Source organism: Lepidochelys olivacea (assembly GCF_965140295.1).
Source record: "Lepidochelys olivacea isolate rLepOli2 genome assembly, chromosome: 13".
In the NCBI taxonomy this organism is placed as follows: domain Eukaryota; kingdom Metazoa; phylum Chordata; order Testudines; family Cheloniidae; genus Lepidochelys; species Lepidochelys olivacea.
Genome location: NC_140423.1, coordinates 36,727,947 through 36,867,184, shown reverse-complemented (window position 1 = coordinate 36,867,184; position 139,238 = coordinate 36,727,947). Strand labels below are relative to the sequence as shown.

General features: G+C 53.3%; 10 protein-coding genes across 14 annotated transcripts; 2 read left to right on the top strand and 8 right to left on the bottom strand.

The window, feature by feature from the left end:
• Positions 1–2,212: 2,212 nt before the first annotated feature.
• Positions 2,213–10,569, bottom strand: LOC311529913 (mast cell protease 1A-like; the record flags this gene model as incomplete). The annotated part of the gene is made up of 5 exons (XM_084646217.1): positions 2,213–2,714; positions 5,389–5,643; positions 7,286–7,421; positions 8,192–8,339; positions 10,434–10,569. The coding sequence occupies 5 exons, from the start codon at positions 10,567–10,569 to the stop codon at positions 2,568–2,570; spliced, it is 822 nt and encodes a 273-aa protein (XP_084502343.1). The 3' UTR covers positions 2,213–2,567.
• A 12,053-nt stretch (positions 10,570–22,622) lies between these two features.
• On the bottom strand, positions 22,623–30,208 carry LOC311529765 (mast cell protease 1A-like). Its single transcript, XM_084645965.1, has 5 exons — positions 29,551–30,208; positions 28,410–28,557; positions 27,504–27,639; positions 25,808–26,062; positions 22,623–23,133 (listed from the first exon to the last, which is right to left on the bottom strand). The coding sequence occupies exons 1-5, from the start codon at positions 29,612–29,614 to the stop codon at positions 22,987–22,989; spliced, it is 750 nt and encodes a 249-aa protein (XP_084502091.1). The 5' UTR covers positions 29,615–30,208; the 3' UTR covers positions 22,623–22,986.
• Positions 30,209–33,339: 3,131 nt separating this feature from the next.
• LOC311529763 (mast cell protease 1A-like) lies at positions 33,340–38,664 on the bottom strand. The gene is made up of 5 exons (XM_084645963.1): positions 37,610–38,664; positions 37,143–37,290; positions 35,579–35,714; positions 33,799–34,059; positions 33,340–33,655 (listed from the first exon to the last, which is right to left on the bottom strand). The coding sequence occupies exons 1-5, from the start codon at positions 37,698–37,700 to the stop codon at positions 33,506–33,508; spliced, it is 786 nt and encodes a 261-aa protein (XP_084502089.1). The 5' UTR covers positions 37,701–38,664; the 3' UTR covers positions 33,340–33,505.
• A 345-nt stretch (positions 38,665–39,009) lies between these two features.
• Positions 39,010–42,339, top strand: EMC4 (ER membrane protein complex subunit 4). 2 transcript variants are annotated; one of them, XM_084645968.1, is made up of 6 exons: positions 39,011–39,161; positions 40,126–40,211; positions 40,639–40,753; positions 40,956–41,109; positions 41,480–41,640; positions 41,762–42,339. In XM_084645968.1, exons 2-6 carry the CDS (start codon positions 40,132–40,134, stop codon positions 41,795–41,797), a joined length of 546 nt encoding a protein of 181 aa, XP_084502094.1. In that variant the 5' UTR covers positions 39,011–39,161; positions 40,126–40,131; the 3' UTR covers positions 41,798–42,339. The 2 variants fall into 2 exon arrangements, with proteins under 2 accessions (XP_084502095.1, XP_084502094.1); XM_084645969.1 differs by lacking the exon at positions 41,480–41,640 and having other exon boundaries at positions 39,010–39,161.
• On the bottom strand, positions 41,992–67,006 carry SLC12A6 (solute carrier family 12 member 6). Of its 4 annotated transcripts, XM_084645930.1 has the most exons (26): positions 66,893–67,006; positions 64,604–65,741; positions 53,205–53,249; positions 51,522–51,610; positions 50,957–51,088; positions 50,516–50,662; positions 50,054–50,108; positions 49,701–49,831; positions 49,297–49,538; positions 48,890–49,104; positions 48,314–48,472; positions 47,964–48,062; positions 47,687–47,744; positions 47,066–47,240; positions 46,611–46,729; positions 46,316–46,414; positions 46,020–46,139; positions 45,367–45,471; positions 45,119–45,287; positions 44,458–44,653; positions 44,206–44,375; positions 43,951–44,082; positions 43,618–43,725; positions 43,352–43,536; positions 42,985–43,118; positions 41,992–42,905 (listed from the first exon to the last, which is right to left on the bottom strand). In XM_084645930.1, the coding sequence occupies exons 2-26, from the start codon at positions 64,875–64,877 to the stop codon at positions 42,814–42,816; spliced, it is 3,450 nt and encodes a 1,149-aa protein (XP_084502056.1). In that variant the 5' UTR covers positions 64,878–65,741; positions 66,893–67,006; the 3' UTR covers positions 41,992–42,813. The 4 variants fall into 4 exon arrangements, with proteins under 4 accessions (XP_084502056.1, XP_084502055.1, XP_084502057.1 ...); XM_084645929.1 differs by having other exon boundaries at positions 43,352–43,725; XM_084645931.1 differs by lacking the exon at positions 53,205–53,249.
• A 2,571-nt stretch (positions 67,007–69,577) lies between these two features.
• On the bottom strand, positions 69,578–71,739 carry NOP10 (NOP10 ribonucleoprotein). Its single transcript, XM_084645970.1, has 2 exons — positions 71,579–71,739; positions 69,578–69,906 (listed from the first exon to the last, which is right to left on the bottom strand). Exons 1-2 carry the CDS (start codon positions 71,630–71,632, stop codon positions 69,766–69,768), a joined length of 195 nt encoding a protein of 64 aa, XP_084502096.1. The 5' UTR covers positions 71,633–71,739; the 3' UTR covers positions 69,578–69,765.
• Positions 71,740–75,175: 3,436 nt separating this feature from the next.
• NUTM1 (NUT midline carcinoma family member 1) lies at positions 75,176–78,075 on the top strand (the record flags this gene model as incomplete). Its single annotated transcript, XM_084646215.1, has 5 exons — positions 75,176–75,633; positions 75,860–75,988; positions 76,101–76,237; positions 77,131–77,402; positions 77,536–78,075. 5 exons carry the CDS (start codon positions 75,176–75,178, stop codon positions 78,073–78,075), a joined length of 1,536 nt encoding a protein of 511 aa, XP_084502341.1.
• Positions 78,076–80,709: 2,634 nt separating this feature from the next.
• LPCAT4 (lysophosphatidylcholine acyltransferase 4) lies at positions 80,710–96,483 on the bottom strand (the record flags this gene model as incomplete). Its single annotated transcript, XM_084645936.1, has 14 exons — positions 80,710–81,134; positions 81,569–81,725; positions 82,151–82,249; positions 82,827–82,950; positions 83,154–83,279; positions 83,961–84,043; positions 84,155–84,209; positions 84,355–84,389; positions 84,472–84,530; positions 85,642–85,702; positions 85,803–85,915; positions 90,103–90,323; positions 90,452–90,594; positions 96,394–96,483. 14 exons carry the CDS (start codon positions 96,481–96,483, stop codon positions 80,995–80,997), a joined length of 1,506 nt encoding a protein of 501 aa, XP_084502062.1. The 3' UTR covers positions 80,710–80,994.
• A 4,389-nt stretch (positions 96,484–100,872) lies between these two features.
• On the bottom strand, positions 100,873–103,006 carry LOC311529766 (immunoglobulin lambda-1 light chain-like; the record flags this gene model as incomplete). Its single annotated transcript, XM_084645966.1, has 3 exons — positions 102,944–103,006; positions 102,141–102,506; positions 100,873–101,204 (listed from the first exon to the last, which is right to left on the bottom strand). The coding sequence occupies exons 1-3, from the start codon at positions 102,984–102,986 to the stop codon at positions 100,873–100,875; spliced, it is 741 nt and encodes a 246-aa protein (XP_084502092.1). The 5' UTR covers positions 102,987–103,006.
• Positions 103,007–122,019: 19,013 nt separating this feature from the next.
• Positions 122,020–127,695, bottom strand: LOC311529910 (olfactory receptor 4M1-like; the record flags this gene model as incomplete). Its single annotated transcript, XM_084646214.1, is given in 4 exon segments — positions 122,020–122,385; positions 127,100–127,381; positions 127,385–127,441; positions 127,444–127,695. Coding segments are annotated over 4 exon segments (957 nt in total).
• Between the last annotated feature and the right edge of the window lie 11,543 nt (positions 127,696–139,238).

The window sequence follows — 139,238 nt, the reverse complement described above, 5'->3', positions numbered from 1 at the left end:
AAACCCAGGAAGCTGAGGAAAGAGAGAGCAAAGGCACCAACTGGCTCTGGCAGACCACTTTTCAGAGTAGCAGCCGTGTTAGTCTGTATTCGCAAAAAGAAAAGGAGGACTTGTGGCACCTTAGAGACTAACCAATTTATTTGAGCATAAGCTTTCGTGAACTACAGCTCACTTTATCGGATGCATTCAGTGGAAAGTACAGTGGGGAGATCTATATAGACAGAGAACATGAAACAATGGGTGTCACCATACACACTGTAAGGAGAGTGATCACTTAAGGTGAGCTATTACCAGCAGGAGAGCAGTGCGGGGGGCAGGAAGGGGGGAAACCTTTTGTAGTGATAATCAAGGTGGGCCATTTCCAGCAGTTGACAAGAACGTCTGAGGAACAGTGGAGGGTGGAGGGGGGGAATAAACATGGGGAAATAGTTTTACTTTGTGTAATGACCCATCCACTCCCAGTCTCTATTCAAGCCTAAGTTAATTGTATCCAGTTTGCAAATTAATTCCAATTCAGCAGTCTCTCCTTGGAGTCTGTTTTTGAAGTTTTTTTGTTGAAGAATTGCCACTTTTAGGTCTGTAATCGAGTGACCAAAGAGATTGAAGTGTTCTCCGACTGGTTTTTGAATGTTATAATTCTTGACGTCTGATGCCCCTCTGCCATGTACATTGGTCAAACTGGACAGTCTCTTACGTAACAGAATAAATGGACACAAATCAGACTTACATGCTGGAGGCTGGGTGTGAGCAGACCGGGAGTGGTGGGTCTCAGAGTGAAGCAGTGTGAATGACACCCTAGGTTGCAGAACTGAGGGAACACACTGTCCAACAGTCCAGATTGTAGCCTGGGGAATGTCACAGTCCCATCCCCCACAGCAGTGGGGTCCTCCCTGGCCTGAGCTCTGGGGTTGTCTCCCGTGGGATAGCAGGCCCAGGAGGTACCAGCTTTTCCCGCAGGCAGTCGGAGTCTGTCCCAGCCGCTCCGGCCGCTCTGCCCTGGTCCGTTATTAACCCCTCTGGGCTCAAAGCCTGTCCCGCACAGCCAGGGCTCCACACGCCGAGCGGTGCCAGCATCGACTCAATCCCTGTCACAGGAGCAGGTTGAGGCTGGGGGTCAGGCTGGCCGTTGGTGTCAACTCCCCTGCCATAGGCACCCTCCAGGTTGTTTATTCTCCTCCCCCACTGAATTGCCACCTGCTCCATCCTCTCCCCTGCTTGCCTCTTGGGGATCTTATCTGTGGGGTCCATCTCCCCGTTGTGCTCCCGCTGAGCTAGGCTGGGGGCCTCTGGCCACAAAGCAGCATGTTGGCAAGAGGAATTGCCAGAGGGCAGCTCTGCTCTAGGACGAGGAAGAAACGGAGCAGACCCTGCACAACGAAGGGCTCAATGCCAACCCAGGGCACTAGGAAACTGGGGGTGACGTCTGGTGCAGAAGGGAGTTGGGTGAAGGGTAGACTAGGCCTGGGGGGAATCGTGGGAAGGCATTGGAGAAGCACCAGCCCTGAGTGATCCAGCCTGTGTTTTCTCTCCAAAGTGAGTGAGTTAGAGCCTGAGATCAAGCAAAACCTGGGTCCTAGCTGACAACCCCAGTCAGGACACTTGGCCCTGGTCCAAAGCACCTCCAGGGGTTTGTGTGTGGACTGTAGCCACTTAGGGCTCAGCCTGGGTGAGCTCTGCAGTGAAGACAGACCTGATCTATCGATCTATCCATCCCCACACACCGCGTCTATCTATCTATCTATCTATCTATCTATCGATCTATCCATCCCCACACACCGCGTCTATCTATCTATCTATCTATCCATCCCCACACACCGCGTCTATCTATCTATCCATCCCCATACACCGCGTCTATCTATCTATCTATCTATCCATCCCCATACACCCCCCTATCTATCTATCTATCCAACCTCTCTCTCTCTCTCTCTCCTATTTGTCTTCTGATTTAGCAAGGTGCATAATCAGGTGTCTGACTTTAAGCACTTGTATATTCTGATTGGATGCAAAGGGGCTACTCACATGGGCTGCAATGTCGGAATGTGCTCAGTGCCTGGCTGAATTGGGGCCCTTCTCCCCACGCGTCCCCTTTAACTGTAGTTTCACAGCCCACAGCCCCCACTCCCAAACCCGCACTCAGAGGCAGCCCACCTCTCATGGTCAGTGAAACACTCAGGAGTCCAGACACCAACAGCAGCTGCTGCAAAAAGCCATTTAGTGTATCACAAGGTGTACCTGTGGCCCACAGGGCAGGGAACGTTGCACATTTTCCTCAGCGCTTTACAGAGACTATCCAGGGTCCAAGCAGAACGGAACGTGGTATGTGGTCTCCCTGGGGGTGGAAGCTCCAGTCTGGCCCCAGGGTGGGGGACTGGCTGGCTCAGAGGGGTGGGGAATGGGACCCGGGGCCTTTCCCCATTACAGGGCGCCGTCTCTGATCTGGCCACAAGGACTGTGTTGATCATAAATCAATGAATAGCTCGGCCCAGACTAAGAGGGAAGTCTGATCACATGTTTGCAGGAGCAGGTTGGGTAGCAGAAGGCTGTGGCTGGCCAGGGGCTCTGTGTTGCTAGATTCCTCTCATGGTGTCAGTGATCCAGGGCATGAAGTGGGAAATCCGTGTGTACACAGCAGGAGGCGCGATGCTGTTCCTGATGCACTTGGAGACGATGCCCTCAGCCCGTCCACGGCACACGAGCGGGCCTCCGGAATCGCCCTGCCCCAGAATAAACAGGGAGATGAGTTTTAAAGCACTGATCAGGACTCCAGGACATCACTGTTTGGGCCATTAAAGCCGGAGCATCTTCAAAAAAGAAATGAATTAGCACTGAGAAGCCCAAGATGGGGGATTCATAGAATCTAAGACCAGAAGCACCATTGTGATTATCTAGTCTGACCTCCTGTGTGATGCTGTATAAAAATAAAGATGATTAGTTACAATAATTCAGTCACTATGGTTACAAAATTGCAATCAATCTTGTACAAAGCATGTCTTGTAAAGTATCCTTGTAAAGGTTATAATCTGTTAAGTGTGATTATCCTGTTTAAATCCATGTATCATCGTTGTATCTGAAGTTATGAATATTGGCTAGGTCTATCTCAAATATGTTTTGCTCTTGGGTGACCCCCACCAGGCAGATTTACATCAGGACTAGCCAGCCATGTGTTGATGGCCCATTAAGGATATCAAGGGACCTCTTCAGAGGACTCCTGAAAGAGCATATGGGTAATGGAGGCCCAGTGACCCAGCAAGGCATGGAAGGACATGGGATAAGGACTCGTGATATAAGACTCCATCTTTTGCCAGTAACTTTCCATGCACTTGGGCTGAAAGTATAAAAGTGGAGATGGTGACATCACTTCTTTGTCTTCATCCCTGCTTCACTTCTCTGGACTGTGATTTCTAACAAGGAAGATTTGAACAATGGACTGAATGACCCCACAACCTGTCTGGGTGACCCACAGAAACTTTTTGCAAGCTAGCCAATTTATCATCACTACTATGAACCTGATCTACAGACTCTGAAAATCACTTGTAATGTATATGATTCTTTTAACCATTTAATAACAGTCTTGTCTCTTTTATTTCTATAATAAAACCTTTAGTTTTTAGTTACTAAAGGTTTGGCTACAAGCATGATTTTGAGGTAAGAGCGGAACTATAGCTTGACCTGGTGAAGTGGCTGATCCTCTGGGATTAGAAGATCCCTATATATGATGAATCTGGTTTTCTGTAACCTCTCAGCATAAAGACCAGTTGCCTGGGTGGTAAGCCAAGGGCTGGACACGTGTTTTGGCTTCTTGTTAATCAGTGTGGTGAGAGAGAAGCTCACTTTTGTTACTGGCCTGGTGAAATTGAATTATAGAATAAGCCATCAGTTTTGGGTTGTGTCTGCCCTGGTTTTTGTACCAGACTGTCCTGAATTTGGCACTCTCAGCTGTGACCCACACTAGGCTGGCATGACACAGGCCATTGGATGGTCCTGAATTAATTCCTGGTTAAACTAGAGCAGATCATTTAAAAAACCATCCAGGCTTGATGTTAAAATTGCCAGTGATGGAGACTTTATCATCATAGCCGACGCCAGCTGGTGGGACCCAACAGCTCTGCAGTGCTAGCTGGGGCAGCTCATGCCTTTCGCTCTGGATGTCCCTGGATCAATCCCAGATGTGTCACTCAAGATGTGTTGTGTAAACGGGGAGTAGGTGGTGGGGATTGATCTGAAGCCTCCGAAGTGGCCGGGGCTGAGGATGGGACACGGGAGGTGATAGAGAGGGTTCTCCCTTTCAGGAGCTTGCTCACACGGCCAGGGTCTGAGTGATCAACGCGTTCTGGGCTGGGAAGGAATCTTTCCCCCAGGTCAGAGTGCTGGGGACCTTGCAGGGCGCAGGGGGGTTCACCTTCCTCTGGGGCATGGGTCACCCATTGCAACAATCTGGGCACATCTCTCCTAATCCATTTCCTGCCACTGTGGGGCCTCGGGCATTGGTGGCCCCTCAGTCCCTCCTGTTCTCTGCCTGTCGCCACCACAGGTTTGTCTCCAGTGGGCAGTGCTTAATTTGTGCCCGGGCTGAGCCCCAGCATCGCCAGACTTGACCGTCCATATCCCTGGCGCCTCTGGGCCTTCTGCATCAGGTACGAATGTAAAAAATTGCTTGAGTCCTGGCACCTAATTGCTTAAGTCCTGACACCTCTTTGATTACAAGTTAAGCCCTGCCTGTGGGCCGTGATGCCTTGGTCACATTTTGGCTGTTGGTTTTAGTGTGCGGATGCTGGGCAGGGTTGGTGGCCTGCGATCTGCAGATTTTCAGACTGGATGATCTGGTCTGGTCTGGCCTCAACTCTGCCATGCCATGACTCCGAGGAGGGGCTCGTCTAGGATTTGAAAGATTGAAAGAGCCAGCTTGGGGCTGTCACTGACTGTAGTGCTCAGGAATTGGGTGATGTTCCTGTCAACAGCGTGGGAGCCCTCCAGTGGGGCTCACACTGTCCTATGTCTCCTACATTACCGGAACCCGAGCAGAGCAGCCGTGGGCTGGGAGCCAGGTCTCATGGGTTGTGTGTTGTTAATGAATGTCATTATTTGGACCCTGCCACCCTGTGTCATTCTTTCCACATTCCCATGGCGTGTGAATCAGGCAGGGAGGGGCCGCGGGATACCCCTGGCCAATGCGTGACAATAAGGAGGTGAAGGTGTCAGTGTACGACCTGGGTGGAAGGCTCTGCAGTAGGATAGGCATGTTACAAGGGTCTAGTCATTTAGGGCTAGACAATCAATAGGGCTGAGTTCCCACTGCACTTGCCAGGCCCCTGTGAGCCCTGGCTGACCCCACAATGTGGCTGAGGAAGGACAACCAGCAGCAGGAGCCCAAGCCAATCAGCCACTTACCAGATAAATTGACTTCTGGTCATCAGGGTCCCCTGCGCACAGCATGCTGGAGGGGTAATAGTAACGGTACCGCTTGTAACAGGTCTCATCGCTTATCACCAACAGGTTCACTTCCTGAAGGGTGTTGGGTGTATCAGTCAGGCTAGTCCTCCCCCAGCCAGCCACGCTGCACATGGTCCCCGGCCTCACTCTGCGATGAGCAGAAGTCAAATCAATCAGTCCCACCTCTTCAGTCAGACGCGCCTTGTGTTGCAGCTGTTGGGGCAAAGAGGGGAGGGGAATGAAACAGCCCATGAAGTGCAGTCAGAGTGTCTGTGTGTGTGTGTCAGATGGAGACAACTCAGAAACTCAAGACTCAAGGGGCAGGGGGATGGGATGGGCGTGGAACCTGCAGCAGTAGGAGGTCCTTGGGGGCAGGGGGATGAGAGGGGGAAGCTACCTGCAGCAGTGTGTGGTCACTGGGGGCGGGGTGATGGGAGGGGGACTATGTTCCCTGTAAGTTGCACGCCTGCACGGCCATGCAGGAGGCCACCAAGGGCCACACAGGTGTGTACATTGCACTCACGGGTGTGGGGTGAGGTGGGGGTGGTGATGGGGGAGCTTGGGGCATGCGGGGCCGCAGCAATTCCCCCAGCACCAGGGCTGCGGTGCGGCAGGGAGAGATGCCTCTCCGCCCTGCCCACTTGGGGGGTGAGGGCTCTGAGGTGGGGCCAGGGATGAGAGGTTTGGGGTGCAGGCTGCCCCAGGGCTGCCACAGGGAGAGAGGACTCCCGCAGCCCTGGAGCTGCTGCAGCTGGGAGAGATGCTCTCCCCCAGCCCAGGTGCTTCTTCAGGGAGAGAGGGCTGGGGGGAGTCCTCTCTCTCCGCTGCAGCCCTGGGGCAGCCTGCACCCCAAACCCCTCATCCCTGGCCCCACCTCAGAGCCCTCATCCCCCAAGCCTCAACCCACTGCCCCAGCCCTGAGCCCCCTCCCACACTCCGAACCCCTCGGCCCCACGCCCACCACACATTCCCTCCATATTGGTGCACATAACAATATTTATTCTGCACATGGATGGTAATAATTAGTGAGAACGTTGGATGGGGCCAGTATCGGCAGCAGTGTGAGGTCACTGGGGTGGGATGATGGGATGGGGATGGTACCTGCAGCAGTGTGAGGTCACTGGGGTGGGGTGATGGGATGGGGACGGTACCGGCAGCAGTGTGAGGTCACTGGGGTGGGGTGATGGGATGGGGCCAGTATCGGCAGCAGTGTGAGGTCACTGGGGGTGGGGTGATGGGATGGGGATGGTACCTGCAGCAGTGTGAGGTCACTGGGGTGGGGTGATGGGATGGGGGCCGTACCTGCAGCAGTGTGAGGTCACTGGGGTGGGGTGATGGGATGGGGCCAGTATCGGCAGCAGTGTGAGGTCACTGGGGGCGGGGTGATGGGATGGGGATGGTACCGGCAGCAGTGTGAGGTCACTGGGGTGGGGTGATGGGATGGGGGCCGGTATCGGCAGCAGTGTGAGGTCACTGGGGTGGGGTGATGGGATGGGGCCGGTATCGGCAGCAGTGTGAGGTCACTGGGGTGGGGTGATGGGATGGGGACGGTACCTGCAGCAGTGTGAGGTCACTGGGGTGGGGTGATGGGATGGGGGCCGTACCTGCAGCAGTGTGAGGTCACTGGGGTGGGGTGATGGGATGGGGCCAGTATCGGCAGCAGTGTGAGGTCACTGGGGGCGGGGTGATGGGATGGGGACGGTACCTGCAGCAGTGTGAGGTCACTGGGGTGGGGTGATGGGATGGGGCCAGTATCGGCAGCAGTGTGAGGTCACTGGGGTGGGGTGATGGGATGGGGACGGTACCTGCAGCAGTGTGAGGTCACTGGGGTGGGGTGATGGGATGGGGGCCATACCTGCAGCAGCATGATGTCATTGCTAATGGTGTCTCTGTTGTATCGCGGGTGCAGGATCTGGCGCCTCACAGGTATTTTCTGTTGGCTCCGTTCCCGTTGTCTAATGTTATGGGCTCCCAGTGTGACAGTGATCTCGCTGTAAAACCCAGGAGCAATCCATGGGGCGTTAAGGGCAGGAGCGTATGTCAGGGGCAGACGGGCACATGAGGGTCTGACTCATGAACAGTGACATGGAGGGGACGGGGCAGCCTGGGGCTGTCAGGCTGAGGTCCTGGGCTCAGCTTCTGCCAGCAAAAATGTACATACCACTATACACATTGCCAGCTCTCATCCGGCTCCGTTGCTGGGGATTGGCTTGTTTGGAGGTGTGTGTGTGTGTAGGGGGAATGGAACAAGGGGCATTTCCCTTCTAGTGGGCACTGGTTGCAGCATAAACACTTGCCCAGTGGCATTGGGGTCCCAGCCTCTGCCTCCACCAGTCCCTTGTGCTGTTCCCTTGAGCTGCTTCACTCCTTATTGTTCTCCCCGCCCCTGGGTCTCAGCTCCCATCCAGCATGATCCACACAGGGGTCTATGCCTAGCTCCCCCTAGCTCAGAGCCCTGCAGAGCTGTCCTGGGGCTGTGAGCCCCTCCCTGCCCTGATCTGGGCAATGGGCCAGACCCCAGTTGGTGTCAATGGCCATAGCCCCATTGATTTACCCAGCACTGGAGCTGGACCATGGTTTGCCGAGGCCCCGAGAAACACACTGACGCCTCCTGAGCAGATCAGACCCCTGGGCTCTGCTGTCCCAGCCTGTCCTACTAACTGCGCCTTCCCTGCAACCTACCATGGTGCAGAGCTCCCAGCTCCCCCATCACCTGCTAGCGCCCGACCTGCCCCGACATCCCCAGCAGAGAGTTGCTTACTCTCCCTTGCAGTGAGCGGCCGTCAGCACGAAGTTTGTCTTCACCAGGAACCCTCCGCAGTGATAGCTCTTGTCTCCGCGTCGTATTTCCAGATTGGCCATGTAGGGCCTGGAGTGGGGCTGGGCTTCCTGTCCCCCAATGATCTCACCTGTGGAGGGGAGACCAGGTTCATACAAAGAATCCCATCGTCTCCTTGGGCTGGGCTGGGACTGAGCTCCCCATCCCAAAGGGGAATCCCCACAGCCTCAACCCACCCCCTATGATGATCTCCCTGGGGGATCCCTGTGCCTGGGACTCTGCCCCTCAGCTCTCCCCCAGACTGGACAGCCCATGGGACTGGGAGGTAAATCGAAAGATCTGTCCTCGCTGGGTGGAGAATCAGTGCCAAATGCACAGGGAGTGGGTCAGTAATTGCACTGCCTTGAGTTAATGGCATTCAGGGCCAAGGTCACCCCAAATTAGGCCAGGCAAGCCCCAAAAGGGCACTGACAATCTTACTGGCTAAATTTCCTTCAGTCAGGTTCCATCCCCCAGTCTAATGCTGCTCCCTTTGCACTTCCAGTGTTGTCAATGCTGTGGGTAAAGAGACAGGGAGAGATCGTTTTGGGCATCTGCTCACCCTTCTTATAGCTGTTTCTTCTCTACAAGAACCATCACCAGCTGAGGTTCATGATACAGAAAGTGTGTGAACAGGAACCCCAAGCTGTTTCTTTGTCACAATGTAATTTTTTCGCCCATGTCCTCTTTCCTGCTCAAGAATGGCCACTTAATCAGGTGATAGTCCAATTGATTACATTGACACCTGGCTGAGGCATTCGCTAGTCTTTTGTCTCTGGCGAACTGGTCTGTGGCTGCTTCCCAGACTTGGAACATATCTTAGTAAAACCATACAGTAGAATATTATAACTTTAGCTGCCACACATATTTTACCAGGACAGTAATGATCAGCAAAGTATGAATTTTAGACGATACCTCACAAGGCATGCTTTGTATAAAATTTATCATAGTCCTGTAAAAGAGGTGAACATATGGGTATAGATTGTCACAGGCCCCTAGATAGCACCCACTGAATCCAATCCCTGAGACCCCCCATTCACCCCAAAATCCCAGGGGCCCCTGATCCCAGCCTTACTCACCAGCCCAAGCCCCGGGGGGCAGGAGAAAGGCCATGGGGAGCAGGAGCAAGATCTGTACCTTCATATTTGGAGTCAGTGCAGGGACAGTGCATCTGCCTCAGGCCTGGGGGCTTTATAGACTCAGCAGGGGGGAGATCTTGGGGGCAGGAAACCTCAGGGTCGTCCACACACTCATCTAAATGCAGGGCTCAGGCATCTCAGTTTCTAACCACAGCCATCCACGTGGGGTGAGGGGAAGTACATGCCCTGTGTCAGCCAGGAAGCCTGCACAGCTGGATGGATGCTGCCTGTCTGGGTCTTTCCACAGCTCAATGGATGATGGACCACTGAATGGAGAGGATCCCGGGGGACACAAGGGAGCTGACAGGAGCAGGCCTTGAACCTGGTTCCTAAATCGCCTAGGCTCCCTGCATTGATGCTCATGGGATGGGCACTGCCTGAGCGGAGCGATGGCTGGGGAAGGCTCAGCCTGGGGGGGGCTGCAGCCCTTCTGCAAAGCAGGTCCTATGTCTGGGCCTCTCCAAAGGACCAAAGCGGTGCAGATCCGGCCAGTGCAGCGATTCCTGGAGCGGCTGAGGGCTGCAGCCTCTTCATTGTCTCCTGTATCCAGGGGATGAAGATGGAGACACTTGTGTACACCCCAGGGGGGATCCCATCCTCGGATCCCCAAGAGACGGTGCCCTGGGCTGTTTCCCACACATCGGGGGCCCCAGAGTCGCTCTGTGAAATGGAATAAACCACAGATGGGGAACAGCCCAGGGAGTCGTTTCTTGCTGATGGGCAGCTCATGGGCAGTGATACCGCACAACCCCCTTCCCCCCCCCCCCCGCCCCGGCAGCTGGCTTCAGTGTCAGCCCCTGATGTCCCCCCAGTCTCCGATTGGCCCTCCCACAGCCCAGCTGGTTTCAATGCCCCACCCACTCCCCTGTCCTGCGGCTCTCTGCCTCCCCCTGAGAAAAGACAAGTTATTTTCCCATTCATTTGTACAGCACTGGGTGCAGCAGGGCCTGATCTCCGATAGCCACTCATAGGCCTGACTGCAACCCCAACAGCCTCATTAATAATAATGATTTATCAAGGATGCTTGAAGCCAGGAGCACATTTACCTTTGCACAGTTTTTGTTTGTCTTCGGATCCCCCCCGCCACATCATCGTGGAGGCGTCATAGTATTGATATGTGTCATTACGTTTCCTCAGACACTTGGCATCCTTCATCACCACCGCATCTACCCCCTGGAGCATGGCCGGGGTCAATTCACTCTCTGTGCTCTTGCTGCCCCAGCCAGCGACGCTGCACTAAGTCCCTGGCTTTACAAGCTCTTTGGCCCGGGGCAGGGCGATGGTACCCACCCCTATACTGAGCTTCACTGTCTTGGCCAGCTGAGAGACAAGATCAACATGAAGGACACAGAGACACAAGGACACAGAGACACACCCCTAAACCCAGCAAAACACATAACTATGGGGTCTGTGGGGGGCAGGGTGATGGGATGGGGACGGTACCTGCGGCAGTGTGAGGTCACTGGGGGCGGGGTGATGGCATGGAGGCAGTAAAGACAGTAGTGTGGGGTCACGGGGGGGGTGGGGGGATGAGATGGGGCGGTCCCTGCAGCAGCATGATGTCATTGTTTAGGGTGGTCTTGTTGTATTTTGGGTGCGGGATCTTTCCACACACAGGGATCTTTTGTCGTTTTATGTCCAATACTTGTTTTATGTTATGGGCTCTTCGGGACACAGTGATCTTGCTGTAAAAGCCAAGCGCAATGCATGAGTTGTAGGGGCAGGAGCATACGTGAGGTGAGGGATGAGCACATGTGGGTCTGACTCATGGACAGTGATATCGGAGACAGGGCAGACTGGGGCTCTCAGGCCAAGATCTCGGACTCTGCTTCTGTGGTGAAAAACTTACTCCGGTGGGCACAGGGCCTTTCCCCAGTGGCACTGGGGTCTCATCAGGTGTCTCCACCAGCACAAGGGCTGAGCTTCTTCACTCCTTGTTGTGCTCCTACCGGGCCCTTGGGTCTCAGCTCCCCTCTGGCCCAGTGACCCTTTCCCAGCTAGATCCACACAGGGGGTCTATGCCCTGCTCCCCCGAGCCCAGAGCCCTGCAGAGCTGCCTGGGGCTGTGAGCCCCTCCCTGCCCCAGTCTGGGCAATGGGCCAGACTCCAGCTGGTGTCACTGGCCGTAGTTCCATTGATTTACCCAGCATTGGATCTGGACCATGGTTTGCAGAGGCCCCTACCATAGGCACCAACTTCTCCTGGCGCTGGTGGGTGCTCGAACCCCCACAGCCCTCTGCCCTGCTCCCATTCCAACCCCTTCCCCAAAGTCCCCGCCCCAACTCCACCCCTCCCGGCCCCTATTGGACTCCTTCCTCAAATCCCCACCGCGGCCCCGCCTCTTCCCTGTCTCCTCCCCTGAGCACACTGCGTTCCTGCTCCTCCCCCTCCCTCCCACAGCTTGTTATGCCGCGAAACAGCTGTTTGGCAGTGGCAAGCGCTGGGAGGCGAAGCGGGAATGCATTGAACTCAGGGGAGGAGGCAGAGGCAGAGGTGAGGTGAGTTGGGACGGAGGGGGGCAGGGCAGGGAGCTTGGCTGCTGGTGGGTGCAGAGAACCCACCAATTTTTCCCCAGGGGTGCTCCAGCCCTGAAGCGCCCACAGAGTCGGTGCCTATGGCCCCTACAGACAAGCTGACGCCGCCTGAGCAGACCAGACCGCTGGGCTCTGCTCTCCCAGACTTACCTACTAACTGTTCCTTCCCTGCAACCTACGATGGCATCAGAGCTCCCGGCTCCCCCATTACCTGCTAACCCTGACCTGCCCCGACATCCCCTGCTCAGAGGCGCTTACTCTCCATTGCAGTGAGCAGCTGTCAGCACAAAGTTCTCTGACACCAGGAACCCTCCGCAGCTGTAATGCTTGTTTCCGCGTTGTATATCCAGCCAGGCCATGAAGGGTCTGGAGTGGGGCTGGGCTTCCTGGCCTCCGATGATCTCACCTCGGGGGAAACCAGACTGACACAAAGAGTCCCCATTGTCTCCTTGGGCTGGGCTGGGACTGAGCTCCCCATCCTGAAGGGGAGTCCCCCAACCTCATCCCACCCCCTGTGATGCTCTCCCTGGGGGATCCCTGTTCCTGGAACACTGTCCCCTCCTCAGCTCTCCCCCAGACTGCGGATGTGGTTCACCCTGCCCCCTCCCTACTACAGGTGTAAAAAACACCCCTGGGCTTCTCTGCACTAAGATACCCAGACCCACAAATTTCAAGGCCTGGAGGGACCATGGTGACCTCCCAGCCTGACCTCCTTGGGCACCCCAAAGTCAGAACCCACCCAGCGACTCCTGCCTCCACCACAGCCCCAAGTCCCCTGGCTCCCTGGTCAAAGTTTGCACCTTAACACATCGCTGTTATTTGCTTTAGGGTGGCACCTAGACTGAGATCAGGGCTCCCCATTGTGCTGAGCATTGCTCAGACCCCAAATCCCTGCCCTCAAAGACAGGTTTCAGAGTAACAGCCGTGTTAGTCTGTATTCGCAAAAAGAAAAGGAGGACTTGTGGCACCTTAGAGACTAACCAATTTATTTGAGCATGAGCTTTCGTGAGCTACAGCTCACTTCATCGGATGCATTCAGTGAGCTGTAGCTCACGAAAGCTTATGCTCAAATAAATTGGTTAGTCTCTAAGGTGCCACAAGTACTCCTTTTCTTTTTGCCCTCAAAGAGTGTCCAGTTCAAACAAACACAGGCAGAATCATTCTCACGGTACAGACGGGGAAACTGAAGCACAGTGAGATTGTTCCTACCCCTGTTTAAGGGGATTGGGTGCTCAGTATCCATCCGTCCTCCATGAAATTCCCAGCCCTGGGGACTGGCCCATGAAATCCACAGGGAGCCTGGGCTGAGCTAGGCACTTGCTGGTGACACTGGGCACTACTCTAGGTAACTCGGGAGGGTGGAAGACCACGAGTGTCAATGAAGCCCCCTTGCTCCAGACAAACTGAAGCCCCTCTGCTCCTTGGACTTTCTGTGACCCTGCACAACTCTGAGGAAGCTAGCACACAAACAGGCAGGTTTGCACACGGCTCGCTAGCCAAGGCCAGCTTCGGCCTGGGAAACATCTAGATAAGGCAGAAATGTTTAGCAAAAACTAGTAACAAATAGACCCAAATAAGGCAAGGCTCGGGCAATGCTACCGAGGAAAAACACAACTGGCTGCTTTAGCTGATTGGCTATGGTATTGTACAGGGCAACAGGTAATTGGTTGTATAAGCTTGTGTAGTGAAATAGGAAAAGGTATAAATTGTATACTGTAATCTGCATTTGGGGCTGCAGGATTTGAGACAGTTCAGTCTCCCTGCAGCCTATCTGAAGCTTCAGATAAATCTCTCTGCTTCTCCACCCTGTTGTGGTCATTGGCGCGACGCATACCAGGCAACGAACCCAGCTGTTGCTTGCCTCGGGCACTCTGTGCCGGCAACAAACTGGTCCCAGATTTCTTGGGTCCCAGCCCTGAGCCTTAGCCCCACAGCCGGCCTCCCTGTCTGAGGCATGGATTGGCAGAGGGGTCCCACAGGAGCCGGTGGGGGCTGGGACACCCAACCCCTCAGGGTGCTCTGAGAGCCCCAGCCTCACTCACTCCCTGTCAGTGGAGGTGCCGTCCCCCTGGGGGATTCACATACACAGAGAAGGGAGCATTAGTGGTCCAGCCATCCTCCATCCCACCTTCCCCAGGGGCCAGTCCTGAATTCTCCAGCCAACCCCCACGAAGGTCTTGGATTCCATTTGGTGGCCCCTACTGTAGCTACCTGCAGGATCCAGATAGCGGGTGGGTCCAGCACTGGCAGGATGAGGAGATGGGTCTGGAACAGTGGTGGGCAAACTTTTTGGCCTGAGGGCCACATCGGGGTGCGAAACGGTATGGAGGGCCGGGTAGGGAAGGCTGTGCCCCCCAGACAGCCTGGCCCTGCCCCCTATCCTCCCACTTCCCGCCCCCTGACTGCCCCCCTCAGAACTCCCAACCCATCCAACACCCCCTGCTCCTTGCCCCCGGACCGCCTCCTCCCAGGACCCCACACCTGAAACGGCCCCCCCGGGATCCCACCCCCTATTCAACCCCCCCAACTCCCTGTCCCCTGACTGACCCCCAGCCCCATCCACCCCCGCCCCCCTGACAGGCCCCCCAGGACTCCCACGCCCTATCCAACCCCCCCTGTTCCCCGACCCCTGACTGCCCCAGAACCTCCCCCCCATCCAACCGCCCTCTGCTCCCTGACTGCCCCCCGGGACCCCCACCCCAACTGCTCCCTGTCCCCTGACTGCCCCCCGGGACCCCCTACCCAACTCCCCCACTGCCACGCGCACGTGTGCACCACCACCGCTCCCTTACCATGCCGTTCAAAGTGGCGGGAGCTCGCAGCCCTGCTGCCCACGCGGCGGCGTAACTGCGGGGGAGGGGAGACAGCGGGGGAAGGGCCGGGGACTAGCTTCCCTGGCCAGGAGCTCAGGGGCCGGGCCGGAGGGTTCCGCGGGCCGGATGTGGCCTGCAGGCCATAGTCTGCCCACCTCTGGTCTAGAACCTAGTGCTGTTGTTCTAGAATGGATGGGCATGGGTGTGCATCAATCTAGAACTGAACTGTTGTATCCTTGCGGGCAGCAGTTTTAGGAAGAGATCACTTGAGACACAGAGAGCTGTAAACCTGAAAAGCAGCCATTTATTGCCACATACTGAGCTGACCATCCAGTCAAAACTGGCTGGGCTATCCCTAATAATCTGACGCAGGTGCCATAGCAACAACAAGATTCTGTTACCATGACAATCAAATACACAACATAAACTACTTGTATATGTAGATGAGGATCGATCTAGACTGGAATTGTTTGATCAAGATTGTTGGGGACACTGGGGCATGGCCACTAGGTAACTCGAGGGGATGGAAGACCACGAGTGTCGATGAAGCCCCCTCGCACTAGGCCCAGGTGTCCTTGGCCCCCCCTCCTGGCTGGAGGCACTCGCAGCAGCTCTGCATACTAGGCCCAAGTGTCCTTGGCCCCCCCGGCCTGGAGGCACTCGCAGCAGCTCTGCGTGCTAGGCCCAAGTGTCCTTGGCCCCCCCGCCTGGAGGCACTCGCAGCAGCTCTGCGTGCTAGGCCCAAGTGTCCTTGGCCCCCCTGCCTGGAGGCACACACAGCAGTTATGCTGAGGATCTGCAACAGTATGTTGCAGAGTCAGACTGCCTGAAACTAAGCAAGGCCAAACAGGGGAGATATGGAAGAACAATGCTGAATAAAGCAGCTTTATGTATAGTTTAACAAATGATACAGAGAACAAGGGCACTAGCTGGTAACTGGATTGGCTGGCTCTATGGATACTTAGGGCAGCTTGCTATTGAATAAGTATGCTAAAAAAAGGATGTATAAAAGCCTGTGTAACTTCCTGCTCTGTGTGCAGGATTTGAGATTCTAATCTCCCTGTACCTTTTTGAAGTTTCAAATAAACTTTTCTACTTCTCCACCCCGTTGTGATTATTGAGTGAAGCATACCAGGTAACGAACCCCTGCTGTTGTTTTGCCTCTCGGCACTGGGGCTGGCAACAGGATGAATCCTGAATGGACCGAAATGGATCCAGCAACATATTTGTGCATCTGCTTTGCTCAAGCAGGGACCTCAAATACTTCGGGAATGGCTCTAGATAGGCAATGGTGGGTCTGTATGGGGATGAGTGGATCCCATCCCTCATCTGTCAGACATGCCAAGTCCATGAGCAGCATCCCAAGGAAAGTGGTGGAATTGCTGAGCTGGGACTCCATCAGCAGAGATGCTTAGGGAGAGCGATATAACTGATACCAATCAATATGGTTCCATGGACAGCAGGCCTTGTTAAATGAAGATGATGTCGTTCTTGGACAACATTACAAGGCTGGTTGATAGAGGCTACCATGCTAAGGGAAGAGAAAGATTTGGACTCCTGGAAGACATTTGCCAAAGTGCCGCATGACTTTCTCCTTGAGACACGGTAACATCAACATGTTTTAATCCAGGTGAAATGGGTTAGAAACTGGTTTGCTGACTGCGTGCAAAATGCAATGTTGAATGGGGAATTAAAGGGGGTTTCCAGGGGATCCCACCAGGACCTGTTCTTGGCCCTGGGCTCTAAATCAGTTCATGCTTTTATTTCTGGCAGGTGCCCCAGTTCAATCCCTGGTGTATCAGCGAAGAAAACAGCCATCGCAGTCCAGCTCCTATAGCCACATTGCCAGCACTTCTTTTACTCTCTGCTTCGCCAACTCACCACTTCTCGCCCCTCCTGTCTCTCGCACGTGGAGAACAGCTGTCCCACCTAGCAAAGCCCCAGCCCCAGCCTTTGCTAGTGCACCCAGGGATGTCAATGGACCCACGTGGTTTGGCATCTACTCCAGCTTTTCCACATGCCTGTGTGTTGGATGCAATGGCTGTGGGTTCCCCACATGGCTAAAATGACTTCCTTGCATTGATCTAAGAAAGCAGACGCCCCGCCCGGAACAAGGTTTGCCCCAACCCCCAACAATAACATTGGACCATCTCCTCCCCAGGCGCTGGACCCCTGCTTTCAAATGAATGGGGATGGGGAGACCACATCTCCCAGGCACCCCTGACAGTCTCAGCCTGAAGACAATCAACTCCCCGCATCCCATAGTTAGCCAATGCGAACCCCTGAGCACAGCACTGGGAGATCAAGGGAAGAAGAGATCCCCTGGGGTTTAGTTGACAGGCACCTGTCACCATCAATGATGGGCAAAGATCATGCTTTAGAAGGCTACAGGGCACCAGCTATGCAACATCTGGAGCCCAGCACAACTAGCCCTCATGTTTCCAATATTTGGTGCCTCAGTTGCTGGAAGCCATTTCCCTCTAGGGAGGGCAGGCTTCGATCTGGCCCAAGGTCAGGGGGCTGGCTGGTTCAGGGATGGGGAGCTGGGACATGGGTCTTTCCTCTCAAGGTCACCCCGGACCTCCTGTCACAGTCCCTTTTTGCCCTTCCCCAGATCTTCTTAAATGGTCTGTGGCTAACACTGATCAGTATCAGTGCCAGGTGAGACAACACGCCCCGATCCCCTGTAATAGCCTGTACCTTTATGTTCAACCCTTTACAGGATTGTGATAAATTTCATACAAAATATGCCTTGTGAGGTATCGTTTGAAAAGTCTCTCATCACATGTTCCTGCAATCTTACAGGGTGAATTGGCTTCAAGTCAGGATCCTTTCCCCAGTCCAATGCTACTTCCTTTATACTTTCGGTGTTGTGAGAGCCGTGGGTAGAGAGAAAGAAAGAGATCGTTTGGGGTGTCTGCTCCACCTTCTTGTAGCTCTTTCTCTTCTTTGAGAATTATCTCCAGCTGAAGTTTACGAGACATAAAGTCTGTATGGAAAGGAACCCCAAGCTGCTTCATTGTCTAGATGTAGATTTGTTTGCCAACACCCTCTTTCCTGCCCAAGAATGGCCACTTAACCAGGTGATGGTCCGTTTGATTTTGTTGACACCTGGCTGAGGCATCACCTAGCCTTTTGTCTCTGGAGAACTGGTTTGTGGCTGCTCCCCAGATTTGGAGTATGTCGTAGTAAAACCATACAGTAGAATCTTATAACTTTATATGCCACATATATTTTACCCAGACAATAATGATTTTTTGAATGATACCAGACAAGGCATACTTTGTACAAAAGTTATCACAGTCCCGTAAGAGGGGTGAACCTTGGGGTACAGAGTGTCACAGGCCCCTAGATACCACCCACTGAGTCCCCATCCCTAAGACTTCCCCATTTATCCCAAAACCCCAGGGGCCCCTGATTTCATCTGTACTCATCAGCTTGAGCCCCGTGGGGCAGGAGAAAGGCCATGGGGAGCAGGAGCAAGATCTGTAGCTGCATGTTCAGAGTCAGTGCAGGGAGCGGTGGCAGGAAACCTCAGGGTCACCCACACACTCATCCAAATGCAGAGCTCAAGAGTCTCAGTCTCCAACCACAGCCTGTGTGGTTGGCTGTGGGGAAGGACAGAGCGTGCAACAGCCCAGCAGCTGGGGATCCTGGAAACTGCATGGCTGAGTTGCTGGAGAGCTGGATGTATGTTGCCCAACTGGAGCACTGCCCAGCTCAATGGATGCTGCCTAGCTGGGGAGGCTACAAAGCTGGCTCCCTGGACTTCTGCATGGAAAAGACCCTGCTGGGGATATGTCTAGGAGGATCCAGGACTACTCTGGATGGAGGCTCACATCAGTGCTTCTTCATAGAATATCAGGGTTGGAAGGGACCTCAGGAGGTCATCTAGTCCAACCCCCTGCTCAAAGCAGAACCAATCCCCAATTTTTGCCCCAGATCCCTAAATGACCCTGTCAAGGATTGAACTCACAACTCTGGGTTTAGCAGGCCAATGCTCAAACCACTGAGCTATCCCTCCCCCCTCTTGGCACATCTGGGACTCTTTCTCATCTGCCCCATCCTCACTCAGCTCTCTGCCCATGTCTCTGTGCTGGGAGCCTGGGGTGAAACTGATTGATCTCAGTGGTGGGGAACATGGCCCTTTGATCTTTCTCATGGTGGCCCAGCCATGAGCAAGGTGGGGCTGCACAGACCAGCCATCGGCCTCGATCATAGCAACAATGGCAAGAGGGCTTCTTGATGGGCATTTCTACACTACAATCTTAAGTTAACATTCAAAAACCAAAAATTGTTAGGTCCATTTGCAGCCACAGTAGTTATTCCTGTGGCTGATGTCAGCACTACCTTCCAGAGCCTGGGATAGAACCCAAGGGTCCTGGTTCCCAGGCCCCCCCACCACTCCTACCTAGATACTCCATTCATCTCCGAGTTGGGGAGAGAAACCAGGAGTCCTGTCTCTCAGCCCCCTGTGACCCAGAGGCCCCATTTGGTGCCAACCAATGAAGTGTTCACTGTCCTTCACAAGCCACTCAGGTCTCACACCCGACAAACTCACTACACCTAAGACATCATTTCCCTGGGGCTAACCCACATCATAGCAAGGATCTTTGAAAGTATAAAAGAGGGGAAGTGACGTCATCACTTGGCCTCTCTCCCCCTGCCCTCCCATCTCAACACCTAGAATCATGTCAGGAAGACAAAGGCTTTGAGCAGGGGAAATTTGGTCCCAGGCTGGAAAAGAGTCCAGTTTGTGTATTGATGATCTGTAACCTGCTTGTACCATCTGTCAGAGTGAGAAAAGCTGTTTGATTCAAATCCTGCTTAGTCTAAAAGTTTAGGATATAGAAGGCATATTTACCTATTTATTTCTTCTCTAACCTTTATGTCTCCCACTTATAATCACTTCAAATCGACCTTTCTGTAGTTAATCAGTCTGCCTTGTATTTTACTTAAAACAGGGTGTTTTGATAGAGGTGCTTGGGAAATCTCAGCTTAGTTTACAAAGGATAGTGTGTGTCCTCTCCACATCGAGGGAGAGGCAAACTGGGCAACGAGCTTACACTGGCCAGGCTTCTGACCAGTGCAAGATGGTACAGTTCTGGGGTGCAAGGCTGGGGAGCTGGGGTGAATTAGCCAGAGCCTCCATATTGATGGTTCATGAGTGGCTGAGAGAGTATTCATGTCACTCAGTTGGGTATGTCCTGGTCTGTGGATGCTGTGTAAGTGCAGGGCCTGCCAGAGCCTTGTAGTTTGACATCAGGATCACAGTGTCAGAGGCAGCCCAGGCTGTTGTGTTTGGAGGGGTCAGAGGTCCCGCAGGCCAGGTTGCACCCCAGAGACCCCATCACAGCGGTGCATTGAGCAGGGTGAAATGCACAGCTTGTTGTCCTGAGTGAGATTTGTACTTCATACACTGGTGTGGAGATTTTTAAGTGAGACTTTAAGTGTGCATGCCGAGAAAAGTCAAAGAGAAGGTTACTGGTTTATTATTTTCTGTTTACTTATTTTGGGGAAAGGAAATAGGGACAGGAAAAGCAGAAAGATGGGCAAAAGTGATGCAGTTGCAAAGTTGGAGCTGTACAGACTGCAGGTGGCAGAAAAAGAGAAAGAACATCCCCAAATCTTGGAGCTAAGGGAACTGGAAATAGGGGCTCAGAAGCAAGCTGAGGAGTTTGGACATCAGCAAGCCCTAGAGCTAAAAACCCAGGAAGCTGAGGAAAGAGAGAGCAAAGGCACCAACTGGCTCTGGCAGACCACTTTTCAGAGTAGCAGCCGTGTTAGTCTGTATTCGCAAAAAGAAAAGGAGGACTTGTGGCACCTTAGAGACTAACCAATTTATTTGAGCATAAGCTTTCGTGAACTACAGCTCACTTTATCGGATGCATTCAGTGGAAAGTACAGTGGGGAGATCTATATAGACAGAGAACATGAAACAATGGGTGTCACCATACACACTGTAAGGAGAGTGATCACTTAAGGTGAGCTATTACCAGCAGGAGAGCAGTGCGGGGGGCAGGAAGGGGGGAAACCTTTTGTAGTGATAATCAAGGTGGGCCATTTCCAGCAGTTGACAAGAACGTCTGAGGAACAGTGGAGGGTGGAGGGGGGGAATAAACATGGGGAAATAGTTTTACTTTGTGTAATGACCCATCCACTCCCAGTCTCTATTCAAGCCTAAGTTAATTGTATCCAGTTTGCAAATTAATTCCAATTCAGCAGTCTCTCCTTGGAGTCTGTTTTTGAAGTTTTTTTGTTGAAGAATTGCCACTTTTAGGTCTGTAATCGAGTGACCAAAGAGATTGAAGTGTTCTCCGACTGGTTTTTGAATGTTATAATTCTTGACGTCTGATGCCCCTCTGCCATGTACATTGGTCAAACTGGACAGTCTCTTACGTAACAGAATAAATGGACACAAATCAGACTTACATGCTGGAGGCTGGGTGTGAGCAGACCGGGAGTGGTGGGTCTCAGAGTGAAGCAGTGTGAATGACACCCTAGGTTGCAGAACTGAGGGAACACACTGTCCAACAGTCCAGATTGTAGCCTGGGGAATGTCACAGTCCCATCCCCCACAGCAGTGGGGTCCTCCCTGGCCTGAGCTCTGGGGTTGTCTCCCGTGGGATAGCAGGCCCAGGAGGTACCAGCTTTTCCCGCAGGCAGTCGGAGTCTGTCCCAGCCGCTCCGGCCGCTCTGCCCTGGTCCGTTATTAACCCCTCTGGGCTCAAAGCCTGTCCCGCACAGCCAGGGCTCCACACGCCGAGCGGTGCCAGCATCGACTCAATCCCTGTCACAGGAGCAGGTTGAGGCTGGGGGTCAGGCTGGCCGTTGGTGTCAACTCCCCTGCCATAGGCACCCTCCAGGTTGTTTATTCTCCTCCCCCACTGAATTGCCACCTGCTCCATCCTCTCCCCTGCTTGCCTCTTGGGGATCTTATCTGTGGGGTCCATCTCCCCGTTGTGCTCCCGCTGAGCTAGGCTGGGGGCCTCTGGCCACAAAGCAGCATGTTGGCAAGAGGAATTGCCAGAGGGCAGCTCTGCTCTAGGACGAGGAAGAAACGGAGCAGACCCTGCACAACGAAGGGCTCAATGCCAACCCAGGGCACTAGGAAACTGGGGGTGACGTCTGGTGCAGAAGGGAGTTGGGTGAAGGGTAGACTAGGCCTGGGGGGAATCGTGGGAAGGCATTGGAGAAGCACCAGCCCTGAGTGATCCAGCCTGTGTTTTCTCTCCAAAGTGAGTGAGTTAGAGCCTGAGATCAAGCAAAACCTGGGTCCTAGCTGACAACCCCAGTCAGGACACTTGGCCCTGGTCCAAAGCACCTCCAGGGGTTTGTGTGTGGACTGTAGCCACTTAGGGCTCAGCCTGGGTGAGCTCTGCAGTGAAGACAGACCTGATCTATCGATCTATCCATCCCCACACACCGCGTCTATCTATCTATCTATCTATCCATCCCCACACACCGCGTCTATCTATCTATCCATCCCCATACACCGCGTCTATCTATCTATCCATCCCCACACACCGCGTCTATCTATCTATCTATCTATCCATCCCCATACACCCCCCTATCTATCTATCTATCCAACCTCTCTCTCTCTCTCTCTCTCTCCTATTTGTCTTCTGATTTAGCAAGGTGCATAATCAGGTGTCTGACTTTAAGCACTTGTATATTCTGATTGGATGCAAAGGGGCTACTCACATGGGCTGCAATGTCGGAATGTGCTCAGTGCCTGGCTGAATTGGGGCCCTTCTCCCCACGCGTCCCCTTTAACTGTAGTTTCACAGCCCACAGCCCCCACTCCCAAACCCGCACTCAGAGGCAGCCCACCTCTCACGGTCAGTGAAACACTCAGGAGTCCAGACACCAACAGCAGCTGCTGCAAAAAGCCATTTAGTGTATCACAAGGTGTACCTGTGGCCCACAGGGCAGGGAACGTTGCACATTTTCCTCAGCGCTTTACAGAGACTATCCAGGGTCCAAGCAGAACGGAACGTGGTATGTGGTCTCCCTGGGGGTGGAAGCTCCAGTCTGGCCCCAGGGTGGGGGACTGGCTGGCTCAGAGGGGTGGGGAATGGGACCCGGGGCCTTTCCCCATTACAGGGCGCCGTCTCTGATCTGGCCACAAGGACTGTGTTGATCATAAATCAATGAATAGCTCGGCCCAGACTAAGAGGGAAGTCTGATCACATGTTTGCAGGAGCAGGTTGGGTAGCAGAAGGCTGTGGCTGGCCAGGGGCTCTGTGTTGCTAGATTCCTCTCATGGTGTCAGTGATCCAGGGCATGAAGTGGGAAATCCGTGTGTACACAGCAGGAGGCGCGATGCTGTTCCTGATGCACTTGGAGACGATGCCCTCAGCCCGTCCACGGCACACGAGCGGGCCTCCGGAATCGCCCTGCCCCAGAATAAACAGGGAGATGAGTTTTAAAGCACTGATCAGGACTCCAGGACATCACTGTTTGGGCCATTAAAGCCGGAGCATCTTCAAAAAAGAAATGAATTAGCACTGAGAAGCCCAAGATGGGGGATTCATAGAATCTAAGACCAGAAGCACCATTGTGATTATCTAGTCTGACCTCCTGTGTGATGCTGTATAAAAATAAAGATGATTAGTTACAATAATTCAGTCACTATGGTTACAAAATTGCAATCAATCTTGTACAAAGCATGTCTTGTAAAGTATCCTTGTAAAGGTTATAATCTGTTAAGTGTGATTATCCTGTTTAAATCCATGTATCATCGTTGTATCTGAAGTTATGAATATTGGCTAGGTCTATCTCAAATATGTTTTGCTCTTGGGTGACCCCCACCAGGCAGATTTACATCAGGACTAGCCAGCCATGTGTTGATGGCCCATTAAGGATATCAAGGGACCTCTTCAGAGGACTCCTGAAAGAGCATATGGGTAATGGAGGCCCAGTGACCCAGCAAGGCATGGAAGGACATGGGATAAGGACTCGTGATATAAGACTCCATCTTTTGCCAGTAACTTTCCATGCACTTGGGCTGAAAGTATAAAAGTGGAGATGGTGACATCACTTCTTTGTCTTCATCCCTGCTTCACTTCTCTGGACTGTGATTTCTAACAAGGAAGATTTGAACAATGGACTGAATGACCCCACAACCTGTCTGGGTGACCCACAGAAACTTTTTGCAAGCTAGCCAATTTATCATCACTACTATGAACCTGATCTACAGACTCTGAAAATCACTTGTAATGTATATGATTCTTTTAACCATTTAATAACAGTCTTGTCTCTTTTATTTCTATAATAAAACCTTTAGTTTTTAGTTACTAAAGGTTTGGCTACAAGCATGATTTTGAGGTAAGAGCGGAACTATAGCTTGACCTGGTGAAGTGGCTGATCCTCTGGGATTAGAAGATCCCTATATATGATGAATCTGGTTTTCTGTAACCTCTCAGCATAAAGACCAGTTGCCTGGGTGGTAAGCCAAGGGCTGGACACGTGTTTTGGCTTCTTGTTAATCAGTGTGGTGAGAGAGAAGCTCACTTTTGTTACTGGCCTGGTGAAATTGAATTATAGAATAAGCCATCAGTTTTGGGTTGTGTCTGCCCTGGTTTTTGTACCAGACTGTCCTGAATTTGGCACTCTCAGCTGTGACCCACACTAGGCTGGCATGACACAGGCCATTGGATGGTCCTGAATTAATTCCTGGTTAAACTAGAGCAGATCATTTAAAAAACCATCCAGGCTTGATGTTAAAATTGCCAGTGATGGAGACTTTATCATCATAGCCGACGCCAGCTGGTGGGACCCAACAGCTCTGCAGTGCTAGCTGGGGCAGCTCATGCCTTTCGCTCTGGATGTCCCTGGATCAATCCCAGATGTGTCACTCAAGATGTGTTGTGTAAACGGGGAGTAGGTGGTGGGGATTGATCTGAAGCCTCCGAAGTGGCCGGGGCTGAGGATGGGACACGGGAGGTGATAGAGAGGGTTCTCCCTTTCAGGAGCTTGCTCACACGGCCAGGGTCTGAGTGATCAACGCGTTCTGGGCTGGGAAGGAATCTTTCCCCCAGGTCAGAGTGCTGGGGACCTTGCAGGGCGCAGGGGGGTTCACCTTCCTCTGGGGCATGGGTCACCCATTGCAACAATCTGGGCACATCTCTCCTAATCCATTTCCTGCCACTGTGGGGCCTCGGGCATTGGTGGCCCCTCAGTCCCTCCTGTTCTCTGCCTGTCGCCACCACAGGTTTGTCTCCAGTGGGCAGTGCTTAATTTGTGCCCGGGCTGAGCCCCAGCATCGCCAGACTTGACCGTCCATATCGCTGGCGCCTCTGGGCCTTCTGCATCAGGTACGAATGTAAAAAATTGCTTGAGTCCTGGCACCTAATTGCTTAAGTCCTGACACCTCTTTGATTACAAGTTAAGCCCTGCCTGTGGGCCGTGATGCCTTGGTCACATTTTGGCTGTTGGTTTTAGTGTGCGGATGCTGGGCAGGGTTGGTGGCCTGCGATCTGCAGATTTTCAGACTGGATGATCTGGTCTGGTCTGGCCTCAACTCTGCCATGCCATGACTCCGAGGAGGGGCTCGTCTAGGATTTGAAAGATTGAAAGAGCCAGCTTGGGGCTGTCACTGACTGTAGTGCTCAGGAATTGGGTGATGTTCCTGTCAACAGCGTGGGAGCCCTCCAGTGGGGCTCACACTGTCCTATGTCTCCTACATTACCGGAACCCGAGCAGAGCAGCCGTGGGCTGGGAGCCAGGTCTCATGGGTTGTGTGTTGTTAATGAATGTCATTATTTGGACCCTGCCACCCTGTGTCATTCTTTCCACATTCCCATGGCGTGTGAATCAGGCAGGGAGGGGCCGAGGGATACCCCTGGCCAATGCGTGACAATAAGGAGGTGAAGGTGTCAGTGTACGACCTGGGTGGAAGGCTCTGCAGTAGGATAGGCATGTTACAAGGGTCTAGTCATTTAGGGCTAGACAATCAATAGGGCTGAGTTCCCACTGCACTTGCCAGGCCCCTGTGAGCCCTGGCTGACCCCACAATGCGGCTGAGGAAGGACAACCAGCAGCAGGAGCCCAAGCCAATCAGCCACTTACCAGATAAATTGACTTCTGGTCATCAGGGTCCCCTGCGCACAGCATGCTGGAGGAGTAATAGTAACGGTACCGCTTGTAACAGGTCTCATCGCTTATCACCAACAGGTTCACTTCCTGAAGGGTGTTGGGTGTATCAGTCAGGCTAGTCCTCCCCCAGCCAGCCACGCTGCACATGGTCCCCGGCCTCACTCTGCGATGAGCAGAAGTCAAATCAATCAGTCCCACCTCTTCAGTCAGACGCGCCTTGTGTTGCAGCTGTTGGGGCAAAGAGGGGAGGGGAATGAAACAGCCCATGAAGTGCAGTCAGAGTGTCTGTGTGTGTGTGTCAGATGGAGACAACTCAGAAACTCAAGACTCAAGGGGCAGGGGGATGGGATGGGCGTGGAACCTGCAGCAGTAGGAGGTCCTTGGGGGCAGGGGGATGAGAGGGGGAAGCTACCTGCAGCAGTGTGTGGTCACTGGGGGTGGGGTGATGGGAGGGGGACTATGTTCCCTGTAAGTTGCACGCCTGCACGGCCATGCAGGAGGCCACCAAGGGCCACACAGGTGTGTACATTGCACTCACGGGTGTGGGGTGAGGTGGGGGTGGTGATGGGGGAGCTTGGGGCATGCGGGGCCGCAGCAATTCCCCCAGCACCAGGGCTGCGGTGCGGCAGGGAGAGACGCCTCTCCGCCCTGCCCACTTGGGGGGTGAGGGCTCTGAGGTGGGGCCAGGGATGAGAGGTTTGGGGTGCAGGCTGCCCCAGGGCTGCCACAGGGAGAGAGGACTCCCGCAGCCCTGGAGCTGCTGCAGCTGGGAGAGATGCTCTCCCCCAGCCCAGGTGCTTCTTCAGGGAGAGAGGGCTGGGGGGAGTCCTCTCTCTCCGCTGCAGCCCTGGGGCAGCCTGCACCCCAAACCCCTCATCCCTGGCCCCACCTCAGAGCCCTCATCCCCCAAGCCTCAACCCACTGCCCCAGCCCTGAGCCCCCTCCCACACTCCGAACCCCTCGGCCCCACGCCCACCACACATTCCCTCCATATTGGTGCACATAACAATATTTATTCTGCACATGGATGGTAATAATTAGTGAGAACGTTGGATGGGGCCAGTATCGGCAGCAGTGTGAGGTCACTGGGGTGGGGTGATGGGATGGGGATGGTACCTGCAGCAGTGTGAGGTCACTGGGGTGGGGTGATGGGATGGGGCCAGTATCGGCAGCAGTGTGAGGTCACTGGGGGCGGGGTGATGGGATGGGGATGGTACCGGCAGCAGTGTGAGGTCACTGGGGTGGGGTGATGGGATGGGGGCCGGTATCGGCAGCAGTGTGAGGTCACTGGGGTGGGGTGATGGGATGGGGCCGGTATCGGCAGCAGTGTGAGGTCACTGGGGTGGGGTGATGGGATGGGGACGGTACCTGCAGCAGTGTGAGGTCACTGGGGTGGGGTGATGGGATGGGGGCCGTACCTGCAGCAGTGTGAGGTCACTGGGGTGGGGTGATGGGATGGGGCCAGTATCGGCAGCAGTGTGAGGTCACTGGGGGCGGGGTGATGGGATGGGGACGGTACCTGCAGCAGTGTGAGGTCACTGGGGTGGGGTGATGGGATGGGGCCAGTATCGGCAGCAGTGTGAGGTCACTGGGGTGGGGTGATGGGATGGGGACGGTACCTGCAGCAGTGTGAGGTCACTGGGGTGGGGTGATGGGATGGGGGCCATACCTGCAGCAGCATGATGTCATTGCTAATGGTGTCTCTGTTGTATCGCGGGTGCAGGATCTGGCGCCTCACAGGTATTTTCTGTTGGCTCCGTTCCCGTTGTCTAATGTTATGGGCTCCCAGTGTGACAGTGATCTCGCTGTAAAACCCAGGAGCAATCCATGGGGCGTTAAGGGCAGGAGCGTATGTCAGGGGCAGACGGGCACATGAGGGTCTGACTCATGAACAGTGACATGGAGGGGACGGGGCAGCCTGGGGCTGTCAGGCTGAGGTCCTGGGCTCAGCTTCTGCCAGCAAAAATGTACATACCACTATACACATTGCCAGCTCTCATCCGGCTCCGTTGCTGGGGATTGGCTGGTTTGGAGGTGTGTGTGTGTGTAGGGGGAATGGAACAAGGGGCATTTCCCTTCTAGTGGGCACTGGTTGCAGCATAAACACTTGCCCAGTGGCATTGGGGTCCCAGCCTCTGCCTCCACCAGTCCCTTGTGCTGTTCCCTTGAGCTGCTTCACTCCTTATTGTTCTCCCCGCCCCTGGGTCTCAGCTCCCATCCAGCATGATCCACACAGGGGTCTATGCCTAGCTCCCCCTAGCTCAGAGCCCTGCAGAGCTGTCCTGGGGCTGTGAGCCCCTCCCTGCCCTGATCTGGGCAATGGGCCAGACCCCAGTTGGTGTCAATGGCCATAGCCCCATTGATTTACCCAGCACTGGAGCTGGACCATGGTTTGCCGAGGCCCCGAGAAACACACTGACGCCTCCTGAGCAGATCAGACCCCTGGGCTCTGCTGTGCCAGCCTGTCCTACTAACTGCTCCTTCCCTGCAACCTACTATGGTGCAGAGCTCCCAGCTCCCCCATCACCTGCTAGCGCCTGACCTGCCCCGACATCCCCAGCAGAGAGTTGCTTACTCTCCCTTGCAGTGAGCGGCCGTCAGCACGAAGTTTGTCTTCACCAGGAACCCTCCGCAGCGATAGCTCTTGTCTCCGCGTCGTATTTCCAGATTGGCCATGTAGGGCCTGGAGTGGGGCTGGGCTTCCTGTCCCCCAATGATCTCACCTGTGGAGGGGAGACCAGGTTCATACAAAGAACCCCATCGTCTCCTTGGGCCGGGCTGGGACTGAGCTTCCCATCCTGAAGAGGAATCCCCACAGCCTCAACCCACCCCCTATGATGCTCTCCCTGGGGGATCCCTGTGCCTGGAACTCTGTCCCCTCAGCTCTCCCCTAGACTGGACACCCCATGGGACTGGGAGGTAAATCGAAAGATCTGTCCTCGCTGGGTGGAGAATCAGTGCCAAATGCACAGGGAGTGGGTCAGTAATTGCACTGCCTTGAGTTAATGGCATTCAGGGCCAAGGTCACCCCAAATTAGGCCAGGCAAGCCCCAAAAGGGCACTGACAATCTTACTGGCTAAATTTCCTTCAGTCAGGTTCCATCCCCCAGTCTAATGCTGCTCCCTTTGCACTTCCAGTGTTGTCAATGCCGTGGGTAAAGAGACAGGGAGAGATCGTTTTGGGCATCTGCTCACCCTTCTTATAGCTGTTTCTCCTCTACAAGAACCATCACCAGCTGAGGTTCATGATACAGAAAGTGTGTGAACAGGAACCCCAAGCTGTTTCTTTGTCACAATGTAATTTTTTCGCCCATGTCCTCTTTCCTGCTCAAGAATGGCCACTTAATCAGGTGATAGTCCAATTGATTACATTGACACCTGGCTGAGGCATTCGCTAGTCTTTTGTCTCTGGCGAACTGGTCTGTGGCTGCTCCCCAGACTTGGAACATATCTTAGTAAAACCATACAGTAGAATATTATAACTTTAGCTGCCACACATATTTTACCAGGACAGTAATGATCAGCAAAGTATGAATTTTAGACGATACCTCACAAGGCATGCTTTGTATAAAATTTATCATAGTCCTGTTGTAAAAGAGGTGAACATATGGGTATAGATTGTCACAGGCCCCTAGATAGCACCCACTGAACCCAATCCCTGAGACCCCCCATTTCACCCCAAAATCCCAGGGGCCCCTGATCCCAGCCGTACTCACCAGCCCAAGCCCCGGGGGGCAGGAGAAAGGCCATGGGAAGCAGGAGCAAGATCTGTACCTTCATATTTGGAGTCAGTGCAGGGACAGGTTTCAGGTTGCATCCGATGAAGTGAGCTGTAGCTCACAAAAGCTTACGCTCAAATAAATTGGTTAGTCTCTAAGGTGCCACAAGTACTCCTTTTCTTAGTGCAGGGACAGTGCATCTGCCTCAGGCCTGGGGGCTTTATAGACTCAGCAGGGGGGAGATCTTGGGGGCAGAAAACCTGAGGGTCACCCACACACTCATCTAAATGTAGGGCTCAGGCATCTCAGTTTCTAACCACAGCCAACCACGTGGGGTGAGGGGAAGTACACGCCCTGTGTCAGCCAGGAAGCCTGCATAGCTGGATGGATGCTGCCTGTCTGGGTCTCTCCACAGCTCAATGGATGATGGACCACTGAATGGAGAGGACCCCGGTGGACATACGTCGAGAAGGATCCAGGGGTTTTCTGGTTGCCAGCTCACAGCCGTGCACATCTGTTGGCTCTTACTCACCTGGGCCCATCATTGCTCAGTTCCCTGCCCATGTCTCTGTGGTGCAGTCAGTGGGTGACAGAGACAGATCTCAGTGGTGGGTAGGAACGTGGCCCTTTGATCTTTCTCAGGGTGGCCCAGCCGAGAACAGGGTGGGGCTGGGCAGAGCAGCCGTGAGCTCCGATCACAGCGACTGCGGCAGGAGGGTTCCTGAGAAGCCCCCTGGTGAGACTTTGACCAAGTGAATGGGATGTGGCAGCCTGTGTGATGATGTACAGCTGGGAGCTATGACTGTGCAGCACCAGAGGGGAAATGACACAGCACAGATAGGGATAGAACCCAGGAGTCCTGGCTCCCAGCCCCCTCTGCTCTAACCCACTCCCCTCCCAGACCCCACTCCCCTCCCAGAACCAGGGATAGAACCTAGGAGTCCTGGCTCCCAGCTCCCCTTGCTGTAACCACTAGACCCCACTCCCCTCCCAGAGCCCTAAGATAGAGGCAGTAATCACTGCAGATTAGAAACCATGTCGCAGGTTTAAAAGGCCCCATGTCCAGTTCCCCACCCCACTAAGCCAGCCAGTCCCCAACTGTGGGGCTGGATCAGAGCCGGCACCTCCAAAAGGGGAAAGGCCCCACATCCAATTTCCCATCCCTTGATCCAGCCAGTCCCCCTCCCATTGGTGTCAACCAACGACGTGTTCATTGTCCTTCACAAGCCAGTCCTGTCTCAGACCTGACAAACTCACTACACCTCACACACCTATTCCCTGGTGTTTAGCCCTGAAGGGTAGTGTGTCAGGACTCTACTGAAAGCTGGTAGCTTGTCAAGCTTCATGCTCGCTGTGAGTCGTGCGTACAGGTACTAATTCAGGGATAGTGTTTCTATCCTGACACCTATGGCTCATGGGCTTGGAGTGACCATCCAGGAAATCTCATGGTTGGGGGATAGCTCGTTCACACAGGAGATAGCTGGCAGATCTCCCTGGTTAGCTGGTGATGGACTACACGGTGTGATGCTGGCAGGCCCAGGCAGCTGGCATTAACTAAGAACTAACAAACTCGTAGCTGGAGACCAGACGGTTCACCTGTGTGTTAATTTCACTCAAAAGAGGGAGGAGTCTTACAAGAACATATTCAGTGTTTACAGTCTATGAAATGCTTGTACCTTGCTGCCTTCATCAATCTCACGTGCAATGTCTGTGTTCCAGGCTATAAGGAAACATGAACGTTTTGCTTTATAACATTGAAAGTGTTTGCTCTGAACTTGGGAACCCAGGCATGGAAATCCTCTGCCCCCCCTTCCGGCATCCATCCAGACAGACCATCAAAATGAGATGGGCCGTCCCAGACCATTACAATACAAAAAATTAGTTAATAGCCCTCTGGCCGCTGGGAAATGTGATGTGCAAGGAAGTGCTGTGGGCTTGGAAGCTGAATGACGTAAATAAAAGGAAGCCTCAAGGCAATTTTCTGTCTTTTGGGCTGTTTGACATCTGAGTGGGCTACAGACCCCAAACTGGCACCAGAGCTCCCCAGGGGTTGCCCTGAGAGAGTGACAGACCACTACAGCTCTGGCACTCTGCGGATTTAGATGGTAACTCATTGGGGTGTTTATGTTTGCCTGCTTTAACCTGGAAATAACTCTGTTATTTCTTTTTCCTAGTACATAAACCTTATATAATTCATTAAGAACATGAGAACGGCCAGATTGGGTCAGACCAAAAGTCCATCTTCCGACAGTGGCCAAGGCCAGGTGCCCCAGAGGGAATGAACAGAACAGGGAATCATCAAGTGATCCATCCCCTGTCACCCATTCCCAGCTTCTGGCAAGCAGAGACTAGGGCCATCATCCCTGCCCATCCTGGCTAATAGCTATTGATGGACCTATCCTCCATGAATTTATCTAGTTCTTTTCTGAACCCTGTTATAGTCTTGGACTTCACAACATCCTCTGGCAAAGAGTTCCACAGGTTGACTGTGCGTTGTGTGAAGAAATACTTCCTTTTGTTTGTTTTAAACATGCTGCCTACTAATTTCATTTGGTGACCCCTAGTTCTTGTGTTATGAGAAGGATTAAATAACACTTCCTTATTTACTTTCTCCACACCAGTCATGATTTTATAGAGCATTATTAAATCCATCTTCTCCAACCCATCCTAATCCAAGTCTCCAATACTGCAACCAGTAGAGGTAAGCCAGGCAAGGCGGATCAGTTTCTCTTTTGTTTTATGTGAATTTTCCCTGTGTTAAGAGGGAGGTTTATTCCTGTTTTCTGTAACTTTAAGGTTTTGCCCAGAGGGGGATCCTCTGTGTTTTGAATCTGAATACCCTGTAAAGTATTTTCCCTCCTGATTTTACAGGGATAATTTTTATCTTTCTTTTTTTTTTATAAAACCCTTTTTTTAAGAACCTGACTGATTTTTCCACTGTTCCAAGATCCAGGGATTTGGGTCTTTGATGATTTTGTAACCAATTGGTTAGGATATTATTCTCAAGCCTCCCCTGGAAAGGAGGTGTGTAGGGCTTGGGGGGATATTTTGTGGGAAAACGTTTCCAAGTGGTCTCTTTCCCTGTTCTTTGTTTAAAATGCTTGGTGGTGGCAGCATACTGTTCAAGGACAAGGCAAAGGTCGTACCTTGGCGAAGTTTTGAACCTAAGCTGGTAAGAATAAGCTTAGGGGGTCTTTCATGTGCGTCCACACATCTGTACCCTAGAGTTCAGAGAGGGGAAGGAACCCTGATAGGAGTATTGAGAAAATGTCATCAAAGAAGATTCAGTGGGAGTTTTTCAGATCTGGATGAAATTCTTTGTAGGAGTTTAAATTGTAACTCCCCCCATGCCCCCAAAAAGAAAGGAATAAAACTTCCATGACATTTTTTCCCCTTGATTTTCGGTCAAGTCGAGCAGTTTGTAGAACGGATCAGAAATTTCCCATCTTTTTGACCAAAGAGTACACTTCCAAGTGGGGAGGGAAGGGTTTTGCAAACGTTTGAGGCAATCACCAAAAAAATGAAATGAAAAAATCTTTAACCACCAGAACAAACCTCCAGGTGTTGATACTTTCAAACACAGATCGGCAGACTTTCTAGAAAATACTTTACAGAATCACAGAGAGGCAAGGCGGGTGAGGTGGGATCTTTTATTGGACCAGCCTGTCTCATCCACCTTGTCTCTCTAGTATCCTGAGACCTCGCGATTCGTTTCTAAAGCTAAAACCTACAATGTCTGACAGGGCCTGTTTACGGTTTTAAAATAATGTGCACCAGGAAACACCAAGAAGACACTATTTATTGATTGGCTTTACCATGAGCCCATCACCATAGTGGCTGGGCTCGAGACACACCTCCAAGGAGATAAATCCATACAGCTAAGTGAGGATTGTAATGCTCCTTTTATAGCTGGGAAACTGAGGCAGAGAGCAAAGAAGGTGCTTGCCTAAGGTTAATCCTGCAGCTTTCTCATTGTTTTCTTGATCCAGGGGATGTACGCTGAGACCCTGGTGAACACCCTGGGGGGGGACCCATCAACTTTGCCAAAAGAGACGATGCCCTGGGCCGTCCCGTCACAGACCAGGGGGCCCCCGGAGTCGCCCTGTGAAATAAACGCCAGGTGTTGAAGCTGGTTTCAGCTGCCCTTCCCATGGGTGCATGCCCCTTGGTACAGCTCACGGTCTCAGCGTCGCCCCGTGCTGGGCCAAACTGGGAGGATGCGGGCAGGGCAGGTGGGATATTTACCTTAAAGGACGATTTATTGAATTCCTTGGGGTCGCCCACGCAGAGCATGGAGTTGGGGATGAAATGGGAGTAGCGCATACACCTGTTTGCCTCCAGCACCATCAAGTTGACCTCCTGCAGCGTGCTTGGCAGGGAAACCCCCCTGGCCCGGGTATTCCCCCAGCCCGCTACGTTGCAGATGTCTCTTGGCATCACCTCTTCACCATCCTCGGGCAGGGGGACGAGCTGCACGGCCGCCGTCAGCTTCGCTTTGCTCTTCAGCTGCAAGGAGAGCGGGCAAGGGAAAGGGTGGCAGCAAGGCCTAGCGGATAAAGCACTGGGCTGGGACTCAGGAGACCTGAGGTCTGCTTCTGGCTCTTCCAATGCTCTTGGGCAAATCACAGCCTCACTCTGTGCCTCAGTTTCCCCGCCAACCATTTATCTATTTATAGTGTGAGCTCTTTGAGGCAGAGCTGTGGTTCACTGTATCTGTGCAGCGCCCGGCACAGTGGGGGCCCTGATCTCAGTCGGGGTCTGTGCAGCGCCCGGCACAATGGGGCCCTGAATTTGATTGAAATGCCACCATAATACAAATAACTTCTGAAACCACATTTTTTGAAGGATTTTGGTTTTGGGACTGTGTGTATGTGAGAAAGACGCCGCTCCCTTCTGCAGGAGGGGACGAGATCCCTGCCCAGTATATGTCTGGAGAGGAGAATGATCAATTTACAGGGGGAAAAACAATTTTTCATACCATTCAGAATTTTTCATATTTTTTTAAAAAATCAGATGCAAAATGAAAATTTTCAGTTAAAAAACCCCATTTTGAAGTTCAGAGATTCTTTCCCCACTTTCAGTCGCTTTGACCTTTTTTCTTGCAGTGAAAAGCAAAACAAGAAACAAAAAAAAGGAACCAAGTGTGGGAATGTGTTGCGGGGGAGACCCCACGTTTCCCACATTTGCCTAGCATAGAGGAGGAAAGAAAACATGTCTATTATTTTTTAATTCTTCCTAATTTTTTGCCAGTGGGGAAAAATAAATAAGGAAGAGAAAACAAATTTCTCTGTCACTCCCTCGCACTTTTTCATCTTTTATCTCTAACTGAGTATTGGAGTCAGGGGAATAAAAACTGGTGAAAAGTGGAAAATTCCTCCACTGTTTCAAAACATCATTTAAAAAAAACAACAGAAAAAAACCCCACATTTCTTCAGCAATTTTCTCATTTTGCTATATTTTTTTACAGGCACGGTTAGGCAAAAGCTACGTTTCTTCAGGAAGGTTCCAGTTTGGGGCAAACCCCCCATTTTTGACCAAAAAACAAACAAAAGAAGTCATGTTGAGTCAAGATTTGAATACTCTGAATATGGGGTCATTATTATTATGCTTTATTAGGTGTATTATGGTAGCACATAGGGCCCCAGTTATGACCCATGACCCCACTGTGCAAGGTGCTGTACATTATTTATTAGAACAGGGAGTCCAGTGGCACCTTAAAGACTAACAGATTTATTTGGGCATGAGCTTTCAGACGCAAGAAGTGGGTTTTTTACCCAAGAACGCTTATGCCCAAATAAATCTGTTAGTCTTTAAGGTGTCACCGGACTCCCTGTTGTTTTTGTGGGTACAGACTGACACGGCTAACCCCAGTCACGACCCATGACCACATTGTGCCAAGCACTGCGCAAACACAGATTGAAGCGACAGTCCATGCCTCAAAGAGCTGACTCTATAAGCCAAGAGCCACCAGGAGGAGACAGACAGACTAACAGGGATGTAACAGGAGAAAATCAGTCATTGGTACCTTGAGTAACATGAGGTCGTTCTCCTGTGTCTTGTTGTTGTATTTCGGGTGGGGAATTTTCCGTCGGACAGCCAGGCGTTGCTGGCTCCGCTCCCGCTTGGTCACATCATGAGCTCCCAGATACACCATGATTTTTCTGGGAATGCAGAGAGTCATGGCTGGGAATGGGGTAGGCTTGGGCGGTCCTAGATCCCACTGGCCTCCCCCACCCAAAACTCATCCATGCTGCCCCAACCTTCTGGGGTGTTAAAATAGGAACCAGAGGCAGAGATTTTCAAAGCCACTGAAAGCAGCTGCAGTGAAACAGTTATGTACAGAGAGAGGAATTGTTGTCAGTAGGGTTCAGAATTAATGTCTCCATGGAGCTGAATGAGGGTGGAGCTATTATTGTCAAGTCATGCATGAGGAGTTACCCTATGGCAGTGTGGTCTATTGGGTAGAGTGCAGGAGGGGGACTCAGGAGACCTGGGTTCTATTCACAGGCTTGCTGGATGACCTTGGACAAATCACTGCCCCTCTTTGTGCCTCAGTTTCCCCATCTGTAGAATGGGGATTTGTACATTCCAAGGCCACAAGGCACCACTGTGATCATCTAGTCCGATCTCCTTCTCTTGGTTAAGATAAACAGATTGAGCTCCTTGAGTCTCTCACTCTAAGGCAGGTTTTCCAATCCTTTAACCATTCTTGTGGCTCTTTTCTGACCTCTTTCCCAATTGTCAACATCTTTCCTGAATTGTGGGGTGCCAGAACTGGACACAGGATCCCAGCAGCGGTCGCACCGGGGCCAAATCCGGGGTAGAATAACTCCTCTACTCCTACTTGAAATTCCCCTTTTTTATATATCCCCAGGATAATGATTCCAACCCCTTTTGTCAAGTGCTTTGAGATCTCCAGATGAGAAGAGCTAGATATTATAATTAACCTCACATCGGCTGAGATTTGCAAAGCTGTCAAGGGCTTTTAGACCCCCACATTTAATTTTAATGGGAATTGGCCATGCACGTCCATTAGGCACCTTTGAAAATCTCATCTCATCTCTTCGAAAAGCAAAATTCATTCAATCGGTGTTCTGCAAATCAGGAAACAGCAGGATCAAGCAAACTGTGCCATTTATAAAAAGACTTAACCATCTAGCCCCAGCAGCTGCAAAGATATCCTTAAGTCCCCCACTTTATTAACACTTCCTGGTCCTCTCTAGGACTGGGAGGACAAAGAACTCTGTGACTGAGATTTGGGGATTTGGACCCTTCTGGTTTGGTGTAATGGGAATGGGTTTTTCAGTTCCCCTAGGTGACTTTAAAACGCTAGCCCATGAGCTTGATTTACGCCCACAGAGACTGCCTGGAATGATAGCCCTGCCTCTGTTCATCTTGGCCAGGCCGTTAACTCTGAACCCTACTGGTGACAAATTAAATATCAGCATTTAATTCCACTTTAGTGGACACCCAGGCAATGTAAACATTCCCACCTACCCCCATGGGCAGTAAGCCACAGCTGACCCCTCTTTGGGGATTCCCCAGGAGGCAACAACTTTGAAACTGAGAGTCAAGAAGCAGGCACTTACCCGAGGTCACAGTGCGCAGCTGTCAGCACAAAGTCCTTTTGAATCAGGAATCCTCCACACCTTTTGTGCCCATGCTTCGTGCTGATGTTGAGGAAGGCCATGTAAGGTTTGGAGTGGGACCGGGCTTCCTTTCCACCAGTGATCCATCCTGGTGGAGATATCCCCACACCAGGATATGATTAATGTCAGCCTCTGGGCAGGTTAGCTTGACTCACAAACAACATGTGGACACGTGTCCATGTGGACACGGGCCCTGCATCTCCCCCTGTGGCTATGCAACTTTATCAATGGCACCAACTTTGCCCCAGCCTTCTTCAACCCATAGCATCCCAGCTGGGTCCTAGGGTGAGCACAACACCCAAGGAAGAAGTGTCTGACTCTGGGGAGGACCCAGGATGTGCAAACAGCCACAACAGCACTGAACACAACAGCACTGAATGGAGGGTCCTGATTCCCTCCGTACTCACCAGCCAGAGCCCCGGGGGGCAGGAAAAAAGCCGTGGGGAGCAGGAGCAGAAGCTGCATTATCAGAGCCATCCGGGGAAGGGGACAGCGCATCTGCCTCAGCCCTTGGTGATTTATAGACCCAGCAGGAAACCTGCAGGTCACATATACGTGCTCATCTGAATGGCAGGTTCAGACTCTGTTCAACCACAGCCGACCACACAGGCTGAGGGGAAGGACAGGCTGTGTGTCAGCCCAGCAGCTGGGTCCCTGCACAACTGGATGGATGATGGACAGAGAAGACCCTGGTGGAGGGATGTGTGCAGCAGAATCCAGGGTTGTTCCGGGTGAGGGCTCACAGCTGGGCACATCTGGGGCTCTTACTCATCTGGCCTCATCCTCGCTCAGTTCCCTGCCCATGTCTCTGTGCTGGGGGCTGTGTGTGATAGCGACTGATCTGGGTGGCGGGTGGGAACGTGGTCCTTTGATCTTTCTCACAGTGGCCCAACTGTGAACAGGATGGGGCTGGGCAGACCAATCATGAGCCCTGATCACAGCGACCGCGGCAGGAGGGTTTCTGAGAAGCCCCCACGGTGAGTCTGTGACCACGCGAAGGGAATGTGGCAACCTCTGTGACACCGTATAGCTGGGAGCTATGACTGTGCAGCACCAGAGGGGAAATGACACAGCAGAGCCTGGGATCAAACCCAGATGTCCTGGCTCCCAGACCCCTCCCCGTTCTAACCACTAGACCCTACTCCCCTCCCAGAGCCAGGAGAGAACCCAGGTGTCCTGGCCCCGAGATCCTCCCGCTGTCGGGAGGGGATGCCTGGTGTTATGTGGAGCTGGATCAGGAGGCACAGGTGCCCCCATCCCCTGATCCCTTCCCTTTGCCTCCCCTTGTGTGTGGGATCATGGTGCTGTCTCTGCTCTGGAGGATCCATATGGTCGTGGGTGGGAGGGTTATAAACACCCCATGGACCACCTCATGCCCCCGTCCCACATGTACAGAGACCGATAACCTGCCCAGACCCCCAGATGTCTTCTAACAACCCTGTGTTAGTGGCCATCACACCCTCGACCCCCTTAATCCCCTCAGCATCCTTCCCTCCTCTGTGACACCCCCCGCATGCCCCTTGAACTGCTGCCACCCTCCGCTTCAATCCCCACAAACTCCCACCGAATGCCCTGGAAATCCTCCCTACTCCCCTTTAATTCCCTAACCTCCCATTTCATTCTCTGAGTATTCCCCTTTAACCCCCCAACCTCCCCTTTAATTCCCCCCGGTATTCCCCTTTAATTCCCCCAACCTCCCCTTTAATCCCCCCGTATTCCCTTTTAACTCCCCCAACCTCCCCTTTAATTCCCCGGCATTCCCTTTAAGGCCCGCGGGGTGGGGGCGGAGCGGTTCCGGGTTCCCCAGACTCACTCTGGCGAGACCGCCCCGCCCCGCCCCGTGGGGGGGAGGAGGAGCAGCGGCCCCTGTCCCAGCAACAGGAAGTGACGTGAGAAACCGAGGCGGAAATTGCTTCTTGTAATCGGGAATTAGCTGTTTCCAAGGGGGCGCCGGGCCGGGTGAGAGCGTCGGGGGGGCAGGACGCCTGGGTTCCCTGCTGGGGACCGGGACCGGGGCGCCTGGGTTCCCTGGTCGGGGCGGGGACCGGGACCGGGGCGCCTGGGTTCCCTGGTCGGGGCGGGGACCGGGACCGGGGCGCCTGGGTTCCCTGGTCGGGGCGGGGACCGGGACCGGGGCGCCTGGGTTCCCTGGTCGGGGCGGGGACCGGGACCGGGGCGCCTGGGTTCCCTGCTCGGGGCGGGGGTCGGGACGCCTGGGTTCCCTGCTCGGGGCGGGGGTCGGGCCCGGGACGCCTGGGTTCCCTGCTCGGGGCGGGGGCCGGGCCCGGGCCCGGGACGCCTGGGTTCCCTGCTCGGGGCGGGGGCCGGGCCCGGGCCCGGGACGCCTGGGTTCCCTGCTCGGGGCGGGGGCCGGGCCCGGGCCCGGGACGCCTGGGTTCCCTGCTCGGGGCGGGGGCCGGGCCCGGGCCCGGGACGCCTGGGTTCCCTGCTCGGGGCGGGGGCCGGGCCCGGGCCCGGGACGCCTGGGTTCCCTGCTCGGGGCGGGGGCCGGGCCCGGGCCCGGGACGCCTGGGTTCCCTGCTCGGGGCGGGGGCCGGGCCCGGGCCCGGGACGCCTGGGTTCCCTGCTCGGGGCGGGGGCCGGGCCCGGGCCCGGGACGCCTGGGTTCCCTGCTCGGGGCGGGGGCCGGGCCCGGGCCCGGGACGCCTGGGTTCCCTGCTCGGGGCGGGGGCCGGGCCCGGGACGCCTGGGTTCCCTGCTCGGGGCGGGGGCCGGGCCCGGGCCCGGGACGCCTGGGTTCCCTGCTCGGGGCGGGGGCCGGGCCCGGGCCCGGGACGCCTGGGTTCCCTGCTCGGGGCGGGGGCCGGGCCCGGGCCCGGGACGCCTGGGTTCCCTGCTCGGGGCGGGGGCCGGGACGCCTGGGTTCCCTGCGGCTCGGTCTCTGACTCTGCCCCGGCTGCAGGCGGAGATGGGGACCCCCTTGGTGGCCAGTCGGGGCCGGCGCTTCAAGTGGGCCATCGAGCTGGGCGGCCCGGGCAGCGGGGGCAGGTGAGGGGCCGGAGCCGGCCGGGGGTTTGTTGCGGGGCTGGCGGCCAGGGAGCCCCCGGAGGGCTGGACAGCGGGTATGGGGCCAGGCGGCTGGCAGCGGGTTCTGCCCTCGGAGAGGGGGTGCGAGGTAGAGGGTCTGTGCCCAGGACCCCCAGATCAGGCTCCAGGAGCCTGAAACACCCTTGGGGGTCCAGAGGCTGGGATCCCCTCACAGCCTGCAGGGTGGCTTGCTAGGAAAGGGGACCCTGCCCTCCCAGTTTATTAGGGGCTGTTCCCAACCTGCCCTGCTCCAGAGATGGCCGCATCTCAGTGCCAAGCGAGCTGCACCCCTCCGGTGTTATGTGCGGCTGTTCCCCAGCTGCCCCACCCCAGAGCTGGCTGCATTCCCCTAGGTGCACAAAGCTCCCGACTCCTCCTCTCTCCCCAGGGGCCGCAGCGACCGGGGCAGTGGCCAAGGTGAATCCCTCTATCCTGTGGGCTACTCAGACAAGCAGGTCCCTGACACCAGCGTCCAGGAGACCGACCGTATCCTGGTGGAGAAGGTACTGTGGGGGTGGAGAACAAGGGCCTGGGGGGATGGGAACCCCCAGGACACCTGGGTTCTGGCTGCAAGTGTGGGGTGCAACGGGGTTGGACACCTCAGTTCTCTCCAACGAGGTGGGGTGGGGGGCTCAGAGCAGGATGCTGGTTGGGGCAGGTGGGGAAAGGCCCCTCTGACATCTGTTCTTCCCCCCCCCCCGCCAGCGGTGCTGGGATGTGGCGCTGGGGCCGCTGAAGCAGATCCCCATGAACCTCTTCATCATGTACATGGCTGGGAACACCATCTCCATCTTCCCCACCATGATGGTCTGTATGATGGCCTGGCGCCCTCTGCAGGCCCTCATGGCCATCTCTGCCAGTGAGTATCCCCTCTCTCCTCCCCCTCCCTGCCCCCCATGGCTCACACTGCTCCCAGCGCCCCCTCCTGCCCATCCCCACTAGTGAGTATCCCCCATCTCCTCCCAACACTCCCACCTGGCCATCTCTGCCAGTGAGTGTCCCTCCCCACTGCTCCCACCACCTGCCTTCCTCTGTCCCCATGGCTATTTGCACCAGTGAGTATCAACCCTCCTGCACTCCAGGCCCATCAGTGACTCCCTGCAGTCCCAGCTCTTCTCCCCTAACCCTGCCCTGCTCCAGATTCCTGCCCGGCTGGTGGCTGGAGCCTCCCTGCAACCGTGGCTCCTGCCCCCCAAGTCTGATTGTCCTCTTCCTGCCCCCCCACCCAGCCTTCAAGCTTCTGGAGAGCTCTAGCCAGAAGTTCCTGCAGGGGCTGGTGTATCTGATCGGGAACCTGCTGGGGCTGGCGCTGGCTGTCTACAAGTGCCAGTCCATGGGGCTGCTGCCCACCCATGCCTCTGACTGGCTGGCCTTCATCGAGCCCCCTGAGGTGAGGGGGAAGGCTAGGGTGGGGGGAGGGCTCAGCTCCTGGGGGCAGCATAGAGGTTTTTGGGCAGAGGGTGGGGCCTGCTGGAAGGGCTGTGCTGACCTCCTCTCCCCTCTCTTTGCAGCGGATGGAGTACACAGGTGGGGGGCTGCTGCTATGACCCACAACTCTCGTAGCCCCTGGAGTGATGGCAGCCCCACCACCCCCTGCTTAGCACCCCCCCAAGGGGGAGGCTGCTAATGAACCTGCTGTGTGGGCTGGGAGGCAGGGTGCACCCTACAAGAACAAGCTGGATCTTCCCTCCCCTAGGCAAGCCCAGCCCTTGTGCTCCCTCTCTGGCCTTTAGAGACACACTTAACGTATAAAATTTTATTCTTTACACAGTTCTGGTACAGAGCAAAAAAAATCCCTCCTGACCCCCAACACTGTAAACTGGGGCTTGATCCCCAATAAATTAAAAGCCCCCCACCCCCCAAGGATCAAGTAGTGGCTGCCAGGCCCTGTCTTCCACTTGAAGCCGCAAAGGGAGAGGAGATTGGATTTGCCTGGTTCAAGGCTGCCCTGGGGGCTCCAGAAACCACTTGTTCAGCCTGCCATGATTAGTGCTGAGAGACAACAACATCTGGGGTGGGTGGTGGGGACACCCCCCCTCCCCCAGGGCTATGGGGCAGAAGTGAATGTGAAATAAAAACTTAAGCCACATGTGTGATGAATTGGTGGTTTCTCCTAGTTCTCAGCCCCCCTCTGGCCCCATGCAACAGGCACCCTGTACATTAGGCCAAGGAAGTTGGATCAGTGACTGGCACCGGCCTGCCGCCAGCAGGCACCATTATAGCAACCATGCTGCTTGTACACAAAGGGGTGGGAGAGGGTAGGAAGCCCCCAACCCTTCCACAGCAGCTTAAAAGGGAAAGGAAGCAAATCAGCTTTGGCACTGTGTGGTGATGGGCACCATGGGAAATCTCTCCCATCCCTACTTTGTGAGGGTTGCCCCATTGTGACTCTGCCCTGTTGGGTCTAATACCCCAGTCCCTTTGGTGCATCCCCCTTTCTTGCCCTGTAGGGGTAGAGAGGGGGGGTAACTGTGCTCCATGGAGGTATGCCCCCACTGAATTTTGGCATGCCCCGGAGGGCAGCAGTGGAATGAAGTGGCAGGGGCCAGTGGGGGGGGGTGCTCTAGGAGTAGATGGTGATGACCTCGCTGCCACCCCCCCGCACCAGCAGCACCCGCTCCAGCCCCTCGGTCAGCACCTCCAGGAACTCCATATCTGAGGGGCGGGTCAAGGGAGCCAACACCAGTCAGACAGACAGACACTACCCCCCCCTGACTCCCCATGCCAAGGATACAGTTCTCATCGCCCGCAGGGTTGCGGGGTGGACCCGGCATGTTGAGCAGGACCAGCTTGGCCTCATGGGACTTGTTGACGATCACCTCGTTGAGTTTGACAGCCGTGTGCATGCGCCGCACATTAGACTGGTCCCTGCAGGGGGCGGGAGGGTTAGGGGCAACTACTGGGGGGGAACCCTGCGCAGGGAGAGCTTGGGGAGGGTGAGACAGTGCAGGGTGGCTCCCTGGGGGGTCCTGCTGCTTTCCTCCTCCTTCCCTGACATGGCATTTCTAGCCTCATGTTAGGGCATCTCCTCCACCACCACCTCCAAGGATGGGGGGGTGAGGGTGGTCCCTGGGGGCTGATAGGAAGCAGGAGGGGCTTACGGCTTCATGTTGAGCAGGTCCTGCATGCCTTCAAGAGTCCGGGCCTTCTGCCCGCGGGCCGCCATGTACTTATCCTTGGTCCAGGTCATCTGGACCTTCTCTTGGTAGGTCTCCGTCTCCTCGTCCTCATCAGAGCCAATGCTGGTCAGGCGCAGCATGGAGTTGCGGTCCTTCACCAGCTGGGCCTGCGGGAAGACCAGGGGGTGAGTGAGGGAGTACCCCATGGGGGAGGGGAGCAGCCCACTCCCACCCCTGTCCCCACTTACCTCCCGGTCCCGCTCAGTCTTGGAGAGCCGCATGTGGCGCAGCATCTGGGAGCGCTGTTCCATCATCAAGGTCCGCTCATAGGTGTAGGCCGAGATGTCGCTGTCGTGCTGCATGGGGCACGTATGGGGTGGGGTGAGCTGAGACCAGAGGTGCAACCTGTCCCACGTCCCTCCCAGAGCTGGCACAGAACCCAAGAGTCCTGGCTCCCTCCCGCTCCAAGCCCTGGACAAAGCTGTCCCACATGAAGAGGTGGGGCCTATATCAGGGGCTCCCAAGAGAGACTACTCTTCAGCTGCTGCTCTCCCCCGCAGCCGCCCCCTCGAGTTTCTCACCATCTCCACCACCTCCACCTCTGCCTCTATGCGCAGGTGGTACAGGAAGGTGGCCAGGTCCTTCTTCATCTGGATGCTGTTGTCCTCCAGCTGGGCCACCGTGAAGATGCGGATGTTGCATTTACGCCACACCTGGGGGTACAGGGTTGTGGGGGAAACCAATCACTGGAACGGTCAGCATCTGCAGCCCAGCTCCCCAGTCCTGCCGCCCCAATCCCCCCTCCCCACACCAAGCCCCCACCCCACCCCCAGCACCTTGTGCTGCTTGAGCAGGAAGGGCAGCAGCATGAGCATGCCCCCATCGTGGACGATCCACCACACATCAATGTTGCCCTCAGCGAAGGGCTCCGCATTGCCTGGGTAGAAGGCCACATTCTTCGCCACCAGCAGGGCCAGGCGTGCAGCTGTGGTGACCCGGACAGTGCCTACGGGGACAAGAGTGGGTGGAGGTCAGAGGGCACCAGTGGGGAGCGGGGGGGATTCCCCCAAGCCCATGCCCCCACATACTGATGAAGGTCTTCCAGGCGCGGGCGTCCTCACTCTGGCGCCAGGCATTGGGCCAGCCCATCACCACCGTGTTGTGCTTCATGCCGCCCAGGCCGCAGGACTGGATGAGGTGGGAGATGCCCTCCCGCACCTTGGCTGCCACCACCAGCTGGCAGAAGCCCTTCACGCGTTCTGCCTCCATCAGGTGTTTGATGGTCTGCAAGACACACAGGGGAGCTGCTAGGGGGCACTGTGCTGCTGGGGGCAGGAGCCTCTGCAAGGGAAGCCACAGCACTCGTGGGGGTTTGGCGGGGGGCAAAGAGCAGGGTCCGGGGCGCTCAGCAGAGGATGCTGTGCCACACAGAGCAGGGGCCAGGGGGCTTCTGTGGGGGGTACTGTCCTGGGGCTCAGCAAGGGACACCGTGCTGCTGGCATGGGGGAGACTCTCAGCAGGGGGCACTGTGCCACACGGAGCAGGGTGGTGGGGGGCTTGCCAAGGGGTGTCATGCAGTGGCGTGTGACTCAGCAAGGGGCACCGGGAGGGGGCACAGGGCGGCCAGTGGGGAATGGAGGAACTGTGTCACACAGAGCAGGGCCGGGTGGCTTGGCAGGGGGCACCATGGTGCTGGAGGAGGGCAGGGAAGAGCGCCTGGCAGGGGGTGCTCTCCCCCCCTTCCCTGACCTGCTCAGCCGCCAGCGCCTCGGCGTAGTTCTCCAGGAAGTTGCCCACCATGACGGAGCCCACGATGGTCAGGCCCTTGCCCGCCTTGAGCTGCGAGGCGAAGGTCAGCAGGCGGGGGTGCTTCACGTGCAGGTCCTCGTCCAGCTTCAGCAGCACCAGCAGCTGGGGCCTGCGGGGAGTGAGGGGTCACATGGGGGCCAGAAGGGGCTCACCCCATGGAGCAGCAGGTCATGGGGGGGCTCTCCTACCTCCAGTTTTTGGTGTGGGGGGGCCCCTCCTCCAGGCGCAGCAGGGCGAAGCGGGCGGCGCTCAGTGACAGGCCCCGGATGCCATCGCCCCACTCCTTCTCGGCTCTGTGGGGGGAGACACATGGTGCTCAGCCGAAAGCTGTCCACCCCACACCGAGGAGGTGGGGTCACGTGAGTAAGCTGGGGAAACTGAGGCAGGGGACGGGACCTGGCCAAGTTCAGACTGGACAGAACCCAAGCGTCCTGGCTCCCAGCACACCCTTGTCCAACCACCAGACCCCACTCCCGTCCCAGAGCTAGGACAGAACCCAGGCATCCTGGCTTCCAGCTTCAACCCAGGAGATAGGGCTTCCTGTACAGAACCACAGCACTACATCCCAGAAGGGTGACCACTGGGGGAAGGGGGTGTCTCCCATTACCACAGCTGCCCACAGGCCCCTGGCTGGAGGCCCCCAGAGAAGGCGAGGGCTGCCTGCCCCATGGAGCCCAAGCCCCACTCTGCTCCCTAGCAGGCAGGAGATGGGGAAGCCGAGGCAGAGGGGATGGGGAACTCCCCAAGGTCAGGGAGGAAATGGGTGAACCCAGGAGTTCCAGGGGTGGCCCATCCAGCCCAAGGGGTGCCAGGCCCTGCCCAGTCCGCAGGCGACATGTACCCCTGGTACTCGATGTATTTGTAGATCATGCCGGCGATCACCATGGCAACGATGGCATAATACCAGGAGGACACAAACATAAGCGCCAGGCAAATGCTCATGCCCACGAATGAGAGCGCCCTGCAGGGAGAGAAAGAGAGAACACCCAGGAGTCCAGACCCACATTCCAACCCACCAGTCGCCTCCCAGATAGATAGAACCCCAGCATCCTGGCTCCCAGCCCCTCCTACTCTAACAACTCGACCCCACTCTCCTCCCAGTGCTGGGACAGAACCCAGGCCCCTGGGCTCCCTTACCAGTGGTAGTAGCGAAAGCGGGGTCTCCAGTTGGGGGTGCGCAGCAGGGTCTGCAAGGCGCAGGCCAGATTGACAAAGAGGTAACACATCAAGAAGAACCTACGGACCGGGACAGACAAGAGAGACAGTCAGGGGGGTGGTGCCTCGGGGGCTCCCCATAGGGTGTGCAGGCTGACAGGCCACCACGGGATTCCCCACTCTGGGATGCAGATGCCAAATCCCAGCTGGGGGGGGGGGGGATCTGCCCCCTCCACAGAGTCCTGCCCATCCCCACATGACTCGGCGGGGACCTTACATAGACAGGATGGGGGCCACCAGGTCCAGCGAGGCAATGAGGATGCCAAGCTCGGCAATACCAGCTGTCAGGAGCAGAGCCCACGTCGGCTCCCCGTTGGCTTTGCTATGGCCGAAAACCTAGGGCGACAGAACACAGGAAACCCACTTCAGAAAGGCAAGAATGCAGCCAGCTCTAGGGTGGGGAAGCTGGGGGCAGCTACACATAACACTACACAGGGGTGGCTTGCCCAGCTCCGAGATGCAGCCAGTTCTGGGGCGGAGCAGCTGTGGGACAGCTGCACAGGGATAGCTCACCCGGCGCTGAGATGCAGCCAGCTCAGGGGCAGGGCAGCTGGGTGACAGCTACACATAACACTACACAGGGATGGCTCGCCCACTGCTAAGATGCAGTCAGCTCTGGTGCGGGGCAGCTGGGTACTGTGGGAGGGAGAAGGAAGCGGAGCACGCTCTTACCCGCAGGAAGGGGATGATGTTGTCCTTGGCGATGGCCTGCAGCAGCCGGGGGGCACCAGTGAGGCTCTGCAGCCCAGCCCCGCAAGTGGAGAAGAAGGAGCCGATGACGATGACCCAGGGTGAGGGCCACGAGAGCGTCCCAACCACCAGGTTCCTGTGCACAGCGTCGCCAAACCTGCCGCCCGGAGAGGGACTGTCAGCTGGGGGAGAGCCTCAGGAAGAGGGGCTACAGACAGGAGGACCGCATGGATGGGGGCCCCAATGAGAAGAGGGGCAATGGGGACTCAGTGGAGGGGCATTATGGGCTGGGGGGGACCCAGCGGAGCGGAGCTATAGGGACCCAGCAGAAGGGTGCTATAGGCTGGGGGAGACCCATTGGAGAGGCACTAGGGGGACCCAGTGGATGCAGGGACCCAATGGAGGGGTGTCATGGGCTGGGGGGGACCCAGTGTACCAGGAGACCTAAGTGGACAACGACCCAGTGGAGGGGGACCCCAGAGAAAGCACTATGGGCAGGGGGACCCACACCCCCTGAGGAGAAAGCGTTATGGAGAGGTCGGGCAGCCCCAGTAGCAGGTGATGGCAGGGACATGACAGGGCAGACACCCCTCCAATACTCACTTGTCTCGCAGCACCACCCCTTCGATACAGGCCCCAAACAGAACCACGTTGCTGAGATCTATAGCAGTGTGGAGTCAAGGTGGCCGTGGCCCCAGGGTCACAGCAGGGTGGTCAGGGATCCCCCCACCCCCACACAGCCTCGCCCCGGCGTGGGGGCCCTTTTCCACAGGCCTTGTGTGGGCTCTGGCATGCTCTGACCCTGAGCGAGGCACGTCCCTCCCCTGCCCTTGCCCTGTCCGTGCCATCCCCCGCCACCATGCCAGCCCCCGCAGGATACAGACGAAGGAGGTGGTGAGGATGGCCAGGATGGTGCCAATGGGGATGGATTTCTGAGCATCTTTCAGGTCTCCGGAGCGGTTCGAGCCAGCCATGATCCCTGCAAAGATCGGCACAGGAGAAACAGCTGCCAGGTGAGCACCCTGCACCGCTGTCCTGGATGCCAGGGTCCTATTCTCTAGCAGTGGGAGCCTGCAGGGCCCCCTAGGGGTGATTGCCCCATGCTGCCACCCCGGACGCCAGAGTCCTATTCCCAAGAGGTGGGAACCTGCAGGGCCCCTTGAGGGTGATTGCCCTGTGCTGCTGTCTTGGATGCCACGGTCCCCCATCCCCCATAGCAGCAGTGCTTACCAGTGACAGACGGGAAGAAGATGCCCACGAGCAGGGTAAACGAGGTGGTGATGTCGGCCAACACATACTCCTGGCTCATGGCCCCCAGTACATCGACGGAGTGGGCTGAAGGCTTCTCGATGATCTCCCCCTTCTGCAGATAGCTGCTCCACAGGTTCTCTGCAGGGAGGGAGAAGCGGCTAGTCAGCAGGGCTGGGGCCACGGGGTGAAGCCACAGGGGATTGTACTGTCCCGTCCCAGAGCCACTAGGGTCTCGAGTCAGCACCCGACGTCTGTCTGTACAACCCAGGAATTCTAGCCGGTACCATGAAAACTGCCCGCTCATCCTTTGGCTGGGGCTCTGGAAGCGCGCTGCCATCGCGGATGCCTGGGTCCCAATCTCCTGAGCTGCAGTGCCTGTGTTTAAGCTACTGGACTGTCTTGGGGGCCCGTGCTGGTCCGAGGGCCTCAGAAAGAGGGCTGAGGGGCTCCGTAGCTGACAGAGCTCGTGCCCAGAGGGCAGCGGGCTGCAGCTGTGGCAGGATCCCCTGACCACCGGCTGGTGGGCGGATCCGCCCAGCTGCGCTAGGCCCTCACCAGTGATGATGCCGCTGGCCAGGCCTGGGATGCCCTGGATGGAGGTGACGTTGTTGTGAGCAAAGTATTCATCGCAGGTGGCATTCAGCTGCTTGCTGGAGTTGCAGAAGAGGCCCCAGAGCTGGGTGGGCACCGTCAAGTTGCCCAGTTCCTGGGTCTTGGCGCAGAAGTCGATCTGCTGGCCAGAGAGGGTGCGGTTTCCCAGCATGCAGACCCTGCGCCGGGCGGGAAGGCAGATAGATACAGTGCCCCAGAACGTAGAGTCCCCTGCTGCGATCAGCCCTGAGCAACCCCCCAGGAGCGCAGAGCCCCCCACAGCACCCCTAGCTGAGATCAGCCCTGAGCAAGTCCCACCCCCGAGGAGTGCCAATCCACCCCGCACCCTCTGCCAGCCCCTTGACACCTACGGGAAGCGGGGCGGGGCGAAGGAGGATTTGATGGCCCCGGCGTAGATGGCTAGGATGGAGACGATGACACAAGCAAGGAAGAGCGAGGCGAACTTGTTAACGTAGCGCACGCCGACGAAGACCACCAGCACCATGAGGATGAGGAAGGCTGAGCCATAGACCCGCATGTTGTTCAGCATGGCTGCCGACTCCTTCAGCACATCAGTGCTGCGGAAAATGGCTGCCTCGGGGGCAATGTACATCTGTGTGGGGTGCAGAGAGAGAGGTCACCTCCAGGAGGCGCCGGCTCCAAGCCACCCTAGGGTGGGGGGCCGGCTGGTTCACATGGGTGGGGAATGGGACAGGTCACACACACACACACACACACACCCCGACCCCAGGCCTCCAGGGGGAAGCATTCTCACCAGGAAGATCTCGATGGCTCCCAGAATGTACATGGCGGCGGCGAAGGTGGTGCCCAGATAGAAGCAGAGCCCCACAGCACCCCCGAACTCGGGGCCCAGCGCCCGGGAGATCATGAAGTAGGAGCCCCCAGCTGGAGAGAGAGGACAGAGGCAGTCAGGGAGTGGCTAGGGAGACTGGCGTGTGTCCCGAGGGCTCCCCATCCACAGGCGCCAGGGCAGGAGATGTCCTGAGATGGGGGTCAGGAAGGAAACAACCACCACAGGGAAAAACTGAGGCCTAGCTGATGGGCCCAGGGCTGAGGGGATAGGGAGGCCGGCCAATCCGGGAGAGAAGACTGGCCTGACCCACTCACCCGGCACGACTCCATTGGTGGCAATGGCACTCATGGAGATGGCAGTTAGCAGCGTCTGCGGAGAAGGTAAAAGGACAGCAGGGGGTGGTGTTAGAGGAACACGCTGAACTGGGAGCAGACATCAGGTTCACACGGTCTGCACTGAAGGCGGCTGCCGCTGGGGTGGGATGAGGCAGCTGGAGAGGCCCGGTGAGCAGGGAGCAAGGGCTTGGAACTGGAAGTGGTGGAGAATGACATTGGCAACGATGGATGCAGGGGAGGCCTGGAGAGGCAGAACTGTATCGACTGCGGCCAGATTTGGGTAGGACACCAGGATTCGCGATCCTTAGAGAGCTCACTGCACTCTTCTGGCCGGGATGCTCCCTGCAGCACAGCGCCCGATAGTGCCACCCTAGGGTCAGCACTGCCCGCGAGGGCAGAGCACCAACGCCCCTTAGTGCCCCACTGGGGGCAGACACTCACGCAGCAGCAGCAGATGAGGACAATGGCGAAGGCCTGCAGCACGCCGGCCGTGCCCACCACCCAGGTGAGGCGCAGGAAGAGGATGACCCCAAAGATGTTCTGCAGGCAGGGCAGATAGACGCCCATGAAGGTGCCCATCTGGGGTGTCTGCAAAGAGAGAGACTGTGATTAGGGCAAGGAGTGCTAGGAGGCAGGACTCCTGCGCTGGGAGAGGATAGACTAAGAGGACTGGAATCCTGCCAGTGCCCTTCAATCCCGCCCTGCAGCCCCCTGCTAGCCCATCTGTGGGCTCCCCACAGTGCCCCTCAACCCTGCCAGTGCCCCTCCATCCCACCCTTCAGCCCCATGCCATCCCAACCCTGGGATCCAGCCTGGTCCCAGCTCGGCCAATGGCCCTCAATCCCGCCCAGCGGCCCTCAATCCTGCCCAGCGGCCCCTCACCTTTGTGGGCTTTTTCTTGCCCTCTGCAATGTTCTCAGCCTCCTCATGCTCCCGTGCCCCCTGCGTCAGGTTGGTGTAGTTCGCCATGCGGTTAAGCAGGGAGGACACCTTGGGCCGGGTATCCATTTCCTCCTGCAGGATGAGAGGGGGTGAAATGGGGAGTTGTCCTCGTGCAACCAACACTGCCTGAGTCTGCAGAGAGCCTGAGCCCGTCACTGGGATGCAGCCCGAGTCCATTGCTCCAAGAGGTGTAAACTGCTTACGTGCATCTCAAAGGGGTGTGAACTTGAAGCCCCGTCACCCCCATCCCAGCAGCAGAGAACCAGCCGGAGGAAGAGCACAGCGGATTCTGGCTGCTGGATTAGTTCTGGGGGAAGGGGCAAACCCCCAGGCCCTGTTACCCCATTGGGGGGCAGGGCTGCATCATAGCTCCTGGATGGACATGAACCAGGTTTCAGCCTCCCAGCACTGGCCACCGGGGGGGCAGCAACTGACCCCCCCCCTTCCCCGGAGTGAGCCTGTCTTCTCCGTCCTGCCTACGGGGGGCAGATTCCACCGGGGGTACCTCGAAGAGCGCCAGGTTCTTGTCGAAGTACTCATCCCCATCCTCATAGCTGGTGTTGTTGAGATAGATGTCTTTCTTGCGCACCGGGTCTGAGGAAAGACAAGGGGGAAAGGGAGAACCCAGTGTGAGGTGCCGTGAGCTGGGAGGTCTCAGCCCGGTACCAGCTTACCAGGGTTCTCCGAGAGCCCAGCCCTTCACTGCTCCCTCCTGGCAGGGGGACTGCAGCACCAATTTACAGACACTCAAACCTCTACAATTCCTCTGGAATGGAAGGAGACTGAGGCACAGCATCAAGTCCTGGCTCCCAATCCCACCCTGCTGCAACCCACTAGGCCCTACTCCCCTCCCAGAGCTGGGGGGGGGGGATAGAACCCAGGAGTCCTGGTGCCCAGCCCCTCCCTGCTCTAACTTGAGGTCTCACCCTCTCTCTGCCCCTTGGCGACAGGTGAGTCAACAGTCAGGCTGCTGCCTGCTCAGAGAAAGATTCCTAGCGGGGCTGGGCAGAACCACCACCTGTTCCTTTATTGCCCTGCCCAGCCCGGCCCGGCCCCCAGGCCGTGGAATCACAGGTAGATGCCTGCACAGTACGAACCTGCAGCCGCCTCCGCACGTTCAGCCGGGAGGCAGCGGCACTGGAATAACCACTCTCTACTACCTGGGGGGGGCAGGGGGCACGAGAGCTCCCCAGGCCCACAATTCGGGCCGGGCCTCTGCGGCGCTTGGCAGAACCCTGCCCAGGGTTCGCTTGCCTGGCATGGCTCGTGCTGCGAGAGCACCCACGCCACCGCCCTGCTGCACAGCGCCCCCCAGTGCCGCACTGGGGACCTGGGGCAGCACAGACTGCCAGGGGAGAGCCCCCACCCCACTCCCTAAAGCATCGTGCCCCTAGCACCACTCTGGGGCAGCGTAAGGTCACCCTCCCACGGGCATTGCTGGTGGTGCAGCTGCCGGCGGCAGGGCCTCAGTGTTTGCTTTGTACACAGCACAGGGAAAGTCACGCTACCAGCCAACCGCTGATGCGGGACAAAGTCAGCGGGAGAACGAGGCACTAACAAGCGAGCTCCACAGCACCCGATCCACGGGCTGGGGGCTCCCCGGCAGGAAAAGCCAAGGTAGACTACGTCAGCATGGCATTAGGGGACACTGTGCTGCAGAGAGAAGGGGCTCAGCAGGGGGCGCTCTCCCCTCCCAATCAGTGCAGGCCCCTGGGGGCGCTGTGCTGCAGGGAGCAGGGTGGGTGCTTCATAGGGGCACTCTCCCCAACACCCCAGTGGATTAAGTAGAACTGAGGAGTCCTGTCGCCCAGTTCCAACAGGCCAGACCGCCTCTTGGACTGTGAAATAGGGCTGAGAAGGACCATGGACAAAGTGACACCTCAGTTTTGGGCCTGATGCTCAGGCTGCAGGTGCCTGCAATGATCCAAGGAAGAGCAGATGGGTACGGGGTAAGAGGGGAATTAGTAGCGAGGGGTATGTAAATTACCCTCTCCCTAGGGCAGTCTGATGGAGGGGTGAAACACACATGCACACACAGAGCCGGGCTTCGGTGGGGGGCAGCAGGGACAGACACACAAAGCAGGGCTCATCCCCTCCTGCAAGAGGCGGTAGGCACAAATGGATGGACACACACACACAGGCTCGTTCAGGAGAAAGAGACACGCACGACTCCTTAGCAATACCGTACCTAAGAGCTGACACTGTTCCCCTGTGATGGAGGTTTGACTCACGTCTGAAAATCAAACAGAACATGGGAAAAAATGAATCACAAAAGAAAAAAAAAAAGGAATGAAAAAAAAACAAACAAACAAAAGACTCTGATCAAATATATTTCCTCCTGCTGATACATGTTAGCAAAGAAAGGGAAATGAGCAAAGATTCTGGGGGTTTTAGAGCATGATTTCAAAACCAAAAAGGAGCTGCAATAATATAAAAAGAAACCAGCGCAATTATATAGCAGAGTTCAGGCAGGTGGGGATGGGGCCTTTCCCCTCTAAGAGACACCAGCTCTAACCTGACCCAAGTGCGGGTGACTGGCTGGCTCACAGGGGTCAGGAATGGGAGATGGGGGTCTTTTCCCTCTAGTGGGCACCGATTCTAGGGTGCTCTACACAGCAGGGTGGCAGGGTAGGAAACTTGTCAATCTCCCACCCAGACACACACACGGCAGGCTGGACTCCAATCTACCAAGATTGGACTCCACTCCTCAGATCTTTCCCTGTCACCTAAACCCTCAAGCAGCAGAGAGCAACGTGACTGAGGAAGGCGGGCGACTGGCTGAGGTGATGGTTGGCCTGGGACAGGCTATGAATCAAGCCTTTGTTGAGCCCAAGGATTCACCACAGCCCACTTGCTGCGGGAGGGAAAGAAAGAGACAAAGAAGGGAAAGACAGAAAGAGTCCAGCCCCACGGCTCCTCCCGGCTGTGTCTGTCCCCTGACCCTGTTGTTCAGCGGATGAGGCAGCATCTGGTGCCAGACTGGGGCTTTGTCCCTGCTCGCTGGGTCAGGGAACGGCCCAGGATAATTGGGGATTACATGGAAGCAGCTGGGATCCTGCCCTTTCCAGCTGCCCGGAGAACAGATCTGTCCCAGCGCTGGCCCCGCTCCAATTCACACACTGCCCCAGAGGTGGTCCTGTTTTGGGAGCAGGGAAAGAGAAAAGCAAGGAGCTGAACCACCTGTGGGGTGGAAAAGGGTCCCTTAAGGGGTCAGTGCCTTAGGACACCATACAGGACTCCTGAGTTCTATCCCTACTTACAGACTCTTGATCCTGTGGCCAGTGCTTGAGCTGCATTACATTCCCACTCCACAGAGCTGGGTAGATTTTCTGTCACTGACCCTCTATCCCATATTTATACTTTCTGCTGAGAAAAGAACCCAGGAGTCTGGACTCCCAGCCCCTCCTGCTTAACCACTAGAGCAGGAACAGAAGCCAGGAGTCCTGGCTCTCAGCACGCCATCTGAGTTGCTGTAGCTGTGCAGCCCAGAGCTGGGAGTACCTTCATAGGCCATCTCCTCTCCATCTCGCAGACAGGCAGCATGAGTCCTGACAAGCAGAGGGCGGACTGGCAGGAAGCCAGGGGCTAGGCTTGGGATATAATCCCTGACACTGCCTAGGCTGCAGCCTGCCCTCCATGCTGGAGCTAAATTGAATTAGCTGTGCTGCTGTGTGACATGAGGCCTCCTCCCGCTCAATCACTGGGCAGGGCAGGGGTGGTGAGTGGTTACGTACTTAGGAACATGAGGCCTTTCCCCTCCAGGGGGCGCCTGCCCTGATCCAGCCCTGGCTGGACATTCCCCCCCCTCCCTAATCCCAGAGACTGGGATAGAACCCAGGAGTCCTGGCACCCAGCCCTCTCCAGCCCCTCCTGCTTCAACCACTAGACACCACAGTGAGAGCTCAGGAGTCCTGACTAGGGAGCTGGACTAACACGGGGGCTTTGTATGAAGTGGGTAGTATAGTAACCCCCTTCCCCCACCCCCCCTCCCCACTGTTCTTTCCAGCTGCAGCTAACAACAGTCATGTTGGCCATGTGCAATGCCCAATTGAGATCCGGGCACAGTGGGTGGAAGATACCGCGGGGAGCATTTACCAGGCTACACAGAGCCTGGTCTAGCCAGGAGGGGGCAGGGAAAAGAAAGAAAGAAAGAATGAAGTCAGACAGGAAGAAAGAATGAAAAAGTCAGAGAAATGGAAGGAAATTCCCTGCCGGGGAAAGAGCCAAACCAGCACCGCCCGGCTCCTCTGTGCAAGCCCAGAGCAGGGGCAGATGCCGCAAGAGTTTCCCCCAACATTCACCCTCTCCCAGGAGCGCACCCTCTAGGTCAACAGGGGAGGCCAATCTCTGAGGCTTGTGCCAAAGGAGAATGCAAACCCAGTGCTCCAGCCACTGAGCGTTACTGACTATTGATTAGGAACCACAGGGGGTATGGCAGAAAGGAAAGGGTTAAGCACAGGGGTGGAGGGCATGCGGGGGCTAGGGTCACCATCTAATGAGGTTCTCAGTCAATCCGCAGGGAGGGATATAAAAACACTACACTGGGATCACTGAGATGCAGCCACCTCTGGGGCGGGGCAGCTGGGTAACAGCTACATAGCAACGCTGCATAGGGATTGCTTGCCCAGAGCCAAGATACGGCCACCTCTGGTGTGCGGATTGACAGCTGCATAACAATCACACAGCGAGACTGCACACAAATGGCTAGCCTGGGACTGAGAGATGGCCATCTCTGGGGTGGGAGCAATTGGGTAACAGCCACACAGCGCTGTCATGTAGGTTTGGGACAGGCAGCGAAGGAGGGTGCCATGTGGCTTGACCAGGGCAGAATCACCAGAGCTTGAATTCTGCCAGGACACTGGGGTTTGCTCCCTCTCTCTTGGTGGCAAGAGCTGTTTAGAGTCTGAGCAAACACATAACCCCCCTTTACTTACCCCCATCACTCCCGCTATGACAGGAGCCCCTAGTGCCCATCCCCAGCTGCATCCCCCATCCCTGAGGGGACAGTCACCCCACAGATCCCTTCCCAAAAACTGCCTGTCCAGACCCACACTGGACCCAAATGCACACCAACCCTGTACAGCGTAACAGCACAGGGCATTCCCACGGCCCCTTCTCTGTCAGGGTCTCCGGGCCTGATCCAAATCCATGGAAAGGTTCCACTGAGATTGGAGGGCTCAGGATCAGACCCTGCAGCACATTCCACAGGTCCCCCACATCCACAGTCAGCAGAGAAAGGGAGGCCCAGAGCAGGGGCAGAACCAGCACAGAAAGCACACAGCTACAAAGAGGAAGAACCCAGGGGTCCTGGTTCCCAGGCCCCCTGCCCGGCTCTAACCACTGGAGCGCACTTCCTTCACTAATCAGTAGCGAAGCTGTGGTTGGTGTTTACCTGAAAATCATGCAAGGGATTGGGAAGAGCCCAGGGGAGGCTGCTACGATGCTTGAGGAAGGCAGGCTGGAGAGAGTGCTTGGATCGGGGAGGGAGGCACGGACGACAATCTGGAGGCAGGGGCCAATAAAGAGACACTGCCCCCCATACACACACCCCCAAGATAGAGGGGGCAGCCAGGTAGGGGAGGAGCAGCCAAGAGACAGATGCAGGTAAAGCAGATTAATGCGGCGTGTTTAGATGACGGCTCACCTGACACCATGATCTCTCTGGGCATCCAGATGCCAGCCCTGTTGGCTCCTTCCTGGGCCCCTTCTTCCACCCCACCCTCCTCCTCATCGTCCACCTTGGTAACAGTGAAGTGAGGCATTTTCTGGACTAACTTTTCCCCCAGCGCCGGCAAGGAACGGGACTGGAAGTGACGGGATCAGGTGACTGGCAGGCCCCAGGGGAAGAGGCGGGATGGTGTGGGGGGACACGCCCTCCCCTGCCGTGTGTCTTACTGGCACTAAGAGGATTAACTGCTCCACCATACAACTGCTTTCACTCTCCTGCTGAACTGTAGCAGGCAACATGGGAGAGGCAGGGGCCTGCACGGGCCCAGCAGTGCGATGCAGCCAGCTCTGGGTAACAGCCCCACAGCTACTGTCTGGGATGGAGAAGTCTGTAGCCGCCTGAGCTGTAGCATGGCTTTCAGAGAGGGAGGATGGAATCAGATCAGGACTCCTGGGTTCTATCCCCAGCTCTGGGAGAGGAGTGGAATCTAGTGGGTTAGAGCAGGGGTGCTGGGAGGCAGGACTCCTGGGTTCTATCCTAGTTCTGGGAGGGGAGAGGAGGGGAGGGGAGTGGGTCTAGTGGATTACAGCAAGAGAGGTGGAGCTGGGCAAACTCCAGAGCATGGTAGTCTTTTCCCTACATACTCCGTCCTCTCTATTTATACCATAATGGAGCAGAGATTAGGGAAAAGGTCTTAATCAGTTTAGGAAATGCCTAAATGGGGAACTCCAGGCCAGAGTGAATCACACAAATGCTGGGTTGGACCCACACCACTTCCCACTCCAGAATGGGGTTAGCCACACCTCCCCCTGCCCTGGAATAACCCCTTGAGAAAGCAGAGGAGAGCCCTGGCACAGCGGCCCCTTCAGTTCTCTGTTGAGGCTTCCCACCCCCTGCATTGGCTCAGATGAATTAGTTACCTTTGCAAACTGCTCTGAGCTGATCAGTGGAAAGCGATTAGGAACAGAGCAATGTAGGGCTTGTCTACACTACAAAATTAAGTTGATTTAAATTAAGTGGACGTACAGCTACCACAGTATTTAAAACGGTTGTTCACATCCACACTTGCTCCTTCTGTTGGCAGTGCACGTCCTCACCAGGGGCGCATCCACCGACTGAAAAGGGACATTGCTGGACACTGACAGCTGGAGCCTGGCAACCTCAACTGTAGGCATGGGGCTCACAGTTGCCCCACCCCCAGCTGTCAGGCGGATGCCGGGCTCACAGCAGGGCCACTCCCCCACCCCAGCCTTGACAGCCCCAACTGTGGAGCCCACAAGGGGCTCAGTTTTACAGCAGGGAGCCTACAGCTGTGAAATTGACAGTCTTATCAGTTTCATGGCAGCTATTATTTCAAGTTTTGGCTTGGGCTCTGGAAGTCAGCCTGTGGGGAGCTCACAGCTGGAGTCCCCTCCCCCCTGAGCTGACAGAGAGAGATGGAAAGGAAATGTGAAATAATAAAACCAACCGTGAAACTGACAAGAATGTCAATTTCCCAGCTGGCAGGCTCCCTGCTGTGAAACAGACAGGTACAGACTCACAGCTGGGGCTGTCAGCCGCTGGGCAGGGGTGGGGAGCCTCCCACTGCAAGCCCCACTGCTGGGGCTGATAGCTGGAGCCCCCATGCTGTGACCCAGTGAGAGACTGGGGGAGGGGGGCCAGGATCATGCTCTCCTTCCCCACCCCTCCAATACCTCACGGGAGGCAGCAGGGCTGGAGGGTGCTAACAGCTGTCAGCCCAGTTTGGGGCTGACAGCCAACGTAAGTAACACAGAGTCTACAGAGACACTGCATCACCCTTACTACATCGACATAAGCCCTACGCCTCTTGGGGAGGTAGAGTCATGACGTTGGTGTAGCAAGCCTACTTATTTTGGCAGAAGCACCACTGTAGCGTAGACTCAGACATAATTAAGTCGATGTAAACTGCCTTACGTCCACCTAACTCTGTAGTGTAGACCTGGCCTCAATTCCCTTATTAGGGACAATTTGCTTTCCCCTGTCAGGCATCTTTCAACTTTATTTCTGCCGCCATCAAAAGGCCAAACCACACTTTACACCATCGTATACATTCAAGTGGAATAGCCGGGGGGCTGCAGGTTGGGATTGAGGAGCACCAGCAAAACTACTGGGTTGGGGGAAGACAAGGGCTGGGGCAGCAGGTGCTGTGCGTTGGGATTGAGGGGCACCAGCAGAGGCAGGGGAGCCCAGGGATAGGATAGCAGTGGGTTGTGGATCAGGATTGAGGGGCACCAGCAGAGGCAGGGGAGCCCAGGGATAGGATAGCAGTGGGTTGTGGATCAGGATTGAGGGGCACCAGCAGAGGCAGGGGAGCCCAGGGATAGGATAGCAGTGGGTTGTGGATCAGGATTGAGGGGCACCAGCAGAGGCAGGGGAGCCCAGGGATAGGATAGCAGTGGGTTGTGGATCAGGATTGAGGGGCACCAGCAGAGGCAGGGGAGCCCAGGGATAGGGTAGCAGTGGGTTGTGGATCAGGATTGAGGGGCACCAGCAGAGGCAGGGGAGCCCAGGGATAGGATAGCAGTGGGTTGTGGATCAGGATTGAGGGGCACCAGCAGAGGCAGGGGAGCCCAGGGATAGGATAGCAGTGGGTTGTGGATCAGGATTGAGGGGCACCAGCAGAGGCAGGGGAGCCCAGGGATAGGATAGCAGTGGGTTGTGGATCAGGATTGAGGGGCACCAGCAGGGGCAGGGGAGCCCAGGGATAGGATAGCAGTGGGTTGTGGATCAGGATTGAGGGGCACCAGCAGAGGCAGGGGAGCCCAGGGATAGGATAGCAGTGGGTTGTGGATCAGGATTGAGGGGCACCAGCAGAGGAGCCCAGGGATAGGATAGCAGTGGGTTGTGGATCAGGATTGAGGGGCACCAGCAGAGGCAGGGGAGCCCAGGGATAGGATAGCAGTGGGTTGTGGATCAGGATTGAGGGGCACCAGCAGAGGCAGGGGAGCCCAGGGATAGGATAGCAGTGGGTTGTGGATCAGGATTGAGGGGCACCAGCAGGGGCAGGGGAGCCCAGGGATAGGATAGCAGTGGGTTGTGGATCAGGATTGAGGGGCACCAGCAGAGGCAGGGGAGCCCAGGGATAGGATAGCAGTGGGTTGTGGATCAGGATTGAGGGGCACCAGCAGAGGCAGGGGAGCCCAGGGATAGGATAGCAGTGGGTTGTGGATCAGGATTGAGGGGCACCAGCAGGGGCAGGGGAGCCCAGGGATAGGATAGCAGTGGGTTGTGGATCAGGATTGAGGGGCACCAGCAGAGGCAGGGGAGCCCAGGGATAGGATAGCAGTGGGTTGTGGATCAGGATTGAGGGGCACCAGCAGAGGCAGGGGAGCCCAGGGATAGGGTAGCAGTGGGTTGTGGATCAGGATTGAGGGGCACCAGCAGAGGCAGGGGAGCCCAGGGATAGGATAGCAGTGGGTTGTGGATCAGGATTGAGGGGCACCAGCAGGGGCAGGGGAGCCCAGGGATAGGATAGCAGTGGGTTGTGGATCAGGATTGAGGGGCACCAGCAGAGGCAGGGGAGCCCAGGGATAGGATAGCAGTGGGTTGTGGATCAGGATTGAGGGGCACCAGCAGAGGCAGGGGAGCCCAGGGATAGGATAGCAGTGGGTTGTGGATCAGGATTGAGGGGCACCAGCAGAGGCAGGGGAGCCCAGGGATAGGATAGCAGTGGGTTGTGGATCAGGATTGAGGGGCACCAGCAGAGGCAGGGGAGCCCAGGGATAGGGTAGCAATGGGTTGTGGATCAGGATTGAGGGGCACCAGCAGAGGCAGGGGAGCCCAGGGATAGGATAGCAGTGGGTTGTGGATCAGGATTGAGGGGCACCAGCAGAGGCAGGGGAGCCCAGGGATAGGATAGCAGTGGGTTGTGGATCAGGATTGAGGGGCACCAGCAGAGGCAGGGGAGCCCAGGGATAGGGTAGCAGTGGGTTGTGGATCAGGATTGAGGGGCACCAGCAGGGGCAGGGGAGCCCAGGGATAGGATAGCAGTGGGTTGTGGATCAGGATTGAGGGGCACCAGCAGAGGCAGGGGAGCCCAGGGATAGGATAGCAGTGGGTTGTGGATCAGGATTGAGGGGCACCAGCAGAGGCAGGGGAGCCCAGGGATAGGGTAGCAGTGGGTTGTGGATCAGGATTGAGGGGCACCAGCAGAGGCAGGGGAGCCCAGGGATAGGATAGCAGTGGGTTGTGGATCAGGATTGAGGGGCACCAGCAGAGGCAGGGGAGCCCAGGGATAGGGTAGCAGTGGGTTGTGGATCAGGATTGAGGGGCACCAGCAGAGGCAGGGGAGCCCAGGGATAGGATAGCAGTGGGTTGTGGATCAGGATTGAGGGGCACCAGCAGAGGCAGGGGAGCCCAGGGATAGGATAGCAGTGGGTTGTGGATCAGGATTGAGGGGCACCAGCAGAGGCAGGGGAGCCCAGGGATAGGATAGCAGTGGGTTGTGGATCAGGATTGAGGGGCACCAGCAGAGGCAGGGGAGCCCAGGGATAGGGTAGCAGTGGGTTGTGGATCAGGATTGAGGGGCACCAGCAGAGGCAGGGGAGCCCAGGGATAGGGTAGCAGTGGGTTGTGGATCAGGATTGAGGGGCACCAGCAGAGGCAGGGGAGCCCAGGGATAGGATAGCAGTGGGTTGTGGATCGGGATTGAGGGGCACCAGCAGAGGCAGGGGAGCCCAGGGATAGGATAGCAGTGGGTTGTGGATCAGGATTGAGGGGCACCAGCAGAGGCAGGGGAGCCCAGGGATAGGATAGCAGTGGGTTGTGGATCAGGATTGAGGGGCACCAGCAGAGGCAGGGGAGCCCAGGGATAGGATAGCAGTGGGTTGTGGATCAGGATTGAGGGGCACCAGCAGAGGCAGGGGAGCCCAGGGATAGGGTAGCAGTGGGTTGTGGATCGGGATTGAGGGGCACCAGCAGAGGCAGGGGAGCCCAGGGATAGGATAGCAGTGGGTTGTGGATCAGGATTGAGGGGCACCAGCAGAGGCAGGGGAGCCCAGGGATAGGATAGCAGTGGGTTGTGGATCAGGATTGAGGGGCACCAGCAGAGGCAGGGGAGCCCAGGGATAGGGTAGCAGTGGGTTGTGGATCAGGATTGAGGGGCACCAGCAGAGCAGTGCGGGAGGGAGAGGACAGCAGCCAGGGCTGGGATAGTTGGGGGCTGGGTGTAATTTTGCTAACTACCTCCAGTCCTGACCCAGAGCCCCACCTCCTGTTCCAGTTGTGCCCTTCCAGTTCCTCCGCTCTCTGCCCCAGCTGCACACGCCCACACAGTGGTGTGATGCCCCAGAGCAGAGGGGGGCTGAGGTCGGATCACACACTATGGGGCAGAACTGGAGTCACCCCCCAGGGTTTCTCTTCAGCTGCCACAGAATCAGGACTGGTTCCAGGCCTCCGCTCCCCCTGCAGTCAACCCAGAGTCACACCTGACTGCAGTGGAGACCTGACTCCATTTTGTTCACAGCACAGAAAGGACACACATCCATCTAGCTTGGACAGAGGAATCAATGGATAGGGAGGGCCAGAGAGCAGCTGTGAGCATCTGGAGCGGGGGTGAGGGGAAGGGAGATCAGGACCTAGCCCCTAGCACTGAGGGGAGCCCAGGGCACCACTCCACTCTCACCTTCACGGGCTGCGAGCTCTCTCAGCCCTATGACTGTTTGAGGAACAGAGAACAGGCGTAGGCGGAAGCTGCAAAGGGCCATTTGTCATGGGATGATGGGAAGGAGGGGGCTGCGTGAGACAGGGACCGCGGGTGAAACAAACAAGTGGGGAGACAGCGCAGCATGGAGGGCAGCAGGCACTCATGTTAGTGGGTCAAGTAGGCCCCCATGCAGGAGTGTGCGTTGAACATCAGCAGAGCACTACACGCATGCGTGGGCGGGTAAGATCACATAAGCTCTATGCACCTGTCTCTGTGTATGCATGAGCTGCTGCTGAAAACAAGTCAACCCCATACATGCGTGTGTGCTTGTACATCTGTGTCTTTGTGCTTGTACTGAAAAAATCAAGGAAGTTGTGTGTGTCTGTCCGTGTTCTCACTCGTCCCAGCCTTCTCCCCAGTTCCCATCCGCTCTCCCTGTGTCCAAGGACAAAGGATGTCCAGAAAGGCACAGCCAGCCTCTCCCGGGAGATAAACAGCTGAGGTGCTGGGGACATTAAGTCCCCGAGACACTAGCTGTCTTGCTCAATCTGTCCTCCTGCTGCAGGCCTGTCACACACATGCATTTCTGCTCTATAGTTCCTGCAGGGCCTGTTTTGCTGCCTCACTGGGCTTCGGGCCTCTGATGGCAACAAAAGGACCCCCTTCGAGGAACACAGCGGCCTTGATGTCTTGTGAAACATCTGTGACCTTACCAGGGTATTGTCCCACAAGTGATCCCACAGAGGGAACAGGGAGCACAGGATCATCCCGGGTGCTCCAGTGGAGAAGGCTCATAGGTATGGGAGTATGAGCCGGACAATACCCATAAACCAGCTCTCCCTTCCTGAGTCCAGGCTGATCAGCTTTGCCCTGGACCATGGCCATCCATGAGCCCCTTATGACAAGCGGGAGATGAACAGACCTGGTGCCAGGGCGGACTCACAATTGCACACTCATGTTCACTGCAGGAGCTGGGAACGAACCCACAGCGTCCCAGCAAATCCTAGCTCTAAAGAGTCACCTCTGCCTCCTTTAAATCTCTCCTTGCAATTTTAACCCAATCCAAAGTCCTCCTTCACTTCCTGTCCTAAACTCTTGGGGCTGTTAAAGCAGCAGCCATGCTCCACACCAGAGGCAGCTGCATCTCAGCACTGTGCATCATTATTATGCACTGTTACGCAGCTGCTTCACCCCAGAAGTCAACGCATTTCAGTGCTGGGTGAGCAATCCCTGCGCCCACATCCTATGAGACGAACACGGCAATTATGTGCACGTACAGCAGACCACAGCATTATCAGGCCTGTAACATAACCCACGCTGGGAGGCCCCGAGAGGAGCCGTGACTCTGAATCAGTGGTGACCAAAGCCCCACTGCCACAATGTAGGACTCATCTCTCATCTGAGTCTGCATGAAAAAGGGAATCAACACAAAATTAAAGGGAAGTTCAATTCTCCCGAGTCATTTCCCCTGAGCCTTGCTCAGCATTTCCCATGCAGGAAAAAGGCTGAAGAAAAAAGGGTACTGGCTGAGCCAGGGATACCAATCGAGTCAATGCACTATAACCCTCTGAAAACACCACCCCGTCCAGCCACACCTACATTAAAGCTGGAAACCAAGACACCTCGCCCCCAAAATGGAAGCTGGAAGTGTGTTCCAGTTTGTTGTGAGCAAATGGGAAGATCAAAGCATTTAGGAGGCACCTAATAGGCAGCAACAGAGAACTGGCAAGACAACTGCACCTGGTGATACACTAGCCACCATAAACTGGCCCACCCCACTGCAGCCATGAATTATGGTGGAGTCACCCATAACTGATCCCCCTCCATCTCCAAACAACCCTTGAGTCATCCCTCTTTAGTGCAGCTGAAAGAGGTCTCCTTCCATCTCCAGCACACCCAGCAGTTGCGGTGTGCATCTCCATCGCAACCACAAGTTGGCCAACAGATGGGTGTATTGTAAGTTGAGTATGCCATCTCCAATGCACCCATAGTGTCTTCCTCCACTTCCAATGCACCCGTAACTTGCAGTGGACTCGTCCAACATCCCCTGGAGATGTCCCGCTCTAGCGCCAATGCACAAAAACTGTCTACCTCCATTGCATTCATGTCTCTCGCCACTCTCCCACAAGATGTCCAACTCCAATGCACCCAGGTCTCCTTCCACCCTCCCACATCAGCCCAAACCAGCCACATGAACCTTGTTGACTTCCCAGCCTCTCATGTTCATGCACATGATCGGCCATGTACCACCTACCTTCCGCCATGTCATGGGGGTTGGACGTCCTGTCGCTAGCCAGCTCGCCCGCCACAGTGGCCACCGAGGTGGTGGCCCCTGAGAAGTCACTCATGCCCTCGCTGCGGCTTGTCTCAGGGACACTCTCCCGGGAGCTGAAGCGGACCCGGGAGCTGGAGCGGGAGCTGAGGTCTGGACTAGTGTCAGAGAGCCCTGGGATGTCGTCGATTTTCGTAGGGGTCACCATGAACCGGACGGAAGCCATTTTGGCAGGAGACCGTTGGCGTTGGTGCATGCGTGCGTGGAGAAATCTAATAACTTCCTGGAAGCTTTAAATTCTAATCGTCCAGAAACAATAACAAATAAAAGTAAAACGATAATTTAGGAGGGTAACGAAATGAGTGGGGTAACAGCAGGCTCCACCACCGAGTGGATTCATGTCTAGCATGGATACTCAGCGGTCTGGTGCAATGTGGTGCCCAGACACCCAATGGTTATCAAGTGAGTTTTCCACAGGTGTGGCTAAAGGTGGAGCACGGGAGCTGACCCATGGTTTACCATGCAAATATTTCACAGCTGTCTAGTTTAGTCAATGATTTTTTTGTCAGAGGCCCTAGCCCGAGGCTTTGGCATGCAGACAATCCTTGGAGAAGTGCACTGCAAGGACAGTATGTGCAAGGAGAACGTCTCAAGTCCTGGAACAAGCAGTTGTTTGCAAATATCCTGCAGGGAAGGTGGTTCAAGCAAGGGGTCTGTTGGTTATGGAAATGAGACAGTGCAAGGAGGCAAAAGAATTTTACTAAGTCCTAGTGCAACGATGGAGGCAGAAGAGACCAAGGGATCCAGGTACGGCGAGAAGAATTACCCACTGGTTTCTAGCGTAATGTGCAAGGAAAGCAAGTATCCCAAAAAGTCCTGCTGCAAATATCTCACGTGATCCTGGTGTAACATGAAGGTGTAAGAGCTCAAGGGTCCTGGTGCAGGATGGCAGCTATTCTACACGGTTCCGGTACAAGGAGGTAGAGTATCCTTATGCAAGGAGATGATTATTACACAGAGTCCTGGTGCAAGGACATATGAAACTATTTCTTGAGGTCCTGGTAGGGTTATGGTGCATGAATATTCCTGCTGCAAAAACGTGCAACTTTTCAACAGGGTCCTGGGGTGAGAAGACAACTATTAAATGTCAGACTAGTGCAAGGACAGACAGTAGCGCAAGGGAATATGCCTATTCCAGAGGATCCTAGGGCAAGGGCCCACAAACTCTCTACAGGATCCTGATGAAACTCACATGAAGGCGTGAAGTCATGCAAGGGTGAGAAAATCCCACATGAGAACATGCGAAGCCCCCATATAGTCCATATACAGGGGATACAATTATGCAAGGGCATACATATCACCAATGTGTCAATGAGGCAAGGGCATGCAAACCCACTGCAGGACAGGGATGATGGTGCAAGACCGCCAGTGTGTTGGGGCAGCAATGGATATACAAAATCCTAGTGAGTGGGGCGTCCGTGCTCGATCCCCAAAGAGGAGGAATGATGATGCAAGAAACGTGTAAGACCCTTATGAATAAATCACTGGTGTAAGGGCATGCATGAGTTCTGTGAGGAAAACAATGGTGCAAGGGGTGTGGGTCTCTCAAGTCACTACTGGAAGGGTTGCGAGATGCCCATAAGTGGAACCAATGGTGCAGAAGGCAGGCAAGCCCCTGTGAATTGGTGCCAGGGTGTGCACAAGTCCCATGGGGGAGACTAGTGGTGCAAGGTCACACGAGACCCCTATGAACAGGTCCATAGTGCAGGGGTGTGCAAAATCCCTGTGAGGGAGCAACGGTGCAAGGGATGCACAAGCCGCATGTGGGGGAACCGGTGGTGCAAGGGGTATGCAAGAGCCCCCTGTGCAGATCATTGGCGCACCGGCTGCACAAGAGCCCTGTGAGGGGGGAGATGGTGCGAGTGGCCTACAAGCCACATATGGGGAAGTGATCGTGCAAGGGGTGTGTAAAAGCTCCACACATAGGTCATCGGTATGAGGAGCATGCAAGAGCCCTGTGAGGGAGCAATGGGTGCACAAACCACATATGGGGAACTGATGGTGCAAGGGATGTGTGAGAGCCCCATGTTGGTGCAATGGGGGGAAGGGCGAGCAAGAGTCTGTGACCAGGTCGGTGGCGCAAGGGGGGTGCGATAGTATGGGGGGCTCACATTGCGCGTGCGCAGCAGCCCCCCGCCCCGCAGCGCCCCCTCCTCGCCCGAAAGCGTGGGAAAAGCCCCGGGTAGCTGTTAGGGACCGTTAGCCGTTTACCTCAGGCGCGCGCTGGCCTCTGGTCCTCAACGTTCCACAGGCTCCCCGCGTGCCGGGGCTGCGGCTCCTGCTGCCGCTCGCGCTGTCAGCTGCCGGCTTCAGTAGAGGAGGGGGTGGTCCGCAGGAAGCGCGCTTCCCCCCGCCCTTTCTCGGCACATGCGCAGAACCAGAGAGCTAGGGCTTTTCCTGTGCTTCTGTCTAGTTCTTTACGGGCGGGGGAGGAGAGGGGTCAGAGGTCATAACTGGAGGGGGGAAATACCACAGCGCGGGGGCCGCAGTTTAATTAAGCGAGGGGGCGAGCTAGGGGCAATGGCACATGTGGAAGGGGAAAATGTGGGGGAGGGGCATTAGGGGTCAGGATGAATGGGGGCAAGTGTGGGGGGCATTTTGGGGCATGGGGAGGGGCAAATTCGGGGGTTGGGCATTAGAAGGGCAAATGTGGGGGGAAGGGGCATTAGGGGCTGGGGCAAATTAGAGGGGGCATTTGAGGGATAAGAAAAGGCAAATGCAGGAGGAGCGGGGTCTTTGGGGGTGAGGGCAGTGGGAGAGGTGGGGTAACTGTGGGGAAGGGGCTATCTGGGAGACAGAGGAGGGGAAGGGCAAACCAAGGGGCTTTGGGGAGCTGACAGTCTCTGGTGAGAGAAGTGGGGAGCAGGGTGTGGGGAAGGGAAGGCAGTTGGGGGTCACCCCAACTTCCTGCCTCCAGCCTGACAGGGTTTTGATATCCCCCCACCCCCAGAGCAAGGTGGGAGTGGTGCCCCCAGCTCCCTTCCCCATAGCAAAGCCCCCATCCTCCTGGTCTCTCCAGGGATCAGGCTGTTGTAGACGCGAGCTGTCCTGTGAGGGGCCCCAGGCTGAGCCCCTTCCCGCTCGTGCCAGGGATGGATGCCACCCTCACTCCTCTCCTGGCAGGAGCTGGACTGGCACAGCCCGCAGAGCCAGCACCAGGGTTACTGACATGCCACCTCCACTGCTGGCACTCGCCGAGGGGCCTGAGGCATCGAACCCACCGCCAACAGCTCCAGCTGGCCATCAGAGCTTGTCCTGGGGCCCCGTGAAAGGCACTGCAGGGAGCACAGCTCCCGCCAGCCCTGATCCCACCCACCACACGCAGCTCTGCAGTGTCCCGCTCCTGACCCGCAGATCCCTGGGATTTTCCCCCTCAGCTCTGCTGGTGCCACTCCCTCCCAACCTGCAGCCCTTCACTATCCTAGCCCTGGGCTTTCCCCCACAGCTCTGCAGCCTTCCAGTGCCAAGCGTGGCGTTGGGACCAAGGTGCCACCGTCTGCCAAGCCCTGGTCCCTTGCCACTGCCTGTGAAGTGAGCAAAGCTGGCCCAGGGCCAGAGGGAGCAGACAGAGCATGTAGGACGTGTCCAGTTGGGTTCCCTGCACTGGGGAGAGGAGCGGGGTCTCCTGGCCAGCTCAGGGGACTGGGAGCCAGGACTCCTGGGTTCCCTCCACATTCTCGCAGCGGATCAAGCAGGGCTTTCCGTGCTCGCTTCTACCGCATCCTGTGCCCTGCCATACATTAATCTGCCCTGTGTCCCCAGCACCCCAGGGCTTGTTTTCATACCCTCCTACTGTCCGATTGGTGCTCCACCCAAAATGCCCATCTCCATTTATGCCAGGCAGATGCTGCCCCCTGCAGGACACCAGGGGCCATCATTCCCCAAGAGGTGTTGGGGATGAGATGAATTTACTCCTCTCTCCACGATTTAAGTAAGATGAGCTGGAGAGTCTATCCAAATCGCCCCTCAGCCTCCCCTCCCAGCAGGCCTGTAGTGTTCCCCACAGATCCCCCCGTTAGTGGTCCCACAGTCCAGCCACCTCTCCCCAAATCAGCCCCATTACCCTGCCAGTCCCTCTCCCGTTTCAAATTTGCTCGCACGCACTGCCAGTCTCTATAATCTTTGAGGCCGAGATCAGAGATTCCTACCGAGGATGATTGTCTAGTACAGTGGTTCTCAACCAGGGGTACACGTACACCTGGGAGTACAGAGGTCTTCCAGGAGTACATAAACTCATTTAGATATTTGCCTCATTTTACAGAAGGCTACATAAAAAGCACTAGCAAAGTCAGGACAAACTAAAATGTCATAGAATGACTTGTTCTTACTGCTCTACATACTATACACTGAAATGTAAGTACAATATTTATATTCTGATTGATTTATTTTATAATGATATGGTAAAAATGAGGAAGTCAGCAATTAGTAATAGTGTGCTAAGTCACTCTTGTATTCTTGTATTTTTATGTATGCTTGTATAAGTAAGTGAGGTGTAACTTGGGGGTAAGCAAGACAAATCAGACTCCTGAAAGGGCTACAGAAGTCTCGAAAGCTTGAGAACCATTGGTCTAATCCTACCGGTGACACGGGCCAAATTAATTCCTGCTTTACCTGGAGCAAATCTGCTGTGAAAAACAACCCTGTCTCCCTCTAAAGTTCGCCAGAGATGGAAAATCAGCCCCCTCTCCCCTACACCTTCTCCTGAAGGGGATCTCTGCCTGCTAAATAAGGCAGAGATCCCCTAGCATGAAACTGACTGGCCCAGCATCACCACTAGGCAGGTTTATTAGGAATTATTTTGGGGGTGTTCCCCTGCCTGTGTTACCCTGGAGGCCAGACTAGATGATCTCTTCTGGCCTTGAAATCTAGGGGTCTATGATCAAAACCTGACAGATATGGGATCAATACAATTTATTTGCACCCCAGAGGAACGGCATATCCAGTTGGAGCTCGATATGGGCAATCTAACCCAGGTTCTCACAGGGGGGCAGAGCACAGGGTCTGTGGGAGCCAGGGGCTGGATTCGGGGAACGGCTTGACCCCATCTCGGCTCAGCTGCAGCTCCAGCAGGCTGGGCGCTTGGCTCACAAGATGGCCTGCGGCTGCTGGGTCATCAGGACGCCGAAGCGTTTCTTGATGGTGATGCGGTGGCGGGAGTACTTGTCATCTGGCGAGAAGCGGGCAGGGTGTGCGGAGCAGGTCAGCTGGCCAGAGGGGTCCACTTTCTGCCAGGGACAGGACAGAGGAAGGACAAGACATGTTAGAACAACCCGGGCCTGACCCACAGCCACCCTGCTATCCCAGCCCTGTGCTCCCGCGCCCCTCGCTCCCGACCTGCAGCCTCCTGCTAGCCCAGCCCTGCCGGTGCCCCTCACTCCCGACCCGCAGCCCCCTGCCCCCCCCGCTCTGCCGGTGCCCCTCACTCCCGACCCGCAGCCCCCTGCCACCCCCCCGCTCTGCCGGTGCCCCTCACTCCCGACCAGCAGCCCCCTGCCCCCCCCCGCTCTGCCGGTGCCCCTCACTCCCGACCCGCAGCCCCCTGCCCCCCCCGCTCTGCCGGTGCCCCTCACTCCTGACCCGCAGCCCCCTGCCCCCCCGCTCTGCCGGTGCCCCTCACTCCCGACCCGCAGCCCCCTGCCCCCCCCCCGCTCTGCCGGTGCCCCTCACTCCCGACCCGCAGCCCCCTGCCCCCCCCCCGCTCTGCCGGTGCCCCTCACTCCCGACCCGCAGCCCCCTGCCCCCCCCCCGCTCTGCCGGTGCCCCTCACTCCCGACCCGCAGCCCCCTGCCCCCCCCCGCTCTGCCGGTGCCCCTCACTCCCGACCCGCAGCCCCCTGCCCCCCCCCCGCTCTGCCGGTGCCCCTCACTCCCGACCCGCAGCCCCCTGCCCCCCCCCGCTCTGCCGGTGCCCCTCACTCCCGACCCGCAGCCCCCTGCCCCCCCGCTCTGCCGGTGCCCCTCACTCCCAACCTGCCCCCCCTGCTCTGCCAGTGCCCCTCACTCCCGATCCGCAGCCCCCTGCCCCCCCCGCTCTGCCAGTGCCCCTCACTCCCGATCCGCAGCCCCCTGCCCCCCCGCTCTGCCGGTGCCCCTCACTCCCAACCTGCCCCCCCTGCTCTGCCAGTGCCCCTCACTCCCGATCCGCAGCCCCCTGCCCCCCCCGCTCTGCCAGTGCCCCTCACTCCCGACCCGCAGCCACCTGCCCCCCCCCCGCTCTGCCAGTGCCCCTCACTCCCGACCCGCAGCCCCCTGCCCCCCCGCTCTGCCGGTGCCCCTCACTCCCAACCTGCCCCCCCTGCTCTGCCAGTGCCCCTCACTCCGGACCCGCAGCCCCCTGCCCCCCCCCCGCTCTGCCGGTGCCCCTCACTCCCGACCCGCAGCCCCCTGCCCCCCCCCCCGCTCTGCCGGTGCCCCTCACTCCCGATCCGCAGCCCCCTGCCCCCCCCCCGCTCTGCCGGTGCCCCTCACTCCCAACCTGCCCCCCCTGCTCTGCCAGTGCCCCTCACTCCCGATCCGCAGCCCCCTGCCCCCCACGCTCTGCCAGTGCCCCTCACTCCGGACCCGCAGCCCCCTGCCCCCCCCCGCTCTGCCAGTGCCCCTCACTCCCGACCCGCAGCCCCCTGCCCCCCACGCTCTGCCAGTGCCCCTCACTCCCGACCCGCAGCCCCCTGCCCCCCCCCGCTCTGCCAGTGCCCCTCACTCCCGACCTGCAGCCCCCTACTAGCCCAGCCCTGGGCTTCCTCAGCTGCTGCACGCCGAGCCCTGGAGCCAGGCAGCAGGTAGGCTGGGGCAGGGCCGGGAGTGCGAGCACTAGGGAAGGCTCGGAAGGTTCCGGATTGGACGGGAGTCGCCCAGCTCTGCAATCCGGATTGCACCCGGGAAGGAGGAGGGGACTCACCTTGAGGGTGTAGACCCTGTCCCCCTGCGCGTTGAGATAATACTGCAGGAACATGCTGCACAGCCGGACCGCCCCGCAACGCACGTGCTGCTAACCCCGGGACCCTGCGCCGGAAGGAGGCCAGCCCCAGCGCACGCTGGGAACGGTAGTGCGCTCTAGCCCCAATGCGCTCTGGGAGAGGGACCGCCCACTGCCCGCAGTGCACTCTGGGAGTTGTAGTGCAGTCTGCCCCAATGCCCTAAGAGAGCGGCAGGGTGTCTACCCTCAGAGTTGTAATGTGTTTCAGCGCCAATGAACTCTGGGAGCCATTCTCTTTCTGCCCCCAAAACCTTTAGAGAGTTGTAGTTGTTTGGCTAACCCGGTGCATTATGGGAGTTGTAGTTTCTTAGCCCTCTGGCTCGCCCATGCCCTGCACCCCAGTGCATTTTGGGATATGTCCTTTCTGGGCTTCTAACCTCTCTGCTCCCAATATAGCTCTTCCATCCCCATGACCTAAACTGGGGTGGGCAAACTTTTTGGCGCAAGGGCCACATCGGAGAATAGAAATTATATGGTGGGCCATAAGTGCTCACAAAATTGGGGTTGGGGTGCAGGCTCTGGGTTGGGGCTGGGGATGAGGAGTTTGGAGTGTAGGAAGGTGCTCTGGGCTGGGACTAAGGGGTTTGGAGGGCGGGGGGGGAGGGGATCAGGCCTGGGCACGGGTGCAGGAAGGAGTGCAGGTTCTGGCTGGGGGTGTGGGTTCTGGGATGGGGCTAGGGATGAGTGGTTTGGGGTGTACTGTGCTGGGATCAAGGGGTTTGGAGAGCAGGAGGGGGAACAGGGGTGGGACATGGGGAGAGGCTCAGAGTGGCCGTTACCTCAAGCAGCTCCCGGAAACAGTGGCATGTCCCTTCTCCGGCTTCTACATGGAGGCATAGCCAGGCAGCTCTGCACGCTGCCCCCTCCGCAAGCACCGCCACTGCAGCTCCCTTTGGAGCACTTGGAACCAGAGCCGGACACATGCCCTGGCTTCCGGGAGTCGCGCGGTGCAGCCCCCAACCCTGCACCTCAGCTGGAGCGCAGAGCAGCCTTGATCCTGCTCCCTGGCTGGAGTGGGGCTGAGCCGCGTGGTGCAGCCCCTGACCCAGGACCCTGGCTTAAAATGGGTCACAGGCCACAGTTTGCCCACCCCGACCTAAACCGTTTGCCCCCTCTTAGCTCCCCAGACAAACTCTGCAGCTGCCCCACTGCACCCTGTGAATTGGAGTTTCTCAGCTCCCCAGTGCACCCTGGGACATGTATTCTCTTAGCTCCCACTGATCCATGGGAGTTGTAGTCTAACATCCAGTGCATTCTGGGAATTGTAGTATTTCCCGCATCCCAATGCACTGTGAGAGTTGTCATCCCCTAATCCTTTTAATTAGCCTTATACTGTAAATAGGGAATAGTCATTGAGCAGGTGTGTGAATGATTAAAGGATTAGAAACCATGCCTTAGAATGAGAGACTCAGTGAGCTCAAGCTATGTAGCTAAACAAAGAGAAGGTAAAGGGGTGACTCGATTACATTATATAGGTACCTATAAGGGGAACAAATATTTAATGATGAGCTCAAAGGTCTAACAGGATCCAATGGCTGGAAGTTGGAGCTAGACAAATTCAGACTGGAAAGAAGGTGTAAACAGTGAAAGTAATTAGCACTGGAATGACTGACCAAGGGTCATGGTGGAATCTCCATCGCTGGCGACTTTTAACTCAAGATGGGATGTTTTTCTAAAAGATCCGCTCTAGGAATTATTTGGGGGACATTCTCTGGCAAGTGCAATACAAGGGGTATTCAGAAAGTTTTAGCCTGACAAAGAAAAAAAACCCCATTTGCGTTCGGCTGTTTATTTATTTTTATTATAATTCCCCTTGATGCCAATGCATGGGCCCCTCTTGGAGAAGTTCTTGCTGTGCATGGCCAGAAATGCCTGCACTGCTGCGACCGCCTCATTATCACAGTTGAAACTCTACCCATGAAGGTCCTTCTTCAATCTGGGGAACAGCTGGACATCTAAGGGAGCCAGATCTGCCGCAGAGGCTGGATGGGAAGCAGTTGAAAGCCACATTAGCTAGCTGTGGCCACTGGGACATGTAAGGTGACACATTGTCTTGAAGAAGCAAAAAGCTCCAGATTATCCCTGGAAACATCAGGTCGTGCTCTCATGTTCGGGGCACCTGCCTTGCTGACCCCTTTCTTGTGCCCGAGTCTTCAGTCAACTGTGCACCTGATTGTTGATCTTCTGTCCTTCTAGTGTAGTGGCATCTCTGAGACATCCTGACTCTGGCTTACCCTCTGTGCTGATCCGCTCTTGCTTAAATTCAGCAGCTCTACTGTTTACGGTGGCACCATCTCCCAGCATTCTGCCCCCCCCCCCCCATCCTCATGGATGTCCTATGCATTCAAGACGTTCTTATGCAGGTACTTGCTCTATACCAAATTTTCAGTCTTTTCAATTTTTCAGATCTTTAGTGACTGACTCCCTACATGTTCTGCACAGGTGAAAAACTGTCTTCTGGTAAAGAGATGCATCGAAGTGTCAGCACCTTGGTCTGTGAAATCTGTTGGACCACAGCACACAGGCGCCGACTCTGTGGGTGCTCCGGGGCTGGAGAGCACCCACCAACAGCCAAGCTCCCCTCCCCGCCCCCCCTCACCTCCGCCTCCTCCTCCTCCCCTGAGCACGCTGGTCCTCGCTTCTCCTTTCTGCACTTGCTGCTGCAAAACAGCTGTTCTGCAGCGTAACAGGCTCTGGGAGGGAGGGGGGAGGAGCAGGAACGCAGCGTGCTCAGGGGAAGAGGCGGAGCCGGAGCAGGGACTTTGGGGAAGGGGTTGGAATGGGGGTGGGGCAGGGGTGGAGTCGGGGCAGGGGCAGGGCCAGGGCAAAGGGGGATTGAGCACTCACCGGCGCCAGCAGAAGTCCGCGCCCTCTGCCCCACCATGTCCTTAAATAGGTCAGGCTGGACCTTTTCTGAGTGACCCTAATACAGATCATCACAATGGTTCCTTCTGGTCTGGACATGAGTATGTCCATGCAGCTCCTTTCCTTAGTATCGGGGGGCCACACTGAAAGCCTGGCAGCTGGGTACATTTTTTGGAGGGTGTCCTGCTTGCTCTAATGTTCACCTCAAAGCCATAGGAGCAAACCAGGGAACGATGAGTTGGGATTGGGGGGCACCGGGACAGCTGGGGGATGGGGAGTCCAGGGCTGGAATAGAGGGGGCTGTGGGTCGGAATTGGGGGTACCAGGTGAACTGGGGGGCTGGGAGCCCAGGTCTGGTAGGAGGGGCCTGTGGGTCAGGATTGAGGAGCATAGGCAGAGCTGGGGAAGGGGAACCTCAGGATCAGGTTCTGAATGCCCCCCCCGGTTGGAACCCCCAATGTCTCGGGGTTCCGGATTTGTTTTGATTTGACCTGGCAGCTGGGGGTGGGTGGGCGGCAGCCCCAGGGCCAGATTGGGGTTTGAGTTTCCCAGCAACCCTTGCTCTCTGGTGGGTGCTGCCGACACCCTCTGCAGAGAACGGCCTCCCCTTTCCTTACCCCCTCATACTCCCCAACCCTCTCACCCCTCCTTGCCATGACCTCCCAACCCCGCCACGGCCCCCCGCTGCCCCCTCTCCTGCTGCCCACCTTCCCTGGTGCCGCCCTGCTCCTGACCTCGCCCGACGTCCCCGGGGGCAAGCTCATTGTCAAGCTGAAGCCGGAGGGGGCCCAGGAGCTGTCCCGGGCACAGACCATCATCCTGACGGGGATGCCGACGGGCTGGGCCCCCCCGCGCCGGGATGGGGCTCCCCTCCGGCTCCACCTGGCCACTGGGATCAGGACCGTCCTGCTGAGCAAGGCCGGGGAGGAACCAGGGCCCAGGGAAACTCCTCCAGCACCCTTGGTCCGGGTGCCCCCCACCAGCGACCCCTCCGCCTCCTGCACCTCCAAGGGTGTCTACGAGAACTATCGGCGCTGGCAGCGCTACAAAGCCCTGGCCAGGCGGCACTTCCCAGGCACGCCCGACGCCGAGGCGCTGGCCTGCTTCTTCATGTGAGAGCCTGGAGAGACTGGGGCTGGGACAGCAGGGGGCTGCAGGTCGGGAGCGAGGGGCACCGGCAGAGCTGGAGCGGTAGGGCTGGCCTAGCAGGGGCTGCAGGTCCGGAGTGAGGGGCACCAGCAGAGCTGGGGCTGGGGGGGAGCCCAGGGCTGGGCTAGCAGGGGGCTGCGGGTCGGGAGTGTGGACCTCCCTCCGGTGCTGATCTGGGCTCCCCCACAGCCCTGTCCTGCGGTCGCTGACCCGCCTGCGGCCCGAGCTGGCTCTGGAGGAGGGGGTGCCACGTGCTGTGCAGGAATGGGAGCGCAGCAGCAACTTCGAGCGCATGATCTTCTACGAGATGGCCGAGAAGTGAGTGTTCCCCCTGGGGCTGGCCCTGGGGATCCCGCCCCCCCGAGTACTGCGCTGGAGATCCTGGGGATGACGCCCCCACGCCGAGCCCGACCCTCCTCCTCTTCCTCAGGTTCATGGAGTTTGAGGCTGAAGAGGAGCTGCAGATCCAGAAAATGAAGCTCCTGAACAGCTCCCAATTCCAGCCCCCACCCACCGATCCTCCCAAGCTTCCCAGCCCTCCAGCCCCCGATGCTGGCCAGCAGCAAGGTACCTCCCAGAATACCCGAGGGTGGAGGGAACCCCCCCTTCACAGGTGACAGGAGATAGTCACTGACTGACTGACTGCAGGGCTCCCCCCACACACCCAGGTTTTGTTTTTATTTTTATTTTTTGCACAAGCCTTTCACTTTGGCATGGTTTTTGCACACACCCAGCACCTTTGGCTTTTGCACGTACCTAGAATGTCTAGAATGTAGAATGTGCAGGTTTTTGCATGTACCTAGCGACTTGGCCTAGGTTTTCTGGTGTGTACCCAGCACTCTTGCATAATTTTTGCACATGCCTAGCATTTGTGCATGTTAATTTGCATGCACTAGAATCTTTGCATGTTTTCGCACATACCTATAACCTTTGCGCCTCTTACAGTACCTAGAACGTTTGCACTTTTCATATCTACCTAGCTTTGCAGGTTTTGCATGTACGCAGCACGTTTGCCCAGTTTTTGCACATGCCTAGAACCTTTGCACATTTTTTGCACATACCCAGCACTTTTCCGTTGGTTTTTTTTTTTTTTTTTTTGCGTGGACCCTAGAATCTTTGCATGGTTTTTTTTTTTGTTCACATCTAACACTTTTGCACAGTTCTTGCACATACTTAAAACATTTGCACACATCCAGCACTTTCGCACAGACCGAGAACCTTTGTACATTTTTTCCCTACTAGCCTGGTGCCATTGCATGTTCCTTTTGGCTGGGTGGAGGTCACGGAGGACATTACATCCCTGCACCAGGGGGCGCTGGGTGGGCGGTCCACGGTGGCGCTGGGTGGGGGCGCCCCTGGGGATACAGGGTGCTCGGTCACTGGGTGGGGTTCCTGAGGAGACAGTGCTCTGAGTGGACATCCCCATAGTCTCTGCCCGGCGCTCTCCCTTTCCCTGGCAGTGTACATCCCCAAGAAGGCGGCATCCAAGGGGCGCCAGCCCCGCCGCCGTCAGCGCCGCCCACCCGGCCTGCCAGCCCCAGGGGAGCCGCGGGAGATCCCACCTGAGGCCGTGCGGCAGTACGCTGAGATCATGGAGGGGCTGCGGCCCAGCTGGGAGGAGGAGGCCGGTGGGCGCGGTGAGCCACAGAGCCAGGCACAGGGGGCGCTCCCAGACCCCGCGCTACTGCAGTACGTCGAGCAGCTCTGTGAGGACGAGAGCTTTGTCTGCAAGGTGAGTGTCTCCCCTAGGGGGCACCACATCCCACTCGCAGGGTCCTCAGCTCCCAGCATTCAGGGGGCACAGACTGGGACGGAGATGGGACCCACGTGTCCGGGATGGCACGGCAGGGCTGCATAGCTCCCAGCCCATGGGTAGAGAGCAGGATAGGGATGGGACCCAGGCGTTCAAGATGGTAGTGCCAGGTGCTCACCCTCAAGGTTCCCCATATTCCCCAGCCCACATGGGGAAAGACCAGGACAGGAGATGGGACCCAGGTGTCCAGGTCAGCAGTGTAAGGTGCTCATCCCAAGGGGGACCCATAGCTCCCACCCCGCAGGAGGCGAGACTAGGACAGGAGATGGGACCCAGGCATCCCAGTTGGCAGCACCACACCAGGGCTTCGCTCTCACCCCGCTTCCCCTGCCCATTGGCTCGGCAGGTAGAAGCCGTGATCCACCCCCAATTCCTGGCCCAGCTGCTCTCTCCAGAGAAGAGACGTGACCCCCTGGATCTCAGCGAGGAGCTGGAGCAAGAGCTGGGACTCACCCCAAGCCAGGTACCACACCACACGGCCACTGAGGGGGAGCCAGACCCAAGGGAGAGCAGTTGTCTCCCTGCCCCCTTTACACAGAATACCCCGCCCCCTGCCGGTGACCGCTTTTTCTCTCTCCCCACAGTTGGTTGAGAAACGTCTCCTAGCCCTTTCGGAGGATGAGCTCAGCCCCCCGGCGTGCCCCGCCCAACATTCGGACTCCACCCCCTCCCAGTCCGAAGAGGAGGATGAAGGCAGCAGCCAAAAGGGACCAGCCAGCCGTCGGCAGGCCATAAGCGGAGCCTCAACCCCCAGGGGCAGCGGGGCCAAGGGCAGGGCTCTGGGGACAGAGCCACCAGAGGTGCCCAACCCCGCACCTGTACGGACATCCCAGCCATGCCAATGGCAGCCAGGAGATGTGGCACCAGAGGACGTGGCAGCTCCAAGATGTCTGTCCCCTCGCAAATGTGGCGGTGAAGGGAGACTATTAGTCTCACTGAGGAGTCGAGTTGAGAGGGTGTCCCAGCAGCCTCAGGGGCAGGGCCAGGATGGAAGCCGAATGGAAGAGTCAGCAGTCCCCCTGGGCACAATACAACCTGGCAGCCAGGCCTGGGGCGTGAGGTCACAAGGGGACAATTTGGTAGGATTGGCAAACCTTGCATCAACTCCCAGCGGGTACAGAAAACAAGATGGTGGCCAAGAAGGGAAGGTCAAAAGTCAATCTGAAGCCAGTGCTGATGGGGAAGAACTAAGAGATGCGCCAATGGGAACAAAGTGTAATTGTCAAGGAGATAACCTGGTGGAAGCAGGAGCTCGAGAGTCAACTCTCAATGGACATAGGCAACAAGATTGCTGTCAAGGAGAGATGGTCAAAGGCCAACCCCAGGTTGGATGGCAACCATTGGGGGACATCCCAAGTGCCACAGGCCAAGCCAATACCATGAGGTCACACAGGGAAAAGCTGGTGAAACAAAGAGCTCTAGAGTCAACTCTCAATGGACATGGAAAACAAGATGGTGGCCTAGAAGAGAAGGTCAGAGGTCAAAACAAGAAGGAGGCTGATTGGAGTGAAGCCACCCTGAGAGAGCGTGACCTCCAGCCTGGGAGCATGAAGTTGAGTGGGAACAACCTGAAAGGAGAAGAAAGCCCAGCATCAACTCCCACTGGGTCTGGAGAACAAGATGGCAGTCAAGCAGGTCAACCAACCAAAGTGGAGTCTAGGGTGGGTGGCGGCCACCCTACAGTGTTACTACTCAGCAGGTCCAATGGGCAGCCCTTAGGCCTCTTTGCTGACCCTCTGGGTGCTGATGGGCGAGGGGAGGGTAAATTGCCACCAGTGTCCAACATTCACGGCCAGCGTCCTGACCCATCTCTGCTTGGCCTGAGTGGCCTGAAGGGACCTACTGAGGCCCGGGTGGCTTCAGACACTGAGTCCAGTCACCGAGCAGAGCTAGAATGGAGATTCGCAATAGAGATGGGGTCAAGACAGCCTCACCTCCAAGATGGTGGCAACAGTGAAGGCACTGGAGTCAGAACCATGGCCGGACCTGGAGATCCAGGACAATGTGAGGCAGGAGCTACCAGGAGCTGTGGCAATGGGACCAGTTCAAGGGATGATGGAAAGGAGGCTGGAGAGGCCAGTTCAGCCATGGGCGATGGCCCTTCCAAGATGGCCAGCTCAGAATTTCCCCCGGGGAGCATGGAGGATGCTGGGAAACATCATGATGATGATGGAGATGATGAAGAGCTGTCCATTTTTTCCTCTCTGTTGGCATCGAAACTCCATCTCTCCAGTCCCAAGAGACCTGTTGGCTCTGCCCCTGCCCCGAGGGACCGAGTGGGGTCCCACGGCAGAGTCCTCTCCCCAACTTGGGAGCCAGTGAGATGGGATCCCATGAGGAGACGCTCCACACGGCTGTGCCCAGATGGGGTGCTCGACGGGTCACATGCCATGGACACAGGCGTTCGGCGCAGCCATAAGAGGAGGAGCGACAATATGGCCGCCAGGAGGAGCAAGCGCCTGCGCAGCCAATGAGAGAGGGCGGCCATGATGAGGATTGACTACAATTGGCTGAAAAGCTCCAGCTAGGGATATTTGTGGATGCCTTAAATTCCTTCTTCAGCCAATTGCTGGGCCCTCTCTCCCCCAAGCCCCACCCTTTTGAATGTTGAGGATGAAACAAAGAGCACTCTGGCAGATCCCCCTGTCCCGTGGAACGTTGAGGATGAAATGGAGAGTCCTCACTGGCTAGAAAACCGCCCCATCCCTTGGCATGCTGAGGAGCCAACTCCTCCCAACTCTCAAAGTCCCGCCTCCTGGAGCGTAGAAGGTGAAGCAGAGGACACTGATTTGCTTCCTGTTGAATGGACCCACCATTAGGAAACACAGTGCCGGGGGCAGAGCAACCTTGTCATTTACTGAGTTGATTAAAGGGATTTGGATCAATATTTTTGGCCCCATCATGATGTCATGAATCCAGCTCCATCTCTGGCAACCCTGAGACTGGGGTCCTGCTGAGGGGGCTACCCAGGGCTGTGTCCCTTTCCCGCCCCCCGCCCCGAGCCAGCCAGCCCCCTGCCCTGGGGCTGGATCAGGGTAATTACCTTAGATTTGGAAATTCTTCGGTATTGTTCCAAGGGGCCCCCTTGAAACCACCATTGAAGTTTCACGATGTGGCATGAAGATGACCTTGAAACCACTGTATTAAATGTGAAGGCCCAGCCACAAGGCCCTCCGACACCCTCTTTTCCAAGGAACGCAGATCAAAACTGCCTTTGCTTTAAAAGTTAGTGTGTGTGTATATATATATAATATTTTCATAGAGATATAGATATTTGATATATAAAATAGCATTTGTTTGCATTTTACAAAACAGAAGAAAAAACCCAGCCCATCCGCTTCACTCCAAAAAATAAAATAAATTCCAAAATAATGAAAATAAAATAACCTCCCCTCCCCCCAAAATTGGCTGTTTCCTCCCCATTTCCTGAAGCCCTGAGTTGCTGGGTGTGTCCCGGGTAGCGAGTGTGCTGGGGAAGGGGTGTCACTGTATGGTGAGGGTGGGGCGTGATTCAGTCTGCCTTACTCTTGGCGGGGGAGAGGCCGTTGGCATGGGGGGCGTGGGCTCGGCGGGCGGACACCGGGAGGCACAGGTAGGTGCTGAACAGCGGAGCATAGTCGGGGTGACACAGGGCGAAATCCTGGAACTGACCTGGCAGGGAGAGAATGAAGGAGAGGGAGAAATAGCCACTGGGCTGGCTCGGCCACCCATCTGTCCATCTGTCCGTCCGTCTATCTGCCCCCTTCCCCATCCATCAGTCTGTTCATCCACCTTTCTGTCTGTCTGCCCTCTCTTCCATCCGTCTGTCTGACCGTCCATCCATCTGTCTGCCCTCTCGTCTGTCTCTCCGTCCATCTATCTGCCCTCTTGTCTGTCTGTCCATCTTTCTGCCCTATCCTCTTGTCTGTTTGTCTGTCTGCCTTGCATGTTTAGCCTCCCTCTCTTTCTCTCTCTTCTTCCCCCCATGTCAGTTTCTCTGTCTACCCATCTGTCTGTCTGTCTTCTGGGTCCCCCCAGCTGTCTGTCTGCCGGTCCACCCCCATCTGTCTGTCTGCCAGGCCCCCCATCTATCCGGGGGTGCTCACCGATGCTCAGCCCGTGGTGGGGCTCAGCCCCGCCCAGTGCAGTGTAGAGCTTGGCTCCGTCGGCCCAGGGCGTCCCCAGCAGCAGGCGCAGGATGGCACAGAAACCCTCCCGGGACAGGCGTGGGGGCCCCTGCCCGGCCCCCCTTTCGCAGAATAGCTGTGGGGAGGGGGAGAGATGGTGTGAGCGGGAGAAAGACCGCACAATCCCCATGTCCCCAGTCCCCCAATACTCCCCCCACAGCTCCCATATCCCCCCGCCCATGACTCCCAGATATACGCCACCCAGAGCCCCATATCCCCCACAGCCCCTTCATCCTCTCCACATCCCCCAGATACCCTCACCCACAGCCCCCATATCTCCCTTCAGCCCTTAGATCCCCCCGCACTCCCAGATACCCTCCATATCCCCCACACATACTCCCCCATTGCACATCCTCCAACCCCAGCCTCCCCCGCCCCACCCTCTATATCCCCACACATACCCTCCCAGACCCCTCCCCCACATACTCCCAACCCAACCCCCCATAGCCTCATCCCTGCCCGATTCCTGCCAAAGCCCCTCCCCCACTCCCTGCCCCCAACCTCGAAGGCCAGGAGCGTGAGGTCCTCGGGGCTGCGTCCCCCCTCCAGCGCCTGCAGGGCCAGCCGCACCGCCCGGGCATCCACGGCACCCCCCGGGTCCTTGTGGACAGACACACAGATGGGGATTACTTCTGGACACAGAGCCCCCCACAAGCCCTTCCTCTGCCCAGGGTGCACTCCTATGCACCCCGGGGCAATCCCCCTCCCTACCCCTCCCCCACCCCTGGGGCAATTCCCCTCCCTGACCCCAGGGGCAATTTCCCACCCCCTGGGGCAATTCTCCACCTCTGCGGCAATCACCCTCCCCTCTCCCACCCTGGGGCAATTCCCCACACTCTGGGGCAATCCCCTTCTCCCCTACCACACCTAGGGCAATTCCTCACCCCCTCCGGCAATTCTCCCCCTCTCCCCCAACTCCAGGATCAGTTCTCCTTCCTGACCCCGGGGCAATTCTCCAACCCCTGAGGCAATTCACCTCCCCTCCTCCAACCCTGGGGCAATTCCCCTCCCCCAACCGCCCCCTGAGCAATCCCAGTCCCCCACCTCTGGAGCAATTCCTCTCCCCTCTCCACCCAGGGGCAATTTCCCCCAGTCCCTGGGCAATCCCCTTCCATTCCCCGCTCCTGGGGAGCTCTCCTCCTCAGCCCTCTCCTGCTCCCTTCCTGCCCCCCGGTACCTGCTGGAAGTAGGCACAGAGCCCCTCAGGCGCCTCAGGGTGGGGCAGCCCCAGCCAGCGGGCAAGTTCCTGGCACCCCAGAGTCCCTGCTCCACCGTCAGGCAGGTTGCCCCCCGTGATCCACCTGCAGGGGGATCCCGATGGGGGGGGAAGAGGGGTCAGAGACACGGGGCAGCACAGCCCCACCCCCAACATAGCATTGTCCCTCTGTCTGTCCCTCCCCACTGCCCATCCATCCTCCCCCGCCTCTATTGCCACCCCTCCCCTCTTCTCCCAACCTCCCCACACCTCCTCCTCCCTCCCTCCCTCTGTCTCCCGGCCCCACACCTGGCCCTCCGCAGTGCCCTGTCCAGCTCCCAGAGCCGGGGCTCCAGCGCCACTCGCAGGTGCCCGACCGCCCGCACTGGCAGGGTCCCCACCAACTCGCACTCGGTGGCCGGGATGCCCAGCGCCCTGCGGGGAGACAAGGGTCAGACCGAGGGGTCCCCCCCACACCGAGCCCCCCATTGTGTCCCCCCGAGTGCCCCTAACCCCACTGTACCCACTACAGTGCCCCAACCCCCATACCCCAAACAACCCATGTACTTCCCTCCAACCCCTCATACATACCCCTTGCATACCCCTCAGAGCACTGACCCCGCATAACCTCCCGAAAAACTTTCCATGTGGCCATGCTGACCCCATAACCCCCCTGCCAACCCCTCCAAGGACCCCCATGCCAACTCATCTGCATACTCCTAAATGGCCCAACCCCCATATTCCCTGCTTCAACCCCATCTGAGTACCCTGATAACCCACCATCCCCTACATTGTAGCCATGCCAATCCCCTGAGGCCCCAAACACCAACCCCCCCATGCCCTCCCATGCTCCCCTCACCTGCCTCCAGGGATCCTGTGACAATTGCTGCCCACGGCCCCCTCACACCAACTCTCTGGTACCATGTGCCCCTCCCATGAACGCCACACCCCACATAACCCAGACACCCTAGGCCCACCCCCCGGTGCCTCACGCCAACCTCCCCACCACCGCCTTATCCCAATATCCCTTGCCAAACCCCATGGGGGCCCCCCATCCTACCCCCCTGCAGTGACCCCCAAGGGGAGCCCAGTCAGCCCCCCAACAGGGCCACTCACCGGGCCATGGCTCTCTGCACATTGCTGGCATAAAGGGTGGGGTTGATGCTCTCCTCAGCGCTGGGCTGATAGACGGGGAGGAACTGCAAAAGACGAGGGGGTTAGGGGGCAGCAGGGAGTGTGTGGGGAGCTCAGCTGTGGGGCATTGGCCCTACTGCCCTGGAACGGCACTAGGGGGTGCTGTGCAATCTCACCTCCACTTCCACGGTGGTGCAGAGTTGTGATGCCGTCAACCAGATGACTTTGAGCCTGGCGAGGGTGAGAGAGACATGACACCCCAAGTTAGTAGTCCAAGAGTACAGCAGGGAGACAGACAGACAGACACACAGCAGGGCTCATTCCTTCCAGCAAGGGGCAAGAGACAGATAGACCCCCTCCCCCATGCATAACTCACACTCCGGGGCCTTGCCACGCCCAGGTTGTCGAGTCCTGCCAAGAGAAGAACAGAGGCGTTGGTTGTGCGGCCCGACCACACCATCCACCCAGCCCATTGTCCCTGCCAGACACTCACCAGGCTGTTGGGGTACCGGACAAGGATGGGCTGGATAGGAACCCCGGCAATGAAGGCACCTGGGAGAGAGAGAGACAACCTGTTTACACCAAGGCTTTCACTCTGGATTTACACGGAGATGCAGAGAGAGGTGTAGGGTGTTACAGTGTCACCTGTGAGGGGGGACCAGTCTCACCTGTGGCCATACACACACGCAAGGAGTTATGTCAGGCACACAGAGAGGTTAACAGCCTTTCCACTGAGACTCACCCTGTGGGTTATTGTCATTTGCTCTGGGTTTACACTTGGGTAACTCTAAGTTTACACAGTGTTTACTCGGATGGCTACTCCACATTTACACTGATTCTAGCTTTACAGTGGATTTTTGCAGCGTTTACTTGGAGGGTTACTCTAGATTGACACTGAGGTTACTCTCTGCTTCTTCTAGCTTCACACATTGGGGGTTAGCCAGCATTTACACTAAGGCTGCTCTACATTTACATTGAGGTTCACATTTCAGTTTACATAGATTGGTTCTCTAGAATTGCCCTGAGACTGGCCACATTTACACTGATGATTGTTCTGGGTTTACTCTGTGCTTCAAACAGAGCAGCTACTCTCAATCCACACAGTGAGTTATTCCAGGTTTACACCAGGTTTACTCTATGTTTCAAACAGAGCAGCTGCTCTCAATAAACACAGCATCTTACTCCAGATTTACTCTGTGCTTCAAACAGAGCTGCTGCTCTTGATTCACACAGCATGTTACTCAAAGTTTACTCCAGGTTTACTCTGTGCTTCAAACAGAGCATCTGCTCTCAATACACACAGCGTGTTACTCCAGGTTTACTCCAGGTTTAAGTCTGTGCTTCAAATGGCATCGCTACTCTCAATCCATGCTGTAGATTACTCCAGGTTTACCCTTACCATATACAGGGGATTACACTGTGTTCCACAACGACGTTTCCTCCCACCACACCCAGTGCAACTGCGCTGCTCACACTGGAGTTTCCTGCAGCTCCAACTGCCAATCTCACCCCCCCAGGCCCAACCCCGCAGGGAGGAGTCTCTGGGCTCGAGAGTCATTACACCCAGGCCCTGCTTGGCCAGCGGGAAGGAGGTCCCAGGGTGGGGGTCGCCCTACTCCCCCACACCCTTGTGTGAGCCAGGCTGTGCTGCCATGCCTCATACCTGGCTTAAACTTCAGTAAGGCTTTCTTGTTAGAGCAAGTCCCCTCGGGGAAGAAGAGCACCTGGGGGAGAGTAAAGGGGAGAGTGTCAGATACCCGGGAGGGGAAGGGGGGGGTGATCCAGGGGAAGGGATGGGAATTGCGGGGGGGGGACCAGTCTCACCTGTGGCCATTTTCCCTGGGATGTGGCCCGTCTCTTCACCTCCTCTACCACCTTCTTGCGAGAGGCTGGGTCATGGCGGGACACCAAGATGGCTTGGTTGAACCGGAGCAAGGCTGAGGGTGGCAGAGAAATGGGTGAGGGGGCCAGGCCATTGGGAAGGGGACAGACCCACCACCACCACCTGCTGCCACCCAACCCCAATGGAGCCACCACAGGTCCTCACCCTGGGGCCGCCTCTTCCCCCTCCCCTCACTCCCCATCCCCTCTCCTCCCTCCTCTCCTCTGCCCTGCTGCCATCCACGAGCCCCTCTTTTACCCACTCCCCATTGCCTCCTTTCACAACCCCTCCCCCTCCTGCCCCAAACCCATGGTGCCGTCCCCATTAGGGGAGACACCCACCAAAATGGGGAGGATGAGATATCGCTGGACCCAGCTCTGTACCCCACTGTTACCTATCAGCTCTGTGTTCTTGGGGAACCAGGGCGCAGTACCCAGCCTGTCTGACCCCCCGCCAGCCTCTGCTTGAACCAAAATCGATCAGAAGAAAGATAAAAAGCAATGAAAAGGCAGTGAGAGACACACCTAAACCCCTGGAATAAGGGTAACAGGATTAAGGAAACTCCCCTAGCCTCATTTGCATTGAAGATGGGACAGGGAGGCATCTCCATTAGCATACAGAATGGAGAATAGAGAATCCAAGGCAAGAACCGCATGGAACTCTGGGACCAGAAAACCAGGGAAGCGCACTGCATGATGGGGGATCTCTGCTCCAGATGTTAATGAACCCACACCTGTACATACCCAGCTAGGTAGTTATCAGACCAATTCTAGTAATCAATCCTTCATTAGTATCCAAAATAGTGAAGCTCCCTAATTGCATTGTGAGCTCCCTCCAAGGAACACCGCCCAAAGCCAGGAATGATCAGTTCCCATTGTCTAGCCTGAACAAAACAACTTTGGTAGAATCATAGAATCATAGAATATCAGGGTTGGAAGGGACCTCAGGAGGTCATCTAGTCCAACCCCCTGCTCAAAGCAGGACCAACACCAACTAAATCATCCCAGCCAGAGCTTTGTCAAGCCTGACCTTAAAAACTTCTAAGAAAGGAGATTCTACCACCTCCCTAGGTAACGCATTCCAGTGTTTCACCACCCTCCTAGTGAAAAAGTTTTTCCTAATATCCAACCTAAACCTCCCTCACTGCAACTTGAGACCATTACTCCTTGTTCTGTCATCAGCTACCACTGAGAACAGTCTAGAGCCATTCTCTTTGGAACCCCCTTTCAGGTAGTTGAAAGCAGCTATCAAATCCCCCCTCATTCTTCTCTTCCGTAGACTAAACATCCCCAGTTCCCTCAGCCTCTCCTCATAAGTCATGTGTTCCAGTCCCCTAATCATTTTTGTTGCCCTCTGCTGGACTCTTTCCAATTTTTCCACATCCTTCTTGTAGTGTGGGGATCAAAACTGGACACAATACTCCAGATGAGGCCTCACCAATGTCAAATAGAGGGGAACGATCACGTCCCTCGATCTGCTGGCAATGCCCCTACTTATACACCCCAAAATACCATTGGCCTTCTTGGCAACAAGGGCACACTGTTGACTCATATCCAGCTTCTCGTCCACTGTAACCCCTAGGTCCTTTTCTGCGGAACTGCTGCCGAGCCATTCGGTCCCTAGTCTGTAGCGGTGCATGGGATTCTTCTGTCCTAAGTGCAGGACTCTGCACTTGTCCTTGTTGAACCTCATCAGATTTCTTTTGGCCCAATCCTCTAATTTGGCTAGGGCCCTCTGGATCCTAGCCCTACCCTCCAGCATATCTACCTCTCCTCCCAGTTTAGTGTCATCTGCAAACTTGCTGAGGGTGCAATCCACACCATCCTCCAGATCATTTATGAAGATATTGAACAAAACCGGCCCCAGGACCGACCCTTGGGGCACTCCACTTGATACCGGCTGCCAACTAGACATGGAGCCATTGATCCCGACAATCTAGCCAGCTTTCTATCCACCTTATAGTCCATTCACCCAACCCATACTTCTTTAACTTGCTGGCAAGAATATTGTGGGAGACCGTGTCAATAGCTTTGCTAAAGTCAAGGAACAACACGTCCACCGCTTTCCCCTCATCCACAGAGCCAGTTATCTCGTCATAGAAGGCAATTAGATTAGTCAGGCATGACTTGCTCTTGGTGAATCCATGCTGACTGTTCCTGATCACTTTCCTCTCCTCTAAGTGCTTCAGAATTGATTCCTTGAGGACGTGCTCCATGATTTTTCCAGGGACTGAGGTGAGGCTGACTGGCCTGTAGTTCCCAGGATCCTCCTTTTTCCCTTTTTTAAAGATGGGCACTACATTAGCCTTTTTCCAGTCGTCCGGGACTTCCCCCGATCGCCATGAGTTTTCAAAGATAATGGCCAATGGCTCTGTAATCACATCCGCCAACTCCTTTAGCACTCTCGGATGCAGCGCATCCGGCCCCATGGACTAGTGCTCGTCCAGCTTTTCTAAATAGTCCCGAACCACTTCTTTCTCCACAGAGGGCTGGTCACATCCTCCCCATGCTGTGCTGCCCAGTGCAGCAGTCTGGGAGCTGACCTTGTTCATGAAGACAGAGGCAAAAAAAGCATTGAGTACATTAGCTTCTTCCACATCCTCTGTCACTAAGTTGCCTCCCTCATTCAGTAAGGGGCCCACACTTTCCTTGACTTTTTTCTTGTTGCTAACATCCCTGAAGAAACCCTTCTTGTTACTCTTAACATCTCTTGCTAGCTGCAACTCCAGGTGTGATTTGGCCTTCCTGATTTCACTCCTGCATGCCTGAGCAATATTTTATACTCTTCCCTGGTCATTTGTCCAGTCTTCCACTTCTTGTAAGCTTCTTTTTTTTTTTATACTCCCTTGTGCCATCAGTTTACACATAAATCTAGTGTCTCCCTTGAACCATTGTTGTTTCTCTACAAAACCCCCTACCCATGCTCAAGTAAGTGTTCTGATGCCTGGATCCAAACTCTGTAGCAGTTCCACTGGGACTTCATCGTCTCCTGACTGATCTCCTGGGGGCTCTGCCTGTCTCCAGCCCTCCGGACCCTCAGCTACCACCAACACCTGGGACCCCCAATCGATTCCAACTTCATGGAGTGGTGAGAACCCAGCTCTCTCTCTCTCTCTCTCTAGGTATAGCCTTCTGACCCTGCCTTGTGTGACCAGTTATAGTTTTCTAAACATGACTTTTAGAATCAAAATTAAGTTAGATTTAATATTATAACTGTTTTGTTTGTTTGGCTCCCCTATGGTTAATAACTTCCATGGTTAAACTGGTTGCTTCTCTCTCTCTCTCTCATGGGTGTTTTTTGGTTTCCCCATTCGCTCTGCTGCAACGCGCCTCATTCCTAAGCTAAAAGATCCCTGACGTGCCCAAAACGCCGGGGGGGTTTGCTCATCAAGTGGGTTACAACCAGAACAATTGTAATGTGAAAGTGGGGATAGAAACGTGCTGACCCTGGGATGTATGAGGGTGGCAGCTTGGAAGTGCTGCTCGACCCAGCCTGCTAGGTCCAGGGACATATAAGGGGTCGGCTTGGGAGTGCTGATTAACCTGGTCCTCTCAGAAATGCTCTGTTAATGTGTGTGTGTGTGTTTGTCTGATTCTGGGACTGGAAGAACCCAGCCCTGGGGAACCTCGGTCCTGCAGGATGGCTCCATTGGGAGGGAACTTGCAGCAGGGAGAAGTAGAGCTCTGTATGAGAACACAAGTGACACAAGCAGTACATTGATAGAAGTAGAGAACCCCCCTCCCCCCAACCAGAAGAGTAACCCTAATAAATGAGCATACCCCAAACTAACAGGCAACGCTGGTAACACCCACTTCCTGCCCCATCCCCCTGTAGCTGGAGCCCCATGGACCCTGCTCCCCATTCCCACCCATGACTGGGATGCTCCTTCTGGAAGGGTCCCATGGGGGGAACCATCCAATGGGGAGACCATCCAATGGAAGGGCCCATATCCCCACCCCACTCTAGCATGGGCCCTTCCATCCAATGACCCCAAGGTCCCTCAATGGCATCATCCAACGGGGAGACCATGCAATGAAAGGGCCCGCCTCCCCACCGTGCTCCATGGGGACCGTGCAAAGGAAGGGCCCATCTCCCCTCCCCACCCCAGGGTTCTCGTCCATCCAATGACCCCAACAGGCATCATCCAATGGACCCTTCCATCCGATGACCCTAACGTCGCCCATTGGCATCATCTAATGGGCAGACCATGCAAGGGAATGGCCCATCTTCGCAGCCCCTCACCTCCAATGACAGGCACATGGAGGTTCTCCGTGCGGGAGACCACCATGGGAATGTCACACGGCAGCAGAATGATGGGGTCGAAGAAGGTGGAGTGGGGGGCGGCCACCAGGATCGGGGCCTCCAAGCGTGATGCCCGCTGCCCCCGCACCCGGATCTGCATGAAGCCGAGGAGGAAGAACATCAAGCGGCTCAGGAGGTAGACGGAGCTGTAGGAGATGGAGCTGAAACGGGAGAGATGGAAATGGTGGATGTGGGGGAAGCACAGGGCTGGGCTAGCAGGGGGCTGTGGGTCAGGATTGAGGGACACCAGCAGTGTGTGGTGGGGGTTAGGGGGCGGGTGGTCTCTTACCTCCTCCAGTCCATGAGCGGCTCTTTCAGCTCTTCCTCGGACCTGTGCAGCACCTGGAGCAGCGCGAAAGGCCAGATGAGGAAGAGGACAATGAAGGCCAAGGCCACGCGGAGTGGGGCCAGCACCGTTCCCAGTAGGTAGAACTGCAAACCAATGGGAGAAACATCAACCCCCCAACACTGACTGCCCGGGCGCCTCTGGGCAGTGCGGGTGACAGGATCCCCTCAGGTCAGCATTGTAGGGCTTATCTCCACCAGCAGGAGGCAGCAGGGTCCCGCACTCACACACATACACACAGAGTTCACCCAGCCTGGCAGGTTTTCTGGGCCTGGCCTCATTGAAAGGAGCCAAGCCCAAGGACTCCCCACAACACACCACACAGAGCACTGTCTCCTTAGTGTGTACTGTCCTGGGGCTCACGCCCACAGGGCAGAGAAGGGGAGCCCCAGGGAGGAGTTACAGGCCCAGGATGGCAGCCAAGGGGCAGCTGTCAGCAGGGGATTGGGCAGGGGTTGTGATCATGTAGCAGGGAGTTCCAAAGGCCTGAGTACATGTAACACAGTCACAGTGATTTTGAGCCATGCTATGTTAGCTTGGGTTACACATGCCTGTTGCTCTGTGTGTGTGCGTGCGTGCACTGTGTAAGTCTTGTGTGTGTATTGCGTTATTTTCTGTTTGTGTGTGCAAGTACTTTGTACACTGCAAATGTTTTGTGTCTTGTGAATGTTTTGTGTTATTTTCTGTTTGTTTAGTTGTTGTGTGTGCACGTTGTGTGTTTGTGTATGTTTTGTGTGTCATGTTATTTTCTGTTTGTTTCATTTTTTATGTACAGTGAATGTTTTTGGTTTATTGGGTTATTTTCGGTTTCTGTGTTTAATTGTTTTGTGTACTGTGGATTTGTGTGTATTGTGTTATTTTTTGTTTGCATTTTTAGTTGTTTTGTGTATTATGGATGTTGTGGGTGCACTGTGGATGTTTTATGTTATTTTCTGTTTTCTTGTTTAGTTGTTATTGTCATGTGTTTATTGTGTATGTTTTGTGTGTACTGTGCTATTTCCTGTTTGTGTGTTTAGCTGTTTTGTGTACTGTGGATGTTTGTGTGTTTGAATATTTTGTGTCATTTTCTGTTTGTTAGTACACAAACAGCTTATGTGTGTGTTGTGTATGGTGTGATTTACTATTTGTGTGTTTGTTTATTTTCTGTACTTGTTTGCATGTGTGTTTTCCTTCACTGGGTACATAGGGATGCTGTTGATTCCATTTGATCTGGGGCTTTTTTGGGTTTCTTTTGGCTTTTTTGCACGGTTTGTGTTTTGTGGTCCGTTTTCTGAAAACGATTTGACATCCGGGGCCAGATTCATCAATCTCCTTCTGTCTGTTTGCATCATTATTAATACATATGCTAATTATACTAATCACAGCTCCACACAGTCCCCTACGCAGCCAGGTGCAACCCCAGTTAATGATTAATAAATAATAATACAAGATGCTTACGTCAGTACTTTGCTAATTCAAGGCCTGTACTAATCATCATCATAAATATTATTAAAGTAGAAATTCTCGGCTATCACTGGATCAACCTCCAATTCACACAAAACTTTATTAGCATTAATAATAAAACAATTGATGTTGTCAATATAACCTACTCTGGGATACTTGCTGTGTATTTTACGTTGCTATAACTTTTCATTTCCTATATTTTAATAGTCAGAACTGCCTCAAATTGCACACCTTAAATGATGGCACAGAGGGAAACTGAGGCACCAAAGGATACATTTTTAAGGGCTCTGAAATCTCGTCCTTGTTCCGAACTTTATATACTTTGAATACACCTTTGCAGCACTGAGATTTCATAAACAATAATAGTCCATTTTTCATAGAGAAACATCAAAATTTGATCTAGACAACCCTAGCAGTTGCTGAATTAAATGATTAACAATAATAATTACAACGGGAAGAATTAGGGATTTGGGCATCTCTTTGGGAAAAGTAATTTGGTTCAATTAGACCGAAAATGGCCATTCTTTTTGTTGGGGGTCAAACGACCCATTTTGTTTATATTCTGACCATGGTTAAACACTTTTGGCTCTTTTCTAAAATAACAATAAAATAAAAACAAGAAACTAAAATGAAAGGACATTTCAAAGCGAGACCCAGAAAATCAAAACATTGTGTTTCCAAAACGTCAGCATGAACCCAACTTGATTTATATTTGTTCAGTTTGTTTGTTGCTATAAGAAACAATTTGGTCAAATCGACATGAATCCACTCAATATTTCAGTGTTATTTTTCACTGAAAAAGGGTTCAGCTGAAAACCCAGCTCTAATAATAGTTAATAAACTCAGCATCTTTGTGGCCAGTCCCACCTGACACAACATGAACTAATAATGTTAGTAATAAAGATAAATATTGTGAGTTCAGTTTCATCAGAATAGGAAATGGCTAAGGTACTTTGACTCCAAATGGAAATATTTTTTTTACGGATAATTGTTCTTAATACACAAACTTCAGGATGTGACCCATTCGATCTCTGAAGATGCATAACTAATTAGCACCAAGAATAATTAGTATGATTAACTTTAAGGTCGAGTCTCCGCCCTTGATCTAAGCCAATACAAAATGAAATACAATTCATAATCAGGATATTGATTAGTAACAAGTTTGTCTGTCTGCAAAACTAACAAATTAATACGCTAATACCTAATAATAATAATAATAATAATATTCAAAGTTAAACAGTTATTAATACTAGAGGGTTCTCAGAATAGGAGGCAGTCTATGCCAGCTAATGGCAAATGGAAATTATATTAATATTGAGGCCAATAATTATGATTAGAGACACTCCAGGACTTGCGGTATTCAAACTCAATGGATGCAAAAGTAAATGCTGAATTCTGCCTGCACCTACACACGAGCTCGACGTTACTAGCAGCCACAAAGGTGAGCCCGAGGCCAAGTGTTTGCAGTGGAAATAAACACTTGTAATAGTAATGATAAATTGTCATATTCCAGAAAGTGGGCACCCCACGCTCGTCAACAGGGTGAGGCATCCTAGCATAAAGTTGGGAGATGGGTTAGGGAGAGGTTAATAACTCTGGGGCAATTTCATCCGGTCAACTCCTGCAGATACCACACGAATGAATAACACTCAGTAACGCTCCAACCCTCCCTCTCTGTCATTAATAGCAGCCCAGTGAGACACGCCAGGCCAGCTGAAGCCCAATTGCAGTAATACAAATATTAAGGTTAATAATGACTAATGCAGAAACCCGAGTCATTGGATAAGAACCATTGACTCTGAGCTCTTTGGGGCAGAGATCGCCCACAACCAGGGCTATTAGGCGCTACCGTAATGCACCTAATAAATAATTAACAGAACCTGGCGTCCTGGGTCACAATTGGGGTTCCTACGTAATACACCTAATAAACAATGTACAGAGCCTGATGCAACAGGGTCCTGGTCCATGACTGGGTCTGATAGTGCTACCGTAATACACCTAATAAATAATAATTCATGTCACCCCAAGAGACGCAAACCAAATGAATAATTATCCATCTTTAGTGTCAATGTCAGATGACTCAAAATTAAACAGCAATATGAATTAGAGAAATAATGATTATTAACAGGGATTTTACACAGTGGGATCCTAGATGACCCCAAATGGAAATAATTGGCGTATTAAGGCTAATTCATCATTAATAGGGGATCTCTAGATTTGACTTAGCCCCCCTTGGTTCGAAATCAAGGATTAGCCCTCAATATTATCTGAGCAGAGTTTTGCTACCCATGTCTGCTAAAAATGGACTAACAGTATGAATATTAACCCTATTTATTAATAAGAGGAATTTCCCAGCTAATGGCAAGTGAAAATAATCTGTTTATTAGGGCTTAGAATAGGGAAACTCTATAATTTCTTAATAATGGAAACTCTAGGATTTGACTTGATCCCAATGGCTGCAAATTAAAAGAATGGATACAGTTAATGATTGTATTCATCGCTACGATTAATAGAGATTTTTGATTGTCAGTTGCAGCTAGCACCCTGGGAATCCTGAAAAGACTGAAACGGTTTGCTTCAAAGCTGTCAAAATGAATACATTTGATTTATTTATGTCTGAAATATTTTTTTCTGGAATAATATTGATATGTTGCTCATAATAATCTACGGTTATTGCTAATAGGGATTCTTTGGAATGGCAGATGGCTGCTCCCAGCAAATATAATCCAAGCTCCCATAGCACCTAACCCCCTTAGGCCCCATAGCAACACTCCCAGACAGAAATATTAAGTCTACTAATTAGGAATACAGCATCCCTGGCATGTGCTCCTCCGCATCCCCCCCAAGGGACCCCCCTCAATGTCTGACCTATAATAACCCTGGAGCAGAGGGCCTGTTAGAGCAGAGCAAGCCCTCTCCCGCAGGGGAAGGCAGGGGGTACAACAAGGGGGGCTGTGAGGGGGGACAGAGAGGATATGGGAAGTTGGAAGGTGGAAATGGAGAGGCTGAGAATGGAGAAAGATTGATAAATGCAGGGGGTGTATAAAGAACAGGAGGACTTGTGGCACCTTAGAGACAAACCAATTTATTTGAGCATGAGCTTTCGTGAGCTACAGCTCACTTCATGGGATGCATAGGGGGTGTACAGTGAGAGAGAGAGAGACAGAGAGATGGGGCCATGCGGATGGATGGATTAATGTGAAATAACACAATAATAGTGACAGTAAAATAACGAGGTAAACCAGACACAGCTGCTTAGCTGGTCCAGACCGGCCCCTGGACCCGGGTGCAGCAAGGGCCCATTCACACACACACACACACACACCCCGCGGGGATCTGGCCCTCAGTGCACTGGCTGGAGACAGGAGGCCCCTAAGCCAGAGATGCCAAACCCTCCAGCAGAACTGACGCCTACAGATACTAAAGCCATGTGAGGGGCCACTGTACAGCCTGTGGGAAAATCCTGCCAGCCCTGGGGCTGTGTGTGTTGGGGTGGGGGGGCCGGGCTGCGATCCCAGGGGGCTGCGGGTCGGGAGTGAGGGGCACCGGGCAGGGCTGGGGCGTTGCCTCGGGAAGAGCCTCTAGAGAAACAGGATGTAAATAAACCAGAGGAAAACGAAACAGAAAGGGAAATGGAAGCAGATGCCCGGCTCCTCCCGCCCGGCAGCGGGACCGCCGCGCCCCCGTACCCGGGCCCCCCAGATCTGGGGCGGTCCCGGCCCCCCTGCGCTGGGCCCGGCTCCCCGCAGCGCAGCCTGCGCTAAAAACCAGCCAGGGAGGCTGCCGCATCCGCACCCCCGAGCCCACGAGACACTGCCGCCCCCCCAGACACTGGGAGCCCCCCAGTACACCTCCATCCCCTCCCATCCCCCCAGACACTGGGAGCCCCCCAGTACACCTCCATCCCCCCAGACACTGGGAGCCCCCCAGTACACCTCCATCCCCTCCCATCCCCCCAGACACTGGGAGCCCCCCAGTACACCTCCATCCCCTCAGACACTGGGAGCCCCCCAGTACACCTCCATCCCCTCCCATCCCCCCAGACACTGGGAGCCCCCCAGTACACCTCCATCCCCTCCCATCCCCCCAGACACTGGGAGCCCCCCAGTACACCTCCATCCCCTCAGACACTGGGAGCCCCCCAGTACACCTCCATCCCCTCCCATCCCCCCAGACACTGGGAGCCCCCCAGTACACCTCCATCCCCTCCCATCCCCCCAGACACTGGGAGCCCCCCAGTACACCTCCATCCCCTCCCATCCCCCCAGACACTGGGAGCCCCCCAATACACCTCCATCCCCTCCCATCCCCTCAGACACTGGGATGCCCCCAATACACCTCCATCCCCTCCCATCCCCCCACGGAGACTGGGAGCCCCCATCCCCCGCCCCTAACACAGACATCTCCCAAACACCCCCCAGCCCCACCCCCCTGCCCCTAACCTTGGCTCTCTGCGCCCCCGTCAGCCGCAGCTCGTGGACGAAGGGGTTGGGGGCGCCCCCCCCGTCCCGGCCCCCGCTGCCCCCCTCCATCGCTGCCCCCACCCCGCCCCCTCCGGGCTGGGAGCTGTGGCTGCCGCCGGAGCCAGGGCCTAAGTGATGGGAGGGACGGACAGACGGACAAGGGGGGGGGGCGGGACCAGGGCGTGGTGTCCCGGGCTCAAGGGGCTGGGCTACGGGCTGGTTTAGGCAGCATCTCACTCCTGTACCCACCCCCCTGTCTGTCCCTCCATCCCCCTGTCTGTCCCTCCATCCACCCCTGCCTTTGCCCCTCCAGCCCCCCGTCTGTCCATCCATCCCTGTGTCTGTCCCTCCAGCCCCACGTCTGTCTATCCATCCCCTTCTGTCCCTCCAGCCCCCTGTCTGTCCCTCCAGCAATGCATCTGCCTGTCTGTCCATCCATCCCTGTGTGTGGCCCTTCTGTCCAGCTAGCTCTTTGTCTGCCTGTCTGTCCGTCCATCCATCCCTGCCTCTGCCCCTCCAGCCCCACCCCAGTCCATCCATCCCCATGTGTCTGTCCATCGCTGTGTCTGTCCCTCCAGCCCCATGTCTGTCCATCAATGCCCATCTGTCCCTCCAGCCCTGTGTCTGCCTGTCTGTCCATCCATCCCTGTGTGTGTCCCTGTGTCTGTCCATCCAGCCCCCTGTCTGCCTGTCTGTCCATCCATCCCTGTGTCTGTCCCTGAGTCTGTCCCTCCAGCCCATCATCTGTCCCTCCAGCCCCACCCCCGTCTGCCTATCTATCATCTGTCCCTCTGTGTGTCCCTTCATCTGTCCCTCCAGGCCCCCCATTTGTCTGCTTGTCTGTCCTTCATCCGCCCCTGCCCCCCCCTCTGTCTGTCCGTCCCTGTGTCTGTCCATCCAGTCCCCTGTCTGTCTGTCCATCCGGAGCAAGGCGCAAAACCCGGAGTCTGTCTCTATCTCTCCCCTCCTCCCACACTTGTTCTTCCCCTCCCTGCCTCTCTCCTTCTCCTGCCTTCAGTCCCCCCAACCCAGACTTGAGGGTGCCCCTCACTCCCGACCTGCAGCCCCCTGCTAGCCCAGCCCTGCCCCCACCTTCCACAGCTCTGCCGATGCCCCTCCCAGAGCTGGGGATAGAACCCAGGAGACCGTGACCCCCACCCCTGCTCTAACCACTAGCCCCCCACTCTCCTTCCAGAGCCAGAGATGGGACCCAGGAGTCCTGAGTGGGGTTTAGTGAAGGGGGCTAAGGGTCAGGACTCTGGGGTTCTCCCTTGGGCCCTGAGACTGGAGTGTGGTCTAGTGGTCAGATCACAGTGCCCCCTCCCCGCCTGCCCCAGCTTCCCCAGTGGCAGCCAGTGCTGCTTGGAGAGCATCTGTTGCCCCAGGGGCCTGTGGTGTCACAAACTGTGTCTTGATCCCAGCCTGGTTTATCCGGTTGATCTGGTCTGCCCAGAATAAACACCCCCCACCCTGCCACTGGGTCTCTCCATGTAGTCCCAACCTTCCAGCCAGCCCTAAAGAGAGAGCGCCCCTCTGGGAGTGGGTAGATTTTCTCCCCTATTACAGGTGGGGAAACTGAGGCACAGAGAGGGCTGGACCAGGGTCACACGGTGAGTCAGGGTCAGAGTTAAGAGTAGAACCCAGGAGTCCTGGCTCCCAGCCCACCCTGCACTAACCCCTAGACCCCACCCCCTCCAGGAAGCAGGTTTAGATGGTTACAATTCCAGCATGCCCGCCACTAGCTGATTGACCCCAGCTGGCTGTCTGCTGGTGTCCCTGGCTGTCCTCTTCACACCCCCAGCACTCCCCGCCCCATGTGCCCAGGCAAGTGGTATCTGAGTGGAGGCCCCGTGCTGGTCCTTGGTTCCTGGCTGGGCAGGATGCTGGAGCCAGGCACACTCTGCTCTGTCTTTATCTTGGCCTGATTAGATTTAGCTGCGAGCTGTGCTGGGAACAGGTGCATGGCACTGAGGCTAGGGGAGGGTTACACGCGAGCGGGGTGGGGGAATTATTACGTAGCTGTGGCCAGCCTGGGGTGAAAACCAGATCTTGGAAAGCCCTGGGAATGTGCATCCCGCACAGGGCCCAGGCTGGAGTCATTCAGTATCCTCTGTAGGACCCAGGACCTGGCTCCCCAGCCCCCCTGCTCTAACCCTCCAGACTCCACGCCTCTCCCAGAGCTGGGATAGAACCCAGGAGTCCAGGCTCCCAGCCCCCTCCCCCCCTGCTCTGACCACTAGACCCTATGCTGCTCCCAGAGCTGGGAACAGAACCCAGGAGTCCTGACTCCCAGTGCCCCCTTCTCTAACCCACCAGACTCAGTTGTCCTCCCAGTGCTGGGGATAGAACCCAGGAGTCCTGGTTCAAATCCAGCCCTGGGATAGGGGGACTGGCTGGCTCCAGAGGGCAGGGAATAGGCTACAGGAGAGCGAGCTCTGATCCAGCCTCAGGTGGGGGGATGGGCTGGAGAATGGGATATGGGGTGGGATGGACAGACTGACGGCGCTGAGCTAGGCACAGCTTGGATGGACAGATGGATGGAGCTGAGACAGATGGATACACAGTGTCTAGACAGACAGGTCTGGGAGATAGCGTCTCTGGAATGAGGGACAGATCAATAGATAGAGGTCAGATGCAGCAGTTAGCCGGACAGACGGACGCTGTATGGACTGAGGGGGTCAGGCAGACCCAGCCAGGAGAACGAAGGGCGGTTGCATGAATGGCAGCTGTTGTGCTGTGCAGAGGTACCTGGCCTGACCTGTTCCCAGGGAACTGGGCAGGCCCTCCCTGCTATGCTGTCAGACCGGCCTCTCGCCAGTCCCAGCACCCACCCAGGAGGCACCAGCCAGCACCCTGCTCCGATGGGGCCCAAGCCAAGGAGCTAATTGTGGCGGGCAATTAACAGGCGGGGTGGCAAAGTGATGGGCGAGAGAGGGGCAGCGTGGGAGTCCGAGGGGTGGGAACTCCCATGGGGAGATGTGGTGGGACAGGAACGAGGATGGGACTGTCAGGAGGAGAGAAGGGATTGGCCCCAAAAGGGCCAAGGGGGTCTAAGGGCATCTCCCTAGGGAAAGATGGACTTGCCCGTTGGGGCTGGTCCTGCCCTGGGGGATGGGGCTACGCAGGGCATGTGTGTGTGTGTGTGTCTCATGGCACTGCCTAGGGGAAGGGCCCATCCTGACCTAGGCAGGGGAGGTTTGAGGGCGGATAGGAGCATACAGAGTTATTTTAAAGGGTCTGAACAATGGGTGGAAGCTATTTAGTCAAATATTGTCCTGTTCACTGCTGCCCACTAGTGCCCATTATAAAGTACAGCCGCCCCTTCCCCACCCCTGTGTCTGCTGCCCCCTAGTGCCCATTATACAGTATAGCCGCCCCTTCCCCACCCCTGCCATCTGCTGCCCCCTAGTGCCCATTATACAGTATAGCCACCCCTTCCCCACCCCCACCCTCTGCTGCCCCCTAGTGCCCATTATACAGTATAGCCGCCCCTTCCCCACCCCCACCCTCTGCTGCCCCCTAGTGCCCATTATACAGTATAGCCGCCCCTTCCCCACCCCCACCCTCTGCTGCCCCCTAGTGCCCATTATACAGTATAGCCGCCCCTCCCCCACCTCCACCCTCTGCTGCCCCCTAGTGCCCATTATACAGTATAGCCGCCCCTTCCCCACCCCCACCCTCTGCTGCCCCCTAGTGCCCATTACACAGCATGGACAACCCACAGATATGCTTTTAATTCATATTTTATTATAATCCTTTTGCAGATATGTTTGTCTTGCTTTAAAAAAAGTACAAAGCGATGAATTTGGTATCAAGTTTTCTTTTATTGTCTTTGCTTTTTCTACCATTTTATAAATGCTGGATTACTAAACTGCTGCTGAGAAGGGAGCATGCGTGGAGATTAGATGGATGAACGGCTTGGTAGGTAAACAGACGTGTACATTGGGTCGATAGTGGGGGGAGATGAATTGGTAGAGAGGAAACAAGCAGCACTGATACGTAGATCCGTAAAACCATGGGGAGAGGGGTGTACATGGCTGGATGGAGAGAGAGGAGGGCTGTGTATGGAGGGATGAGTGCGTGTGAAAAGAAACAAGAGGGGCCGGACAGACAGACAGGGGGGTAGGAGAAGGGATAGTAGGCTCGACAGATTTGCAAAAGGAACCAGGTATGGTCTGGAGAACCAGGACTGAAGCTTTGCATCTTGCGTTCAGCTCTGCCCCCAGCCCAGGCTGGGTCCTTGCCCCCCTCAAAAGCAAGGCAGAAGTGGATCTGCTGCTGTTGAAGGGGTGTTGCTGGGCGGGATCTCAGGGAGTGTCAGGTGGCGGGGGGAGGTTGCTCTGGACAAGGGACCGTATTCCTCCAAGCCGAGGGGGTTTCCCAGCCTGGCAGATGGGAATGGGGGAGGTTGCACCTGGCAGGGCCCCTGAGATCTGGGAGCAGAGGCTCCCCACTGGGCTACTGCCTTTTGCAGTCCTTGGCACTGATGCTCTCCTCCAGCGTGGATGCCAGCGATTCGTGCTTGACCACACAGCTGTAGCTGGCACCCAAGCCCCACTCGCTGGCCGGCACCGTCAGGTAGCTGCTCACCGAGTAGGTTTTGTCCTCTCCCAGTGCCACCAGCCCCGTTCTCACCCCCTGGGCCTGGGTCTGGCAGTCTTGCCTCCACAGCACGTCGATGTAGCCGGGGAAGAAGCCGCTCACTAGGCAGGTCAGGGTGGTGAAGCCGGTGGCAATTTCCTCCTGGGCTGGAGGGAACAGCTGGATTTGGGGCTGGGGCAGATTGCTCCCTGCAGACACACAAAGAGGGCATTGGAGATGGCGGCTAGCAACCCCGGCTCACACCCCTTGACCTCACTGCCCTCCCAGAGCCAGGATAGAGTGCTGACTCCCAGCCTGCCCGCTCCAGCTACTAGACCCCACTCCCCTCCCAGAGCCAGGGATAGAACCCAGGAGTCCTGGCTCCCAACCCTTTTCTGTTCTAAAGCACTAGACCCCTCCCACCTCCCAGAGTCAAGTGTCTTGCCTCTCAATTCTTTGTCTTCATGACAAGACCAATCTCCCCTCCCTTAGTTATGGGTTCATTATTGTTGCTCCGATTAATTAACTTGTGTAGTTTATTTCGATTTGGCTACTTAACAGTAGATGAGCCCCCCGCCCCCTCCCCAGCCAGCCCCTCTGTCATCTTTTGAAAATATCACTATGGAATAAACAAACCCAGCAGTTCCCTGAAGAGCATGTGACATAGTCTGGAGATAAAATACACGTAGGAAGAACCAATGGCGCACCACACACCACCCTCTCCCACGGCAACCCAGTCTGGCCCCCTCACCCATCTCCTCGGGGGAGGCGGGGAGCAAGAGAAACCCCGTCCATAACAGAAACTCCTGCTCTGGTTTCTGTGGGCACTATGGAGAACGCCTCTGTTACCCACCTGGGCCTCCTCCACCAACCTCAATGTGCTCATCTAAGGGACAGGTCCCTGTCTGGCCACCATCACCCTAATATCGGAGCTTCTCCAATTCACTGAGCCACGTGACCTCTGGGAAGTAGGGAAGGGCTGGTTCCCTATTGCTGAGAGGGGGAACTGAGGTGCAGAGACGCTGGCCCAAGGTTAGACATGGAGGCAATGGCAGAAGCAGCATCAAATTCAGATCTCTCAAAACCAGATCCTGACCCCTGGATCATCCTTCTATTCTAATGGCAGCAACCAGCTCCATACTCACTCAGCACACGAACGCGGGTCCCCTCTCCCCACGTCTGGACTCCAGCTGAACCATAGAAGGCAAAGCAGAAATAGATGGAGTCGTCTCCTTCCTGGACGTTGCGGATGGTGAGCAGGAACTTCTTGTTGGAGGCGTCTCTGGAGGGGACATATCGCTCCGGGATCCCCGGAGCTCGGTAAATTGACAGATCCATTTTGAAGAGCAGCACCCCTTCGGGTTTCTGTCCAGGGCTCTGCCAAATCCAGTTGACGTTGACCTTGTCTGCTGTGACATTTGCCACAGCACATTCCAGAGCCACCGTCTGTCCAGGAGACACTGAGATCTCAGAGGGGCTTTGGCTGAAGGAGGCATATTGGCACCCTCCACCTGCATGAGAGAAACCGGAACGTCATCTCCACTCCTTTTTGCTCATGCACAGAGCAGTAGGTTGGTAGACTGACAGAGAGACCGTAGATGCGTGGAAGAATAGATGGAAATGGAGAGATACTACCAATGAGAGGTGGAATGGATAGCTAGAGATTCTGGAGATGGAGAGATGGAAAATAAATACTGCACATAGATAGATAGATAGATAGATAGATAGATAGATAGATAGATAGATAGATAGATAGATAGATAGATAGATAGATAGATAGATAGATGTGCATCAGGATGGATGGGTGGATGGGGGACAGATATGCATGGGTATAGATAGATAAATTGATTAGGTAGTTAGATAGATTTCCTTGGTTGCTCTGGATCATATGGTCCAGAGCCTCCTCCAGGCAGGGGAAGGAGCAGGAGCATCCGTGTGGGTTACTCACAGGCCAGTGAGAGCAGCAGGTTGAGTCCCTGGAGCGGATGCATGGCCGACCTTCACACTGTCCTCAGGGCAGAGCTGAGACAGTCCAGGGAGAAGCCGCGTCTTATGAGGCTGCGTATTCAAATCCAGCCACCGATGGGAAATGAGGAAGCTCCTCATTGGCTCGGCCGCAACTCCGGTGCAGCGGCCAAACCAATGGGCATCAGGGCATGGGTGGGAGATTTGCCTATGGGTTCCTCCAGCCTGAGCTGGACGGTCTGCATCTGTCATGTCCACAAACGACCTGTTGCTGCCATTGGGTGTATTTGAGCTTAGATCGTAACCCTCCAGTTGAGGAGCAATAGTCACCTGAGTTATCAGCCTGAGGACTGGGGACTTAGGAGATCCTGAAGGTACTGCCCCGGGAGCTGGAGAGCAGAGAACGGGCTTCATGATACCAGACGAGCTGGGAAATTAGCTCCTGGGTGGAGCAGGGAGGCTGGGAGTCATCACATCTGGGTTCCATGCCCACCCACAGGAACGCAGCGGGGGGCTATGCATTAGAGAAGGGGATATTGAGAGACAGGTCCTCTGGGCTCTATTCCGATGCAGCCTTGAGCAGATCACATAACTTCTTTGGTGCCTCTGCGTCCCTGTTGGGAACACGTTGGCATTCATTGGGCGAGAAGTGCTGTGTAAAATATAGGGTCAACTCCTCAAGCGGTGTAACTCAGCTGAACTTTGATCAACACCAGCTGGGGATAATGGACACTAGGGGCAGCAGCAGCTGGGGATCCCCAGCTGGTGTCCATTATACAGTATAGCCACCCCTCCCCCACCCCCACCCTCTGCTGCCCCCTAGTGCCCATGCTGTGTAAAATATAGGGTCAACTCCTCAAGCGGTGTAACTCAGCTGAGCTTTGATCGACACCAGCTGGGGATCTGGTCCATTGACTCCAACCCAGCTGCGGCCAATTCACGCCAGCTGGGCGTCCAGCCCAATAAATGTTTTTGTTATTATACTAAAGAGCAGCTAGCGCCGTTGTGTGGTGACCCATAGGGATGATGCTGTAGTTGGGATTTTAATGAGCCTTGCACATTGGTACCAGATAGAGTGAAGAAATGAAGAAATTCTTCTCACTGTTTATAACCCCTCGGTGTGTTTCAATGTCAAACCAGGGATTGTCTTCTCACTCTTCAACCCCAGAAGGCATTTGAGACACAGCTTAATGCCAAAATCACTTTCCGGGCAAGGGTGGAATCCCTCCCTTTGAACTAGCTGAAATAGTTATCAGTTAAACTGGTGTCAAACTGGGGATGTATGTAGGGTTCCAAGAGTGTAAGATCCTTGTGTCTGTTCATAACTTGCTTGTCTCTTGCGCTTGGGGTGAGACCCACAATGGCTAATACCATTAATAGCTAATAAATGAGTAACTAATCATAATTGGTAATATTAGCTCCTCATTAATAGCTAATACATGATATACATATCATATCAATGTGAAATAAAATAATAATAATGTTTTTACGTATACGTCACTGAGAACAGGAAATTATAGTAAATGACCAACATGTTTTAATTAAAGTATGACAAAATTATGAATGCTTCATTACTTGTTAGTTATTAATAATAATTTTATCATTATTAATTAATCCCCTTCTGTCCCTTACATGAGAGACACATCAAGAATAGGAGATAGAATTATTGGGCCAGATATATGCAACAATCTTACTACGAAGTATGAATATAAATGCCAAATGTATTTCAATGAATTACTAAGTTTGATTATTGAATAATACTTGCATATGAGTTTTGAATTTGTGATGGGAAATGCCTTATCTTTCTTTAATAAACCAGTAATTAGGGGTTAAAGATCATGATTAACAATTAGTATTAACTGATCACAGATAAAATAATTTTAACAGAGATCGGTGACCCTATGTGTTAGTTTTGACTCCATTGTGTGTAAGAGAAATATAAACGATTGAAGAGAATTTCAGTCTGAAATGCTGCTGTGTGAAAATGATCACAGTGCATCTCTCTTCATCCCAATCTCTCAGGGAAGAGTTTGATTTTGAAAATAAATAGTATCGGCTAGATGCTGAGACAATAATGGCCAAATCTGTTTTCTAATAGAATCTTTATTGTTCTGAAGTGATTCAGAAAGAACTAGCTTAGAAAAAGGCATGATCTACTTCTTGCTATTATGTGATTTCTTCATTATTTAATAATAGCAATAATAACAATAATAATATTTTTATTTTCTCTTTTTCTTTTTTCTCCTGATTTTACAATGTTATAAACATTAACAATTAAGGAGAAAGGTATCTGCGTACAGAAATCTAAGTGGTAAGACTAAAAAGAGATCTACATTTTATTAGGTTAACTTGAAATTTTAGTTTTCTAATTTGAATGTATTTTCTATTTCATTGAATGTGATTAGGATCTCTTTATACATATTAATTGTACAAGAATTCATGTTAACATATAGAGAATGAAGAAAAATGAGATTTCTGTATAAGCAAATGTACCACATATACAACATTATAATTATTCATAAATACATATAGAGAGATGCATATTTACTTCAGAAGAGATATAGGAAAAACGGAGTGATCTTAGTGGCTACGTAGAAGGAGGAGAAAGTCAGATCAGATTACTCTGTAAATATATTCCTATTATCAGTGTGTGTTTGTAAAAGATCAAATGTTACTGTTTATTATTAGTGTAGAAAGAGATTGAAATAATAGTATATTGTTTAAATGATAATGATATTTTTAATAAAGGTATATAAACTGGTGATCAAGTATTAGGTTTATAAACAATACAGTTGCTACTGAAACTTATTTATAAAGAAAATGAATAATATCTGACTGGTTTATAATATGATGTTATAGTATCATGTTATCTTGTATGATTACAAGAGATCAATATGTAGACCTATAGCTTCCTTCATAACTGTTATAACTATTAAGACATGATTTCAAAGCTATTGATATGAACAGGATTGCTTTATAAACATAGTCATTATTAATATAAATATATTTACAAGAACTGCGTAACATTTACCATCCTTTACCTCATTTTAAAAATACCTAAGTGAAATATTTGGACTGTAATATTTCTACAAAGACTTGTGAAATGTTACACGAATCTCTACATAGAAAGAAAGCTCTAAATACAACACAAAGCAATTGGATTAAAAGAACAATAAGCGAGACGGGGTTTTCAATTAATTGGACTAGCACCAGGCAAATGTTCACTCAGATACTAAAAATACAAGTACAGGAACATGGACAGATAGATAATTCTATGTAGTACAGATAGATGGATTGATATTTCTGCATAGCATGGTCAGATAGATAGAGATAATTCCACATAAGATAGATAGATAGATAGATAGATGGGGGAGTATGGGGATAGATAGATAGATAGATAGATAGATAGATAGATAGATAGATAGATAGATAGATAGATAGATGTAATTACACATAGTATGGACAGATAGATAAATAGATGTTCATTTACGGGGACCATTAGATAATTCCACATAGAACAGACAGATGGATAGATTCACAGACACACAGCCAGAGAGCTAGAGAGGCAGATAATTGCACAGAGAACGGACGGATGGACAGATGGATATTAGCTGTCCCGTATCAGGCTGCCAGGTGCTGTGCTGGCTTTCTGCTCAGTCCTGGTGCTATGGGGAGGGGCACCATGCGGGGTGAGCGCTCAGTGCTGTTATTGCTAATAACCCCGGGGTGTACTGAGCCGCATCTCCTCCTTCCTCTGGGCTGTTGTTGTTTCAGACCCATCTGTAGCCCAAGGAACATTCTCCCCCTGGCCCCTTGGACAGGGGCGTCTGCAGAGCCACCGGGATCAGACACAGGGGGCCCAGTCCTGGCCCCCCTGCAGGCAATGGCCAAACTCCCATGGACACCAATGGAGCAGGAGGACACGCGTGTATTCCCATGGGGGAAGGATCCCTAGCTCACAGACCCGTCAATGTTCGGGGTTATTCTGACAGGTTGTTCCTCCTGGACTATCCCTCTGCCCGTCCATGGGTCTGGGCCCCTCTGAGACTTGGGGACCCTTCTTATCTCCCCACCGCTAAGTGTCAGGGAAGATCGGGTTCCTTCAGCCATGTCGGTGCCCGAACCGAGACTGTGACGCACAGCTCTAAGTCTACCCCATGGGGGTAACTGCATCTGGTGGGATGGAGCCATCGGGCAGAAGGAAAGAGGGCTAGGGAAGGGGAGTTTGGAGAGACCTGCTCCTTGGTATCATGGCCGGAGCATGTGTGTGTGTGTGTGTGTCCTCATGCAGGAGCCCTCCTGCGCCTGGCGGTGGGTGGGGTGGGATGGAGCTGTGGGGCACAGAGAGTGGGGATCAAAGCTGCAGCTCAGTGTCGTGGGGAGTGAGGGGGTCAGCACAGAGCCCAGGGAGCTGTGAGTGGGACCCCCAGGAGGGGGGAGCCAGGATCTGAGCCCCAAGGGGTGCTGCCGGACCCTCTCTGTGTGGGACGGGGAAATAAATATGGTGAGAGCGAGGCACCAACAGGACAGGGAAGGGCAGCAGGTCACACAGAGAGATGGCAGTGCCCAGTGACTGCCACCTGGTCTAACCACTAGCCCCAACTCAGAGGGATAGCCATGTTAGTCTGGATCTGTAAAAGCGGCAAAGAGTCCTGTGGCACCTTATAGACAAACAGTCTGTTAGTCTATAAGGTGCCACAGGACTCTTAGCCCCAACTCACCTCTCAGTGCTGGGGATGAACCCAGGAGTCCTGGATCCCAGATGCCCTGCTCTAACCACTAGTCCCTGATCCCCTCCCAGAGCTGGGAGTAGAACCCAGGAGTCCGGGCCCCCAGGCCCTCCACGCTTTAACCCCTAAACCCCACTGCCCTCTCCAATAGCAATGGAACCCAGGAGTCTTGAATCCAAACCATGTAGAGAAATGACAACCCAGTTCCCTCCTCCCTTACTGCTCCCATCCAATTTAAAATCCAAATAATCAAAACTAGGAGAAAATCCTGCATTAAACACACTAGCATAGCTGGGGAAATTCCCCGCACCCCACAGTGATGGGTTCAGGCTCTGTGCACACTCAGGGACGTGCCAGATAAATCAGGCCACATCTTCAATCTTTCCTCCCCAGTCACAATGGCTGGAAACTGCTTTGTATATGAAAATGAGCTGAAATTCTGCTGCAGTGATGTGTCCCTGTCGTCTGTAGTCCCCAGATCATGATCTAGGCCTGGCTGGATAGCAGGCCACGTCCCATGGGTTTTCATTGACACTATCACAGCCGACGGCAGATGTCATGGGGGAAGCAGGAATTCCCCACTCATTGCCTTACACGTGCCAGGGACCAATCTCATAGTATCTCAATTCCGAATGCTGCTCTGGTGCCTTGTGAAAACCCGCCGGGTGGCTCTGCCCCTTCCACTCAGTCCTCGGAGTCCAGTTCGCATGCTGGGCTTAGCAGATCCCATGCTCTGGCTGGGATGATTTAACTGGGAATTGGTCCTGCTTCGAGCAGGGGGTTGGACTAGATGACCTTCTGGAGTCCCTTCCAACCCTGATATTCTATGATTCTATGATTCTATGATTCTCTGATCGCTCCAGTGCCGGGCCCCAAACCGTGGGTGAGGATCAGAGTCAGTGGCTGGGAGTTCCAAGGAAGTCTCTGGGAGTTGGGACCCCAAAACCCATTGGAATTCAAAGGCATTTGGGCACCTCCATTCCTACAAATCCTAGGCCCATGGAGAACCCACAGAAAAAGGGGCAAAGGGCTCCCAAGTCCTGGGAAAGATAAGACGCACGGCCGCTTGGGCTAGATTTCCCAGGGTATCTGGAAACAAGGATCCCATGGAAATGTGATGCTGGCCCAGGCGTGCTGACAGCAAAGGGCCATGGCCCTGCCAAGCAAAGGAGACAAGCCCCGTGTCATAAATATAAAGGGAAGGATAAATACCTTTTAAATCCCTCCTGGACAGAGGAAAAACCCTTTTCACCTCTAAAGGGTTAAGAAGCTAGGATAACCTCCCTGACACCTGACCAAAATGATCAATGAGGAGACAAGATACTTTCAAAAGCTCGGGGGAGGGAGAAACAAAGGGTCTGGGTCTGTCTGTGTGATGCTTTTGCCGGGGACAGAACAGGAATGGAGTCTTAGAACTTAGTAAGTCATCTAGCTAGAGATGCCTTAGATTCTGATTTCTTCAAATAGCTGAGAAAATAAGCTGTGCTGGAGGGAATGGATATTCCTGTTTTTGTGTCTTTTTCTAACTTAAGGTTTTGCCTAGAGGGATTCTCTATGTTTTGAATCTAATTACCCTGTAAAGTATTTACCATCCTGATTTTACAGAGGTGATTCTTCTTACTTTTTTTCTTCTATTAAAATTCTTCTTTTAAGAAACTGAATGCTTTTTCATTGTTCTTAAGATCCAAGGGTTTGGGTCTGTGGTCACTTATGCCAATTGGTGAGGATTTTTTATCAAACCTTCCCCAGGAAAAGGGGGTTAAGATTTGGGAGGATTTTGGGGGGAAAGACGTTTCCAAACAGACTTGTTCCCAGTAACCGGTTTTAGATGTTGGGTGGTGGCAGCGAAAGTCCAAGGGCAAAAGGTAAAATAGTTGTACCTTGGGGAAGTTTTAACCTAAGCTGGTAAAAGTAAGCTTAGGAGGTTTTCATGCAGGTCCCCACATCTGTACCCTAGAGTTCAGAGTGGGGAAAGGAACCTGCTGGAAACCCCGTCATGAGAGAGCAGCTGTCCACTGAGTATCGCCTGCAGTTGCTGTGGTATCTCGGGTGGTCCCAGTTCTGCCTTCTGGCCCTCTCCTGATTTCAGTTCCCGGAAGAAAACAGGGTCTAATTGTAGTGCTGGGGGGTCTCCTCGGCCCTGCTCCGGAGAAACAGGTGTCCGGCGGGAAGTCCCCGCGCATCATAACAACACCGAGAGGGGCAGAAAATAAACTGAGGGCTGAATGAGGAGAGGAGAAAAACACACAGAAGACAAACACCAGGTGGGCCTTGGAGTGCTTGGTTGTTCAGCCGAGCGAACAGATCTCAGGGCTAACAAGTGCATTGCAGGGTGGGGCTGGCTGGGCCGGGCGGGTCAACACCATGTCTCTGCTCTTGCCCATGGCCTGTCAGGGACTGTCCTGCCTTGGGACTCACGGGCCTCGGATGGAAATCTACAGCCTGGTTTGCTTGGGACCTGGGATTGGTTTGAAAATATGTAGCGGTATTTAGTCCTGGCCCTGCTGCCCCCAGTGCCCATTATACAGTACAGCCGCCCCTTACCCTCCCCCACCCTCTGCTGCCCCTGGTGCCCCTTATACAGTATAGCCACCCCTTCCCCGCCCCCACCCTCTGCTGCCCCCTGGTGCCCATTATACAGTATAGCCGCCCCTTCCCCGCCCCCATCCTCTGCTGCCCCCTAGTGCCCATTATACAGTACAGCCACCCCTTCCCCACCCCCACCCTCTGCTGCCCTCTAGTGCCCATTATACAGTACAGCCGCCCCTTCCCCACCCCCCACTCTCTGCTGCCCCCTGGTGCCCATTATATTGTATAGCTGCCCCTTCCCCGCCCCCACCCTTTGCTGCCCCTAGTGCCCATTATACAGTATAGCCGCCCCTTCCCTGCCCCTACCCTCTGCTGCCCCTCGTGCTCATTATACAGTATAGCCGCCCCTTCCCCGCCCCCACCCTCTGCTGCCCCCTGGTGCCCATTATACAGTACAACCACCCCTTCCCCACCCCCACTCTCTGCTGCCCCTAGTGCCCATTGTTAAGTATATATATCTCTGAAGGAGATGTTTTGGCACCATCTAGCTGCACAAAATACACCAGAACATTTTACCCAGCATAGAGCAGTATATTGGTGGATTGACAGAAAGAGAAAGGGAGATATCACAGACGGATTGATAGAGAGATTTAGATGTGGAGATATCACAGATTGTAGGATCAGTAGATAACTAGAGATTTTAAATATAGAAAGGCTGAAGAAAATACATAGATAGATAGTCTGATAGTCTATCTGATGTATCTATCTGATACATAGATAGATAGATAGTCCACTCAGTCTGTTTATCAGGGCTGCCTATTCAAATCTGGCCACCGGTGGGAAAGGAGGAGGCTCCCTATTGGCTCAGCCACTTCCCTGGTGCAACAGCCAAACCAATGGGTATCAGGGCATGGGTGGGACATTTGCCATCGGGTGAATCTTGGGTGAAATTGCAACCAAGAGTCTGGGGAGCAATAATCACCTGGGGTATCCACCTCAGTTGAGGACTTGGGACTTAGGAGATCCTCGAGGTTCTGCACTGGGATCTGGTGCGTGGCATAGGAGGAATGGGCATCATAGACGACTTGTTGTGAAATTAGGTACTGGTTAGAGAAGGGGTGGCTTTGGGTGATTAAAGAATGGTAGGGGTCTAGAAGCAGAACTCCTGGGTTCTACTCCAATGCAGCCTTGAGCAAGTCTAGTAACTTCTTTTGTGTCTCATTCCCCAATGGTAAAGTGTTTGTGTTCTTTGTGCAACAAATTGTATAAAACTCCTTTGACAAATTCTTGAGCTCCTGTGTCTCAACGGAGCTTCAGTTGACTCCAGCTGGGGATCTGCCTACTGACTCCAATGGAGCTACGACCAGTTGTCACCAGCCGACGATCTGGTGCTTTATGTATTACTATAAATGATCATTACCATAGCTATTATGAAGTCCTTTGAGACAATAAGACATCTTGGGATTCAGATTTCCCTGCTCACATAGATTCATCAGTCTAAGGGGAGACGGGATCATTAGATCATCCAGTTGGACCCGCTCTATAGCACGGGCTGGCAAATTTCACCCATTTCCCTGTGTACTGAGCCCGATAACAATAACTCACGCATGCTCCAGAAAGGCAGCCAGCCTGAATTCGGAGTCATTTGTGCTAGATACATTGAAGCAATAGCCTAGAGTTTGAGCTCTCCACATTTTTCAGTCTCAAACAGGAGAGGGTTTCCTAGGCATTGTCCCCTGGGATAAGCCAGATTAATGTGAATGTCACTTCTACTAAGCGAGGGTAACATTCTATCCCCTTGGTAGCAGTAGCTGAATTTGGATCCCAGGTGCAACCTTTGTGGACTTGTGAGCTTTTGAGATTTTTGCCTCGGGAACTTTTCTGGCTCTGTGACACTGATAACCTTAGCCACCCCTATTCATACCAATAAATGAAAGTAAATCCTTGTCTATGAGTCTTATCATTCTAATATATACTTGTAAGATTATAATAAACAATGCTTAGCAACACACCACCCTTGAGAGCAGAAATCTCTCTTAATGACCAGTAAGTTTCAAAATTATTACTCACTAATAATTAACGACCGGCTGATAATTACTAACTGCACATTATAAATGATTAGGGTGGATAAGTTTCAGAGTAACAGCCATGTTAGTCTGTATTCGCAAAAAGAAAAGGAGGACTTGTGGCACCTTAGAGACTAACCAATTTATTTCAGCATGAGCTTTCGTGAGCTACAGCTCACTTCATCGGATGCATACCGTGGAAAAGTTACTATAAAGGATACGCCCTGAATCTGGAATTAACTCTGCATCCTACACAAAAGATATGTTGCAATCATATTATTCAGCCTGAATACCAATTGTTCTGGATTAATGATTAATGACCATCCATCCGTTATCAAATAATGAACACATATCAGTTATCAATTGATTTGTTGCCATTTCTTATAATTTATTAATCAGGAGCTAGTAGTTAATGGTTAACATTCATAACTAGACATTATTAATAACAGATCATTAATAAAACAACATTAATAGAGATCTGTGACTCTGCGGGGAACAGTTGTCCCACTTGGTGGATGGGGAATATAAATGTTAAAAGTTCATTTTTTCTGAGCTTTTGCTCTATGTAAATTATCATAGTTGGTGACTGCTTTTTATTAATTTGGTAACAATTTTTCATCTGGAAAGCATTTGATTTTCCAAATAAATAGTACAATTTGGATGCTGTAAAAATAAAATCTCTATTCTCGTATAATCCCAACTGGTATGAATGAAAATTAGACAGAGCTAGCTTTGAAATAATAACAATGGAGTCATTTTTGCTCTCACAAGATTAATTATTAATTATTATTATTAATTGCACAAATACTAATTTCTATATTCTTTGTCATCTGATGTTATAGTTTGTAAAGATCAAATAATAAGGATAAACATGCATTTATGCAGAAATCTAAGCAGTGATAGTGAGATCTAAATTGTACTAGTTTAAATTTGTTTTAATATGTTTATTTATTTAATAAAATGCTGTTATTAAGATATCTCAGCACCTATTAATTCAGATAATTCATGTTTATTGACATAGAGATTTACATTCAGTGAGATTGCTATGCCAACCTAATTCTTGATTTATATTTATGAAGAGATCCAGGTTTATTTCTAATGAGCTATAAAATGAGAATACTGTTAATCAATGGGTATAAACAGATGAAGGCAACATTAGATTGGTCTGTAAATATACTAGCATTACCAATATGTGCTTATAACAGAACACACAGGTTATTAGAACATAAGAATGGCCATACTGGGTCAGACCAAAGGGCCAGGTAGACCAGTATCCTGTCTTCTGACAGTGGCCAATGCCAGCTGTCCCAGAGGGAATGAACAGAACAGGTAATCATCAAGTGATCCATCCCCTATTGCCCATTCCCAGCTTCTGGCAAACAGAGGCTAGGGACACCTCTCTGTCCATCCTGACTAATAGCCATTGTTGGACCTATCTTCCATGAATTTATCTAGTTCTTTTTTGAACCCTGCTATTGTCTTGGCCTTCCCAACATCCTCTGGCAAGGAGTTCCACAGGTTAACTGTGCATTGTTGAAGAAATACTTCCTTTTGTTTGTTTTAAACCTGCTGCCTATTAATTTCATTTGGTGACCCTTAGTTCTTGTGTACAGAAAAGGAGTAAATAACACTTCCTTACTTAGTTTCTCCACACCAGTCATGATTGTATAAACCTCTATCATATCTCTTTAGTTGTCTCTTTTCCAAGCTGAAAAGAGCAAACCACATATAGCTGGGGCTAGGAAGAAGAAGGAGGAGGAGGAGGAGGAGGTTACTGCTGGGATATGTAAGGGTTAACTAACAGATATGAAAAACCGCTGGTGTGCTGGCATGGTATCAGGGAGTAGGCAAAGGCATGCACTATTCTCCTTCGCTTAGTAGATAAAGCGTTACCCCTTTCCCCTCCCTTCTCCTTCTTAAGTATTGATAAGTGTTGCAGCTGCATAAGAAATGTGGGGATCTAAAGAAGTGTTATCTCCTCCTCCCTTCCTTTCCCAGCTACATAAGCGAGCCCTGGGTCATGATGGCTCCTTCCTCCCTCACCTGAAAACAGCAAATTAAGGGAATTTTTAGCAACAAATCACTGCAAAGAAATGTATTTTCAAGGGAAAGATGTGTGTATAATATGTGTAATGCTGTAATCAGTCAATAGGGGTGGGTGTAATCATAGTATAGGAGTTTCTATTACTTAATAAGGGTTTTTGGTGTGTTGTAATGGATGTAGGCGTTTACATTCTGTGACAAAGTTCCTCCTCTACCTTGGTGGGTCTTGCGCTTATTGGCCGATTTGCTCGCCTTGGAGCGTCATGGCAGCCCTCAGTTTGGCCATTTTCGTGAACCCACAGTCCAGGTAAACTCCTCCTGTGCCTGGCCAGGAGTTGGGAGATTTGGGGGGAACCTGGGCCCGCCCTCTACTCTGGGTTCCAGCCCAGGGCCCTGTAGAATGCAGCTGTCTAGAGTGCCTCCTGGAACAGCTGTGCGACAGCTACAACTCCCTGGGCTACTTCCCCATGGCCTCCTCCCAACATCTTCTGTATCCCCGCAGGACCCTCCTCCTGGTGTCTGATAATGCTTGTACTCCTCAGTCCTCCAACAGTCCGCTTTCTCACCCTCAGCTCCTAGCGCCTCTTGCTCCCAGCTCATTACACATGCACCACAAACTGAAGTGAGCTCCTTTTTAAACCCAGTGCCCTGATTAGCCTGCCTTAATTTATTCTAGCAGCTCTTGATTGGCTGCAGGTGTTCTAATCAGCCTGTCTGTCTTAATTATCTCCAGAAGGTTCCTGATTGTTCTAGAACCTTCCCTGTTATCTTACCCAGGGAAAAGGGATCTACTTAACCTGGGGCTAATATATCTGCCTTCTATTACTCTCCTGTAACCATCTGGCCCAACCCTGTCACAATACTAACTTAAATAAAAAGAGTATGCTGTAACTAATCCAGTGCTTACTGGACAATTGGGTCCAGGGGAACAAGTATAGCAATAAAGAAGCCTGTACTCATATCCTCCTCTGGGTCAACCTGCTCCGTTTTTCTTCTAACAGTTACTAAAGATTTGTATTTAATCATTCCTCTTCTTATCAATAATAAATGCTTATAAAGATCTGCATCATTAGATTTCTTTTCAGCATTATGTTTGGTCTTAATTAATGTGTACAAGCAGTATAAAATCAGAATAGATTGCCTTAAACACCCTGATTGCTCTTAATAGGTGTTTGTGAACTGAATGAAATGCTCTTTGACTGATAACATGATTGCTTCTAATAAACACTTGGAAACTCATTGAAGTGTTGTCAGACTGCTTCATAAACACATTGATTGCTTTAAATAAATGTATATAAACAGTTTGAAATAACATTAGATTGAGGTCTAAACAATGCATTTGCTATTAATAAATATTATAAGGAATTGGAACAGTATTTGAATGATTTATAAATATTATTGTAATTGAAACATGATTGCAAAAGATTAACATTATTATATTGATTTTATAGTCATGATTGTTAATACATATTTTCAAATATATTGGTATTCAATTAGGTTACTTTATACATATGGTTATTATTAATGAATATTTATTTACAAGTTCTGTATATTTTTATTGCTGAGGTCCCTTTAAATATATGTAACTTTTTTATTATTTGGAGTTGAGTACACACATTTAAAAATTATTATACAGCTCTCTGCATCAAAATAAAGCTCTAAACGAAACCAACAGGAGTAGGGTCAAAACTAATAAAAAGCGACATGGGATTTCAATTAATTGTATTAGCACCAGGAACTTTCCAAGGTCAGTATTCCTTCAGATACTACAATATAAGAGTAAGATGATGGACAGGTAGATAAAGTATGTATGAGAGAGGGAAAGATATGTGTGAACTGGATAAATAATTAAGTTCAGATAGGAGAGAGAGAGAGAGAGAACACCACATAGATCAATAGGTAGGTGGATGGATACAGCGGGAGAGAGAGAGAGCGACAGAAGGAGGGATACCTGCAATAGCGAAAGATAAATAAGTAGGTATGGGGCAGATAGTGAGACAGAGGGTTGTGTAAGGGAGGGATAGACAGATGGCTACAGGACAGACAGCGAGATAGAGAGATTGTAGTGTTGTTGTTCCAGTGTGGGCTGCAGGAGGGTAGAGAGACAAGCTGGGTGTGGTGATATCTTTTATTGGACCAACTTATGTGTCTCTCTCACCAACAGGTGTTGGTCCTAGAAAAGTTATCACCTCGCCAACCGCGTCACTCGGACAGATGCAGGGAGCTGTGGCCCAGGGAAGCTTATGCTCAAATAGATGTGGGAGTCTCTAAGGTGCCACAAGTCCTCCTGGTCTCTTTGCGGACACAGACTAACACGGCTGCCCCTCTGGAGCTCAGACAGAGGGAATTGCACAAGCGGCAGATGGATGAGAGTTTGAAAGAAATCAATATGAGCCGCCTCTCTTCCTTCCTTTGGGCTGGAAATTGGAACCACAGGAAGAAAGACGCCCTCCCCTGCGGGGGGATGGCCCGATCTGTGGTTCCCAGCCCACAGGCCAGGCCGGTTTCGGGACCGGTTGCAAAGCGGACCGGTCACCCGTCGCTCTGTGTGGAAGCAGCTGAGGTCTTTTTCTCAGTACTTTATTGCCCTCTAGTGGCGGTTCGAGGAGCTGCCAATCACGGCTTTTTCCTTCTGGTCGAACAGAACCAGCTCCTTTCTTGGTTTGAAATGCTTGATTTATGCTAGACTCAGGGTACAAACTTCAGGACTAGGAGCGTTTAGAAGACCCAGGGGATATTTTGGAACCCATCTGAAAAAAATCAGCTCCCAGCTCTAATAATAATACAATGATTAATTGTACAATAATACAATTTATTTATGTACTGCAGAATTGAAATTAAAATAGCCAATAGGGAGAGAGCAATAGCAGTTCGAGTGGAGGCTGTGAGCCAGGACTCCTGGGTTCTGGGAGGGGAGTGGGGTCTAGTAGTTGAAGCATGATGGGGCTGGAAGCCGGGACTCCAGGATTCTAATCCGAGCTTTGTCACAGACCCTCTGTGTGATGTTTTGATAGCTCTGTCCCCTCTCTTTGCCTTAGTTTCCCCATTTATAAAGGAGCTAATGACACTTCCTTACCTCCTGGAGGGTTTTAAATGCTCAGTATATCAGTATCCATGAAGTGCTTTGTGATCTTTCGCTGATAAATCCCGTGGAAGCATTTTGTCATGATATCAAATTGGCCATATGCCTGCAATAAACAATCCATGCTGGCTACAGAAGCTGAATAGAAAAGGAGTATCATAGAATCATAGAATCATAGAATATCAGGGTTGGAAGGGACCCCAGAAGGTCATCTAGTCCAACCCCCCGCTCGAAGCAGGACCAATTCCCAGTTAAATCATCCCAGCCAGGGCTTTGTCAAGCCTGACCTTAAAAACCTCTAAAGAAGGAGATTCTACCACCTCCCTAGGTAACGCATTCCAGTGTTTCACCACTCTCATAGTGAAAAAGTTTTTCCTAATATCCAATCTAAACCTCCCCCACTGCAACTTGAGACCATTACTCCTCGTTCTGTCATCTGCTACCATTGAGAACAGTCTAGAGCTATCCTCTTTGGAACCCCCTTTCAGGTAGTTGAAAGCAGCTATCAAATCCCCCCTCATTCTTCTCTTCTGCAGACTAAACAATCCCAGTTCCCTCAGCCTCTCCTCATAAGTCATGTGTTCTAGACCCCTAATCATTTTTGTTGCCCTTCGCTGGACTCTCTCCAATTTATCCACATCCTTCTTGTAGTGTGGGGCCCAAAACTGGACACAGTACTCCAGATGAGGCCTCACCAATGTCGAATAGTACTTGTGGCACCTTAGAGACTAACCAATTTATTTGAGCATAAGCTTTCGTGAGCTACAGCTCACTTCATCGGATCCATACTAGCTCAAATAGCTCATGCTCAAATAAATTGGTTAGTCTCTAAGGTGCCACAAGTACTCCTTTTCTATTTGTGAATACAGACTAACACGGCTGTTACTCTGAAACCTGTACAGAAGCTGAGTTAGCCATACAGAATTTATTTGAGCTAAGCCAGAATTTGTTTGTATCCCATGAACCTGCCAGCCAAACTCTGTTTGGTCCTCAGCAAGCAGTGCCGCATTTTGACAAATCTTTTCCTCCTTCAGGTGACTATGGCTGAGTGGGTGGAGCAAATAGAAATATCCCCACAAATGGACTAAGAGCGAAACATGGTATTCAAGGGCACGGACGTTCTGAGGAGTCTACATGTGGTAGGAACTCCAGAAAAACATAGTTAGTCCTTGACATATGCCCTCTATGCCACATTACCTGCTGTGTGTTGCCATGAGTAGTCAAGGTAACATAAACCTTATTACTATTAACTGATATGTGCCAATAAATAACCATCCCAGAGCTGGCTTAGCTCTGGAATGACAGCAGAGGTATGCCATAAATCCTACAGGTCATCTCCATGGATACTATAGAGTTACTCTGTAAATACTACCCAATTATTTCATAGCAATGAGGAAAGTACAGGAGGGTTGCTCTTCAGATATGCTGTAACTGCTACAGTGCTACTACACAGATACTATGGAATCATAGAATCATAGAATATCAGGGTTGAAAGGGACCCCAGAAGGTCATCTAGTCCAACCCCCTGCTCAAAGCAGGACCAATTCCCAGTTAAATCATCCCAGCCAGGGCTTTGTCAAGCCTGACCTTAAAAACCTCTAAGGAAGGAGATTCTACCACCTCCCTAGGTAACGCATTCCAGTGTTTCACCACCCTCTTAGTGAAAAAGTTTTTCCTAATATCCAATCTAAACCTCCCCCACTGCAACTTGAGACCATTACTCCTCGTTCTGTCATCTGCTACCATTGAGAACAGTCTAGAGCCATCCTCTTTGGAACCCCCTTTCAGGTAGTTGAAAGCAGCTATCAAATCCCCCCTCATTCTTCTCTTCTGCAGGCTAAACAATCCCAGCTCCCTCAGCCTCTCCTCATAACTCATGTGTTCCAGTCCCCTAATCATTTTTGTTGCCCTTCGCTGGACTCTCTCCAATTTATCCACATCCTTCTTGAAGTGTGGGGCCCAAAACTGGACACAGTACTCCAGATGAGGCCTCACCAATGTCGAATAGAGGGGAACGATCACGTCCCTCGATCTGCTTGCTATGCCCCTACTTATACATCCCAAAATGCCATTGGCCTTCTTGGCAACAAGGGCACACTGCTGACTCATATCCAGCTTCTCGTCCACTGTCACCCCTAGGTCCTTTTCTGCAGAACTGCTGCCTAGCCATTCGGTCCCTAGTCTGTAGCTGTGCATTGGGTTCTTCCGTCCTAAGTGCAGGACCCTGCACTTATCCTTATTGAACCTCATCAGATTCCTTTTGGCCCAATCTTCCAATTGGTCTAGGTCCTTCTGTATCCTATCCCTCCCCTCCAGCGTATCTACCACTCCTCCCAGTTTAGTATCATCCGCAAATTTGCTGAGAGTGCAATCCACACCATCCTCCAGATCATTTATGAAGATATTGAATAAAACCGGCCCCAGGACCGACCCTTGGGGCACTCCACTTGATACCGGCTGCCAACTAGACATGGAGCCATTGATCACTACCCGTTGAGCCCGACAATTTAGCCAGCTTTCTACCCACCTTATAGTGCATTCATCCAGCCCATACTTCCTTAACTTGCTGACAAGAATACTATGGGAGACCGTGTCAAAAGCTTTGCTAAAGTCAAGAAACAATACATCCACTGCTTTCCCTTCATCCACAGAACCAGTAATCTCATCATAAAAGGCGATTAGATTAGTCAGGCATGACCTTCCCTTGGTGAATCCATGCTGGCTGTTCCTGATCACTTTCCTCTCATGCAAGTGCTTCAGGATTGATTCTTTGAGGACCTGCTCCATGATTTTTCCAGGGACTGAGGTGAGGCTGACTGGCCTGTAGTTCCCAGGATCTTCCTTCTTCCCTTTTTTAAAGATTGGCACTACATTAGCCTTTTTCCAGTCATCCGGGACTTCCCCGGTTCGCCACGAGTTTTCAAAGATAATGGCCAGTGGCTCTGCAATCACAGCCGCCAATTCCTTCAGCACTCTCGGATGCAACTCGTCCGGCCCCATGGACTTGTGCACGTCCAGCTTTTCTAAATAGTCCCTAACCGCCTCTATCTCCACAGAGGGCTGGCCATCTCTTCCGCATTTTGTGATGCCCAGCGCAGCAGTCTGGGAGCTGACCTTGTTAGTGAAAACAGAGGCAAAAAAAGCATTGAGTACATTAGCTTTTTCCACATCCTCTGTCACTAGGTTGCCTCCCTCATTCAGTAAGGGGCCCACACATTCCTTGGCTTTCTTCTTGTTGCCAACATACCTGAAGAAACCCTTCTTGTTACTCTTGACATCTCTGGCTAGCTGCAGCTCCAGGTGCGATTTGGCCCTCCTGATAACATTCCTACATGCCCGAGCAATATTTTTATACTCTTCCCTGGTCATATGTCCAACCTTCCACTTCTTGTAAGCTTCTTTTTTATGTTTAAGATCCGCTAGGATTTCACCATTAAGCCAAGTTGGTCGCCTGCCATATTTACTATTCTTTCGACTCATCGGGATGGTTTGTCCCTGTAACGTCAACAGGGATTCCTTGAAATACAGCCAGCTCTCCTGGACTCCTTTCCCCTTCAAGTTAGTCCCCCAGGGGATCCTGGCCATCCGTTCCCTGAGGGAGTCGAAGTCTGCTTTCCTGAAGTCCAGGGTCCGTATCCTGCTGCTTACCTTTGTTCCCTGCGTCAGGATCCTGAACTCAACCAACTCATGGTCACTGCCTCCCAGATTCCCATCCACTTTTGCTTCCCCCACTAATTCTACCCGGTTTGTGAGCAGCAGGTCAAGAAAAGCACCCCCCCTAGTTGGCTCCTCTAGCACTTGCGTCAGGAAATTGTCCCCTACGCTTTCCAAAAACTTCCTGGATTGTCTATGCACCGCTGTATTGCTCTCCCAGCAGATATCAGGAAAATTAAAGTCACCCATGAGAATCAGGGCATGCGATCTAGTAGCTTCCGTGAGCTGCCGGAAGAAAGCCTCATCCACCTCATCCCCCTGGTCCGGTGGTCTATAGCAGACTCCCACCACTACATCACTCTTGTTGCACACACTTCTAAACTTAATCCAGAGACACTCAGGTTTTTCTGCAGTTTCGTACCGGAGCTCTGAGCAGTCATACTGCTCCCATACATACAGTGGAGTTACTCCATCTATAGTGTATAGTTACTCAGCAAATACTGAAGAGTTACACCAAAGTAAATGAGACCAGAACCTGAGTTTACTCATAGAAAACAATATTACAGACCGTACACTTACAAAATTAGTAAGGAATTACTTGGTAGATACTACAGAAATACTGCACTCTTAGGCACAGAGCTTCAAATAACTCTAGGCTCCTTACTGCTGTTGAAATCAATGGGAGCTGGGACCTAAATAGCTTTGAGGAGCTGGGCTACACTGTATATATCCTGCAAAATTAGTACAGAATTGCTCCAGAGGTTCTTCAGAATGACTCAATAGTTTGTACAAAATTATTATAAAGTTACTCCATAGATACTAGTTATTTACTCCACAGTAACTTTATCACTACTACAAATTTACTCCTTAGATAGTACAAATATGCAATGGTGTAACTGAGGTAAGACTCTGGCCATGCATGTAAAACATTCCCAAAGCCTGCAATTTTCTGTCATTACTTGGTCAGTTTCCTTCCCCAAGACCCACATCTGCTAACCATCTTCCTCATGCCCAACTTCACCTCCTTATTCCTGAAGGTGTAGATCATGGGTTTGGTGAGGGGTAAGACAACGGTGTGCAGCACAGCTAACACCTTCTCCAGAGGGATGGTGCTGAAGGGACGGCAGTAGATGTAGATGGCTGGCACGAACATGACGAAGACGACGATGATGTGGGTGACGCAGGTGGAGGCCACTTTGCTCTGGCCCCGGGGAGAGTGTGCCCAGAGCTTGAGGAGGGAGTAGGAGACCAGGAGGAGAAGGAAGCACAGGAGTATGACCAGCCCATTGTTGGAGAAGGTCAGGATCTCCACCAGGGCAGCATCGGGGGGGTGACAGAATAGTAGCAGATGTCCATGAAGGCCAGGTTGGCCAACAGGAAGTACATGGGGGAGCCCAGGTGGGGGTCACCCCAGACGTGAGGAAGATGAGGATGTTGCCCTGGAGGATGACAATGTAGAGAGCAGGAAGAGGAAGAAGAGGATGAGCTGGACTTTGTGGGCAGGGGACAAGGCCAGGAGGATGAATGTGGTCACCACCGTCCAGTTCTCTTGCCCCATTGCGCTGGACACACACATGCAAAAGGAGCAAAGATGCAGCTCCCCAGTGTAAGGGTAGCCCTGTAGTGAGACCACTAGCCTAGGTTGTGGGTTCAACTCCCTATTCTACCACAGACTTGCTGTGTCTTCTTGGGGCCAGAACACCAAAGGGGTTTAGGCACATAAGCAAGGTACGCCCAATGGGAATTAGGTGCCTGAACTGCTTCTGAAAAATCCCATTGCATCGAATGCCTCTAACTACCTTTGGAAATCTGGACCACAGAGTCTCAGCCATTGAACAGAGGCAGCTTGTCAGGAAGGGAAAGTATGAGCTGAGTTGGAGAGGGGAACCCGGGGTCACACCCGTGGGTATACGTGGGTGGAGGGGTGTGTGGGGCAGAGGGAATCAAGTGGCAGCTAGCCAGGGCCCCACTTCGGTGCTCCCATGCTTATCTCCTTCTCTGCCATCATGTCCCCTTGGCTGGTCCCATGTCCTGGCTGCACCTGATGCTCTGGCAGAGAGGAGCCGGAATAACATCAGGGCTCAGAGAGGGAGAACATCTCCATGCGACTGACAGGGCGCTGAGCTCTCCACGCAGCCCCTCTGCCCATGCGTGGTCTTGAGAGGACTCAGCAAAGCCACAGACAGGCCAGGTGTGCATCTAGGTGGGCAGAGGACTGCTGGTCAGGACTGAGGCATGAGCAGAGCTGTGGGTGGGGGAGCGCAGGGCTGGGCTAGGAAGGGGCTGCGGGTTGGGAGTGAGGGGCACCGGCAGAGCCAGGGGACACAGAGCAGCTGTGCTGTAATGGCCGGTGGGCAGGGGGCTGGCGCAGGAGGCTCTTACATTGGGATGTGGATGTATGGGAGTTTTGGGCGGAGGAAGGAGAAGCAGCTGGATTCCAGGCTGCGGTAGGGGCCATGCAGGGGGTACTGGCGAATTCGTGCCTAGCCATGCCCGGTCAGTGCATCTTTGCATCGGAACAACAGGCCCATCAGGATCCTGTGGGCTGGTACTACCCCCAACCCACGCCTGGCTGGCAGGAGACCGGGAGTAGGGAAGCTGCACCGCAGGTGGCAACAGAGGGAGGGCACTGTGCTTGGCAGCACACGGGGCAGGGAGATGGAGAGAGAGCAAAGGAGGAATAAAAGAGAAAGGGGGTGAGTGGTGGAGACTCACCCTGAGCTGCCTTTAGTGAGTGAGAGGTGCTCAGCTGAGTGCCATCTCCATCCCCTGCTGTCACATGGCCCCCGGTATATCCCCACTGGCAGGGACGGGTGTCCCCAATCCCCACTGGGGGGGGGAAGCAGACCTCGGTAGTGGTGTGTGTGTGTGCAACTGCTGCTCGCTTAATTCAGCACTGAGCAAACTCACCAGCTCCAGGGGAAGCCGGGATCTCAGCTGCCAGGACGGGTAGGTGGGGGGCGGGGAGATTGGACAGGCCAGTGGGGCTCCAGCAAGACAGTGTCCCCACAGCAGGGGGTGCTGCAGGATGCCCTTCTGTGAGGGGGACTGGGAATGAAACATGGGGACAGGGGAGAAAAGGGAGATGAACCAAGTCACGCAATCAGTACTTAACAAAACTTGATGCCTGGCTTCCCACATCCCTGCTCTAACTGCTAGACTCTACTCCCTTCTCAGGGTTGGGGATGGAACCCAGGAGTCCTGGCTCCCAGCCAGAGGCAGATTAAGGTTTCTTGGGATCCTGGGCCAGAGCAAATGCACCTGCAGTCCCACCCCCATTTTGCCCCTTCCTCCTGTGTCCCCACCCACGGCCTCACATCTTTTTGCCCCTTCCCTTGGGCCCCAGCCTGTCCCTCTGTGGCTCTACAACCCGTTTGCTCCTTTCTGCCCCCCCCCCCACGGCGGCCTCAAGACCAGAGAAGTTCTGTCCTCCTGCCATGGCCCCAGGGCCGCAGCAGGGAGTGAGAGCTCCCCCGGCCCTGAGGCCGCGGTAGATAGCGAGAGCTCCTCCAGTCCCAGGGCCGCAGCAGGGGTGCTGGGGTTGGGGCTTCCTCTGCCACCCCCAGAGCTTCAGCAAGGGACCAGGGTTGGGGCCCTAGGGTTTCTCCCGCCCCACCCGCTTGGTGCTTCTGCCGTGCGGGGACTTCCCCTGCCACGCTGTAGCCTCTGCCCGGGACGGGGCAGCGGGGGCTTCCCCTGCCACCCCTGGCTTCTGCTGGGGATGGGGTTGGGACACGCTAGGCTGGGGCTTCCACCGCTCCTCGGCTTGTGCTGGCAATGGGGTCGTGGCACTAGGGTTTCCCCCACTTCAACTGCTCCTCCCTGTGCTGCGGCTGGGGAGTGGGGTCAGGTGTGGGGGCTTCCCTTATCCCATGGCCAGAGCTCTGGGCTTTTGCAACCCGGCAGTGGATTTTTTTCTGAAGTCCCCATTTGGCCAGGGCCACTGGGGACGGGCCTAGTCGGCCCAGTGACTAATCTGCCACTGCTCCCAGACCCCACTGCTCTGACCCACTAGATCCCAATGCCCCCCCAGAGCTGGGGATGGAACCCAGGAGTTCTGGACCTCAGCCCCAACCACTTTAACCCACTAGACATCCCTCGCCTCCCAGACTCAGGATAGAACCCAGGAGTCCTGGCTCCCAACCTGCCCTTTCTAACCCACTGCACCCCACTACTCTGTTCTAACCACTGGAACCCACCACCAGCTGAGCTGTGGACAGAACCCAGGAGACCTGAATTGAAGTCCTGGAGACACTACAGCCCCAAAATGCAGTTTCCAGTGATCTGAAGCTATCCATGGATTTGCCATATTTTGGTGGTGGGGAGCTTACGAAATGGCCAGAGGGAGAAGGGCTGATGTCTCCTTTTTATCTGTTAGCCCAAAAGTTAACACACATGGGTTGTGGGAGCCACAGTTCAAGTCCCCCACCTTGCTGATGGGAAGGTAGGATTTGAACTTGAGTCTCCGCTATTAAAAGCAGGCCCGTTAGCCTCCAGCCTATGGGATATTCTGGCATGGAAGCCCTTCATTGTTTCCTGTGGAAATTATCTGACTTGATATGAAACTCTTGGGCTAAAGGAAGAAAGCAGCAGCACCAGCCTCACTCCAGAGCCTGGTTTGTCAAGGCACGTGCCTTGAAGGTGGGAATTGGAAGGGCCAGTCCCCCCGGCTCCAATTATTAATCCATAATGCAATGGCTTCAACAGGAGACATTTCTACACCAGCTTATCCCATAGCCCAGTGGTGTAGCTGTGCTGCTATAAAGCAAGAGACCCAACTTCCTAGTCCTTCTTCACACCACAGAGATGGGGGACTTGAACCCGGGGATTTCACATTTCATTGTGGGTTGAACGAAATATTTCCATCTACCCTACCCACAATTTTCCAATTCCCTTAATTTTTTCTGGATTTTTTCAACTCTGTTCAGGTTGATGCAATTTCTTCCCTCCTCTGCTTTTTCCAAACTGTCAGAGATCTGAAAACTCAGCGAGTCACACAGATGTAGTAGCCACCAGGCAAGCTGATGCCATTCACTCTCCATGCACGCATAGTGCCCACCACAAAGAACAACCCAATATTGGTTTGAGTACAGGCAGCGCCCGGCACAATGGGGGCCCTGATCTCGGTTGGGGCCTGTGCAGCCCCCGATACAATGGGACCTGATCTCAACTGGAGTCTGTGCAGCGCCTGACACAATGGGGGCTCTGATCTCTGGTTGCTTGTTTAGCTGGTACTCTAATCGAAAGAATGATTTCTATGGAAACTGGGCAGCCACATTCCTAGGTGGCTTTGAAAATCTGACTCATGGGGGCAGAGTTAAGGCTGTGAGTGCAGCATTTTCCTGAATTGTGAGTCTTTAATTGCGCAGCCTTCATGTTCTCCTAATCTCCAATTGTGGGATGGAGTGTTTTATGTTTTTAAGCAGGGAGATTGGAGAAGAAAAAATAGAAAAAGAAGCAACTTTGCTCCTGGGGCTTTGAAACCTTGCTAGAAGTTGGCACATGGGACAGAAGAAAGGTTACATTTAAGGGGATTTTTTTATTTTCTTAAAAATAGGTACACATTGAGAGTTCTTTGGTAACCTGTAGTCTGACCTCCTGTATAATACAAGACAGAGAAATGCCCTGAAATAATTCCAAACCCTGCACTTCTTCACTCTGACTTTGTTCTATTTCCTTCTGCAGAGCCCATGTCTGCCCAGCAGCCTCTTCATGGCACTGATGATCTCCTTGTTCCTGAGCATGTAGATTATAGGGTTCATGAGGGGGGAGACCACTGTGTGGAACACGGCCACTACCTTGTCCAGGGGGAAGCTGCGGAAGGGCTGGCAGTAGATGTAGATGGCCAAGCTAAACATGATGAAGATGATGATGACGCGGCTGACACAGGTGGAAGCCACTTTGATCGTCCCCTTTGAAGGGTCACCTGCCTGAAGTCAGACCAGCAGCACTGCATAGGAGATGAGCAAGAGGAGGAAGCACATCACAGTGGAAAGGCCGCTGCTGAAGAACATGAGGAACTCCAGCATGTAGACATCGGTGCAGGCCAGCTTGATCACCTGGCTGATGTCACAGAAGAAATTGTCCAGCTCATTGGGGTCACAAAACAGGAGCTGGATGATCAACACCACCTGCAGGAAAGAGTGCATGAAGCTCCCGGCCCAAGCAGCCCCCACCAGGGCACAGCAGACCTCCCTGCTCATCATGCTGGCATAGCGCAGGCAATGGCAGATGGCCACATACCTGTCAAAGGCCATGCCCATGAGCAGGAAGACCTCAGCTGCCCCCAGGAAGTGGATGAAGAAGATCTGTGCTTTTCAGCCCCCATAGGAGGTGATTTTATGGTGGGAGAAGAAGTCAGCCAGCATCTTTGGGAGGGAGGGGTGATGGAGCAGTAGCAGATGTCTAGGAAGGCCAGGTTGGCTAGGAAGAAATACATGGGGGAGCCCAGGTGAGTGTCGCCCCAGATGGTAAGGATGATGATGTTGGCAGGGAAGATCACAGAATAGAAGACAAAGAACAAGACGAAGAGGAAGAGCTGGATCTCCCGGGTCTGAGATAACCCCAGCAGCACAAACTCCGTCACCAGTTCAAGTAGCCACTGGGCAAGCTGATGCCAGTCGACCTCCATGCATGAAAAGTGCCCACCATAAAAAACAACATAATATTGGTTTGGTACGGGCAGCACCCAACAAAATGGCAGGCCTGATCTCGGTCAGGGTCTCTGCAGCACCTGGCACAATGGGGCCCTGATCTCGGTCAAGGTCTGTGCAGTGTCTAGCACAATGGGGGCCCTGATCTCAATCAGAGGTTATGCACCACCTGGCACAATGGCGGCACTGATCTTTAGTTGCTTCTTTAGTTGGTATTCTAAAAGAAAGAATGATTTTAATGGAACTTGTGCAGTTTACTCCAGCTGAGTATCTGATCCTGTATCTATTGCAATGGTTTGCAACCTTTTTTCATTTGTGGAAAATTATGGAGGTGCAGACCCCTTTGGAAATCTTAGACATAGGCTGCTGAACTAAAGTGGTCCGTGGACCACAGGTTGAAAACCAGTGATATATCATAACTGTGAATGGTAGAGTGAAAACCATGTAAAGGAGACGTATGGTCCGATCTCATTAAAATTATTGGAAACTGCGGAGCCACATTCATAGGTGGCTTTGAAAATCTGGCTCATGGGGGTAGAGTTAAGGCTGTGAGTGCAGCATTTTCCTGAATTGTGAGTCTTTAATTGCGCAGCCTTCATGTTCTCCTAATCTCCAATTGTGGGATGGAGTGTTTTATGTTTTTAAGCAGGGAGATTGGAGAAGAAAAAGAATAAAAAGAAACAACTTTGCTCTCTGGGGCTTTGAAACCTTGCTAGAAATTGGCACATAAGGCAGAGAAAAGGTTACATTTGAAGGGGTAAGTTTTATTTGCTTATAAATAGTTCCATATTGACAGTTCTTTGCTCACCTCTCTCAGCCCACACCACGCTCTTGATGAAATTCTCATGTACCAACTTTCGCAACTGATGTAAACTCTGTAATTACTTATAAGATACTCCAGAAATAATCTAAAGTATCTCACATATAATAAACAGTCAGTACACAGTTCCTTTATAGATATGCATGGTGGTGGTCAGGGACTCTCTCCTCAGGGGCACTGAGTCATCTATCTGCTGCCCCAACTGGGAAAACCGAGAAGTCTGTTGCTTGCCAGGAGCTAGGATTCACGATGTGACGGAGAGACTGCCGAGACTCATCAAGCCCTCAGATCACTACCCCTTCCTGCTTCTCCACGTGGGCACCAATGATACTGCCAAAAATGACCTTGAGCAGATCACTGCGGACTACGTGGCTCTGGGAAGAAGGATAAAGGAGTTTGAGGCGCAAGTGGTGTTCTTGTCCATCCTCCCCGTGAAAGGAAAAGGCCTGGGTAGGGACCGTTGAATTGTGGAAGTCAATGAATGGCTACGCAGGTGGTGTCGGAGAGAAGGCTTTGGATTCTTTGACCATGGGATGGTGTTCCAAGAAGGAGTGCTAGGCAGAGATGGGCTCCACCTAATGAAGAGAGGGAAGAGCATCTTCGCAAGCAGGCTGGCTAGCCTAGTGAGGAGGGCTTTAAACTAGGTTCACCGGGGGAAGGAGACCAAAGCCCTCAGGTAAGTGGGGAAGTGGGATACCGGGAGGAAGCACGAGCAGGAGCGCGAGCAGGAGTGCACAAGAGGGGAGGGTTCCTGCCTCATACTGAGAAAGAGGGACGATCAGCGAGTTATCTCAAGTGCCTAGACACAAATGCAAGAACCCTGGGAAACAAGCTGGGAGAACTGGAAGTCCTGGCAAAGTCAAGGAATTATGATGTGATTGGAATAACAGAGACTTGGTGGGATAACTCACATGACTGGAGCACTGTCATGGATGGATATAAACTGTTCAAGAAGGACAGGCAGGGCAGATAACGTGGGGGAGTTGCATTGTATGTAAGAGAGCAGTATGATTGCTCAGAGCTCAGGTATGAAACTGCAGAAAAACCTGAGAGTCTCTGGATTAAGTTTAGAAGTGTGAGCAACAAGGGTGATGTTGTGGTGGGAGTCTGCTATAGACCTCCAGATCAGGGGGATGAGGTGGACGAGGCTTTCTTCCAGCAACTCACAGATGTTACTAGATCGCAGGCCCTGGTTCTCATGGGAGACTTCAATCACCCTGATATCTGCTGGGAGAGCAATACAGCGGTGCACAGACAATCCAGGAAGTTTTTGGAAAGGGTAGTGGACAATTTCCTGATGCAAGTGCTGGAGGAACCAACTAGGGGCAGTGCTCTTCTTGAACTGCTGCTCACAAACCGGGAAGAATTAGTAGGGGAAGCTAAAGTGGATGGGAACCTGGGAGGCAGTGACCATGTGATGGTCAAGTTCAGGATCCTGACACAGGGAAGAAAGGAAAGCAGCAGAATACAGACCCTGGACTTCAGAAAAGCAGACTTTGACTCCCTCAGGGAACTGATGGGCAGGATCCCCTGGGAGAATAACATGAGGGGGAAGGAGTCCAGGAGTGCTGGCTGTATTTTAAAAATCCTTATTTAGGTTACAGGGACAATCCATCCCGATGTGTAGAAAGAATAGTAAATATGGCAGGCAACCAGCATAGCTTAACAGTGAAATCCTTGCTGATCTTAAGCACAAAAAAGAAGCTTACAAGAAGTGGAAGACTGGACAAATGACCGGGGAAGAGTATAAAAATATTGCTCGGGCATGCAGGAGTGAAATCAGGAAGGCCAAATCACACCTGGAGTTGCAGTGAGCAAGAGATGTTAAGAGTAACAAGAAGGGTTTCTTCAGGGATGTTAGCAACAAGAAGAAAGTCAAGGAAAGTGTGGGCCCCTTACTGAATGAGGGAGGCAACCTAGTGACAGAGGATGTGGAAGAAGCTAATGTACTCAATGCTTTTTTTGCCTCTGTCTTCACGAACAAGGTCAGCTCCCAGACTACTGCAGTGGGCAGCACAGCATGGGTAGGAAGTGACCAGCCCTCCGTGGAGAAAGAAGTGGTTCGGGACAATTTAGAAAAGCTGGATGAGCACAAGTCCATGGGGCCGGATGCGCTGCATCTGAGAGTGCTAAAGGAGTTGGCGAATGTGATTGCAGAGCCATTGGCCATTATCTTTGAAAACTCATGGTGATCAGGAGACATCCTGGACGACTGGGAAAAGGCTAATGTAGTGCCCATCTTTAAAAAAGGGAAGAAGGAGGATCCTGGGAACTACAGGCCTGTCAGCCTCACCTCAGTCCCTGGAAAAATCATGGAGCAGGTCCTCAAGGAATCAATTCTGAAGCACTTAGAGGAGAGGAAAGTGATCAGGAACAGTCAGCATGGATTCACCAAGGGCAAGTCATACCTGACTAATCTAATTGCCTTCTATGATGAGATAACCGGCTCTGTGGATGAGGGGAAAGCGGTGGAGTTGTTGTTCCTTGACTTTAGCAAAGCTTTTGACACGGTCTCCCACAGTATTCTTGCCAGCAAGTAAAAGAAGTATGGGCTGGATGAATGGTCTATAATGTGGTTAAAAGGTTGGCTAGATTGTCAGGCTCAACGGGTAGTGATCAATGGCTCCATGTCTAGTTGGCAGCCGGTATCAAGTGGAGTGCCCCAAGGGTCGGTCCTGGGGCCGGTTTTGTTCAATATCTTCATAAATGATCTGGAGGATGGTGTGGATTGCACCCTCAGCAAGTTTGCAGATGACACTGAACTGGGAGGAGAGGTAGATAGGATATCCCTGGAGGATAGGGATAGGATCCAGAGGGCCCTAGCCAAATTAGAGGATTGGGCCAAAAGAAATCTGATGAGGTTCAACAAGAACAAGTGCAGAGTCCTGCACTTAGGACAGAAGAATCCCATGCTCCGCTACAGACTAGGGACCGAATGGCTTGGCAGCAGTTCTGCGGAAAAGGATCTAGGGGTTACGGCGGAGGAGAAGCTGGATATGAGTCAACAGTGTGCCCTTGAGCTAACTTGTGCTGCTTGGAGACCTGCTACAGCTCCACCATCCTACCCAGGGTGCTGGGTCCTGAGTGGGCACAGAACCATTTCTTTCCTTGGCTGTGTCATGAAATATTATTTCTTTGGTTGCTTAGTAGCGACAGAATGTTACCTGCTAGGAGCAATGTCTTATGATTGCTATTTAGCAATATGGAAACCCCTGCACTGCACAACCATTATGAACACCAAGCAGTCCTTCCAGTTAGCAGCTGACTCTTGGATCTGTGGCTTACTGACTAATACAATAACAACATCTTTAATGTCACAATTATTCTTCTGAGGGCCTTGTGACATTGACCATTTCTTTTGCGATTTAACTCCCCTGTTAAATCTCTCCTTCAGGATGCCCACGTGGTGGAACTTGAAACTTTCATTCTGGCCTCCATCAGTACCATGCCACTATTTCTATTAACCCTGATGTCCTACGTTTATATTATTTCCACCATCCTGAAATACCCACCACCTTGGGGAGGCAAAAGGCATTTTCCACCTGCTCCTCTCACCTCATTGTGGTCACAGTTTTTTATGATCCCTGATCATTGTCTATATAGTACCACAAACCAATGCACTAAGAGAGCTGCATAAAGTGCTGTCTCTTTTCTACACAGTGTTGACTCCATGGTCAATCCCCTCATATACAGCCTAAGAAATAAAGAGGTAAGCAAGGCCATAGGTAAAGCTGTCAACAAATTTATTGTCTTCAGAGAAACTCAGGCAAAAACAAGCACATTTTGTTAGCTTTAACACAAGGCTGGAAATGGTTAGAGTCAGGAAATTTTCTTTTTCTTTATCCATGTGAAAAAAATTATGAAAACAAACAAATAAGAATTAATTGAAAAATTCCACACCAAATTTTTGGTTTTAAACAAAAAAATGCTAAGGTTTTTTTTTTTTTTTGGTCTTTGTGACAGATTTGGCAACTTCCTGATATCTCCTTGGAAAACCTGATTGAATCAAGTTTAATATTCTCGGGGTCCATTGTATTAAAGGAATGGTTTATGGATTATTGTGGACTGGTCTTGTGTGGAACCTCTCGAGGCAGGAAATGTGACAGATATGAGACCTGGGGGCGGGGTTCAACGGCATATACTGAACATGACAAGAATGGACTTTTGGAGCAAAAAGAGTGAAGTGGTTTTCTTGGGGAACATCTAGGGGGAGGTGAATGCAAATCCATCCCTCTGGTTATGCAAAACCCCAGCCATTTGTAGCTTCGCCTTGAGCCATGGCCATAGTCTGCAGATCATCTGTTACATGACACTAAGATCAAAGGCTCAAGCTGGCTAAGGAAAAGACTTGACCATTCATGGTGATTCTAATTCTCAATCTGAGACAATTGTGAACTTGTAACCACAGAGAAAACCCAGGTGTGGGTGTTGAAGGACTGACATCTACCAGAGCCCCAGGCTGAAGTTGGGGTGGATTCTGGTAAGCTTTTTTGCAGTCATGTATGTTCTTTTATTGTCTTATAATGTTTTCTCTGTAATGCTTTCACCTTAAGAAAAAATGTGCTTGCTTATAACGAGTAGGGTGGTTCCTTACAATTGATGGCAATTGCAGTTGTTTGTAGTTTCTGGAGAGAAAGCAAAGAGATGAAACTGGCCGACTTAGGCAGTCTACCTTGCTGGGAATGTCATAGTGTAGGCAGGAAACTTGAAGCCTGGAAAAAAAAGCTGGTCAGGAGGGAGAGACATGTGCCAAAATGTTTTTTTGTGGTTATGGGTTGTTTTAATAATATGTTTTTACAAAAATCAATTATTTGGAGTCAAAATACCCTGTATATATTTTCTCTGAGTCCTCATTTTTATGTGAAAAAAGTGGTCATGGAAAAGAGACCATCTCTAAAATGGATCTATTGTTCAGGGGCAGATGGAAGGAATCCCGCTGGGCTTTTTACAAACACTGGGTAAAGGAGAACACCCTCCAAGGTTCTCTAGCTGTTTTACTCACTTTGGAAAGTGTAATGACCTCATTGACCCAAGCAACACAGTGTCCCATTATCCTAGCATGGCTCCAATCAGGAATACTTTCACACCCTACAGCAGAGTCCACAGTGGAAAAGGTGGGCTGGACATATGTCCCACCAAGACTAAAATGACTCTACCAAAATGGCATCCTGAGACCTATCAAAAATGGTTCAATGCTGAAATGAATGACCATTTTAGGGTGTGATGAACACTGTAGTGGGAGACACAGTCCTGGGATTGTCCATATGAACCACTCTGGATATTGAAAACCTATATTTAAAGATGAATAGCCTTATTAATGGAGTCACAAGAGCAGTAAAATCTGGAGGAAGTATTAGCAGGTTATTACTTAATCGACACACATTAACTATGGATACTATTTAGTATACTATAATTTAGTTGCTCAATATTTGCAGTATATTAACACCACTATTACATCTATTGTTAGTAATTTAGAACATAATGATATTTTGTTAGCCATTGACTGTGTATGTATATGTAAGGTTCTTAATTTGATCAATCCAGGCTTAGCTGAGATACAGGTGCAGCATTGGCCTCAGTTGTTAGACCAGCACAACTATCATGAGACAACGCTACAGCCAAAACATAAAACACATTACCTCAAACTTTTTGCAATTTGCCAAATTTCATACAATGCTAAATTTGGGAAAGATGGGAATAACCAAGTTTTAATGTTGGTGTGACATTGCACTCCATAATGTTTTATAGAATATGCTTATGAGTGTAAATATGATGTAACTGGAATACACTTTATGCAAAAGGTCTCTTGTAAGGTATCATTACAAAGGTTGTGATCTTCTGAGTGTGTTCATCCTACTGGTTTGCATGTATTATTTTTATGTCTGGAGTTAGGAGAATAAGATATAAACTTGTATTACTGATGTAAACACATTAAGTGGAAGCCAATAATGGAGCTTCAGAATCAATGAACTGTGAATGGGTTTGTTTACCTGAAAGCCTTCCTGTGTACGCGTGGGCCAGTTCCTAGGTATGAAGAAGGAGGTCTTACAATGACATGTAATCATGTCACCTGAACTGGAATCCATCTTAAACCTGGTGCTTTTCCATTTAGAAGGAGGGGTGGGCACCCAGAGAGACAAAAGATCCCCGCCTTGTGCCAAAGCTATAAAAGGGGGTGGAACAGAATAAAGGGGATCCCAGTTATGAGAAAGCCCCTGCTTTTCACCTAAGATGCCTGCTGGAACTGACAAGGACTGTACAGGGGGAAAAGATTGGGCCCAGACTAGGAAGGAGTCTAGTCTGTGAAAGAAGCTTATTGGAACATCTCTGAGGGTGAGATTTACCTGTACTCAGTTTCTTAATGTATTAGGCTTAGACTTATGTGTTTTGTTTTGTTTTATTTTGCTTGGTATCTTACTTTGTACTGTCTGTTATTACTTGGAACCACTTAAATCTCACTTTTTATAGTTAATAAAATCACTTTTGTTTATTATTGAACCCAGAGTAAGTGATTAATACCTGTGGGAGCAAACAGCTGTGCATATCTCTCTATCAGTGTTATAGAGGGTGGACAATTTATGAGTTTACCCTCTATAAGCTTTATACGGCGTAAAATGGATCTATTTGCGTTTTGGATCCCACTGGGAACTGGGTATCTGGGTGCTGTAGATAGGTGACCTGCTGAGCAGTTTTTGGATAAAGTCTGCAGCTTTTGGGGGTGTGGACCAGACCTGGGTCTGTGTTGCAGCAGGCTAGCGTGTCTGGCTCAACAAGAAAGGGTTCTGGAATCCCAAGCTGGCAGGGAAAATGGGCTCAGAGGTAATTCCAACATGTCAGGTGACAGTCGCAAGGGGGTCTCTGTAATCGAACCCATCACAACTGGTTCCTAGATGGACCAAGCCTTCTGTGAGAGTATTTTATGCTAACAGCAGGGTAACTTTTATAAATAATACATATTGTGTTGCAGGGCCAGAAAAGGTTACACATCTGGCAGGCTAATTAACCCAGATTCAACCGTCAGAGATGTATTAGTAGATAATAGAATCATAGAATCATAGAATATCAGGGTTGGAAGGGACCCCAGAAGGTCATCTAGTCCAACCCCCTGCTCGAAGCAGGACCAATTCCCAGTTAAATCATCCCAGCCAGGGCTTTGTCAAGCCTAACCTTAAAAACCTCTAAGGAAGGAGATTCTACCACCTCCCTAGGTAACGCATTCCAGTGTTTCACCACCCTCTTAGTGAAAAAGTTTTTCCTAATATCCAATCTAAACCTCCCCCACTGCAACTTGAGACCATTACTCCTCGTTCTGTCATCTGCTACCATTGAGAACAGTCTAGAGCCATCCTCTTTGGAACCCCCTTTCAGGTAGTTGAAAGCAGCTATCAAATCCCCCCTCATTCTTCTCTTCTGCAGGCTAAACAATCCCAGCTCCCTCAGCCTCTCCTCATAACTCATGTGTTCCAGTCCCCTAATCATTTTTGTTGCCCTTCGCTGGACTCTCTCCAATTTATCCACATCCTTCTTGAAGTGTGGGGCCCAAAACTGGACACAGTACTCCAGATGAGGCCTCACCAATGTCGAATAGAGGGGAACGATCACGTCCCTCGATCTGCTTGCTATGCCCCTACTTATACATCCCAAAATGCCATTGGCCTTCTTGGCAACAAGGGCACACTGCTGACTCATATCCAGCTTCTCGTCCACTGTCACCCCTAGGTCCTTTTCCGCAGAACTGCTGCCTAGCCATTCGGTCCCTAGTCTGTAGCTGTGCATTGGGTTCTTCCGTCCTAAGTGCAGGACCCTGCACTTATCCTTATTGAACCTCATCAGATTTCTTTTGGCCCAATCCTCCAATTTGTCTAGGTCCTTCTGTATCCTATCCCTCCCCTCCAGCGTATCTACCACTCCTCCCAGTTTAGTATCATCCGCAAATTTGCTGAGAGTGCAATCCACACCATCCTCCAGATCATTTATGAAGATATTGAACAAAACCGGCCCCAGGATCGACCCCTGGGGCACTCCACTTGACACCGGCTGCCAACTAGACATGGAGCCATTGATCACTACCCGTTGAGCCCGACAATCTAGCCAGCTTTCTACCCACCTTATAGTACATTCATCCAGCCCATACTTCCTTAACTTGCTGACAAGAATACTGTGGGAGACCGTGTCAAAAGCTTTGCTAAAGTCAAGAAACAATACATCCACTGCTTTCCCTTCATCCACAGAACCAGTAATCTCATCATAAAAGGCGATTAGATTAGTCAGGCATGACCTTCCCTTGGTGAATCCATGCTGGCTGTTCCTGATCACTTTCCTCTCATGCAATGTTTGTGGTTTTGCGTGTTTGCATATATATGGTTAGAGGCTGACAATGTAAGAATATAAGAACATAAAAACGGCCATACTGGGTCAGACCAAAGGTCCATCAAGCCCAGTATCCTGTACTCTGACAGTGGCCAATGGCAGGTGCCCCAAAGAGAATGAACAGACAGGTTATCATCAAGTGATCCATGACCTGTCACCCAATCCCAGCTTCTGGCAAACAGAGGCTAGGGACACCATTTCTGTCCATCCTGGCTACTAGCCATTGACGGACCTATCCTCCATGAATCTATCTAGCTCCCTTTGGAACCCCATTATAGTATTGGCCTTCACAACACCCTCTGGCAAGGAATTCCAGAGGTTGACAGTGCATTGAGTGAAAAAACCAAATGATTCCTGTCTATCATTGTATTCCGTAATTCAAATATCAAAAGGAGCTGTTAACATTTAAATGAACTGTTAGTATAGTGATATCACTGTCTTAATTTCTCCTTGAAGTTTGTGGTAAATCACCTGCAAATGGTGGAGATAGGCAATTGCCTTATGTTAATCCATGTAGCTCAGGAGTTCTCAAAATTAGACTGTGACCCCCTTATGACAACAAAAATTGCTACACAACCCCAGAAGGGGAGACCAAAGCCTGAGCCCCAGTTCTCCAGGTGGGAGGGCCAAAGCTGAAGCCCAAGGGATTCAGCTCCAGATAGGGGGCGTGTAACCTGAGCCTCACCACCCAGGGTTGAAGCCCTCAAACTTTGGCTTCGGCCCTAGGCAGTGGGACTTGGGCTTCAGTCCCAGGCCCCAGCAAGTCTAAGCCAGCCATGTCCATTGGTCATGTCTGAAGACATAGGATACCCTAACAGTTTAGTTAATAAGAATTGGCTGTTCGCATGTATTTGGGTAAGATCTGAAATATTCAGTGACCTGGTGGGTGATGTGTCTGATCCTTTGGGATTGGTAGAACTTTTTATATGATAAACAAGAGTTTCAGTAACCCTCACCATATTTGCTTGGCTGTCTGGGAGGAAGCCCAAGGCTGGATTGCTATAGGGGAACTGTGTTTTTGGCTTCAGGGTAACAAGTAAGGCATTGTGGGTGCTGTTTTTATTGTTGACTTGGTAAATCCAAGTATTGGAATAACCACCAGTTTGGGGGATTGTCTGTCCCATTCTTTACAGTTTGCCCTAATCGAGCAATCCTAGAGTGGCCCTCCAGGACATATATATACAGAATATATATACAGCATTACCCTAGAGTTCGCCTCATAACTGAGATGGGCTTTGAAATCAATCAAAATGCTGTTCCCAAAGCCGTGGGTGGGGGCTCTGGGAATGCTATGTCACTGTCCCAGTCTGTAGGGGAGAAAAAAGCTGGGCTTGATTGGGGAAAACGGGACTCATGAAAGAGGTAACGCAGGTCAAGGACATTGCCTTGGGATATTCCAGTGTCACAGGTTCCAGGAAACTTTCAGAATTTCCAGGAAACTTAGCCGGAGTTTGTCTACATGTAACCAGTACAATCCAGATTGGAACTCATGCTTTCCAGTAGACATGTGATAGGGGCACACTCTCTGAGGTCATTACTCCTCCTGACAATCTAAGCACCCTATTAACTAGTCTGTTTCCACCCTTTATGAAATGACACCTACAAATACAGGATCGAGTGGCACTGTTCCCATAATCAGTCTTATTCACCAACATAAGCAGGGTACCCGAAAGGTTCAAGAGCAGGTGACCAGACCTTGATGAGCCATTCCAGAGGACATCACTTTCCGTCCTCTAGGCAGAATACGTGTGATTGTGCTGGCGGTAACAGTAATTGCATTGATTGAACTGGGCTGGTGTACGCGTTATCCAATAAAAAGGGGAAAACTACAACAGCAGATTTGGATGAGAAAAGGACTAGCTTTAGCCACTAATAAAGCTGTGCTGATGGATGGTAGTTAGGGAGTTATGTTGTACCAAGTCTTTATTACTTGTATAGTCTTTGGTATAGATGCATTTTAGCTATTTTTACTTTATCCTTATATTATGCAATATTTTGTTATCCTATTATTTAGCATAGTTAATTATTTAGCATAACTATATTTACATATTAAGGAGGGGATGATAGGATAATGGACCGGGATGTTTTGTTGCAACTAGCAGGTACAAGGAGAAGGGCGGTAACTAACAATTGTTTCATGTTCTCTGTGTGTATATAAAGTCTGCTGCAGTTTCCATGGTATGCATCCGATGAAGTGAGCTGTAGCTCACAAAAGCTCATGCTCAAATAAATTGGTTAGTCTCTAAGGTGCCACAAGTCCTCCTTTTCTTTTTGCGAATACAGACTAACACGGCTGTTACTCTGAAAAATATCAGGAGTGTAATACATCAC

Coding starts and splice junctions, on each gene's coding strand:
- SLC12A6 (XM_084645929.1), bottom strand. CDS start 64,877: ATGCACCAACGCCAACGGTCTCCTGCCAAAATGGCTTCCGTCCGGTTC. Junction 49,539..49,700: donor GAGCCATCGAGATCTTCCTG/GTGAGAATGCTT, acceptor CACCCCACACAG/ATGTACATTGCCCCCGAGGC. Junction 42,906..42,984: donor CCCTGCGGGCGATGAGAACT/GTATCCTTGGCA, acceptor CCCGCCCCTCAG/ATATGGAGTTCCTGGAGGTG.
- EMC4 (XM_084645968.1), top strand. CDS start 40,132: ATGGGGACCCCCTTGGTGGCCAGTCGGGGCCGGCGCTTCAAGTGGGCC. Junction 40,212..40,638: donor GGCCCGGGCAGCGGGGGCAG/GTGAGGGGCCGG, acceptor CTCTCTCCCCAG/GGGCCGCAGCGACCGGGGCA. Junction 41,641..41,761: donor CCTTCATCGAGCCCCCTGAG/GTGAGGGGGAAG, acceptor CTCTCTTTGCAG/CGGATGGAGTACACAGGTGG.
- NOP10 (XM_084645970.1), bottom strand. CDS start 71,632: ATGTTCCTGCAGTATTATCTCAACGCGCAGGGGGACAGGGTCTACACC. Junction 69,907..71,578: donor ACAGGGTCTACACCCTCAAG/GTGAGTCCCCTC, acceptor TGTCCCTGGCAG/AAAGTGGACCCCTCTGGCCA.
- LOC311529763 (XM_084645963.1), bottom strand. CDS start 37,700: ATGCGCTGTCCCCTTCCCCGGATGGCTCTGATAATGCAGCTTCTGCTC. Junction 37,291..37,609: donor GCCCCCCGGGGCTCTGGCTG/GTGAGTACGGAG, acceptor TATCTCCACCAG/GATGGATCACTGGTGGAAAG. Junction 35,715..37,142: donor GCTGCGCACTGTGACCTCGG/GTAAGTGCCTGC, acceptor CTGCATTCCCAG/AAAAATCATGGTGTATCTGG.
- LOC311529765 (XM_084645965.1), bottom strand. CDS start 29,614: ATGAAGGTACAGATCTTGCTCCTGCTTCCCATGGCCTTTCTCCTGCCC. Junction 27,640..28,409: donor GCCGCTCACTGCAAGGGAGA/GTAAGCAACTCT, acceptor TGGGTTTTACAG/CGAGATCACTGTCACACTGG. Junction 23,134..25,807: donor ACCAGAAGTCAATTTATCTG/GTAAGTGGCTGA, acceptor ATTCTGGGGCAG/GGCGATTCCGGAGGCCCGCT.